Source organism: Molossus molossus, unplaced genomic scaffold, assembly GCF_014108415.1.
Source record: "Molossus molossus isolate mMolMol1 unplaced genomic scaffold, mMolMol1.p scaffold_m16_p_8, whole genome shotgun sequence".
NCBI lineage: Eukaryota > Metazoa > Chordata > Mammalia > Chiroptera > Molossidae > Molossus > Molossus molossus.
The window spans coordinates 41,556,200-41,700,378 of NW_023425402.1; the positions used below are offsets into that span (position 1 = coordinate 41,556,200).

General features: G+C 37.7%; 1 long non-coding RNA gene and 1 pseudogene across 1 annotated transcript; both read right to left on the bottom strand.

The window, feature by feature from the left end:
• Nucleotides 1–56,646: 56,646 nt before the first annotated feature.
• Nucleotides 56,647–58,581, bottom strand: LOC118621796 (annotated as a pseudogene).
• Nucleotides 58,582–60,007: 1,426 nt separating this feature from the next.
• On the bottom strand, nt 60,008–110,641 carry LOC118621797. The gene is made up of 4 exons (XR_004957790.1): nt 110,578–110,641; nt 73,926–74,064; nt 71,463–71,512; nt 60,008–60,101 (listed from the first exon to the last, which is right to left on the bottom strand). It is a non-coding gene; the product is annotated as an uncharacterized LOC118621797 (long non-coding RNA).
• Nucleotides 110,642–144,179: the final 33,538 nt, after the last annotated feature.

A 144,179-nucleotide genomic window follows, 5' to 3' on the forward strand; every position in this document is an offset into this window, starting at 1 on the left:
TTGTGGGACTTACTCCCTCTAAACTTGGAGAGGAGGCAGCCCGAGGGGTGCCAGAGACATACAGGGAGGAACTGAGCTGTTCAGCACTGGAGCAAGGGCTGGAGAGGGGCTTTCTCCAGGACAGATGTGCTGTCAGAGGCCTTTGTTCCTTTGGTGAGCCCTTCCCTGGGGCGGCAGACAGTCACCATATCTGGGACTCCAGCAACCTGGCTCACACTGGTAGCCCCACCCTGGTGATTCCCTGAGGCCCTGCCCCACCCAAGTTTCAGGCCCACCCAAGCTGTTGCCAGTTGCTTAACCATAGGATTGGCCTGTCTTGGATCCTGCTTCAGGTTTTCTAAATTCTTTCAAACATGCAGCATCTGGTCTCAGATAGCCCCATACCTCTCGTTAAGTAGTACACAGAAACAAACACAGGCAGGCAGCTAAAATGAGGAGACAAAGAAACAGGTCCCAAATGAAAGAACAGAACAAAACCCCAAGAAAAGAACTAAGCGAAATGGAGATAAGCAACCCAACAGATGCTGAGTTCAAAATACTGCTTATAAGGATGCACAATGAACTTAGTGAGGGCCTCAAGAGCATAAAAAAAAGGACCAGTCAGAAATGAAGGAGGCACAGTCAGAAATGAAGGAGGCATTAAATGAAATAAAGAATAATTTACACAAATTCAATAGTAGAGTACATAAATCCAAGAAGCAAACCATTGATTTGGAATATAAAGAAGCAAAAAATACCCAATCAAAACAGCAAAACAAAAAAAAAAATCCAAAAAAATGAGGATAGTGTAAGGAGCCTCTGTGACAACTTCAAGCGTGCCAACATTCGCATCTTGGGGGTGCCAGAAGGAGAAGAGAGAGAACAAGAAGTCGAAAACCTATTAGAAACAACAATGGCAGAAAACTTTCCTAACTTGGTGAAGGAAACAGACATACAAGTCCAGGAAGCACAGAGAGACCAAAACAAGATGAACCCCAAGAGGCCCACACCAAGAAACATCATCATCAAAATGCAAAAGGTTCAAGACAAAGTGAGAATCTTAAAAGCAGCAAGAGAAAAGCAGTTAGTCACTTACAAGGGAATTCCCATAAGACTGTCAGCTGATTTCTCAAAAGAGACTTTGCAGGCCAGAAGGGAGTGGCAAGAAATATTCAGAGTGATGAAAAGAAAGAACCTACAACCAAGATTACTCTATCTTGCAAAACTGTCATTTAGAATCGATGGCCATATAAAGAGTTTCCCAGACAAGAAAAAGTTAAAGGAGTTCATCACCACCAAAGTGTTATTATATGAAATGATGAAGGGTCTTTTTGAAGAAAAAGATAAAATATATGAACAAACCAAATGGCAATGAATACATATGTATCAACAATGGAATCTACAAACAAAATGAACAGGCAGAACAGAAACATTCTCATAGATACAGAGAACATTTTGTTGGTTACCAGATGGGAGGGGGGTTGGAGGAATGGGTGAAAAAGGTGAGGGGATTAAGAAGTACAAATTCATTACTAGACTGACAAACCTCAAAGGGAAAGGGGTTGGGGGTGGGAAGAAATAAACCAAAGAACTTATTTGCATAACCAATGGACACAGACAATAGTGTGGGAAAAGGCGGGAGGGGGGCAGGAGGGGGGAGGAGGGGTCAATGGGGGAAAAATGAGGAACATCTGTAATACATTCAACAATAAAGATGAAGAAAGAAAGAAAGAAAGAAAGAAAGAAAGAAAGAAAGAAGAAAGAAAGAAAGGAAGGAAGGAAGGAAGGAAGGAAGGAAGGAAGGAAGGAAGGAAGGAAGGAAGGAAGGAAGGAAGGAAGAAGAAAGAAAGAAAGAAAGAAAGAAAGAAAGAAAGAAAGAAAGAAAGAAAGAAAGAAAGAAAGAAAGAAAGAAAGAAAGGGGTTAAAAGACATAAATGTGAAAAAGTTTACAAAAGAGCGTGCAAAGGGAATACAATAGGTCCTGGGGGAGGAGAGAAAGAGAAAGAAAGAGAACAAAAGGAAGCAGACAAGACAGACAAGACATGGGAAAAATAGAAAGAGAAAAGACAGGAGTGAGCAGAGAGTATGTGAAGTAGTTCAGGCAGATAAGCATGCAGCAAAATCTACATCATCATCAATGGTGTTGTTTCCTACAGAACGAACAGACTGGAGGTGTGACGGTGCACTATTGAAGGGAAGGGTATCCACAGATTCCGATTTTGTTGACTTAAAGAGCCAACTCATCCTAGGAAATGTCTGACGTAATATTTGGTAGGTATCATTTCTAAGTACTGATTACATTTATACTGAGGTGTTTGCCTAAAAGTGTTTAAAACTCTATTTCAGGTGCACTCATGTTCTAGAAGAATAATAGGCCAGCAATGGGTACATTCTATTAAATTAAATATCTGTAGATCAGGATGTGAATTGAGAAGGGGGCAAATTTGCTACGACCAGGAGTTAACTCTATGGTTATAAACATAGGAGAGTAGAACCTGCTAAGTTGCCATACAGGACACACTCTTATTTTCAATGCTCGACAAACACTTTTACTAAATTTGAGATCTCTTTTCCATTAGTCTAGAGAAAACAAATACAAGATCTGTATACCACAATCCACACTCCTCCCAACCCCTTAGCAAACATTACTAATCAATCACAACATTCTCTCCTGCCTGAGGTAGAACTCAACCTCATTATATTCTATTGATAAGAATTGATATGAGAGTCAAAGAAATTGGTAAGAGTTGGTATGAGAGCCAAAGATAACAACTTCCATCTGTGAGCTATTTCATTATCTTTTGAGACACCTTACTCAAAAATTAGTTATCAGTAATTGCACTTAGAACTGCAACAACAAAAAAATGTAGGACAGGAAGAGTTTATTTTTTTAAATATGTTTTTATTTCATTTATTTATTTATTTATTTATTTATTTATTTATTTATTTATTTATTTATTTATGGAGAGAGAAATAGAAACATCAATGTGAGAGAGAAACATCGATCGGCTGCCTCCTGTACCCCCCACACTGGGGATTGAGCCCACAACCCGGGCACGTGCCCTGACCGAGAATTGAACCAGGGACTCTCAGTCCATGAGACAATGCTCAATGCACTGAACCACAGCAGCCAGGCAGAACAGAAAGAGTTTCAAATGACAAAATCTTCTTTAAAATTTCTATGGGTATTCTCAAAGTGAGAAGTTTTGTTTTAAATGTGGGTTTTCTGTAATAAATACACAATTGTATAGCGTTTAATAACATTCAAAGACCTGTCACATACAGATTTTTTATTTGATTCTTACTGTAACCTTGTGTGAAGGTAGAGGAAAGAATTAAACAAAAGCAGGCAATGACCAGGAAATACAAAACGAAAGCTTTGGTCATTTTGCCTTGAGGACATTAAAGGCAGTGGAGTACGTCCACAGCACAGGGAGCGTGTCCGTCCCCCTCCCAGTTTGGTATCAGGCGCTCTCCAACCTACCGTTTGTGGACCTGCCACAGCCACGGGTCTTCTTTGCATTTTTAACTCAGTATTTCTGGGGCTGAAAATAAAATGAAATCACAACTTTCCCACTACCTGAAGCCAAAATTTGATCCTAGAAACATAAGTGATCAAAAGTTAATATGCTTGAAGATTATTTCTTTCACATACTTTTTACTCTTCAAAAAACTGGACACATTTTTCCCAGATCTAATACTTTTCAGTGAGAGTGATCATAACTATAGGTGATTAAACCAGACCTTTGTTATCACAGTTTGACATCAAAGACATCTTTTTGTTCTCTAGTACAAATAAAATTTAATCATTCTGAATAATTACTGAGATGCTATAAAAACCTGAGTCCTCGAGTCTGAGTCACCTAATATAGAGAACATATACCAATTGATCCCACTGGGTTTCTTATCACTTGATTTTTAGTTGCTAATGTAAATTTGTTATTTGTATCTATAACTGTAACATCCTTTATTATGATGGCTCAAATTATGTAAGGTTCAATAAGAAATAAAATCTCTGACTCAGCATAAACAAAATCATAGTATAGAAAACCCCACAGATCCGATCAATTTTCTCTCATTTTAAGATGTATTTTATTCTAGATACATATTTTCTTATACTCTATATAAGTCTTCTTGGATTTTTTTTATTGTGAATGATTGCCAGCAAAAATGCTAGCTCATGAAATTCAGCCTATACAAACACCAGTTATGTTAAACAAATTGATCTTACTCCACTCAAAGTGCCCACCTTATTTTTCCGTGCCTTCTGCTTTAGTACTTCTATCTTAGATTGGAGAGATTAATAACAAAGTTGGAAATGCAGTTTGGGGTAAATGTTTCCATGTCACTGTGTCTGTTATTCCCAATCTATTCAGGAGTAGAAAACCTAGAGCCAGGAGGAGGGTGTGATCTTGCTGTTGTTCAATCATCAGTAAAAACAATTCTGACTGAGGAGAGGGAAATGTAGTCAGATAAGTTAGCATCATGCTGACTCTTGGCAAATTTACCTTACCTGGCACATCAAAATGCCCACCCATCACCAACTGCTGCTCAGGGACCTCACTGCTTTCCAACATTCTCCTAACCCGAGGTGAAACTGAGGGGGAGAAATAGGACTTTTTAATCTGTGAAACTGGGTACTTGCTCAGTAAACACCATAAAAATTTAATAGTACTCTTTCATCATCGATCTGAGAGATATTTATTTACTGATTTTGGAAATTAATTCTCTGGTAGGATGAATAAAACATTATTTTCCAAGATTTATTTATTTAGTAAGTTTTTCAAAAATACCATGTAGCAACAAACTTTCTGTGTTTGCAAACCTGAAGAAAAATAGAGCTGGTAAAAAAATACACTAATTAGTTAGCAGTTTTGTGTACATGAGGCCTAGACTTCTGGCTTCAACTCTCACTACCTATGTGACTTTAACCAACTCCTTTATTATTTCTAATATTCTGTTTTTTCATCTATAAATGCAAATTATACTGTTCTCGCTAAGCACCAGCATATAGTTGGCCTTTGTCAATGGCAATCCGTGGAAACAGAGGGAGAAGAGCACGGGTATAACAGTAGGAAAATTATTTTTAAAATAGATCCCCGGTTCAAATTCATCCAATTAAATTTTTTTATAACTGTGTACAAAAGCTATAGGCTCAAGGGATCTCAGTCCTATTCACAAGCAAGTCTTGCTGCTGAGAGAAGAGCTTAAGGAGTAGGGTTTAGGAAGATAAAGGTGAAATGGAGGGGAAAAAAATCAGTGCATTGTTAGTTCACTTATTCTGCATAAATTTCCAGGCAGCAAATTCAAAGGTCCTTAACTTCAAATGTATATAATCCACCCATTCATCCATTACAGATTCAAAATTCAAACCACAGCCTAAAGAGATGAGTAACATCCAATCACATTTCAATGAAGAGGCCAAGTTCCAGAGATGTAGTTGAAGCTGAGCACATTGTTCTTGAATGCCTTTTATTCTATGTGCCATGCAGGTAGGATTCTCAGGAACACAGCTGCCTGAGGACAATCATCTCACCTGACTGTTACGTGGGTTGGACTGTATTACAGGAACCACAACACTTCAGAATGCTCAGTATATTTCCTCCCAATTTGCTGGTATAAACAGTCATGAATAATAGTTCTTCTCTTTGAACTATGATTCTTCTTTTAATTGAGGAAAAAAATAATACAGCATTTGAATTAAACATTTCAGTACGTATGACCTAATTTGTCCAAAACAGTCCCTGGGCTCAAAGCCTTAGCCAAGTGACTAGGGGCAAACAGAGAACAGCCCTCTACTCTGGACCCTAGAATACTCCTCAAGTGCAGATGACCTGAGATGGGTAATCTCATACCCAAACTCAGTGCTTTAACTTGACAAGAAAGCAAAGATTCTCAGTTCTCAGTGAACTGCCAGAGGCTTAATACCCAGGACCTGGGGCCAGCCACTAGCAGAGTCACTTTACTACAAGAGAACTTTTGAAGTTAAAGTGATTATCATGACCCCTTCTCTACATAAGATTTCCCATGACCCTCTTGTGATAGGATAGTAAGAAGCTAGGACAATTCCTGGGCAAGTGGAATGAGGAAAATGGGATAAGAAAATTTTAAAATGTCAGCCTGTGACTCACAAGACCTTATCTTTCCCAACCAAGAACACTTGAGAGCAAATGGTTTGTACCTCTCTTCCCTCACCAGAGAATACATAACTAAAATAACCCTGGCCTGAAAAAATAGAGAACAAAGACCCAATTAATGTCATTTGTGCCAGCTAAACCCAAGAACAAATATCACTTTAGAGAGATTGCTGCTAGGGAAGGAGGAGAGGAAAGGAAAGAAGGGGGAATTTTTATCTCACCCACTAAACAAGAAAGTCAGCTGCCTTAGGACTTGCCAAACAAGATGGCTAGATGTATGTACAAACATTTCAAGATCAGCCACTACAATGTAGAAGGGGACTTTGAAACCTAGTCTGCTACTCAAGATATCCAGCAGGGGAACTTTGAAACATATAGGGGGAAGGGTATAAAACTCTAAACCTCCACCAGGCAGGGCCTCAGATTAGCTGAATTGCTCACTTGTGTTTTATGCCAAGTGTATTCTTAATAAATACACATGCTTTGCTTCAATGCTGCTGTTACTCATCTGAAATCTTTCTTGCAAATTGACAAGAACTGAAGAGGAGACAGCCCCCTCCTCCAACTCAAGGGGCTGTCCAATAACACACTCACCCCCATTGGACACTATAACCACTGGCCTCCCAACAGTGATGTCCTTTTCTTTCTGATCTTGATCCTTGGCTCTGGCTTCAAGTTATAAAATAATAGGAAATGGATTCTTTTGTCTCTACATAACCCTTTTTATCTGATGAAGTATAACATGGTAGGAGAAGAGAAGAGACAGAAAGTATATATTACGTTAGGAGACAGCTGTTAGGAACATAGCTTTGGAATTGAACTCTGAAGGTTCTGAATGCTGACCTTGAAGTTTGCTAGTATTATCTTAGACAAACTACTTAGCTTCTATATCTCATCTTCTTCATCTGTAAAATATACCTAAGTAAATAAGAAATAAATTAAATTGTTGCTATCAATCACTTATTGGGTACATATCTGACATACTATGTACCCAAAAAATATTAACTCTTATAGTATTATCAATATAGAAACATGGGGTGTTGAGCATAAAAGCAATAGATTTTTAGTATAAAATTTAAAAGAAGCTTGAAATATTTATCCAGAAGGATTCTGATTAGAAAAGTCTTACTATATATAAGAAAAGAAAAACAAATGTACACTTATTAAACACATATTCTCTTCCAGACATTGTAGCAGCCCTTCATATCTCATTTCATTCTCAAAATAACCTTTCTTATTAAATGTTGCAAGTATTGTGACTGCAGGAAAGAAAACAAATTACAGTTACACAAACCTATTCAACTTACTTGGGGCAAAGATGAAATGCTAACACTGATGGAGCCAACATCCAAATTCATGTGTTTTCATAATACCAACATGTCTACACAACATATTCAGTGAACACTTTCCACTAGGAATTGTGTTAGTTTAGATTAATCAATATGCCCAGTGTGAAAAAAGAGCCACTTAAGTTATTATCAAGCATTTATAACAATTGTAGTAGTTCCAGAAAAGAAAATACACAACAATTAGCACTCCTAACCAGAAGGCAGGTAAAGGGCTTGCTCATTTTAATTGTTATTAGACCCATTAGCTGTCTTACGTAATCCTTCTGACCTTTACTATTTAGAAAAGTACCCTTATGCAGGATAATGTAAAAGAAACATTAAAAAAGCCAACCTTTATAACCCCCCACCCCTTTTTTTTAACAAGGAAGAAACTTTATAGGTGCCAACAGATTTAGTTATGTATCTTAAGGCACATAAAAACCAGACTTACCAGCTGCTGCTCTGAGGTTAATATTTCACTGTTATTTAGCAACTTCCCATCTGAGGATTTCTAAGAACTCTCTAACTGTACAAACTAACATCTCTGCAGTCAATAGTTTTCCTTTTCTAATGAATATAATTCTTCTTGAATTCAGCGGGGAAAAGGCACAATGATGGCTCCATTGCTTCATCAGCACTAGCACTAGCCCACCACTGGACTCCAGCTGCATCTTTTTATATAACTGTTATAGCTCTTATCACATTGTGCCATGATTATTAACTTATACATCTGTCTTCCCAAATAGCCAGTGGGCAACTTGACGGCACAGACTATGTCTTACTCACCTTGGTACAGTTTCAATTCAACAACTATTTAAAGAACCAGGGCCTCTGTGCCTGTGTCCAAGCTTGACGGTCAGGCTCTAAAGAATAATAAGACAGCACTGGCCCTAGGGGATGGAGGAGACAGGCACATCAACTGGTTGTCTCAACATAATTGTGGGAGAGACTACTATGGGCATCCAGACCTAACATGAGCATCAGCTGGTAAGAGCATGGGCAGGCCTCGAACCCAGTCTGGTGGTTCAAAGAAGACTTCTAGAGGAGGTGAGAATTTAGCTATGACCCAAGGATGTGTATCTCTAGTTACCAGTGCAGAAAATGGCACACAGCAAACATTCACTCAAAAATCCATGAATAGAGGGAAGAGGAAGAAAGGAAGATACAGAGACAAGACTGGACTAGTCAGTACTTTTTATTTCCACCAAAGATCTGGGTGTATATATGTTGACCCCTTCATCACATTTCATAAATTGTGCTCACCCTTTAAGACCTGAAGAGTATGTTCCTACTCTGTCTTTACTCCAGAGCTTCCCAGGTACATCATGATACATGTAGCAAATGATGTTTGTGTGGCTCACTGGGGTAAACAGGAGATGCTGACTGTAGATGGAGGTGACCTACCACTCAGGCCCCAGCCAAACACTGAAAAGGCTGAAGGAACCAGTGTCTCAGCAAAACCCTGGGCCTCTCACAGCCCATCAGTGTGATGAGGCAAACCGATTGCAAAGTATGTTCTAAACTAACTCTTCCCCCTATTTTTTTCATCCCATTTCCACCATGCAGTTCCAGGAAACTTGCAGATAAATCACCTATTCTGTATGATCTCCCATCATGCATTTCCCTTCCATCTTTAAACATAGTAAAATCTCTCCTACTTTTAAAGAAACCTTATTTTCTCCTCAACAAGCATCCCAAATATGTCATTCTTTTTAGTACTAACCTTACAAAAAGTTTACTTCACTTACTGACTGTACTTCATCTTCAATCCTGTACAATGCAGGTAATGTTCTAGACACTGGGGTAGAACTGTGAATATCTTATCCTCAAGAAGCTTAATTCTCTTGAAGGAGACAGTCAGATCAACAAATGCATGCATAATACAATATCATGTAGCTAAGTTTTTTGAAGAAAATAAAATAAAACAAGGAGATAGACAACAATGGCGGCTTTACCTTTAGACAGGTAATCTAGGAAGGATTAGAATCAGTTTATTCAAGCAGATCCCTTCTAACTCCTTGTTGAAATGAATATACTATCGATAGTTCTAAGGGATAGAAAATAATGGGTATAATGGGTAAATTTTTGGGGAAAAAATGATGGAACAGAAAGAAGTACCATGGGAAGAGTAGTCAGAGAGAATGAGAAATTCAGAAATCCTGGGATCTTTCTCCAACCTTGACAATGTCATTAATCTTTCATATGCCTGCCTGCTACAGCTGAAAAATAAATTGGCTATAAGAAGCAACTATAATGGCACTGCTTAGGGGAGAGTATATAGATATGGTAAGAACCAAGCTTCCCCACCAACATGCTGCCAATACTAAATCCTTCAGGTCTCACCCTCAAGGACAATAATTGAGAGTGGGGTTGTTGCTAGGGTAACAATATATATCCTGGTGTGAAGGATATTGGAAAACACTGGGTTAGAACATGGACTTTGCAGTCAGGGAAATATAGCTCTGTTAGTTTATCTGCTACATAATCTCAGGTAAGAAAGTTAACATCTCTGAATGTTCCAATTTTATGCATGTAAAAATGGTCATAAGTATTCAGTGAAGTTAAATATGTAAAAGGCTTAGCAGAGTTTCAGACTCATACAGGTACTTATGCAGAGCTAATTGGCTAATTCAAACTATTAGAAGCATTTACAACTCTAATACCCCAGTGAAGTGTAAGACTATTCTAGTTTTTCATACATTTGATGACTTTTTACCATGTAGAACTATAAGTCAGATCTCAGAATTGCACTGGGTGATAACTTATGATGCTGTGAGAGAAAGAAAAAAGAAGGGGGGAGCACTTTACAGTGGATAATCTCACAGGAAAAATTATTTCCACGCAGTGCAGATGTGAAAGGCAGTGTGTATGTCAGTCATGGTCCAAGAGTGGGTGATCCTGGGAAGGCTAGGATGCTAGTATCTCTTTCGTTCATATCACTTAACAGCATCTGAAATGTCTACCAAAGCCAAGTCCATGAATGCTCTATCTAGCTGATGACTACCTTTAAAATCCTTGCCAGAAGTCCTTATGGGGACCCAAGTTCCATTCAAGTCACCAGAAGTTCACAGCAGAGTGACAAAAGATAAAAAAATAAAATAAAATAAAATAAAACAGTTTAGAGTGAAAAAATGGCGGCGGAGTGAATAGAAGCTACACAGACCATCTCCCAGGACCAAACTGGAATTGCGACGAAAATAAAGACAAATCGTCAGGAATAGGCAACCAAAGGGCAGCTTGGAGGACCACATAACCAGGGACACTGACTCAATGCTGGTAGGCTTGCAGAGACACGAGAGGGGTCTGGGAGCCCACGGTCAGCAGCGGCCTCAGCTGGGAGGTGCAGCCTCCACTGGAAGTGGTGGCGGCCTCGGCCTGGAGCGACGGCCTTAGCTGGGAGCAATGCCCTCGGGTTAAACACCCAAGTGGCTCCACAGCGCAGAGCAGGTACAGAGGCTAAAATAGCAGCAGCAACTCACCTTGGGCTCTGGCAGAGGGAAGGCAGTCTGGACTGGAACTGTGTGGGGACACTCTGAATTTGGAGAGCACTCAGAGCTTTTGCTGAGTTGCAGCCACCCAGGACTGCAGTCATCTTATTCTTTCCCAGGGCCCTGGGGAGAGGCGGCGGCCCCTCCCTCGGAGATTCAACCCCACCCGGTGGCCATTGAAATGCTAATTGAGACCCATTAACAACCAGCATCTGCCCCACCCTCAGGAAATCCTCTTATGCTGAGTACCTGAGGGAGTTTTTCATTCAACTGAGAAGTCAAGGTTCTTCAGGTGACCACTACGAATAGTCTCCAGGCAGAAAGCTAGAGGATAAGTGGACCATTCCCTGGGCTAGCAACTCTAACCAGGAAAGAAAGACTTGACAGTGGTGTTTAAAGTGGGTCCTCCCTGCCTCATCCAAACCCAGGAGAGGGAGCTACAAACAGCAAAACACCAACACCCACAGGGAAAATTTGGCAGCCTCCAAAGCCCACTGTGATAGCCAAAATGGTGAAACACAGAAACAAAAGCCAAATGAAAGAATGAGAGACCTCTACCGAAGATAAGATAAATGAGGTGCAGTTAAGCAAGTTAACAGAACTAGAATTCAGAGCCATGATCTTGAGGAAGCTCAACAGGATGTGTAAGGACATGAGCACCATGAGTAAAGACATAGAAATGTTGAAAATAAACCAGTTGGAAATTAAAAACCACCAAGAAGAAATGAAGAATGACATATCACAAATAAAGAACACATTGGAAGGTCAAAATAGCAGAGTGAGGTAGCTGAGGACCGGATCAGTGAATTAGAAGATAGGGTAGAAAAAAATCAACTAATCAGAAAACCAAAAGGAAAAAGCAGTTAACAGGAAGACAGCTTAAGAGAACTGTGGGACACTGGAAATGTAATAACATTCACATCATAGGAGTCCCCAAAGAGGAATAAAATGGGTAAAGATTAGAGAATATATTTGAAGAAATAGTGACAGAAAACTTTCCTAACTTGGTGAAGGAAGAAGGCAATCAAGTTCAAGAAGCAGAGAGAGCCCCAAGTAAGAAGAATGCAAACAGACCCACACCAAGACACATAGTAATCAAACTGCCAAAAATTCAAGACAAAGAGAGAATCCTAAAAGCAGCAAGAGAGAAACAACAGGTTACTTATATAAAGGAAACCCCATAAGGCTCTCAGCTGACTTCTCACAAGAAACACTACAGGCCAAAAGGGAATGGCATGAGGTATTCAAGGTCATGAAAAACAAGGATCTGAATCCAAGACTACTTTACCCAGTAAGGCTATCATTCAAAAGAGAAGGTCAAATAAAGAGCTTCCCAGACAAAAAAAAAAAGTCTAAGGGAATACATTAGCACCAAACCAGCACTGCAAGAAATATTAAAAGGACTGCTATAATTAACAGAAGAAAGAGGAAGAAAAAAAAGAACCACACTAAACAAAAATGGCAATAAATAAGTACATATCAATAATCACCTTAAATGCAAATGGATTGAATGCTCCCATAAAAAGACACAGAGTAGCTTATTGGATAAGAAAGCATGACTCATCTATATGTTGTATACAAGAGACCTACCTCACAACAAAAGTCTCACACAGGTTGAAAGTGAAGGGATGGAAAAAAATTTTCCAAGCAAATGGAAAGCAAAAAAAACCTGGGGTAGCAATACTCATATCTGATAAAATAGATTTCAAAATGAAGGCCATAACTAGAGACAAAGAAGGCCATTACATAATATTAAAAGGATCTATCCAACAGGAAGATATAACCTTGATAAACATATATGCACCCAATATAGACGCACCAAAATATATCAAAAATCTTCTGGAGGACTTCCAAGGAGAAACCGACAGCAATACAATCATAGCAGGGGACTTCAACACCCCATTGAGAGCACTGGATAGATCCTCTAGACAAAAAAATTAGCAAGGAAACAGAGACTCTAAATGAACCACTAGACCAAAAAGCACTAGAACTACACCCCAAAACTACAGAATACACATTCTTCTCAAGTGCACATGGGACATTCTCAAAGATAGACCACATGATAGGACACAAACTAAATCTTTACAAGTTCAAGAAGGTTGAAATCATATCAAACATCTTCTCAGATCACAAGGGCATGAAACTAGAAATCAATTGCAACAAGAACATGCAAAGACATTTGAACACATGGAGGCTAAATAGCATGTTATTAAACAATGAATGCGTCAATGAGGGGATCAAGGAAGAAATTAAACACTTCCTGGAAATCAATGAAAACGAACACACAACACAAAATCTATGGAATGCAGCAAAAGCAGTTCTGAGAGGGAAGTTCATAGCACTACAGACCTACCTCAAGAAACAAGAAAAATTTCTAATAGACTATCTAACCTCACAACTTAAAGAACTAGAGAGCAAAAAGAAAAAAGAAAACCCCAGAGCAAGTAGAAGGAAGGAAATAGTAAAGATCAGAGTAGAAATAAATAACATAGAGACCAAAAAAAAACAATTCAAAGGATCAATGAAACAAAGAGCTGGTTTTTTGAAAAGATAAACAAGATTGATGGACCCGTAGCTAGACTCACCAAGAAACAAAGAAAACCCAAACACACAAAATCAGAAATGAAAGAGGAGAAGTAACAACTGACACCACAGAAATACAAAAGATCATCAACAACTACTATGAACAATTATATGGCAACAAATTTGACAATCTAAGAGAAATGGACAACTTTCTAGAAACACATAGTCTCCCAAAACTGGACCGGGAAGAGATAGAAAACTTGAACAGACCAATAACAACAGAAGAAATTAAAGATGTAATCAAGACTCTCCCAGCAAACAAAAGCCCAGGCCTGGATGGCTTCATGGGAACGTTTTACCAAACATTCAAAGAAGAACTAACACCCATTCTCCTCAAACTATTTCAAAAAATTCAAGAAGAACGAAGACTTCCAAACTCGTTTTATGAAACCAGCATAATTCTAATTCCAAAACCAGGAAAAGACATTACAAAAAAAGAAAACTACAGGCCAATATCTCCCTGATGAACATAGATGCCAAAATCCTGAACAAAATACAAGCAAATCAGATCCAGCAACACATCAAAAAAATTATTCACCATGACCAAGTGGGATTCATCCCAGGGATGCAAGGCTGGTACAATATTCGCAAATCAATAAATGTGATACACCACATAAACAAGATGAAAAATAAAAACCACATGATCACCCTGGCCAGTTTGGCTCAGCGGTTAGAGCGTCGGCCTGCGGTCCGGAGAGGCCCGGGTTCGGTTCCCGCTAAGGGCACGTACTTCGGTTGCAGTTTGTCCCCGGCCCTGGTTGGTCGTGCGGGTGGCAGCCACTCGATGTGTCCCTTAACGTCGATGTTTCTCTCTCTCTCTCCCTTCCTCTCTCTCCCTCCCACTCTATCTGTAAAAAAAAAAAAAAAAAACAAAAAAAAAAACAAAAAAAAAAAACCACATGATCATATCAATAAATGCCAAAAAAGCTTTATACAAAATCCAGCACCCATTTCTGATAAAAAAAGCTCAGCAGTGTGGGTATAGAAGGATCATATCTCAACATTATAAAGGCCATTTATGAAAGACCAACAGCCAACATCATACTCAATGGGCAGAAACTAAAAGCATTTTCCTTAAGAACAAGAACAGGACAGGGATGCCCACTTTTGCCACTCTTATTTAACATAGTACTGGAGGTCTTAGCCACAGCAATCTGACAGGAAGAAAAAATAAAAGGGATCCAAATTAGAAAGGAGGAAGTGAAACTCTTATTACTCGCAGATGACACGATACTATACGTAGAAAACCCCAAAGACTCCATCAAAAATTTACTAGACTTAATAAATGAATTTGGAAAAGTAGCAGGATACAAAATTAACATCAAGAAACCAATGGCATTCTTATACACCAGTGATGAATTCACAGAAAGAGAAACTAAGAAAACAATCCCATTTACCATTGCAGCAAAAAAATTAAGATACCTAGGAATAAACATAACCAAAGAAATAAAGGACCTATTCGCAGAAAACTACAGGTCATTGAAAAAAGAAATAGGGGAAGATATAAAAAGTGGAAGCACATACTTTGTTCATAGATTAAAATAATTAACATCATTAAAATATCCATACTACCCAAAGCAATCTATAGATTCAGTGCAATCCCCATCAAAATACCAATGGCATACTGCACAGAATTAGAACAAATACTTCAAAAGTTCATATGGAACCAAAAAAGACCTCGAATAGCCACAACAATCTTGAAAAAGAAAAACAAAGTTGGAGGGATCACATTACCAGATTTCAGTTTATACTACAAAGTCACTGTAATCAAAACAGCGTGGTACTGGCACAAGAACAGGCATATAGACCAGTGGAATAGAACAAAGAACCCAGAAATGGACACAAGGCAATATGCTCAATTAATATTTGACAAAGGTGGCAAGAGCATACAGTGGAGTAAGGACAGCCTCTTTAATAAATGGTGCTGGGAAAATTGGACAGCTACATGCATAAAAATGAAATTAGACCATCAACTTATACCCTACACAAGAATAAACTCAAAATGGATAAAAGACTTAAATGTGACTCATGAATCCATAAAAATTCTAGAAGAAAATGTAGGTAACAAAATTTCAGACATCATACGCAGCAGAATTTTCACTGACACATCACCCAAGGCAACAGAAACAAAAGAGAAAATGAACACGTGGGACTACATCAAACTCAAAAGCTTCTGTACAGCAAAAGATATAATCATCAAAAGGGAAAGGGATCCCACTTTATGGGAGACCATAATCACCAATGATGCATCAGATAAGGGGTTAATTTCCAAAATATACAGAGTGTTCATACTACTCAACAAAAGGAAGACAAAGAACCCAATTAAAAAATGGGCAGAGGGCCTAAATAGAAACCTCTCCAAAAACAGCATACAAACAGCCAAGAGACATATGAAGAAATGCTCAACATCACTAATCATCAGAGAGATGCAAATTAAAACAACTATGAGGTATGACCTCACACCTGTCATAATGGCTGCCATCAACAAATCATCAAACAAGTGTTGGCGAGGGTGTGGAGAAAAGGGGACTCTAGTATACTACTGATGGGAATGCAGACTGGTGCAGCCACTATGGTAAACAATATGGTGTTACCTCAAAAAGTTAACAATTGAACTTTCATTTGACCCAGTGATCCTACTTCTAGCAATATACCCTAAGAAGCCTGAAACACCCATCAGAAAGAATATATGTACCCCCATGTTTGTAGCAGCACTATTTACAATAGCTAAGATCTGGAAACAGCCCAAATGCCCATCAGTAGACGAATGGATAAAAAAGCAGTGATACATACACACAATGGAGTACTATGCAGCTCTAAGAAAGAAAGATCTCTTATCCTTTGAGAAGACATGGTGGGACCTGGAAAGTGTCATCCTAAGCAAAACAAGCCAAACAGAGAAAGACAAGTATCATATGATCTCACTTATTTGTGGAATATAATGAACATAACAGTCTGAGGAATGGGGTAGTCCCAGAGATGTGGAAGTTGGGTACAGACTGACTAGTCCTAGAAGCGGGGGTGGGGGCAGAGATAAACCACAGATCTTTTATGAATGCATGCATGAACAATGGACAGGGACAACAAAGCTGGGGAGAGGGCAGAAAGGGAGGGGGAGGGGGAATCAGTGGGGAAAAAGGAGAAACATCTGTAACAAAAATTAATTTTAAAAAAAGAAATATAAAAAAAAATAAAGGTTGAAAATGTATTCGTCATCTGAATAAAATGTGTATCCTAAACATTGCCTCTACCATAGAGATTCAATTCTGTAACATTTTCTTTCCTTTTTTTCTTATTTTAGTATCAAAAGCAGAATTTTGATTATTTTCCTTTAAGAGATTCTAAAACCAGTTTTCTATGCTTTGGTTATTAGCAGCCTAAGACAGTCTGGAGATAGCTTTCATCATTCCTCCAATGTATTGTATCCTCGAGTTCTACTATATACTGTGGTCATGGGGGAAGAAGTGCAACTTAGCCCAATTAGAGAGGCACTGGCCGGAGAATGGAAAAGCTGAGCTAGTTCTCTCTTAAGTGAGTAATAACAAAAACTTAACTTGAAAATTGCCTTTAAAAAAAAGACTAGGTGACTGTACAGAGAAAATTCACCTAATTCTGCAAAATGTTATCAAAAATTTGCAAATATCATTCCTATTTCAGATATTTTATTTGAATACAGGAAAATTCCACTGTAGTCCATTATTATTAAAATGATATTCTTTCTAGAACCTGCTAGTAACTATTTCAAATTTAGGGAAAACGGGGTTCTCCAATGCCAGATGTGTATACAAACTCCTAGCAAATCTCAGACTAAAGCAACATTTTCTGGAGTGCTTGCTCCTCTGTGAGGTTTAGAAGACACCTTCTACAACTCATAAATTTAGTTTGAAGGAATCCTCTTACTAGTTTGCTCTCTATCACATCAAATATAAGAAGCTTCTTTTGCTTTCATAGAAATACATTTGGTAAAAATTGACACTTTATAAATTCCTAATGGGTTAGGCAAGAATCTTTTAATGACTGCAAGGATGTAATTATAGTCAGTCACACATTTTGTGAATAAAAACAGAAGTGATATTCTCAGTTCTAATTCTGGAGAGAGTAGATGAGGAGGTAACTTTTGAACAGCTGGACAGTGGGCAGAAACAAAAGATATGAAAAGGAGTAAAACCTATTTCCATTTTTCCACATGAGCCAATAAAGAAGTATATTTTAGACCAGACCAATATTTCTCTTCACAAAGCAAGTTGATAAGAATGCTGAGAAACTTCAAAGCATGAAATCACATAAATCAGAAAGTGTTTAATAGTGTAGATATTTTTTCTTTTCTTTTTTTTTAATGTAACTCCTTAAACCCAAACTAGAAATATGAGTCGATAGATACTCTAAAGCACTGCAGAACCTTACCCAGGGTTTCTCCTTTAGCTGAACACCAGGAAATAGATCCAAAGCACTGAGCCACAAGGAAAGCACTCGTCCAAAAAGACAAATTCAAAAAAGTATTAGCATTATGGATGTGACTGGTGGCCATTGAATAAAGAGAGCCTTTTGGGGATGAAAAGTAATTTATCCATTTACAAAGGTTCACCAAAATACAATACATTATAAATGCATTCCCCCGAAGCAGTGACAGTTGGCTATTTCTATTTCATAAGAAGGCTACTGAACAATTGGAGACAGCATGAAAAATCAAGAGCTTTCAAAATGTGAAGAAATGAATGAATGAATCTTAAGAATTAGGATTTCTCCAGTTTTTCCCTCCCAAATATTAAAGTTGGACCACCTCAGAGATTAACCCAACTGCTTTCAGGTGCACTTGACATCTCACCTGTTCAAAGATTTTGGGTTAGGAGAAGGGGGTCCCAGACAACCAGATATTCACTGGACTGTGATCATTTTGTCTGTAAAACCATCTTGGTGTAGAAGTTAAAACACTCATTCATAGGATCATTTACTTTGATTTAAGGTTTGGTCTCTATAAGTTATCTAATGAAATATAAATGTATTCCTTGAAACAGAATACACAATAATATCCCCTGATAGAATAACTTATAAATCCATGTCTCTAATTAACAAAGAAGTGAACTGACTAATGAAGGAGTGGAATGGGGGCAAACACATTTTAGGGGTTAGAAACCATAAACTTAAGACATCAACTGAGGATAACTGAGAAAGGGCTATCTATAGTAGGACCTTGAACTTGGGTTGAATAGAGACAGAAAAATAAGAAGAGGAAAATCTTAGACAATGTTTGCCCTTTCACCCTTTTTCCTAAGAATGGTCCTAAGTAGGGAGGTACAAGGTAGGGCAGAATCAAATAGAAGTCTCTCCCTAACTTTCTCTCCAGCCCTTTAGTGCAATTTTTCTTCTCTTTTTTATTCTCCCTTCTTTTTTCTATTACTACCCCCTGCCAACATTCTATTTCATATCATCTATTTTCTACACTGAGTTTTTGTTTTGTGCCAGAAATTGCTCTAAGTGTTTTTCATGCCTTATTTAATACTCACATGAACAGAAACTATGTTCATTTTTTAAAAATATGATATTAGTGGACAAACACAATTAAGAAATACATGCCACACCTCAGAAGTTTCTTGGGCAGATTAAATAAGATGATGCACAAGGAAGGTGCTCAAGTAGTATTATTTACCTCCGTTTACCTCACCTTCCCTCTTGTGGCTGTCCTTGGGTAACTAAAAAATCCATCTTCCAACTGCTTATTAAGTCAGTCTAATTCCTGAATAGCATGGATTTTATGTCTCAAACTGGTTGTATTATCTTCCATTACCCTCTTCAGTTAAAAATCATTTTAAACCCTCAATTTCACCTTTTAGTTACAATGTATGCTACTGCTAGAAAATTGCTTACTCTGAGAAGAAAAACTTGAAAGCATCTTAAACCAACCTCCCTCTCTCCATTGTAAAATTTCACCAGCACATTTTGTGTCACAGGGCACTCTTTAGAATATAAAATTCTATTCCAGCAGATCCGTCACAAGAAAGAACAATCATGCACACCAATGTTCAGTGAAGCATTATTTACAATAGCCAAGATTTGGAAACAGCCCAAGTGTCCATCAGTAGATGAGTGAGTAAAAAAGCTGTGGTACATATACACAATGGAATACTATGCAGCTGTAAGAAAGAAAGATCTCTTATCCTTTGGGACAGCATGGAGGGACCTGGAGAACATTATGCTAAGTGAAGTAAACCGTCAGAGAAAGACAAATACCATATGATTTCACTCATATGTAGAATCGAATAAACAAAATAAACTAACAAGCAAAATAGTGGACTCAAAGATAGAGAGGAGGCTGACAGCTGTTGGAGGTTGGGGTAGGAAGATGAAGGGACTGACCAAAAAAGAGAGAGGAAAAAAACGCATAGAAATAGACAACAGTGTGGTGGTTGCCAGGGGGAGGGGAGAGTGGAGGGAGGTTGAGGAGGGCTTGGGGGATAAATGTTGACAGGCGGAGACTTGACTTGGGATGATGAAGACACAATACAGTGTACTGACGATGTGTTGTAGAAGTGAGCACATGAAACCTGAATAATGTTGTTAACCAGTGTCAGCCCAATAAATTCAATAAAAAGAAAAGAAAGAACAATCATCATGGAGCCCCACTTGCCCAAAGTTTAGCACAGACCTAGTATGTAGTAGTCATGCCATTATTTTACTAATTCGTTTTTGTTACAGATGTTTCTTCTTTTTCCCCCATTCACACCCTCCTCCCCATCCTCCACACCCCATTCCCAGCTTTGTTGTCTATGTCCATTGCACTGACCTCTCTCCATTTCTTAGGTGCTGAGTAATGGGGGCAAATTAAAGAGAAGAACCATATAAACAGACCACTTTAACATGTATATAAGTTCTGCAATTTATCTCTTCCTCCCCAAAACCCCTCCTCTGAGGTTTGTCAGTCTGTACCCTACTTCTATGTCTCTGGGTCAATTTTATTCATCGGTTTGTTTAGTACATTATATTCCATAAATAAGTGAGATCATGTAATATTTGTCTTTCTCTGCTTGGCTTGTTTCACTTAGCATAATACTCTCCAGGTTCTTCCATGACATCTCAAAGGATAAGAGATCTTTTTTCTTATACCTGCATAGTATTCCACTGTGTATATGTACCATAGCTTTTTTATCCAGTCATCTACTGATGGACACTTGGGTTGTTTCCAGATCTTAGCTATTGTAAATAGTGCTGCTATGAACATAGGGGTACATATATTCTTTCTGATTGGTGTTTCAGGCTTCTTAGGGTATATTCCTAGAAATGGGATCACTGGGTAAAATGGATGTTCAATTTTTAATTTTTTGAGGTAGCACCATATTGTTTTCCATAGCGGCTGCACCAGTCTGCATTCCCACCAGCAGTGTATTAGAGTCCCCTTTTCTCCACACCCTCGCCAACACTTGTTGTTTGATGATTTGTTGATGGTGGCCATTCTGACAGGTGTGAGATGATACCTCATTGTTGTTTTAATTTGCATCTCTCTGATGATTAGTGACGTTGAGCATTTCTTCATATGTCTCTTGGCTGTTTGTATGCTGTTTTTGGAGAGGTGTCTATTTAGGTCCTCTGCCCATTTTTTAATTGGGTTCTTTGTCTTCCTTTTGTTGAGTAGTATGAACACTCTGTATATTTTAGAAATTAACCCCTTATCTGATGCATTATTGGTGATTATGTTCTCCCATAAAGTGGGATCCCTTTCCATTTTGATGATTGTATCTTTTGCTGTACAGAAACTTTTGAGTTTGATGTAGTTCCATGTGTTCATTTTTTCCCTTTGTTTCTCTTGCCTTAGGTGTGGTACCAGTAAAAATTCTGCTGCATATGATGTCTGAAATTTTGTTGCCTGAATTTTCTTCTAGAATTTTTATGGATTCATGAGTCACATTTAAGTCTTTCATCTATTTTGAGTTTATTCTTGTGTATGGTATAAGTTTGTGGTCAAGCTTTATTTTTTTGCAAGTAGCTGTCCAATTTTCCCAACATAATTTATTGAATAGACTGTCTTGACTCCACTGTATGCTCTTGCCACCTTTATCACATATCAATTGAGCATTTTGTCTTGGGTCAATTTCTGTGTTCTCCATTTTGTTCCATTGATCTATCTGTCTGTTCTTGTGCCAGTACCAGGCTGTTTTGATTACAGTCATTTTGTAGTATAACCTGAAATCTGGTAATGTGATCCCTCCTACTTTGTTCTTTTTCAAGACTGCTGTGGTTATTCGAGGTCTTTTTTGGTTCCATATAAACTTTTGAAGGGTTTGTTCTAGTTCTGTGAAGTATGTCGTTGGTATTTTGATGAGGATTGCATTGAATCTATAGATTGCTTTGGGTAATATGGACATTTTAATAATGTTAATTCTTCCAATCCATGAGCAAGGTATATGCTTCCACTTTTTTATATCTTCCTCTATTTTGTTTTTCAATACCTGTAGTTTTCTGTGAAGAGGTCCTTTACTTCTTTGGTTAAGTTTATTCCTAAGTATCTTAATTTTTTTGCTGTGATGGTAAATGGGATTGTCTTTTTAGTTTCTCTTTCTGTAATTTCATCATTGGTGTATAAGAATGCCTTCGATTTCTTGACGTTACTTTTGTATCCTGCTACTTTGCCAAATTCATTTATTAAGTCCAGTAGATTTTTGATGGAGTCTTCAGGGTTTTCTATGTACAATAACATGTCATCTGCAAATAATGCCAGTTTCACTTTCTCTTTTCCAATTTGGATCCCCTTTATTTTCTCTTCATGTCTAATTGCTGTGGCTAAGACTTCCAGTACTACTTTAAATAAGAGTGGTGAAAGTAGGCATCCCTGTCTTGTTCCCACTCTTAAGGGGAATGCTTTTAATTTTTGCCCATTAGTATGATGTTGGCTGTAGATTTTTCATATATGGCCTTTATTATGTTGAGATATGATCCCTCTAGTCCCACCTTGCTGAGAGTTTTTATCAAAATTGGGTGCTGGATATTGTTGAATGCTTTTTTAGCATCTACTGATATGATCATATGGTCTTTATCTTTCCTTTTCTTTATGTGGTGTACCACACTTATTGATTTGCAAATATTGTACCATCTTTGCATGCCTGGAATGAAGCCCACTTGGTCAGGATGAATAATTTTTTTGATGTATTGCTGGATCCTATTTGCTAATATTTTGTTAATGATTTTGGCATCTGTGTTCGTCAGGGATATTGGCCTGTAGTTTCCTTTCTTTGTAGTGTCTTTATTCGGTTTTGGAATTAGGATTATGCTGGCTTCATAAAATGAGTTTGGAAGTGTTCTGTCTTCTTAAATTTTTTAAAATAATTTGAGGAGAATGGGTATTAAATCTTCTTTGAATGTTCAGTAAAACTGCCCCATAAAGCCATCTGGGCCTGGGCTTTTGTTTGCTGGGGGTTTCTTGATTACATCTTCAATTCCCTTTGTTGTTATTTGTCTGTTCATGTTTTCTATCTCTTCCTGGTTCAGTTTTGGGAGAATGTGTGTTTCTAGAAATTTGTCCATTTCTCCTAGATTGTCCCATTTTTTGGCATATAATTGTTCATAGTATGTTTTGATGATTCTTTGTATTTCAGTGGTGTCAGTTATTACTTCTCCTCTTTCATTTCTGATTTTGTTTATTTGGTTTCTCTCTTTTTGTTTCTTCGTGAGTCTGGCTAAATGTCCATCAATCTTGTTTATCTTTTCAAAGAACCAGCTTTTGTTTTATTGATCTTTTGAATTGTTTTTTTAGTCTCTATGTCATTTATTTCTTCTCTGACCTTTACTATTTCCTACCTCTTACTAGCTCTGGGTTTTTCTTTTTGTTTACTTTCTAATTCTTTAAGTTGTAGGGTTAGAAAGTCAATTAGGAATTCTTCTTGTTTCTTGAGGTAGCCTGTAGTGCTATAAACTTCCCTCTCAGGACTGCTTTTGCTGTGTCCCATAGATATTGGGTTGTTGTGTGTTCATTTTCATTGGTTTCCAGGAAGTTTTTAATTTCTTCCTTGATCTTGTTAGTAACCCATTTGTTGTTTAATAACATGCTATTTAGCCTCCAAGTGTTTAAGTGTTTTTGTGTGTTTTTATTCTAATTAAGTTCTAGTTTCATGCCACTGTGATCTGAGAAGACGCTTGATATGATTTCAATTTTCTTGAATTTGTAGAGACTTGCTTTGTATCCTAACATGTGGTCTATATTTGAGAATGACCCATGTGCACCTGAGAAGAATGTATATTCTGCAGCTTTGGGGTGAAATGTTCTGTAAATATCAATGAAGTCCAACTGGTCTAGTCTGTCTTGTAAGGACTCTGTGTCCTTGTTAATTTTTTGTCTAGAAGATCTATCCAGTGGTGTCAGTGGCATGTTTAAGTCACCCACTATTATCATGTTGCTATTGATCTCTCCATTGAAGTCCTCCAGGAGTTTTTTAATACATTTTGGTACTCCTGTATTTGATGTGTATATATTTATCAGGCTTATATCTTCTTGTTGGTTTGATCCTTTTAATATTATGTAGTGACCTTCTCTGTCTCTTATTATGGCCCTTGTTTTGAAGTCCATCTTGTCAGATATGAGTTTGTTATACCAGCTTTTTTTCCATTTCCATTTGCTTGGAAAATTTTTTTCCATCCTTTCACTTTCATCCTGTGTGAGTCTTTTGTTGTGAGGTGGGTCTCTTATAGACAGCATATATAAGGGTGATGTTTTCTTGTCCAATAAGCTACCCTATGTCTTTTGATTGGACCATTTAAGCCATTTACATTTAAGGTAATTATTGATAGATAGTTATTAGTTGCCATTTTAATTTTATACCTGTGTTTCTCTCTCTCTCTCTCTCTCTTTCTTCTTCTTCCTTCTTCTTCTTCTTCTTCTTCTTCTCCTCCTCCTCCTCCTCCTCCTCCTCCTCCTCCTCCTCCTCCTCCTCCTTACCACAGTCCCTTCAGCATTTCTTGCAGTGCGGTTTGGTGGTGGTAAACTCCTTTAGTTTTTTTTTTTTTTTTTTATCCGTGAAGCTCTTTATTTCTCCTTCAATTTTGAATGATAGCCTTGCTGGATAGAGCAGTCTTGGATTCAGACCCTTGCCTTGCATTACTTTGTACATTTCAAGGCATGCCATTTTTTTAGTGGATAAAAGAATTCAGGAACTCCATCACATTTTTAAATCAAAGAAAATATTTTAACATTCTTTGTGCTTGTAATTCTGTTTAAAATCAAACATAATGTAAAGCTCAGCAGAAACTATGGCTAGTTTCACGTCTGCCATCTGCCATTTATTTTCTGACGAAGAAATTTTAGAGCACTGGAAAATCTCAGGGAAGACATTTACATTAAGTGAGCTCTGCTAATGTTTTATTTGAAGCTAACTGTTAGTTGGTAGATAACTTAGCCAAATCAAGGATTTGAAGGATTATCCTCAATGGCATGAGCCTTCTTCCAGTGCATTCAGGACAGTCCTTCCCCAGGCAGAGTGAAGACCTCATTCAGCCCAGCACTAAAATGTGTTGATTGTGCAGAAGCGTCTCTCATTTTACATTCACAGGAGACTGGAAATAAATCTAGGATATGCTGATTAATTCTCCTGGCAGATATCAGCTTTTAACATGCATGAGATATTCCACTGTGATTTGCCTGAAGGGCATCAAAGGGAGAGAGGGAAATGTATTTTCTCAGGGTGAGCTGAGTCTAAGTTCTCACACAATCCATTTTCTTGGGTTTAAAGCACAAGGAATTGAGATGGATAAATAATAATTATAATAAAATTCTGTCACTATTTACCACCACGTTTCAGCAATTGTCATAGGGGAATGACTCAGATGCAAACAGTAATATTTTCTAATAGGATTCAATGACCTGATATAACCTTAACATGACCTACCTTAACTACCAGACATATTATAATTGGATAAGGTTAGTTTGAACAGTTTCAGTGTGTCTGAATATAGCATCTTCTTGCTGATCTAAGCCCCGGACCTCTGTAGGACTTGCACTGCTCCCCATTACCTCTACTAAGGGAAACTAGAGTCATTGCTTATGTTCATTGGTTGTCTCGTTAATTACTAACCACCAATCCAAGTCATTTGTTTTCTCTCCTAACTTACTTAACCTAATAGGCAGTTTTTAGAGAGAAAGGAAAAAAAGCAATGTAAGAAGATAAATTTTTCAAAGAATCTGAATGAGCTGGTATTACCTCACAGAACATAAAAATACTCACTTTAAAAAAAAGAGCAACAGTGGAGACAATGATGACAAAGTATACCTCAGGGTCTCCAGACATTTAATACTTACAAGTTACCAAAACAATCTCAGTGATAGTATACTCTGTAAGTAGCAGACACCCTCAACTTCACAAAGAAAACTGATTTTATTTCATTACTCTGTGACCAGCATGAAAATATGCAATAAATGTACAGAGACTGGAAGAAGCAGATAGAAAACAGAAAGAACATAGATGAGAATAAGACATCGCTAAGGAGAATAATAAACTATGAGAGAAAGGCAAAAAAGAAAGAGAGACAGAAAGAAGTGTGTCATCATTGAACAAAAGAGGATATGTGTAACACAAACCTTAGTTTGTACTTTCTTCCTCTAATTCTATGGTCTGTAAATATTTAAACCTTATCTCAGGATTTTTGCAAGTGATGGAAGTTGAGGGAAGGGAGAGGTTTCATTGATCCCAACTTTGAATGTCTCCAGTAGCATCCTAAAGTCACCCTAATAGTTACCCCTTTTAAGTAACTTGATCTTTTTGCTCAAACATCCTAAGTTTCTTTTCCTATTTTTGAAGTTCTTTTTTTATTATTATTAATTTATTTTTGTTACAGATGTTTCTCCTTTTTCCCCCCATTGACTCCCTCTTCCCTATCCCCTTCTACCCTACCCCCACTTTGTTGTCTATGTCCATCAGTTATGCAAACATGCATATAAGTTCTGTGGTTTATCCCTTCCTCCCCCACCCCCCTTCTAAGGAATGTAAGTCTGTACCCTACTTCTATGTCTCTGGGTCTTTGTTCGTCAGTTTGTTTGTTTCATTATATTCCAGAAATAAGTGAGATATTTGTCTTTCTCTGCTTGGCTTGTTTCACTTAGGAAGTTCTATGAGAAGTAAGGCTTAATTCTTGGAAGATTAATCCCCTTCAGGTTGGCCTCTCAAAAAAAGTAATAATACCCTCCCCTACAATTCTTAGAACTCTGCCGTGGGCAGTGCTATGGAAATCGGTCCCGGGCAACTTCAAGGCTAAGAGCACAGTCCCGATCACAACAGAGTGAGTACAATACTCCCCTTGTTCATTCTTAAAAGCAGAGGTGATGAATCAGGCTACTAACTCACTATATTATACAGGCACACCTGCAAGGCTTGACCTCAACCCCAATATTACATCTGGGGCTCCCCTAACTATAAATGCTAAACTGGCAGATTAGGGTGGGAGCCTAGACCTCACTACAGTCTTTCACTATTCTGTCCCAGCTATCGTTTAATCAGAAGACAACACTAACTGTGAAGCTTCAAAGCTCCCAGCCCAAGGGTTAGAATCCCTTTCTTGCAATCTGACAACCAGCCTTGCCGGATCTCTGTTCACTACCCGAAAACACAAAATAATTTCTCCTGTCTCCGCGAGTCTCCCACCAATAAACACCACCCCACATGCCTAACGTGTGCTATGGAGTTATGTGACATTGTTTGCCAGTGACTTTACAAAATATATCGTATTATGGAAAGGTTTTAACAAGATAGGCTACTAAGGCTGTGAAGCTATTTTAATTTAATACTACCCACACTGCCTACGCTATACACCCACCCCCTTCTTTTATAATCACTGGACCATGTAATTATTAGGACTAAAACCAACCTGAACATTAATTTGAAGCACAGAGCCTCTTCACTCCCATCTCATCTCTCTTGGATATGCAGTGCGTGCATACCTCTTTGAATAACTCCCCTGTGCACTCTGATTCCAAAGCACTCCTCATGGCACCACAGAGAGGTGGTTAGAGGAATGTCACAGAAGGCCAGTTATGCATTTGCTCTCCAGGTGGAAGAAAGTTGTGATTTCCTCCAAACGCCAGATTGTTATTTTACTACAGTCAGCCACAGGTGACAAGAGTAAAAGAATGAGAACAAATTGACACAAACCTAGCAACCCCACAGAAAACAAAACAAAACAAAGAACACACAGAAGTAATCATGTATACTCAACATAGATACTCTTTATGTAGAATAATCAAAATGTCATCATACTGTGTGGGGACTAAGATATACTGATTTTAAAAAATGGGTTTCACACACTGAGGAATGAATATGAATTCTACCTGAAGAAGAAAATACCGATTTCTACAGTTATAACCCATTACTCTAATAACCTCTTTTCCTCTAGTTATAGGGGAGCCTCTATGGTTGTGATAATACATCATCAGTTCACTAGTCTTTTGGGACTGGAACAATTTTGGAAAAATAATAAAAGAATGGATTAAAAAGCACTGGACCTTCTTAGTCTCTGAAAAATGTAACCTCATATGAAAGTGAATGCCCTGTACTTGACTTATTTGAAAGTGCAATTGAAAATTCACTGCTGAGGTACTTTTAAAAATTTATATTTCTTTGAAATTGCATTTTTAAACTATGGCTTGTTTTGTTCTAAAAAGATTTTTTTATCCTATTTCTCTCTGAACGTTTTCCCTCAAACAAAATTTTTATCTGAAGTTTTGAAAAACATGCTGCTCTGTCCTCTTTTTTTATTTTGAATTACTTCTCCCTCCTGGCTTGTTTTTCCTCTTTTTATTTAAAAGGAGAGTTGGAAATTCTGAGATGTAAAAGCTTTGAAAAATAAAAACCTATGTAGCCTTTTCTCCATCATTTAAAAATGAAACCCCCTGCCCTGGCCAGTTTGGCTCAGCGGTTAGAGTGTCGGCCTGCGGTCCAGAGAGACCCGGGTTCGGTTCCCGCTAAGGGCACGTACTTCGGTTGCAGTTTGTCCCCGGCCCTGGTTGGTCGTGCGGGTGGCAGCCACTCGATGTGTCCCTTCACATCGATGTTTCTCTCTCTCTCTCTCCCTCCCACTCTATCTGTACAAAAAATGGAAAAGTGTCCTCAGGTGAGGATAAAAAATAAAAAAATAAAAATGAAACCCCTTTTCTAGGTGATTTTGCTCATGGAGACTCGCTTATGCTGAACTAGCGTTTTTTATTTTATTTTGTTTTATTTATTTATTTATTTTTACTAAACAAACATTAAAAACCTGTCAGCAGGCATTTCTCTGAGTGAGAGAGAGGCTTCAAAAAGGCAACAGCAAATCTACTTTTTTCACTGGAGATATTTCTGCCATAATGATGATTCTCAGCCTATTTTAAGAAATACATACCCCAGGGGAATGATTACAAACTGCAGTATCTTTTATGACTTAATTGTCAGCCTGAATTTGACCCATCTTGGCACAAACTTATTTCTATGCCAGTTGAAGGCATGCCTGTTATGATCGCATGTGTAGATCCTTTCCCCCATATGACTATGTTTCTAGAAGTTAGAATACTGGCTCTGGGATCCTGCTCCACCCTTTATCAACTGCGCACCTTAGGCAAGTGTCTCAATGTCCCTTGGCCTTAGTATCTCTGCATGGAAATAAGTGCTGATGAAAGTACCTAATTTACCTTAGGAGAGTCCTTGGCACAGAAAGCACTCAAAAGCATCAGCAATTGCTCTGAAATCACATGCTTTCAGGGCAATGAATTAAGCTATCCTGCCACAATTCCTACAACTTCATTTTTATGGACCTCATGCCAATATTAGCCACTTCATAGAATCACTTTTCTGTAATTGGTAGAAAAATCAGCTGTAGCATAAGAGCAGGTTGCAGAGATACTCTGGAAGGCTCTTATTTCTTTTCATCTGACAGCAACTATGTTCAGAGAAGTGAGAAACCGACTCTATGAGGCTATAGATCCGTGAGCTGTTATCTAAAAGGGGTCATTTTCAGAAATCTCCCAGAGACAAAACTCTAGAGCCTGAGTCTATTAAAGTGAATAATTCCTTCAGGGCACCTAAGTAATGAGGGGCATTTTCAGCTATTACATTCCCTGGACTAAGCCTCATATTCCTACCCACACATAGCTAAATTATCTCATCCACAACCTCAGTTACCGATTCAACAAAAAAAATACACACCTATAAAGATAGATCTCCCAGCAAACCAGGTACATGGTAGGAAGCAGTGTGTTTGTTTAGAGTATCATGAATCTATTTCAGAATCCATCTCCACTCTGTAAGACTTTGGGCACTGATTATGCTACCTCACTCTCAGCTTTTACATCCCCATTTTTTAAAAATGGGGATAAAAAGAGTTACCCTGCAACATTTACTATGTGAATTCAAGATAAATTATTTGAAGCTCCAAATACAGTTCCTAATGAAGAAAATATTTTAAATACATGGTTATTACTTTCATTATTGCTATTATCATGTTGATGAAAAAAATAGTATATATAATTTGCTTATCCATGAGGAACTCTGGATGGATATGAAGTGAAGTTGGGAAACAAAAGAGGAAAAATCAGAGGGGAAGTGACCACAGTAAAATATAAAAGATAAAATTAGAGTTGACAGGATAGATCTAATGAACTTGTCTTTTAAGTATCTTTACGTCAAAGTCCACTGACTTCTGAGATTCTGGTAAAACCAAAGAACTCTATCTCCAGAAAAGCAAATCCACACATAAACACATAAAACTTCAGAGCTCCCAGAACTCCAGGGTATGAATATGAAAGTTTAAGCCAGCCAAGCCAGTGCAGCTCAGTGGATTGAATGTGGTCCCATTGACTGAGAGGTCCCGGTTTGATTCCCAGTCAGGGCACATGCCCAGGTTGCAGGCATGATCCCCAGTAGGGGGTGTGCAGAGGACAGCCAATCACTGTTTCTCTCTCACATCTATGTTTCTATTTCTTTCTCCCTTCCTCTCTCTTTAAAAAAAAAATCAATTAAAAAATATATTTTTTAAAATGTCTAAGCCAATATTTTCCAAACTGTGCATCACAACCCATTGTGAGTAAAAACTATTTAATCAGTTTGACGAGCTTATTTTATATAATAACATTATTTCATAAAACATTGGTTTCAATTGTCTGTGTGAATTCTTAGGCACACTGGATGACTAGGTTAAATGCCTTTCTTCCATAGTTTATGATAAAAAATATTTGAGATACACTGCTTAGCTAGTGTATTTAATACAACTACTTACCTCCAATACAGATTCTCTAATAAGTACCTACTCATTAATTTGAACTCTACTATAATGAACTGCTTAAGGAATATTCAAACCTCCCTGTCATCTCTCAGACATAAGAATATGAACTCAAAGATAATCATGCCTATTACTGAATAGCAGGCATGCTACAATAAGAAATGTAGTATTGTTAGAGTGAATAGTATAGAACTACAATTTAAAAACATCAGGGTGTCAGAAGCCATATTTTTAAAATCCATAAGAAACTGCAAGTAAGAAGATTTTGAATAAGAAGATTTTGAAATTTAACATACACCCTTCTACTTCATGTAAGGAGTTAACAAGTAAATATATAAGTACTCCAGATCATCACTTGAAACGTCTATAAATGTTTTGAGAAGTCTATAAGAGAGAAGAGACTCTGGGCTCTTTTCAAACATATTTATAAAATGTGAAGTTACTCTATCAAGGGGAGTCTGTATGAAAATGAATAACAACCCCGTAGCCCTGGCCAGGTGCACAGTGGTTAGAGCAACAGCCTGTAGACCAAAAGATCATGGGTTCAATTCCAGGTCAAGGGCACATCCTGGGTTGCAGGTTTGATCCTCACCTCCTGTCAGGGTTATGCAGGAGGTGACCAATCAATGGGTCTCTTTCACATCAATGTTTCTCTCTCTCTCCCTCCCTCCCTTCAACTCTACTTAAAAATATCAGTGGAAAAATATCCTCCGGTTAGAATTTTAAAAAAAAACACAAAAAACAGGCAGAGAGGACACTCTGCTGTTTAAGTAAGTAACTAGAATCAAAAGGTAAAGCTGGATGCTTGCAGACCAGTTATATAACTACACAATACAGGAAGAACCATTGTGCTAAGAATGGGCCACCAAGAATCACAGCTGCTTTCACATTTACATAAAAATCCACCAATGCCAAAATTCTTCCACCTTTCTCTTATTCCCCAGACCTTTAGAAGGATCTCACCTTTGCCCAGCCAGAGTGGTTCAGTTGGTTGAGCATAGCCCCATGCACCAGGAGGTTGCTGGATTCATTCCCAGTCAGGGCACATACCTGGGTTTCGGGTTAGCTTTCCAGTTGGGGAATTTGGAAGTCAACCAATCCATGTTTCTCTTTCATATTAATGTTTTCTCTCTCTCTCTCTCTCTCTCTCTCTCTCTCTCTGTCTCCTCCTCCTCCTCCTCCTCCTCTCTCTAAAGCATGTCCTCAGGTGAGAATTACAAATAAATAAATCTCACTTATGCTCCTGCTTCTCTCCATCAGCCATTTAAAACTCTGTAAACTGTCATCCTCACTCTAAAGCCTTGCTCTTAAAGCCAAAAGGTTGTGGGATAGGAAGTATGGATAAGAAACATGTTATGTCTCTATGCTTGTCCTAATTTTGTTACTAAAATGGCAGCAAAATACATTCCCTCAGAATTCACGAACATTTACAGATTTATGTATTAGGGACAATCTGCAGAGAAATGGGAGAGGATGGGATGAGAAAGGGCCTGAACTTGTTCAAATCCCGCTATCAGATCCATGATGTACAAGGGAAAAGTTAAAAGAGGAAATGAGAGGGCACTTCGCAGTGTGGAAGTTTGAGGTGAAGGGATCCTAAGGTGACAGATACTTCTGAAGAGACCTATGGTGTGATGATAGAGTATTTTTCCCAGTAAGCAGGCAATAAGTCTGTGCATGCTTCTGACTATCTTCATCAATGTTTTCTCACTATAGCAATAATTTTAAAATCTTCATGGCTTTTTAAGAACTTTAGACAATGTAAATGGTGGTCCTAACTCTTTTCTATGACTACTCTTTTTTATCTCTCCACTTGAGTCAGCAGTTTAGGATTGATACAAACCTAAAAACTAGTGTCACAGAAGACGGAGAGAATATTATCAGCACAAATATGAAGTGGAGCATGGCCATGATCACTCTAAAAGTGGCAGCTCTTCTAAAACTAAGGAGACCTGAAAGATTGAATACTGTTAATGCACACCATCCAGTTAATACAAACATTCTGAATTAACAGCACACCATACTACCACTTACAAAGCACAAAGGAATAATAGCCAGTTTCTGCCAAGAAGAACTCGGAGATCATTTTTTCAAAAAGAAATGACAAACTCATATAAACATGGAAAAGTAGAAACACCCCTAAATACAAATTGGCTCAAATAATCAAAAATTTAAAATAGAACAAAAGAGTTCTTCACAATACCAAAGCATTAAAATAATAAATATTAAAATATCAAAAGAACAGAATAAAAACAAGTGACATTTCCAACAGAATACCATGACTAAAAATTAATGTGTCACACCCTATGACCAGACTAATAGGCATAGAGTAACTGTAACAGAGATATATCACTAGAAGAAGGACAAGAACATGGAAAGAAGCCCTCTCTAGGGCACAATGTAAAGAAAAAACCTAAAGCTGAATATAGAACAGCCAGAATGACCCCTTGGAAAGAGAGCCCTGGAAAACACAAGGTAATACTAAAGGAAGTTGAAACCCATGGAGACCTAAGAGTAATGACAGAAACAACAAATTCCAAACCCAGCTCAACTCTTGACGAGATTGACTTAAAACCCCACCTAAAATCCTATCAAAGCAACAGGAGTGCCCATATCCAGGCATAAAAACCACTTCGTTCCCTACTGTCCTACACAAGATGTCTGTCTTTCAGCAGTAAGCTAAAAGACACAAAAAAGCAAGGTGGCGGGGGGTGGAGGGACATAACCAAAACAGCACACTGTCGAGAGACAAAGTAATCAATATAACCAGACTAAGATATGACACAGATGCTGACACTATCAGAAAAGATTATAATATAATTATAATATATTAAAGTTTTTCATGGAAAAGTTGGACACATGACTGACTGTATGCATTTGTCAAAATTCACAGACCTGCACACTTAAAAAAGTGTATTTTACTGTATGTAAATTAAACAACACAAATAATTTTTAAGTATGATTCAAAGAATTTTAATCAGTGGAGGAAAATAAAAAATTTTAATATGTTTTTATTGATTTCAGAGAGAGGAAGGGAGAGGGAGAGAGAGATAGAAACATCAGTGATGAGGGAAACATTGACTGGCTGCCTCCTGCACACAACCTACTGGGGATCAAGCCCACAAGCCAGGCATGAGCCCTAACCAGGAACTGAAATGGGGACCTCCTGGTGCATAGGTCGGTACTCAAACCCTGAGCCACACCAGCTGGGCAGGAAAATGTTTTAAAACTGTTATTGAAAAGTCTCCTTCATGGGCACAGGTTTATAATAATAAAATTATTATATATGTAAATATACCTAATGAAAATAATAAAATTAGGTAAAGGTACAATAAATACTGATGGTGGTTTCCTGTGTGAGGCAAAATTATAAATTCAAACTATTATAGTTTAGAAACAAGTTTTGCCCTGTAAGGTTTAGAAGATTCAATTGCATTGTTAAAATTGGAAAATGTTAGTTTTATTAAATGTATCTAAAGAAAAGCAACCTTAGTTTTTTTCTCTTTATTGATTTTTTTTTTTTTTTTTAGAGCGAGAGGAAGGGAGAGGGAGAGATAGATGGAAACAATGATGAGAGACAACCTTGATTGGTTGCCTCCTGCATGCTCTGCACTGGGGATCGGGCCCACAACCTGGGCATGTGCCCTGACTGGGAATCAAACCTGTGACCTCTTGGTGCATGGGTTGACACTCAACCACTGAACCACACCATCTGGGCAAGAAAAGCAACCTTAGTTTGTATACCTTTTACATAAACTAACATAGTTTTTTAAAGTTTTCCAAGACTACATTAATGTCATATTGAGAAAATTAACAAACAAGCTGCTCTATGGCCTTCTATTCACCATGGACCATTTGGATCTCAACAGTGCTTTGTATCGTCATTTTCATAAATGAAACATTTTTAAATTTATATGGTGCCAGTCATATTTTACAATGATGATCTTTATGTATTTTAATGTTTACTTATGTTAATATGTAAATGTAAATATTTACATATTTTAACATTTGCATGTTTAATATACAATGTTAATTTGTAATATGCAATGTTAATTTGTTAATTTGTAATTTGTTAATATGTAAAAATTAACATTTTAATTAACATGTTAATTTTTACATATTTTAATCTATATCTCTTTATATATTTTCAGATGATCTCAAGATACATTATCCTAAGAACCTATTGACCACCAAAACCCAGTTCAGGCCTACTAATACAGTGAAGAAATATGCATAATTACTTAATTTTCAGAATATTCTCTCAAATATCCAGTTTTAAAGGATCTATTCCAATTAATATGTAGTTTTATCAGGCAAGCAGGATAAAATGGAATACATGTTGAAAGATATAGAAATGTGCTGCTTTGACTTTTTATTTTTTTTAAATTAAGGTCTTAAATCAATAAGATATTTAAAATATCCCACCTTTACTTTCTTCTTCCAACGAAAAAAGTTTTTTTAACAGATAGACCAAGAGAAAATAAATGTACTATATTTTCCTACTATGTCAGTGTACTTTGGAATAAATTTTAAAAGCCATAATACTAAATTTATTAATATGCAGATATACGCTTCACATAATATAACCCCAACATTTGCTACATACTCATGATATCATTATTTTTCTTATGTAAATTGATGAAGAACCACTAAATTGATATAAAATATTAAAGAAAATGACTAATAATTTAGAAGAGCACATTAAAAGATGATTATAGAACATAATATATTCAAACAAATCCAAATGAATGCTTTTAATAAGAATACATTACTTATGATCATGGCCAAGACAAGACTACCTATTATATCACTGAAAAATGCTTTTTACAATAAATGAATAACCAACTGGCAGTAGGGCATTTGTTATTTACTTAAGTTCAGATAGAGATGAGCAAGGGTTGGTTTGGCAATTCAGCAACATCATCAAAACCCACACTTTTTCCTGTCAACCATCATCAGTATGTTAACATGTTCAACTTGTGTTTATTCCAGGCATCATGATTACATTCACAGGCACGAGAACACTGGTAGCCAGGATATTCTCTCCTTTTTACAGGGAGAAAAACTTCTTTCTCAGACACCACAGCAGAATTCCTTTTGTGTGGTACTGGGTAGAACTGGGCCACATGAGCCCTCCTAACTGAAAGGGAATCTAGGAGACTGACTACCTGGCAAAGAACATGATTGGTTTAGACAATAGCACATTACTTCACAACAAATCCAGGGTTAAATAGGAAGGGAAGAAATTGTTGTTGCACAGTGTCTGCCACACATCTGTAATTATCCAGTCAATCTCATATTGAAGTAACAGAAAGCCGAATTTGGTTTTTCTACAAAGTTCCCTGCCTGCTAAAAAATGTAGTTTTCCAAACTTTTGTCCATTCCTATAATCAATGCTTTCATGATTCTAGCATCAATATAGTCTGGGCTACATATAGCATTTCCTGCATTTTGCATTATCATATAATTTCAATTTTTCTGATATTGATAATTCCCTCAGCAGCATGTAGGTGAACAAGTAACTAAAATTTCCTTTCAGGTCTTAGTAAAGTAAGAGAGGCTGCTTTTTCTTTATTTCTTTTTTTTTTTTTTTAATCTTCACCCGAGGATATGTTTCTATTGATTTTTAGGGAGAGAGAGAGGGAGGGAGAGAGATGAGAGAGAGATGGGTGAGAGAAACATTGACCAGTTGTCTCCCCAACTGGGCATCAAACCCACAACCTTTTGGTGTAAGGGACGACACTTCAACCAACTGAGCCACCAGCCAGGGTGGGAGGCTGCTTTACTAACACTCTCCTCCATAACTGTGTATGAAAGGATAACTCTGAGATGGATATTGGGCCCTACCTGTGAGGCATGCAGACTATACCAATTGGGTTATTATAAGTTAAGCTGGTCTTTAGACTTTTCAGAACTAAAAATGAATTGTTCCTGCTGCCTCCAGAGCTAGGGAAAGTTCTTAGAAATCCCAGCAGCATTCATGGGGCATAGAAGCTCACATAGGCCGTTGCCCCAAAGGCTCAATAGGGCAGCAGTTATTGGGCAGCCTCCTTGAGCTCTATGGAACTTCTTGATTCTGAAGGATCCAAGAAAACACCAGGATATTTTTAGGTGCTCACTTTCCCATCCTTCCTTGAATAGTCACAGGTAAAGGAAATCAAGCATCTGCATAACCTGGAGATGTTCCTCCAGTAAGAGAGGAGAAGTGGTAAGGTAGGAGAAAGGAGAACACACAGCAACAGAGGCACGAGGTGACTCTTTCAAGGTGGAAGACATTGTCAGCGTTATAAAATACAATAAGCATGATGGTAGTGGATGAAGCCAAAGGAAAAGAAAATGATTGAACAATTCAACCTTTCAGAGGGAAATTTTTGTGTAGTGGTAGAGGTTGATACCAGGACCTGAAGGGGGAATGGAAAATGAAGAAGAGAGCTTGTGTAAACCACTTTTTCCAGCTTTTGGTAAAGACAATAAAAACTAGAATGCTAGTTCAAGTAGATATCTTTTAAGAAAAGAAATATAACATGGAGGTTTTCCTATACTCCAGATCACAAAGAGCTCAACAAGGCACGTAATTGTCTTCTAAATATTTTAAATATATAAATTACCAAGAAATTCACATTCTTGATAACAATTATCTGGTAAAATAATTCATAGATAGTTGAACACTATTGAAACAGTCTTTTCTTAAATACTAACATGAAATATCCGTTTTGTTTTTGTTTTGTTTTTTTAGTCTTTTTGTTTTGTTTTTTTTAATCCTCACCCAAGGTTATTTTTCCATTTATCTTCAGACAGAATTGGAGGGAGGGAGAAAGAGAGAAAAAAACATAGATGTGAGAGAGACACATCAACTTGTTGCCTGCCACACGACCCTGACCAGGGCTGGGGACGAACAGCAACCAACATACGTGCCCTTGACCAGAATCGAACCCAGGACTCATTGGTCCACAGGCAAATGCTCTAACCTCTGAGCCAAACCAGTCAGGGCTTTTTTTTAGTTTCTTAAAGGAAAAAATATGTGTGTGAGGAAAAAGTAAAGAGAAGCAAACAGCAATTCCCAAGAGGAAATTAATAGTTCAAGAGTCAGATGACTGCACCAGGAGTGATGCTGACCTAGGAGGTGAACAAAACAAAAAAACTCCATTCGTGTGGTTTTTCTTTCCTCTGAGCTGCAGTTCTTTGTCCCTTGAGAATGCTAAGGCAATTATTACCTCATAAGGGCTTCCCATTTATTGCAGTGATTCTCCTTCATTGTAGAGTTTTTTTCAAATAGAGGCCATCATGGCATAATTCAAGTAACTCAATGTTTTTTACTCAGAGCCAAAGCCTGCGAGGCCACTGCAAGGTACCATGTGTCACAGCACCTGCTGTAAGCTCATCGTCACTTCAGCCACTAGGTTCAGAGAGCTGGGGCTGCACGGATGACCTGTCAAGTACTCAAGTTATAAGTAGTGCGTGCATCTAAGTCAAATTTCTCTGTTTTGCAGTTTTCTGAACTAGCCCTTTTTCTTTGGTCTCCAAAAGCATAGAGAAACTATGTGCAATGATGCAGCTATGACACAACCTTTCTTAGAAGACTCCCTTCCCAATTCACTAATATTACTGGGGGGAAGGGTGAGACATATTTGTGATGCCTGGCATAGCAAATGCTCAACAAGTAATTGCTAAAATAAAACTGTACTGTCAAAGACCAAATCTGCAAAGACTGCTTCTTCCCTGGGAACATGTTTCTCTGGATATCCTAAAAGCTTATTGCTGTCTATGTATCATTTTTATTCTGAGTCTTATCTAGTACCAAAATTCTGATGTAGATCTGCAAATAAGATATCCAGGAATAACTAATAACAGCTACCAAAACTGCCATGCAAAATCTTAAGCTTTTGGCAAGACACTACATAACTCTCTTTTGCTTAGCTTGGCAGATGGTGGTTTGTATTTATGGAGGTTAGCAGTGGTTGACAGAGCAAGCTCAAGACTCAGACTGTCTGAATTTGTATCACAGCTCCACCACTTATTAAGTATGTGACCTTGGGCAACTATTTAACATGTTAACTTCATTTGTAAACAGGATAATATGTACCTTAGAAGGATGTAAAAATTAGATGAGGTCTTAGGGGAGTACCTAGCACACATAGTGAAGTTCAAAAAGTTAATACTTACTATTAATAACTGGAAAAAATGCTTTTCTCCCATTATTTTAGTAATTTCTTTCATGGAACCTTCCTTCCAAAAATTAGTCTTTACTTTCTCAATCTCAATTTGGACTTGTCCCTGAGGAAATGTCAAATTCTGCCTCCCTCAAAAATAAAAATAAAAAACTAATAAAAAAACAAATTATCAAACATTGTGTTTTATTTGGTTTGGGGTATGGTGTTTTCTTTTAGACTAACAAAAAAAAAGAAATATTCACTCCATACACCTTGGATTATAAAACCAAGAATTTGGTCCGTCTTTCAGTTATAATAACAGCAACAGCTAAAACGCTGGGTGGAAGACTTCACTAAAACAAGTATTTCTTCCTTTCTAAGTGCTATTTACGGTGATTCAATATGCAGGCCTCATAATAATTCTTCTGACTTGCACAGTAGATTGGCACTTTACAAGCATTTTCTCATACAGGATCTCATTTTTTAAATATTCATAACAATCCCTGTGAAATAGAGAAATAAACCATCACTTATCCTTTTCTAGATAAATAACCTGAGGGCACCGGAGGTCAAGTTTTCATGTAGGGTCATAGTGTTAGTAGTCGTTTGGACAGGGACTTAAACTAATACTTTCTTTCTCTAAGGTTAATGATACCCTTCGAAATATTCCAAGGTCCCTCTAAAATACATTGAATAGCCAATAAGAGTGATAGATATATCAATCCTTTAATTAAATCCTTTTGGAAACATTGAGACAGTTAAAGAGTAGTAGGAAAATCAACCAATGCTCTTGTAGCATCCTAGGTCATTTACTGAAGGAGTCTTGAGTCACATCCATAATTCTCTATATTTTATTAAGAATTCAGAAAAGGGAATTAAATAGCAGGTACTTTAAGTATTTAAAAAGTGCTTCTAGGAGCACAAAAAATATATAAAAAACTTAGTTTTTTAAACTACCACATACACCCAGTAATTACTCTCACACCCTCACCCAGAACTGGTAGGCATAAAAAGCCTTTTTCTGTATTAAAAATTCCATCATCCAACAAATGACCAAGAGACATATGAAAAAATGCTCAACGTCACTAATCATCAGAGAGATGCAAATTAAAACAACAATGAGTTATCACTTCACACCTGTCAGCATGGCCTCCATCAACAAGTCATCAAACAACAAATGCTGGCTTGGACTGTATTAAAACTGGTTTAGTGAAGGAAACTCCTATTGTATATTGACCCAATCTTTTTTTTTTTTTTTTATCCTCACCCGAGGACTTTCTTCCATTCTTTATTCAGACAGAGTGGGAGGGAGAGAGAGGAAGAGAGAGAAAGAGAAACATCGATGTGAAAGGGACACATCGAGTGGCTGCCACCTGCACTACCCAACCAGGGCCAGGGACAAACTGCAACCGAAGTACATGCCCTTAGTGGGAACCAAACCTGGGTCTCTCTAGACCACAGGCTGATGCTCTAACCACTGAGCCAAACCGGCCAGGGCTGATCCAATCTTTTTAAAAACTCATAGTTTAATTTAGTTTGTTTGGTTACTGGCTAAGAATGCCAGGGTAGAATATATTGTCCTCATCCACTCTGAAGAGGCAAAGTGATGTCAAAGGAAAAGTACGAGGTTTAGAGATAAACAGTCTAGGTTTATATCCTAGATTTACTGTTTACTAGCTGAGAGCTTTAAAAACATCCTATTATACTTCAGCCTCTGTTACATTGTCTGGAAAGGGGCAATTGTAATGACATTTCACCTGGTAGTTATGAAGATTAGAATAGATAATTCATGTAAAGGCCCTCTAGTGTCTATTGTTATATTTTCTGATTATCCAGTACTTTTTGAACACCCTTCCAAAGTCTGGGAAATTCCCAGCCCTATGGCCCCTCCTGAAAGTGGAAGCCCGAAACCCTAACCCTCTTTACACCTAGAGGATGACATGTGACCCAGGCTCCCTCCCAGGTACGTGCACCTCCTAGAGGGCAGGCCCAGTGTTGGCAGTATGAGCTGGGGTCTGTGCCCTGCAGCAGTGCCTGTAGGATCCCCCTGGAAAAATCCAGCAACGTGATTTAAGCTAATATCACCTCATAAGCTAATATTACTTAATAAAACATACTTGCAAAACTACCTGGAGTGGATTTTGTTATTGGCAACCAAGAAACCCTGATTGAAGCAGCACCTATTCTAGGATATGGCGACAAAATGATACCCAACAAAATGGTAGTTGCCCATCACCCCTCTGTGTAGAGTCCATTATATCAAAGAACACAACCTAATAAGAGTTCACTTTTGTTGAGTACTTACTATGTGTCAGAAAAATTAGAAAACTAAAACAATTTCCAAAGTTCAAAAGGCTAGCAAATAGTAGAAACCAGATTGGATCATCATCATAATCAATAAAATACATATTTTATAGATAGGAAAACTGATGCCAGAGAGGTTAATAACATCCCAAGGTCACAGAGCTCATAAGCAAACCAGGCAGGGTTTTATATAATACTACTATGTTTTCCTCTATTTTCAATCATATAGCAATAGGTCTTATCTTTTTAATATTATCTACAAATTACAATTTAGATCATGGTCTCTAGAAGAAGTCTCTCTTTGATCTTTTTCAATAAGGATAATAAAACTCACACACTAGTTACTATAAATGAAATTCTATCTTTTAATCTTAAAGTTGTTCTTCAAAATTATTTCATGTTAGTGGCATATTCTAAAACTGAAGGGTAAGGAATGAAGTTATTATTTCTTGATCTATCCTTATGCCCTATTATCTTCCACTTTGGAATTATATATTCTAAATTATATGATAAATAAATGTCATAGGGTTCATTAATAGTTAAAGATTCCAGACATCATTTCCTGGTTTTGATACTTTTGCATAGTTGACTACCTCAATAGCACCAAATAAGTGAAAAATAGCTTTATCTATGAGACACCTTTTACTCCTGAGAGCTGTAATTCTCTTTATTATACTAACTCTATTAAAGTCTTTAAACGTGGCTTCAGCACTATGAATACTGAAGTGGTTGCTGCTCCAATGGCAAAATAGAGAGCCTGTCACAACACACAGTAGTCACTCAACTGGTATCAGTTGAATTTTTTTAACTTTATTTTATTTTATTTTATTTTTATTATTATTATTTTTTTTATCCTCACCCAAGGACATTTTTCGATATTTTGTTCAGATAGAGTGAGAGGGAGAGAGAGAGAGAGAAACATCAACGTGAGAGCGACACATCGAGTGGCTGCCACCCACACGACCCAACCAGGGCCGGGGACAAACTGCAACCAAGGTACGTGCCCTTAGCGGGAACCGAACCCGGGTCTCTCCGGACCGCAGGCCAACGCTGTAACCGCTGAGCCAAACCGGCCAGGGCTCAGTTGAATTTTTTTAAATAAATACTTATGCCCTGGTCGGTCGCTCAGTGGTTAGAGCATCAGCCTGCAGTCTGGAGAAACCGGGATTCGGTTCCTGCTAAGGGCACGTACCTCGGTTGCAGTTTGTCCTTGGCCCCGGTTGGGGTTGTGTGGGTGGCAGCCAGTCGATGTGTCTCTCTCAAATCAATGTTTGTCTCTCTCTCTTCCTCCCTCTCACTCTATGAATGCAAAAAGTGTTCTCAGGTGAGGATTGAAAAAAAAAAAGAATACTTATAATACTCATGATGCTTTACACTGCAGATTATGCTAACAAAATCTTCACATATTATTTTGTTTCAAGAAACTTTTTTTTTAATAAGGAAGACAAAACTTTAGCTTTGAGGGTCCAAGTCAGATGTGTAAGGGAGATGGGATCAAAATATTACCTTGTCAATTTCTACCTTTTGTGCTTGTCTCATTCCTGGAAATGTAATAAACAGAAAACAAAAGAACCCAGCGTCACAGAAACAAAAAAGCTGTTCAAAGTATTTCTACTAACATTACAAACAGGAAATCATAAAACCTGAAAGAATATTCTTAGTCTCATTTCAACCATAACCAAATCTGAATGATCTAAGGGACAGTTTGGCTACACACAAACACTTGATGCGCACTTGAAACATCAGATTTCTCTTGACATCTCCAATATATGAATGACACAGCTGTGCATACAGGATGCCAAATTCATAGTTTCAAAAGTAAAAAACTAGGCAATAATTTCACAGTTTGAAAAAAAGAAGCTAGACTAATTTTTTACTACATCCACTTGATCACTTGTTTTGGCCTTCTTATTCTGCACCTCTTTTTAAAGTTTAACAACAAAGCACCAAGAAGGTAGAAAATTTCTCAGAGTCATGTTGAGATAGTAGAACTACATAAATGAAGGTTTTGTTTTGGCAAGCCTAAAATTGAGAGAATATAGAGCTTTTAAGTCTCTTAAAGATACCACAGCTTGAAGCCTGCTGCCCCCTGGCCTCTAACAGCAGAGACTGTTTGATCCTCAAAGTTTGAAGGGAGTATGTACATGATGAGGTTACACTACCAGAGATGCCCAATGCTGAACAAAGGGGAACAGCCTGTGCCTGGCTTGGGGCTACCTGGTAGGAGCTACAAAGTGATTGTGGTTGGTAGCAGCTTGTGCTGGGGGTGCATGGGAGAGGCCACACTACAAACCAAGGCCAACTGCCACCTGTGTCAGGGCTGGGGCTGCTCAGCAGAAGGCACAGGGTATCCCAAGGCCTGGTGCCACCTGCCACTACCCACAGGGCTCAGCCACTGGAAGAGCCTTAGGCGGTATGCAAGTTGGGTGAGGTGGGGTCTCAGGGGGTCACAAAGGTGGCAAGGGTGGTGTTCCCCAGGTTAATGCAGATTTAGATTTGGTGCCAGTGCCTAGCCAGGGGCCACTTAGCAAAAGCCACAGGGTACATCAAGATCAGCTGCCACCTCTTGGGGCCTGTGAGCCTTTGAGAGTTTTTAAGAAAGACTGCAACATGGGCCAAGGCTGGCTGCCTGCACTGAAAGAGCCTCTGGCAATGTGCAAGCTGGGTAAGGTGGGGGTCTCAAGGTATCACCAGGGTGGGACAGAAGTCTTCACCAGGCTAATGCAGATTCATATTTGGCCGTGTGAGGAACGGGCTCATGTGAGGAAACATGGCACCTGCCTGCCAGCTGTGTGGGAGGAGAGTCCACACAGGGACAGTGGTGGCTGTCCCTCCTGCCCTTGCCCTGAAGCCACATTATTCAGCTTCTCCCTATGTGTCTCTGGTGTCCCCCAAGCCACTGTCCCTCTGCTGGAGGTCCAGTGAGTGCCTGCCAGTGAGTCTGTGTGTTGGCCCTTTAAGAGGGTACCTGTGTTTCCAGTAGCCTTCCATATTTCTCAGACTTAGGGAATCCCCACTGATTTTCATAGCCAAATGTTGTGGTTGTCATTCTTCCTCTCACTAGTGCTCTGAGCAAGGGTGCCTGGTGTGGGGCTGGGACCTCTTACTCTTCGGGGGGTCCTTTGTGGCTAACATGTCTCTCTCAATTTTCAACCACCACTTGTGGATGTGGGGCTGGCACGTTTTGTGTCTCTGCCCCTCCTACCAGTCTCTAAGTGGCTTCTTCTTCGTCTTTTTTTTTTTAATCCTTGCCCAAGGGCATGCTTGAAGAGAAAGAAAGAGGGAGAGATGGTGGGGAGAGAGAAAGAGAGAGAGAGAGAAACATTGATGTGAGAGAGAAACATCAACTGGTTGCCTTCCATATGCACCGACTGTGGATCAAACCCTCAACCGGAGTACATGCCCTGACTGAGAATCAAAAAAGCAACCTTTCAGTGCACAGGACAACTTTCAATCAACTGAGCCACTCCAGCTAGGTGAAGTGACTTCTTCTTTATATTCTTAGTTATAGGAATTCTCTTCAGCTAATCTTTTTTTTTTAGTTTATATTTGTTACAGATGTTTCTCCTTTTTTTTCCTTATTGACACCCTCCTCCCCTTCCCTCCCACCCTGTCCCTAGCTTTGTTGTCCATGTCCATTGGTCATACATACATGCATATAAGTTCTGTGATGTATCTTCCCCCCCACCCCCTCTTCTGGGGATTGTCAGTCTGCACACTACTTCCACATCTCAGGGACTAGCTTGTTCTTTAAACTGTTATGTTCATTATATTCCACAAATAAGTGAGATCGTATGATACTTGTCTTTCTCTGCTTGGCTTGTTTTGCTTAGGATAACACTTTCCAGGTCCTTCCATGTCATCTCAAAGGATAAGAGCTCTTTCTTTCTTACAGATGTGTAGTACTCCATTGTGTATATGTACCACTGCTTTTTTATCCGCTCGTCTATATACTGATGGACATTTGAGCTGTTTCCAGATCCTAGCTTTTGTAGATAGTGCTGCTATGAACATGGGGGTACATATATTATTTCTGATTGGTGTTTCAGGCTTCTTAGGTTCGATTCCTAGAAGTGGGGTCACTGGGTCAAATGGCAATTCAATTTTTAATTTTTTGAGGTAAGACCATAGTGGTTTCCATAGTGGCTACACCCATCTGCATTCCTACCAGCAGTGTACTAGAGCCCCCTTTTCTGCACACCCTCGCCAACACTTGTTGTTTGATGATTTGTTGATGGCAGCCATTTTGACAGGTGTGAGGTGATACCTCATTGTTGTTTTAATTTGCATCTCTCTGATGATTAGTGGTGTTGAGAATTTCTTCATATGTCTCTTGGCCATTTATATGTCCTGTTTGGAGAGGTGTCTATTTAGTTCCTCTGCCCATTTTTTAATTGGGTTCTTTGTCTTCCTTTTGTTGAGTAGTATGAGCACTCTATATTTTTTGGAAATAACCCCTTATCTGATGTATCATTGGTAATTATGCTCTCCCATACAGTGGGTTCCCTTTCCATTTCAATGGTTGTTTCTTTTGCTGTGCAGAAGCTTTTTAGTTTGATGTAGTCCCATGTGTTCATTTTTTCCTTTGTTTCTGTTGCCTTAGGTGATGTATCAGTGAAAATTCTGCTGCGTATGATGTCTGAAATTTTGTTGCCTACATTTTCTTCTAGGATTTTTATGGATTCACGGGTCACATTTAAGTCTTTTATCCATTTTATCCATTTTGAGTTTATTCTTGTGTGTGGTGTAAGATGATGGTCTAGTTTGATTTTTTGCATGTAGCTGTCCAATTTTCCCAATACCATTTATTAAAGAGGCTGTCTTTGCTCCATTGTATGCTCTTGCTTCCTTTGTCAAATATGAATTGAGCATAAAGTCTTGGGTCCATTTCTGGGTTCTCTGTTCAGCTAATCTTCATATGGTTCTCCATGTTGATTGTGTTATAATATAGTTGTAATTTTGATGTGGTCATGGGAGGAGGCAAGACAGCAATTACCTACTCTTCCTTCTTGACTGTAATTTATGTCAAGTGTATTAATCATTTAGTCAAAATTTTATATCCTTACTAATTTTTATGTGTATGGTCTATTAGTTATTAATAATTAAAGTTGCCCACAATTTGCATATTTCTCCTATTTGTTCTGTCATTTTTTATTTTATAATTTTTAATGCTATGTTATTTTATGCAATACACATTTAGAAGTTTTTTATATTCCCGTTTGAAAATTTCACCATTTAAAAACATACTTCTTTATTCTTAGTAACACTTCATGTAATGAAGTCTACCATCTCTGATATAAGCTTCTTTTTTTTTCATAATTTCACATTGCATATATTATTACATCATTTTACACTCAAATTTTCTGTCATTACGTTTAAGGTCAGCTTCTTAAAGCAACATATAGTTGATGGTTTTTTTGTTTTGTTGAAAATGAGCCTGACAATCATTGTCTTTCAAATGAAAAATTTTAGTCCATTTATATTTAATATAATTACTAGTAATCTGGGTTTAAACTTACCATTTTATTGTGTGTTTACTTGTCCCACTGTTGTATATATCTTCTTTCCTTTTCTGACTTCTTTTAAATTAATATTTTTATTATTTAATTTCTCCTTTATTAGCTTTCACTTTTTACATTTCTCTATTTCTGTTAATGGTTACCCTACAGTCTACTTTCTATTTCCTTGACTAATATAAATAAATACATGTACTAATTTCTGGACAATGCAAAAACTTTCTTTGTTTTGTTATATATTGTTATGTATCTTAAATCTACAATCATGCACCACATAACATTTTGGTCAATAATGAACCACATTTACAATGGTGGTCCCATAAGATTATAATAGAGCTGAAAAATTCCTATCACCAATGACCTTGTTGCCATCATAACATCATATCACAGTGCATTACTAAAGTGTCTGCAGTGATGCAGTTGTAAACTGTGGATGATAAAGGGGGTTCTATGGAAAGAAATTTCACAGAGTGGGCTGATCATAAATTCCTAACTGTGCAGATCATGGTGGGTAGTCATGCCACAGGCATAAATCATTTCAATAAAAGGCTTATATTTGCTTCAAGCAAGCCCTGTCCATTGTTTCTGTGCATCTAGGTTAACACAACTTTAAAATGCCTCTTTTCAGACGCCTCCTTCTAAAGGGTAACCACTCTGAGAGCATATCATCTTAACTTTCCTATAATCAAATCCCCACTTTACTTTCACCTTCCTTCATGTTATTTTTCTTATGTCCCCTCCTTAATCTCAAATACATAAAAGAAACTGCAAATTGTTATTCTGGAGAATATTCGATATCTTGCTCCCACCATGTTAGGCTCAAATAAACTCATAATTCTTTAAAGGACTGGATGTTTATTATGTCAATAAAACAAACCTAATGTATTGCCAGTCATTGAAAATTAGAGCATATACAACTACAGTGTAGGCTATACCATCTACTACACTCTATAATGTTCAAACAATAACATTGCCTAATCACACATTTCTCAGTATTTATCCCTGTTATTAAATGGTGCATGACTGTACATATATTTTTAAATTCATAAAACATTGTAATTGCACAGTCAATATTCATTTAGATTTACCTTTATATTTACCCTTTCCATTGCTTTTCATTCCTATCTGAATTACCATGTTTTTGTACTTGACTGTTTTTTCCTACTACTTAGTATTTCTTTTAGTATTTCCAGTAGGTCTGCCAGAAAAAAAGTTTTTTTTTATTTTTCAGTTTTTGGTGTGTGTGCTTTTGTTTTGTTTTGTTTTGTTTTTACTTCAAATATCTTTATTTTATCTTTCAATATATTTGAAATTTTCACAGGGTAAGGAATGCTGGGATGAAAGATATTTTCTTTTAGAACATTATATATTTTTTCATTGCTTTCTGGTTTTGATCATTTCCTTTGAGAAGTCAGTTGTCAGAGTCGTTGCTTCTTTGAAACTAATTTCAAATTAGTTCTTGTTGTTTTTTTTCATCTTTGGTTATCAGTAGTTTATTATAATGCACTAGGCATGGTTGTCTTTGTATTCATACTTCTTGGGGTTTGTGATGCTTCTTGAATTTATAGATTAATATTTTCCAGTTTGGATGAAAAATACTCAATTTCTCTTAAAATACTGTATCTGCTCTGTTCTCTCACCTTTCTCCTTCTGGGGCGCCAATTACACATACATTAGACCTTTTAACTATGTCATATATATCTCCAGTGTTATTTTTGTATTTTTCCATTCCATGCTTCAGTCTAAATATTTTCTGCTGACTCACTAGTTCTTCAGCTGTGTCTAATTTGTTGTTAAATTCACATATTGAGTGATTATTATATTTTTCAGTTGTATAATTTTAATTTGTTGTATTTTTATCTCAAATTCCCTATCACATCATTTATATTTTGAATATATTAATCACAGTTATTTTTAAATCTATATCTGATTCATCCAATACCTGAATTGCCTATGAGTTTTATTTTTCTGTTTTTTCTCTCTCTTTTTGTTTTTGTTTTTTAATTTATTCAATCTTTGGTATGCCTACTAAGTTTTTATTCAATAACAAGTATTTTGAGTGACTAGGTACAGGAATAAATTGAGATTTTGAGTTGTTATTTCCTTCTAAGGAATATTTAATTATGCTTCAGTCAAAAAGAATAGAGACTGATTACCTTGATTCAATTGTGATTAGTCTATTTCAAAGCTGAGTTTCAGCCTTTATCGTGGTTTCTTTCCAATTTGCCATTACTTTTAGAATATAGCCCTTTAGGCTTCCCAAATAAAAGCCTGCATGATTTATCAAGGCTCCTCTTCTTTAGTGGGCATTGAATTTGAATATCTGTCTCCCCAATGAATCGAAATAACTAAAAGCTCTGCTTAGATTCTTAGTTTTTTAATCATAATTTTCTGCTCGATCTCTCAACCTCTCAACTGCTGCTTTCAAATCAGTAAATCCTTCAAAGGATAAGAATTGTAGAATATTGAACTAATCTCAATGCTTTTATTTCTTAGAGATCTTGGCCTTCAAACCTGTTGCCTGGTAGCTTTCCAATGCCTTCAAACAAAATTTTATCAAATAATGTTTGTGGTTTTCCCAGCATTTCTAGTTGTTCTCAAGGAAAAGGTATGTCTGAGACATATTACTTTCTTATCTGGAAAAGGAAGTTGGCCTATTTGTTTATAAGAAGACTATCAAAGTAGCTTGATACAATTGATGATCCAATTTTTAGAGTAAAAATAAAGTGTTATATTTCTCTACTCTGAGAAAAATAACTGTTAATGTATTTCACACATTGTAAATACATATTCACTGTAGAACTTTAAGAATTTTAAAAAGCATAAAAAGGAAATTATATCACCTATCAGATCACTGTTCAGAGATAAATCCACTTAGCCATTTAATATACATCTTTCTTTTATTTTTGCTCTACAGTATTTTTTCACAAATACATGATTATATTACATAGTTTTTTATTTTTTGCTTAAAATATATTGTAATCATCTTTGTAAACATGTCATTAAATATTTTTCTCCTGCCTTTTTTATGTGTTTGTTTTAGACAGTTACCATGTTTTAATAGTAAATTATTGGACACAGGTTGTTTCTCAGTTTGGTGTTGTTATAAACAATATTTGACCATATGATTAAACTTATACATGGAATCCAAAGAACAAAATAAATGAACAAACAAAATGAAAACAGACTTCTAGATGCAGATAACAAACAGAGTTGCCAGATTGGAAGGGGGTGGGGGAGGGTTGGGTGAAAAAAGTGAAGGGGTTAAAAAGTACAATTTGGTAGTTACAAAATAGTCACGGGGATGTAAAGTACAGCATACAAAATACAGTCGATAATACTGCATTAACTATATATGGTGTCAGGTGGTTACTAGAATTATTGGAGGGGATCACTTTGTAAAATACTTTAATATCTAACCATTATGAAACTAATATAATAGTAAATGTCCATTGCAATTAAAAAATAAAATATTAAAAAATTAAGTAGCCTGGCCAGTGTGGCTCAGTGGCTGAGCATCAACTCATGCACCAAGAGGTCGCGAGTTTGATTCCTGGTCAGAGCACATGCCCAGGTTGTAGGCCCAATCCCCAATAGAGGGCATGCAGGAAGCGGCCAATTGGTGTTCTCTTTCATAGATGTTTCTATCTCTCTCTCCCTCTCTCTTCCTCTCTCTAAAATCAATAAAGAAAAATAACTTTTTTATTTAAATAAATTTTAAAACAATATTTAGATAATTATCCCTATATGCATCACTTAAAGACAGGGTTACGTTCTGAGAAATGTGTCATTAGGCAATTTTGTCACTGTGTGCACACCATAAAATGCACTTACACAAACCTAGATGGTATAGCATACTATACACCTAGGCTGTATAGTATAGCCTATTGCTCCTAGGCTACAAGCCTGTGCAAAACTGTTACTGTACAAAACATGAGATTAAATCAAGCACAAGAGAAAATTATGCAAACAAAAGATATGGTAAGCACAAGATATATGAGACTGCTGCCAATATATCACAACATACTGTTTTATAGCAAACTTTGTTTATAAATAGAAAAAGTACATGTAAACTCCAAACTAATAGTAATTAGTATAGTAAATACCTAACCCATTACATAGTAATTTATTATCATTATCAAGTATTATGTATTACACATACTTGTATGTGCTATAATTTTACATGACTGCGAGCACAGGTTTGTTTACACCACCACCTCCACAAACAAAAGTAATGTGTTGTCTACAATGTTATGACAGCTGCAACATCACTAGATAATAGGAATTTCTCAGGTCCTTTATAATCTTACGGTCGACCATCATCTATGCAGTTCATCACTGACCGAAACAGCACTATGTGGTGCATGACTGTTCACATGTATGAAATATTGCCTAAATATAAAGTCCTAGAAGTGAAATTGTTGTGTCAAAGAGTACAAGCACGTTAAGATTTTTGATACATATATAGCTAAATTGCTTTTTAGAAAAATTATATCAGTTGACTCCCCTTCAGGAGTATATATGACAACACTCATTTTCCTATCTATCACTGAATAAAATCCATTTTTATTGCCAATTTGATAAATAAAAATGGGCTTTTATTATTTGTACTTTTGATAACTAAGAAAATATGCTTAATAATTTAATTCTAAATTAGCTGCAAAACTCATTTGCTAACCATACTGGATACTGTATTAGTAGTATTGAGAATTACCCTAATTTTTTAGTCACAGAATTTCTTATGGATCTGATAATATAATAAATCATGCACTGCCATGGTTTGGATAGTTCTGATTATTATGCTTGACTACATATGATATTTAAGTGCAATTAAAAGGTCATTTATTCAGTACCATTTCACCATGTTCTCTTCCTAAGGATGTGATGTATCACTAATAAGCATAAATGTGGTTTCCACAGATACATGAAGGAAGCAGCAGAGAACTGGATACTCACAAGAACAGCATAAAAAGACATAACCAAAGTTACATAGAATAATAGTCATTATTTAAAGAACAATAGTCTTTAAATAATTTAGAACCAAATAACATCAAATCAACAAATAATTTTTAAAGCTCTCCATCTTTTCCATCCTTGATTTCTTCTTAATCTGCATTTTGAGAAGCTTGCCAATAGTCATCTGTCTCTCAAAAGCATTGCTAGGCTCTACTGTGTCTGCAAATGCTGCCTTCAAACTCTCCTATTGCTGACTGGTATCAGTCACATAAAATTATGCAAACTCCTGCTCTGTAGAGAAGCAAGAGGCAAAGTCTTCCTGCCTGGCATTTTCATATAGTCAAATTCAATGCCATGATAGCAGTAGTTACCAGTTCCATTTTTGGTATAACAACCAATAAGGAGAACTTAAGTTTCTCCCAGAACCCAGATAGCATGAAATAAATTTCCCATGTCTTCACAAATTTTTAAACAATATTTTTACTCTTATTCTAATTTTCAAAATACTGTGCATTATAACCAGAATACAATGACTTAAATCCATGACAATATCACTTAACTGCATTATAAAATTGACTCTAAATAATAAAATTAAGATAAAAGTTGAGAAAGCAGCACAGTACAGTGATACCAGACAACCTAAGTTGAATTCCGCATTCACGACTTACTGGATGTGTGGCTTCGGCATATTTCTTAACACCTCTGTGCTTCATTTTCCTTATGTGTAAAATGAGAATAATAGTAATTACTTTATAGGATTGCTGTGAGGAGTATATGCATTCATGAATGTAAAGCCCAGTAGTGCCTGGCACATAATAAGCACTATAAATTGTGCTTATTATTATTATTACTATCATTATGAAATAATGAGACTGTTCATGAGCATTTAGGGGGAAATGATGATGATCAGGAATAAAAATATAATCATAATAAATTATCTTTCTTTTATTTTATACAACTACCAGTCTGAAAAATGTATAAACTTCACCTATCTTCCTTCTTTTGTAGCTTCAGCTTTTACTAGTAGAAAAGAAGTAAAGAAAAGGACTTTGTCCCACTGGTGTGGCTCAGTGGTTGAGCATCGACCCACGTACCAAGCGGTTGCCAGTTTGATTCCCAGTTAGGACACAGGCCCAGGTTGTGGGCCCAATCCCCAATGGGGAGCGCATGAGAGGCGGCCAATCGATGTTCTCTTTCACTGATGTTTCCATCTCTCTGTCCCTCTCATTTCCTCTCTCTCTCTCTCTCTAAAATCAATAAAGGAAAAGCAATTTTTTTAAATAAAAAAGAAAAGGACTTCACTTCTATAATTTAAGAGCTATTTTTAAATGGACCTGGGAAAACACTCAGACTAGCGTGAAAATGCCTCCAGGGTCTCCTAGAGCAAAGACTCCAGCATCCAAATAACTATTAAAAACAGCCCTTGCTGGTTTGGCTCAGGGGTTGGATTGTCAGCCTGCAGGCCAGAGAATCCCAGGTTCGGTTCCCGCGAGGGGCACATACCAAAAAAAAGCAACAGACCAGCACTATTACACTATAAAAAATGGCAATTGTCAATAAGACAAAAATAAAAGGGAGGTGGTGGTATCTAAAGAGACAAAACTATTTTATTTTCTTGCTTGTTTTATATGTTAAATCTTATCTTTTCATCTTTCCTATAGACTGTATGTATCCAAATGCCAACCTCACATATTGAAAGCACTGAATTTTAAAGAAGTTTTTGTATATGCTTGTGCTTGTGTTTTAAACAAAACCAGTGTTGTCGTTTTGCTTTGTTTTTTTACTTCTTAATTCTTTTTTTAAAATCCTTAACTCTCAATAAAAAGCCTTCCTTGAAACAATGCTTGCATGGTCTGCACAAACATGCAAGCAGTGCCACCTAATGGCAGCTACCCATTTTAAAGCAGACAAACCACGGAGACTGTTGAGGCATTTGAATGCCTTTCTAAAATGAAACAAGTATCACACAATCGGGCATTATGGCTCAAGTTCTGAAATCACCCATCACCGTTGTGTTCTCTTAAGAAGTAAGTAATCACAACGAAACTTCCCTGAAACTTCTCTTCAACTCTGCTTACAGGATTTTCATTTTGTTTTGTTTTTTTTTTCTTTTGTTTCTTTATTGATTTTAGAGAGAGAGGAAGAGAAGGGAGAGGGAGATAGAAATATCGATGAGAGAGAACATTGGTTGGCTCCTGCATGCCCCCCACTGGAGATCGGGCCCACAGCCTGGGAATGACCAGGAATCGAACCGGTGACCTCTTGGTGCATGGGTCGACGCTCAACCACTGAGCCACACCGGACAGGCTGCTTATATGATTTTTAATGAGTCTTGTCTTCTGTCAATGACTTTTATCTTGGCTACTATCTACTTTTATAGCATGTTATCTGTAAAATGTATTTAAACATAACAAGTTCCATTTTTAAAATATAAAAATATATTTCATTTGACATGCTAGTGTCATCAGTTACACCTTGGTCTTTTTTTTTCCCTCTAATATATACTTTTTATTGAATTTGCTAACGTTACAGAGTTCTTGCATTGCCAAACAATGCCTGAGAATTCAAAGAAAGAAATGGTACAATGGACAGCCTATCCACACATCATACAGTATATTAAAACTTGATTCATATGCATCTTTATAATTTCACAATCTTTTAAAAAGTTATAACAAGAGCTGGTTTTAAATCTCCTGCAGGTCTTCAGAGTTCTAGTACACTGTGCCATTAAATAAGTTCCACAGGCCCTGGCCGGTTTGCTAAGTGGTAAGAGCATTGGCCTGTGGACCAGAGAATCCCGGGTTTAGTTCTGCTAAGGGCATATACCTCGGTTGTTTGTCTCCGGCCCTGGTCAGGGTTGTGTGGAAGGCAGCCAGTTGATGTGTCTCTTTCACATAGATGTTTCTCTCTCTCTCTTCCTCCCTCTCCCCCTCCCGCTCTATCTGAACATAAATGCAAAAATGTCCTCAGGTGAGGATAAAAAATAATAATAATAAGTTCCACAGATCTATCTCAGTTTATTCCTCAATAACATAACCCTCAACAGAATTTTGCTGGGAAAAAAATGCTTACTTTTCAGGGAAACTATGCGGCTCAAGGTCCAAGAGATTTGGTAAGATTTTTGGTTCCCAAATGAAGTCTTCAGTTTAACCAAGAATCCCTTGTTTCTTGTTTAATCCTTTATCCTGTCTTTGGCTTGCTCAGCTACTCACCCAAACACATTAGAAGGCAGCATCCCGCCTGCTGCCTCAAATAACGTCATTATTGCCCAGAAATGGTTGGCAGGTCCTGTCAGGGGATCCTGTAATCACCCACCAACCCAGGAGTCTGATTCTTGCATTGGCACTTTTATGAAGACTAAACTCCCACAGAAATATGCTCCCATATCAGGATAGTTTACTCACACATTTGCTTCACTCTTGCCAGTAGTATGTCTGCAACTTGCACCATTTGGCAAAGGGATTTATTACAGAGAATCCCAGATTCTGCATCAAATGGTCACATACCACTTGGAAATATTTCTACTGAAAAAGAGATACAAAACTAGGAAATGATCAGACTAATTCATTAGATGAAAAGAAGCTTTTCGGTAATCCTGGGTATCTTCCTGAAGTCCCTTTTGAGGACTAAAAAGTACTGGATAGTTTAAGCTGTAATTATTAAAAACAGAAGTGCTACATTACCCGTCTTTCACTCTTGACTTTCCAAATGGACAACATAACGACTCACCAGAAGAGCTATCCCGGGACAATCACTGCATCTATAGAATGTCCAATAACTTCAAATTTTGGGCACAAGTCTATCTGGAATTGTCAAAGATCATGCAAGATCCATAAAACCTCAGTGAGTTTTAGGTTGGATTCTGCTCATGTTGCTTTAAATTTGTAAGAACGGGTCAGTAAATCCCTTGGCCTGAGCCGAAACCGTCCTCTTTCTACTGCAGTTAACTTTACAATTTAGACCTGATTTGAGGAGGCTTTAGCAGCACTTGAAGTAGAGCCCCCTGCATCTACCGCCCTTTACATCAAAGGCTATTTGGTTCCACTCTAGTGATTGGCAATTTCACGAGACATTTCACAATTCTAATGCATATTGCCGGTCACTTACTTAACCAAGCAATATGCTCTGTCAAAGAACTCTTCCAAGTCAACACACACAAAAAAAGGCCTTGATGTGGAACATAGAAAAAGCACTACTCAAATGAAAAATTACTAAAACAAACAAGATTATTCCCTCCCACACCTCCTTCCCTCTTGGTGGACCTGTTCCACTGAATTTGTGGTTACCTCAAGATATAACTCAAAGTTTAAATTATCAATCACAGTCCTACAATGAGCATCTGAACACATCAATTATTTGAGAGCGGCATGTTCCAGGAAGTCCAATACAGCCATAGCCCACTACAGAGAGCATTCCTTAAGGGTGGGGCATAGGACAGGTTAATTAAGGTTATTTAAATTTTCATCTTTTACAGCAGATCAGAACCCAGATGGCTGCCTTTCTGCAGGATTTCTGATAGGAACCCAATAAATCTGGTTTCAAATTAGTTTCTCATCATTACTTACTATCTATAACCTTCTTATCCAGAAGTTGTGATCCACATGAAGTCCACAGTGAGTGCAGAAAATCTGAGGTGGTCAACCTTATAAAGGCTTAGTATCTGAACATAAAAAGATTTTGAAATTACCACTGGCTGTAGTTTATGTGGGGTTTCGTTTGTGTTTGTTTGTTTGGATTGCAGAGTAATTATTATGAAAGAACTCTGCTGAATCTAGTTCACACATTTATAACAATCACAATCCTCATAAATTCAATATACATAGTAACTGTGACACTTGAAACTTCCATAGTGTAACATGGCTGGTCATTAATATAGAGGGTCTGCATAGATTGCTGTAGACCCAGCAGAGATCAGATGATGAATGGCTATTCGTGATGGTTAGCTGTGGTCTAGTTATTTGAGAAGGGTTAGCAAAAACCATTCCTTAACTGTGTTGTGTGTGGCTGTTTTTCTGATTTTCAAGCATAGCATACTGCTTGTCTAGCTGAAGTTTAAGGAACTGGTTTCTTGAAACCTCATCCCTACCTCTAGTTTTGTGCCTTACTACTTCAAAGCTCTTCTCCATTTCCTTTTCCTTAAGAGAAAATAAATGTAATCAGTAAAAATTTCTTGAAGTTATCTTTAAAATATTCTTTCTTGAGTAAAAAAAAAAAAAAAAAAAAAGCCATCCCTTAGAGGAATCTTGAGAGAGAGACAGGAGGAGAAAACTAATATATAAAATAAAATCCTTATCAAATTATTTTTAAGGCTTCAGTTGAACAGAAAACATAGAATACTGGAACTGAAGCTCTATAGTCCCATTTTCTGCGGTAGCAAATCTACTGTAGTGTTTAGTACGATTAACTACGAACCTATTTTGGGACCAACTTGAAGACAACCAGAAAGCCAAAAAGCTGTCTAATAACCTGCTGATTCCTTCTAAGACTCACTTTTACTGTTAGCAAATAATAAACAATACATCTCTCTTTCTTTATGCATAAGTAAAGGCAACAATTTTTTCACTCAAGTGAAGTTCTACTAATTATCCAATTACTTCTCCTCACTTTTACTTCATGAGAGTGGATCAGATAGAGATGAGTGTGATGAACCACTGCCCCTTATTTCGTAGGACAGGGCAGAGGAGCAAGTTCAAGTGGAGGTTTAAATTCAAGACAGCTGTGGTCTCAAAGAGGCAAAAAAGGTGGGATTTACTTTAAAAGTCACCCCCACCCTCCAAAAATAGACCCACAATTATTTCCATCTGATATTATTTACATTTCTTTGCCATCTCTCAGCCTGCCAGGATCGGTGCAATGCAATAAAACTACAAGCATGTGCTGCTTGGAGTGAGGGGAAGCTTTGCAAGGTAGCAAATGCTCCAGATCTCTGGGTGCAGTCCCATTTATTTGCAGATTGGTACTCCCAGGTCACAAATGGATTTAAGTAAATTATTTCCTTGAGATGGCATTACTGCATGCACCCTAGCTTGGTCTCTTGCTTTTTACAGGAAGAGAACTTGAAGCCAAAAGACAACAAACCCTTCTTCACATGCAAATGAAGCACCCAATACACATGGGAAGGCCAGGTTCCCCCCCACCCCCCCACCCCCCGCCCCAGGCTAGGATTCTGAGAATGCATTAACACGAGGTCGAGAGTGCTTAACACAAAGTTAAAAAACGTTCATCTTTCAACCCCATATTTCTTCCCTTTTTTTTTTTTTTTTTTTTTTTTAATTCATGGCTCTAAACAAAATGTGATGTGCCATATGTGGTCATTTAACTCCAGGTAGCATCCACGTTAAGTACCTGTTTCAGCTTTCTGATTTTCTACATGTCTGACAGTGGACTTCAGGGATAGGAACTGTGTATCATGGTATATTTCTGGTGGTCTTTGTGGTGCTTCCCCTGTTGTGGTTAACCGGGCTTCAGGAGGCCTATACACACAGCTAGTCACTGCCTGTTCTGGGGTTTCTGTAATAATTACTGGAGCAAGAGGTGCTAGTACTCGAGCTGTTTTATTCCAGGGACCTGAAGATGTTTTACCACCACCTCCACCTTCTTCCCATTTAGAACCTGGATCTTCTCATTTTCACTATGATCTTCTTTCTTTTCACTTATTTGCATTGCCTGAACTCTGAGGCTGCTCTAATCAAGCTTTTTTTGCTCATATTCTTTCCACTCATCTTCATCCATCGTCAGGACCTCCATGGAGGCCACCCCCTTCTACCCCAGTACCCATGGTCCAGCCAACCCACTGGGCCCCAGGCCCGCTCCATGGCACTCGCTGCCCCATTGCTTTGCTCCTTTTTCTTTTTCTTTTTCTTCTTCTTGTCCCTCTTGGCAAAGTAGTTGTCCAGGCTCTACTCCTCCATCTCAGCCATGGCCATGCCTCCTCCACCAGGATGGGTGGGGCCAGTGGGCCAGTCTCCGACTTCAGGGTCTATGCTGGCTCTGCACTCAGGCTCCAGGCACCACAAAGCCTCAGCCCTTCAGTCCTCTGAGTCCCAGAAGCCTGTGCCACTCCATGGGCTTTTTTGTTTTGGTTTTTTAATCTTTATTGTTGAAAGTATTAGAAATGCCCCCCCTTTTCCCCCAATCACCCCCTCCACCAGATCCTGCTCCTTCTCTCCCCCAGGCCTTCACCCCACTATTGCCTGTGTCTATGGGTAATGCATATATGCATATATATTTTTTGGTTAATCTCTTCCCATCCCCATGCCCATGTTCCTCTGAGATTCATCTGCTCAATGGATCTATTTTATTCATTAGTTTATTTTGTTCATTAGATTCCACATATAAGAGAGATCATGTGGTACTTGTCTTTCTTTGACTGACTTATTTAACTTAGCATAATACTATCCAGGTCCCTCCATGTTGACTACAGATTAACACAATCCCTATTAAAATATCAATGACACATTTCACAGACCTAGAACAAATACTCCAAAAACTTATATGGAACCAAAAAAGACCCTGAATAGCGACAGCAATCTTGAGAAAGAAGAACAAAGTAGGAGGGATCACAATATCAGATATCAAATTATACTACAAAGCCATTGTAATCAAAACAGCCTGGTACTGGCACAAGAACAGGTATGTACTGGCATAAGAACGCAGAAATCAACCCAAGCCATTACATTCAATTAATATTTGACAAAGGAGGTAAGAAATGGAAAAAAAGACAGTCTTCAATAAGTGGTATTAGGAAAAATGGACAAGCAAAAAAATGAAACTAGACCACTAACTTACACCACACACAAGAATAAACTCGAAATGGATAAAAGACTTAAATGTAAGTTGTGAAACATTAAAAATCCTGGAAGAAACCACAGGCATCAAAATCTTACACTCCTTGGTCTTTAATTAGATGAATTTCATATAAATTCTTTCTCGCGGATTAAAAATAAACCTCAGCCATTTCATTAAATTCTGTTATTTGTCCTTCGTGTCTCTAGCCTCCAATTATCTACCAGCCTATCAGTACCATGGGAGGAGCTTGAGGCAGCAATGAATTCAAGAACCTTCTAAGCACACAAAGAAACAAAATTGCCCCCCAAAGCATTAGTATTTGGTGCCTCTTCCACACAATCTGGTTCTTTAATTCTTTCTCCTAAAATAACTGAAGCCCCATGAGAAATTTACTATCTCTTCCTCTTCCACTTCCTTCATTTAAGTCGTCTTATTTGGCCCTAAACTCACCAATATAGCAAAAACAATGATAAAATGAATTATATAAAAGCAAGATTAGATTGTGTTCTATGATATAATATTTATCTGTGATGAAAGAGAATTACAAATCCAACTTACTGGCTATCATTTTCCAGAGTGTGCTGATAAAAAGCAGGCTTTGAAATCCAGTAAATGTTCTTATAAGCAGAGTTGGCTCCATAATTTGTGAGGCCTAGCGTAAAATGAAAGCACAAATCCCTTGTTCAAAGTGCTAGAAAAAAAGGTGCTATTGAAAATACTAAAACATAAAGCTTCTCCCTTTCTTCCATGACATTTTATGGTGTTTTTAAATTTGCTACTTAATGTTCTTCTAAGTTAAGACAGATTAAAAATTTTAAGTATTAGCATGAATTTTACTATTCATATTCATATTGCAGTAAGTTTTTAAATACAAGGCATTTAACTGGTATGCAGAATCATCAAAATTACACAATTCATACTTCATAGTTTATACATGCATATGTATTTCATTCTTAGCAAAAGAATAGAAACACTGCACAAAACTAACTCAACTATTTTTACTGCTTTTCTTGGTAACAGTACATTACCAACACTGTCTACATTTGGGTTACTACATTTGGGAGAACTGGGAAAAAGAAAATATCCTTCCCTTTTTATATTATCATTTCTAGCATGAGTAATGGGCTAACAAAGGGCCAGTAGAGGTTTCCATTGTTATTTATGTTTCTTGGAATGCCATTGCCTTCTTCTGCATTCAAAGCAAATTTTGACTCAGAAAAAAAGCATAGCCTATCAGGCTGTCGGCACCCCAACTTAGTCATAGACATAACACTTGCCTTGCATTTGAATCTCACTGAAGTCCCAGGCATTACGCATTCACTAGAATTCTGTGTTCATGGAGCACTGTGAGCACTTTATGTGAATGGAGTGGCATGAAAAGACAGACGCACATATAAAATATACCTCCTCTGCTCATGCATATGCTCCATTGCCCCACCAGACTCCACTTACATAACACAAGCTCAAAGGTAAAATTATTAATAATATCAAGACAGTGACAGTAGAGTATTAAACCAAGCAGCCTCTTTGAGCACAGGGCCATGTATGACTGCATAGGCCATAAAACTAGCCTGCTTGTGAGGTTGACTAGAACAGAAAAGCTTCTTTCTTCTTTAATAAGAGAGAGGAACAGGAACTATGTTTACTGAGTACTTACTATATGCTGAGAACTAGTTTAAATCTTTCACATACAATACCTTATTTAATCATCAAGTAATACTTGGGGGTATTTTTTATCCCTATTTATAAAGGGGGAAATTTGAGATTTTAGAGGTTAAGTGATTTGCCCACTATCTCTCATCTAAAAGGTGATGGATTAGGGATTTTAATCCAGGTTTGACTGATGTCAAAGCTCATTACATCCCACTACCTCAAAAGCATTTAGTTCAGATTTTATATTACAAAATATTTTAAAATTATTCCTTTCAAATGTAGCACATGTAATAAATATATGCTAATGAAACCAAGTATAAATTAATAAAATAGCATGATTCACATGCTATTAAAAAATTTCATCTAGGCTTCTAGTTTAATATGACAGATTAAGCACACGCATTTACTTTGTCTACCTCCCAAGGTTTCATTAAAATGATAATATGCTTCTTTTTAAAGATATAAACTGCCAACTACAAAGAACAGAGAATGGGAGCTATTGGTGAATAAGCAATTCCAAAATCAAAAGAAACAATTCACAAAGAAAAACATGTAGTATAATTCCATTATAAAGTTATAAAACAGGTATACTAATCGGTGTTTAGAAATACTTACATAGATGATAAAACTATTTTTAAAAGCAAAGGAATGATTAATACAACCTTCAATGTAGGAGCTACCTATGGTACAGAAGAGAACACAGGGGCTTATATGGTGCTATTTCCTTTCTTACCAAAGGTTGATAGGTACGTGGGTAATCATTTTGTTATACATTTATACATACAATGATTAATGTCTTGAAAAGATACTGCATTTGTAAAAAACAAACAAACAAACTACAAGGCAGTATCATAAAATAAGAAAAAAAAATTAAAAATTAAAATTTGATTGCCAAATAAAAATTCAATAGAAAAGTTAGAGAGTGAATTTAAAGAAATCTCTCACATTGCAATACAAGGAGACTAAAACATGGGAGAAAAGACAAGAGATCCCAAAGATTATTCCAAGACACTTTACACCCAAAGAATTCCAGAGAGAAAAAATAGAAAGAAGGGAAAATTATCACAGACCTGATAATAGATAATTCCTTTGAAGATGTATCCTGTCCTTAAACCCAAAGAACTCATTCTGTGTCTAAGACTTCAATATGTTTTGGCAAAATGTCATATCTCTGAAGATAGAGAAACAGTCCAAAAGCTACCAAGGAAAAAAGACAGCTTATCTACAAAGGAATAAAAATCAGAGATATTTTAGCCGTGTCAAGAAAACATAGGGTGTGGAAAAACAATGGAACAAAGCCTTCAAAATTCCCAGGGAAAATTATTTTTACCTCAGATTTCTATAGCCAACCTCATAATCACTTATGAGGAAATTATGAAGGCGTTTTCAAATTTGTAAGGACACGGAAGTTTACCTTAAATGCACCCTTTCTTAAGAATGGACATGTATTTTAAGATAATAGGGAAGCATTCCAACAAAACATAAAAGAAGGTCACCTAAGGCCCCCCGAAAATAGTGATTCCCCACTCAAGATAACAGTGGAGGAAAATTCCAGGGTGACAGCCATATGGCTGTCCTAGAGAGAACCCTAGTAAACACTGGAGCCAGGAGACAGAGGGTTGGGGTAGAAAGACTCAGGGAAAAGTGAGGATTAACAGAACAGATATTATGGTTAGGAGTTTGAAAAAGCTTGAGTATAAAACAAAGGTATTGGTGAAGTGTAAAAAGGAGAATCTGTTTGAACTTCACACAAATAACATTCTCCATTGAGTGGCACAGTGGTTAAAACAAGGAATGTTACTGGCAAGTTACTTTGCTCTACAGTGACCAATATGTATGTGTGCTTGTGTCAGCTCTGGCCCTCTAGGAAGCAGTGATCAAGGCAGAGTTAGAACTGCAAGAGATTTATTGGGTGGGATGCCTGTGTAAGATAAAGGGGAGAAGGGATAGGAGTAGGCAGCAAAAGTTTTCAATGCTCAATGTAGATCTGACATCTGCAAAAGGAAAGGAAGGCGGCTTGGGCAGGAAGAACCACTCTAAAAAAAAACTCTCAGCCAGCCCAACAGGGAGCTGCTACAAAGTAAAAATTGCCTTTTGCATGAGTCTCATGTTGGGTAGCAATGGCTAGTACCTAGAACCCCCACCATGCTCAATCATTAAGTAGATTTGCCCAGAGAGAGTAAAGGAGAGCAGGTCCTCTGCTTGAACATTTTGATGAATCTCAAATGTGCTGTAGCTGACTACACTTTGTTGCAGAAGCTCTCTTAAAAAGAGACCTGATTCTATTTTGTTAGCTATTTTGTTCATTAGATTTCACATTTAAGTGAAATGATATGGTATTTATTTTTCTCCAGCTGGCTTATTTCACTTAGCATAATACTGTCCAGGTCCATCCATCTGTTGCAAAAGGTAAGATTTCCTTCTTTTTCACAGCTGAGTAGTATTTCATTGTGTAAATATACCACAGTATTTTTATCCACTCATCTACTAATGGGCACTTGGGCTGCTTCCAAATCTTGGCTATGAAACCTATATAATTTCATTAGCCAATGCTACTCCAGTGAATTCTATAAAAAGTTTTAAAAAGAGAGACAGACTGACCGACCTGTGTGGCATAGCATACTTCTTCCAATATATGCAACACACTCACCCACACCTCAAAAGACACCACCTCAAGCCTTTATCCAGTTACTGGGTTACCTCAAAATCTTTTTTTTCTTCAGTGATATGTACTCCTTTACATCAAGTCCAGATATCATTTAGTCATTTATGCCCCCCCAAAAAATGGCATTTGCCTTACCCAATGTACCCTGTAGTAGAGGAGGTTCAAGATAACTACAACAAAGCTCCCCAATTGTCTACTATCTATAGTGATATGAAATACATTTTTTGTGAAAAAACCTTATGCAGGTTGCTCATATAGCTTATTTTTTCTAACTGACATTTGAATAACATGGTCATGGTGATAAGGGCCTCTTGTATCATCAAGAATAATTGCTCCTTGTCTCCCTTGTATCCTTGATTTCTTGCTCCTCCCATGGGGATAGTTATATTCTGCATGAAGCTTTAAGAGAAGAAACAAAACAGGCTCAGGGGCCAAAAGGATTCATAACAATAAATAAACTAGACTCAAAGCATTACATGTAAGTAATTATGTATATTTAAAATTATTTAATATAGGGCATATTTTATGACATAAAACATCTAATATGTATTCTTAAATTAAAAATTAATCTTAAATTTGAAAAATTATATAAGCCCATATTGTGAAAATTCCCAGAGCTCATGAGTATCTCTATTAGCCAATCTAAAAGACCTCAGTTCTGCTATCCACTTGTCTGTTGTCCTCATAGTCCTCTAGTTTTGCCCTCTGGGGGTTACTTTCTGGTCCATCATCCTCCTTGGACACAATTGAAGTGAGGCCGCACAGCTTTCATAACCTACTTCCCACCAATGTAGGTTTGCAGATTTGCAAGTTGTTTATGAGGTCAAAAGAAAAAAAAAATATATATATATATATATATGTATATATATATACACACACACATATACATATATACATATATATACACACACATCATAGGCATTTTCAGGCCTGGCATTTGGATTATTTGGCAATAACATCCCCTCAAAACTTACTAGTTTTCTAGTCTTTTAGTTTTCAAGGGATAGGCAGAAACATTTCTTCAACAGATCATTTCAAGACTTTAGGACTGGCATTTTATTCACTACTTCTGTACTCTGCCTAGAACATTCTCTGTCAGTTACCAAAAGCCAACTGAGTAATGGGTGGCAGGGCAACACCCTTAATCACATTTTGGTAGCTAGACTGGTTTCCATAGTCTAACAGGGTTACTTGAAAAGATTTGGGGACTTATAATCTGCTAAAACTGACAGTTCTACAATTGCTTGAAATAGGATTACAGGATCAGTTTAATTTTTCAGCCTTTTAAGGCCCCAAATTACCAAAACCACAGTCTTCTGAGGTTGCCTCAGACACAGAGTCCCTCATCTTACATTTCCTTCCATTTCTACTTGAAACTAGCTGAATCTAGCCTCAGCTCTCCTCTTTGTTACAGTGCATTTTAAACAAGGTATGAAGCAACCAACAGACATTGAATTTTTCTCACCATTTCCCCTGGAGTTATTGGCTCATTTGGCCCATAATCTGCCTGTCCAGGTATATTTGCCACTGTTTTTGCCATATCATAAAAAAGTGTAACCAATCCCCTTTACATTCTGTAATGTCTGTATCCTTGAAATTATCAAACAAGTATATCTATTTAAGTTTCTGTTATGTTCTATACTTTACTTTCACATGCCAAATTTTATATTAGTTATGATATAGGTTCAGCTGCATAAAATAGAAACCTGAGTTACATATCTTTAAAAAGATAGAAGATTACTCAAAAAATTAAAAATGGAACTTCCATTTGACCCAGTGATCCCACTTCTAGGAATATACCCTAAGAAGCCTGAAATACCAATCAGAAAGAATATATGTACCCCCATGTTTGTAGCAGCACTATTTACAATAGCTAAGATCTGGAAACAGCCCAAATGTCCATCAGTAGACAAATGGATAAAAAAGCAGTGGTACATATACACAATGGAGTACTATGCAGCTGTAAGAAAGAAAGAACTCATCCTTTGAGACAACATGGAGGGACCTGGAAAGTATCATCCTAAGCAAAACAAGCCAAACAGAGAAAGATAAGTATCATATGATCTCACTTATTTGTGGAATATAATGAACATAACAGACTGAGGAATGGGGTAATCCCAGAGATGTGGAAGCAGGGTACAGACTGATAATTCCCAGAAGAGGGGGCGGGGGGGAGATAAACCACAGAATTTATATGCATGTATGCATGAACAATGGACATGGCAAACAAGGCTAGGGACAGGGTGGGGAGGAATGGGGAGGGGGGAATCAGTGGGAGAAAAAGAAGAAACATCTGTAACAAAAATAAATTAATTAATTAAATAAAATAAATAAATGAATAAGATAGAAGATTATTTCTTTCACCCATACAGCAGCAGGATAAAAGAAAGGGGAATAAGCCCCTTCCTTTAAGGACATGTCATTTGCCTCACAACCCCAGGCTAGAACATACTACGTGATCATAGTTTAGTGAAGGAAAGCTAGGGAATAAATGGCCATGTACCCCCCTAAGAAATCCCAGGGTTCTCTTGCTGTAGAAAGAGAAAAGATATTCAAAGACAACCAGTACCTTGCCTTGCCCCCTATCCAATAGGTAATGTCCAGACTAATTCTCCTAAGACAGAATTTACTTCATCAAGACTGACAATAAATCCTAGTGCCCAGCACATTAGAAAAAAAAAAAATCAGTTTTTCTATGTCCTAACTTTCAAGTCTCCTTAATCATATCTCTTTCGAAGCCAAGCACAAATGTGGTCTTTTTAAAATAAAATATCAGGCTGTTTCAGACTGATCTCTCCATTCTTGGTCTCAGTGAAGCAGTTTAGCCTCTGATTATTCTCTAATTTTTAGTGTGTGTATGTTTTGTCTATAAAGAATGATATGGCCTGGGGCAATCAATATTAATTTTTATGGATATGGAAAGTAATGACTTGAGATATATCTGTATATATATAATATAATGGTAGGGAGACTTCTATTTCAAAATAAATCTTGAATTTGTAAATAAAATAGTACTTTACCTTGATATAATGCTATTCCTTTGAAGAGTTTGAATTGTTTTAAAATTTATTTTGCCATTTATTTGTACTATCACTCTGTGATGTAGATGAGAAGAGGTAGATATAATGTAATGATTAACATTCTAAAGGGAGAATGTATCTTTGAGAAATTTTATTTGAAAGTTGAAAGACTATATCTTTTCATCTTTTGCTAAGAATTGTGAAGAACATAAAATATATTGAAACATATATAAATATAAGTTTATAGTGTATGTATCCCTTTTCCTTAAAAACTTATATATCAATGCTTATAACCTACAGACTAAAAAATGAAACACATAAAAATATCATATGCTTTGTTTTAAGACGGTAGATGGTGTGAAATGTCACCCTATCTCTGAAAGCCAAGATATGTCTATAGTAAATCCTGAAAGCAAAAATCAACTTAACACACCAAGACACATAGTAATCAAAGTGCCAAAAATTCAAGACAAAGAGAGAATCCTAAAAGCAGCAAGAGATAAGCAACAGGTTACCTACAAAGGAAACCCCATAAGGCATTCAGCTGACTTCTCACAAGAAACACTACAGGCCAGAAGGGAATGGCATGAGGTAATCAAGGTCATGAAAAACAAGGATCTGAAACCAAGACTACTCTACCCAGCAAGGCTATCATTCAATATAGAAGGTCAAATAAAGAGCTTCCCAGATGAAAAAAAAAAAAAAAAGGCTAAGAGAATACATTAGCACCAAACCATTACTGCAAGAAATGTTAAAAGGACTGCTGTAATTAGCAGGACAAATGGGAAGAAAAATAGAACCACACTAAACAAAAATGGCAATGAGTAAGTACATATCAATAATCACCTTAAATGTAAATGGATTGAATGCTCCCATAAAAAGACACAGAGTAGCTGACTGGATAAGAAAGCATGACTCATCTATATGTTGTTTACAAGAAACACACCTCACAACAAAAGACACACATAGGTTAAAAGTAAAGGGATGGAAAAAAATATTCCAAGCAAACAGAAAGAAAAAAAACCTGGGGTAGCAATACTCATATCTGATAAAATAGATTTCAAAATGAAGGCCATAACTAGAGACAAAGAATGCCACTACATAATATTGAAAGGATCTATCCAACAGGAAGATATAACCTTGATAAACATATATGCACCCAACATAGGAGCACCAAAATATATTAAAATTTTTCTGGAGGACTTCAAAGGAGAAATCAATAGCAATACAATCATAGCAGGAGACTTCAACGCCCCGCTGACATCACTGGATAGATCCTCTAGAAAAAAAATTAGCAAGGAAACAGAGACTCTAAATGCAGCACTAGACCAAATGGATTTAATAGATATCTACAAAGAATTACACCCCAAAACTACAGAATTCACATTCTTCTCAAGTGCACATGGGACACTCTCAGAGATAGACCACATGTTAGAACACAAACTAAGTCTCTACAAGTTCAAGAACACTGAAATCATATCAAGCATCTTCTCAGATCACAATGGCATGAAACTAGAAATCAATTGCAACAAGAACATGCAAAGACATTTGAACACATGGAAGCTAAATAGCATGTTATTAAACAATAAATGGGTTACCAAGGAGATCAAGGAAGAAATTAAAAACTTCCTGGAAACCAATGAAAATGAACACACAACAACACAAAATCTATGCGATGCAGCAAAAGCAGTTCTGAGAGGGAAGTTCATAGCACTACAGGCCTACCTCAAAAAACAAGAAAAATCTCTAATAGACTATCGAACCTCACAACATAAAGAAGTAGAGAGCAAACAAAAAGAAAACTCCAGAGCAAGTAGAAGGAAGAATATAGTAAAGATCAGAGCAGAAATAAATGACATAGAGTCCAAAAAACAATTCAAAGGATCAATGAAACAAAGAGCTGGTTCTTTGCAAAGATAAACAAGATTGATGGACCCTTAGCTAGACTCACAAGAAACAAAGAGAGAGAACCCAAACACACAAAATCAGAAATGAAAGAGGAGAAGTAACAACTGACACCACAGAAATACAAAAGATCATCAACAACTACTATGAACAATTATATGGCAACAAATTTGACAATCTAAGCGAAATGGACAAATTTCTAGAAACACATATTCTCCCAAAACTGGACTGGGAAGAGATAGAAAACTTGGACAGACCAATAACAACAGAAGAAATTGAAGATGTAATCAAGACTCTCCCAGCAAACAAAAGCCCAGGCCCAGATGGCTTCACGGGGGAGTTTTACCGAACATTCAAAGAAGAAATAACACCCATTCTCCTCAAACTATTTCAAAAAATTCAAGAAAAAGGAAGACTTCCAAACTTGTTTTATGAGGCGAGCATAATTCTAATTCCAAAACCAGAAAAAGACGCTACAAAGAAAGAAAACTACAGGCCAATATCCCTGATGAACATAGATGCCAAAATCCTGAACAAAATACTAGCAAATCGGATCCAGCAATACACCAAAAAAAAAATTATTCACCATGACCAAGTGGGATTCATCCCAGGGATGCAAGGCTGGTACAATATTCACAAATCAATAAATGTGATACACCACATAAATAAAATGAAGAATAAAAATCACATGATCATATCAATAATTGGCGAAAAAGCTTTCGACAAAATCCAGCATCTATTTCTGATAAAAACACTCAGCAATTTGGGAATAGAGGGATCATACCTTGAAATAATAAAGGCTATATATGGAAGACCTACAGCCAACATCATACTCAATGGGCAAAAACTAAAAGCATTTCCTTTAAGATCAGAAAGAAGGCAAGGATGCCCACTTTTGCCACTCTTATTTAACATAGTACTAGAAGTCTTAGCCACAGCAATCTGACAGGAAGAAAAAATAAAAGGAATCCAAATTGGAAAGGAGGAAGTGAAACTGTCATTATTCGCAGATGACATGATACTATATGTAGAAAACCCCAAACACTCCATCAAAAATTTACTAGACTTAATAAATGAATTTGGAAAAGTAGCAGGATACAAAATTAACATCAAGAAATCGATGGCGTTCTTATACACCAATGATGAACTCACAGAAAGAGAAACTAAGAGAACAATCCCATTTACCATTGTGGCAAAAAAATTAAGATACCTAAGAATAAACTTAACCAAAGAAATAAAGAACCTATTCGCAGAAAACTACTGGTCATAGAAAAAAGAAATAGAGGAAGATATAAAAAAGTGGAAGCACATACCCTGTTCATGGATTGGAAGAATTAACATCATTAAAATGCCCATATTACCCAAAGCAATCTATAGATTCAATGCAATCCCCATCAAAATACCAATGGTATATTTCACAGAATTAGTACAAATACTTCAAAAGTTCATATGGAACCAAAAAAGACCTCAAATAGACACGACAATCTTGAAAAAGAAGAACAAAGTTGGAGGGATCACATTACCAGATTTCAGGTTATACAACAAAGTGACTGTAATCAAAACAGCCTGGTACTGGCACAAGAACAGGCATATAGACCAGTGGAACAGAACAGAGAACCCAGAAATGGACCCAAGGCAATATGCTCAATTAATATTTGACAAAGGTGGCAAGAGCATACAGTGGAGTAAGGACAGCCTCTTTAATAAATGGTGTTGGGAAAATTGGACAGCTACTTGCAGAAAAATGAAACTAGACCATCAACTTACACCATACACAAAAATAAACTCAAAATGGATAAAAGACTTAAATGTGACTCATGAATCCATAAAAATCCTAGATGAAACTGTAGGCAACAAAATTTCAGACATCATACGCAGCAGAATTTTCACTGATACATCACCTAAGACAATAGAAACAAAGGAGAAAATGAACACATGGGACTACATCAAACTCAAAAGCTTCTGCACAGCGAAAGATACAATCATCAAAACGAAAAGGCTACCCACTGTATGGGAAAGCATAATTGCCAGTGTTATATCAGATAAGGGGTTAATTTCCAAAATATATAGAGTGCTCATACAACTCCACAAAAGGAAGACAAAGAACCCAATTAAAAAATGGGCAGAGGAACTAAATAGACACCTCTCCAAACAGGACATACAAATGGCTAAGAGACATATGAAGAAATGCTCAAACATCACTAATCATCAGAGAGATGCAAATTAAAACAACAATGAGGTATCACCTCACACCTGTCAGAATGGCCGCCATCAACAAATCATCAAACAATAAGTGTTGGCAAGGGTGGGAGGACTCTAGTACACTGTTGGTGGGAATGCAGACTGGTGCAGCCTACTATAGAAAACAATATGGTGTTACCTCAAAAAATTAAAAGTTGAATTGCTGTTTGACCCATTGATCCCACTTCTAGGAATATACCCTAAGAAGTCTGAAACACCAATCAGAATAATATATGTACCCCCATGTTCATAGCAACACTATTTACAAAAGCTAGGATCTGTAAGCAGCTCAAATGTCCATCAGTAGATAGACAAGTGGATAAAAAAGCTGTGGTATATATACACAATGTCAGGGAGGGAGGAGGAGGAGTGATTCAGTGGGGGGAAAAGGAGAAACATGTGTAACAAAAATAAATTAATTAATTTAAAAAAACATTTCCAAAAAAAAAAGGAGCTGATGTTTTACATATACGCACTGATTATAATTATAAAAATCTAACCTAAAAAAAAAATCAACTTAAATACATACCTTGGTGAAAGTAGTATAGAGAGAAGAATGTTAGTAGGTTTGATGAAGTCCTGTTAGATACAAATAAGAATGACAGAAAATTAGTAACACAACAAATTTCCATGTAATTATCATCTGAATTTAATAATTATTCACATTTTGATTAGGGAGCAGTTCTTTCTCTGGTTTTCTACTACCAAATGCCAATATGAATAATATTAAGTTAGCAATAACAGTTTGATAAGTCAAAAATAAAGGAATGGAGCTAAATTCCTGATTTTATATCATACCTAGTGTTTGTTTTTGCAATAATGTTACCCATTATGGGTGGATCCCTATTTGAGTTTTTCATGAATAATCCTCATGTCTATATTTTTTTCCCTTTGAAACAAGAAGGTGCTTGATCATTCATTCTCACTGGACTGCACTATTTTTTAATATAGAGAAAAGATCATTCCTATGAAATAGTTTGGATTTGGGAGCCCCATACAGAGAAAAGGAAAGCAATCGATATTAATTTTTTTTTAATCCTCACTTGAGGACATTTTTGCATTTATCTTCAGATAAAGTGGGAAGGACAGAGGGAGGAAGAGAAAGAGAAACATCGATGTGAAAGACACATTGAGTGGCTGCCACCCACACAACCCTTGGGGTCGGGGACAAACTGCAACTGAGGTATGTGCCCTTAACAGGAACTGAACCTGGGACCTTCTGGCTGTTTTCAGTTTTTGGCTATTCTGAAAAAGCTGCTATATACATTCATGTGTGGGTTTGGGGGTGAACCTGGGAAGAAGATTGCTATATCTAATGGTAAGCCTATTTATAGTTTTTTAAAGAACTGCCAAATAGTCTTCCAAAGAGGCTGTACCACTTTACCTTTCCACCAGCAATGCCTGATTGATATAGTATTCTTTGTGTAGAGAAAAAGAGATTTTATTATATGACTTTCACTTTAATTATAGGAGAATATCTCTGTGAAGCTGTTGCCTCTGCACCCAATACAAGAACCCTGGGTCAGCAGATAAAGAAATGGGAACTAAAGTGAGATGTGAAATGAAAGAAGTAAGGACAAACCTGCAAGGTTAGGTTAGAACCCCCAAGGACAGACTGGAAGCTTTGTCAATATTTCACCACTTTGATGCTTCCAACTTCAGTGATTGGGGAGATGTATCACTTTGCTAGAGCTGTCATAACAAAGTGCTAAAATGGGGTTGCTTATGAAAGAATGTATTTAGTTCTAGAGGCGATTAGTCAGAGATCAAAGTGCCACCAGGACTGGCTCCTTTCGAGAGCTGAGAGAGAAACTATCCCATGCCTCCTATTTCTTAGCTTCTGTTGGTTTGCTGACAGTCTCTGATGTTCCTTGACTTATGCTGAATCACTTCAATTTCTTCCTTCATTTTCACATGGCATTTTTCCTGTGTGCATGTCTGTCTTTGTACCTAAATTCTCGCATTTTATAAGGATACCAGTTGTGTTCGATTAGAGCCTACCCTAATGGCCTTATTTTAGCTTGATGACCTCTTCAAAAAGCCTATCTCTCTCTCTCTATCTCTCTCTCTCTTTTCTTTTTTCAGTCGAGTACTATTCTATTGGGTAACTGTACCATAGCTTTTTTATCCACTCATCTAATGATGGACACTTAGGCTGTTTCCAGATCTAGACTATTATAAATGATGCTGCTCTGACCATAGGGGTGCATATATTCTTTTGAATTCATATTTTGGATTTCTTAGGATATATTCTCAGAAGTGGGATCATTCAGTCAAAAGGCAGTTCCATTTTTACTTTTTTTTTACCACAGCATCGATGAACCTGGAGATTATTATGCTAAATAAAATCAGCCAGACAAAGACAGACAAATACCATATGATCTCACTTATATGTGGAATCTAATGAACAAAATAAACTGACAAAATAGAAACAGAGGCATGGACACAAGGAACGATTGACAGCTGTCAGAGGGGAGGGTGGTTGAAGGAGTGGATAAAAGAAGGTGAAAGTATTAAGCAAAAAAGCATATATGTATAACACAAAGACACAGACAACAGAGTGGTGATAGCCAGAGGGAAAGGGGGTGATGTGGAGTTGGGCAAAGAAGAGGAAATGGGGACGAAAAGAGACTTGGCTTGGAGTGATAGGCTCACAATGCAGTATACAGATATATATATATTTTTTTTTAGATAGAGTGGAAGGGAGGGAGGAAGAGAGAGAGAGAGAAAGAGAAACATTGATGTGAGAGAGATACATCGATTGGTTGCCTCTCACAGGACCCCAACCAGTGCTGGGTATCGAACCTGCAACTTAGGTACATGCCCCTAACCTAGGAATCAAATCCTTCAGTCTGCAGGTCAATGCTCTACTGAGCCAAACTGGCCAGGGCTGCAGACGATTTTTTTAATTTAGTTATACACTTGAAACCTGTATGGTTTTACAAACCAATGTCACCCCCAATAAATTCAATGGGAAAAATAATAACCCTACCTCCAAGTATGGCCTATTTTGAGGAACTTATGGTTAGGGCTCCAACATATCTTCTTTGTGGGGGTCACAATTCAACCATTAACAGGAGACAAACATGCACTTCGCCCAGGATTCAGTGCAGGATAAATAGAAAATCTGGCTGAAAAAGAAAGCTATAAATCAGGGCTGCCTATGCCAACAAGTTGACCAGCAAATAAGCAACAAAATGTGTGTGACCTCCAACAGTGCCTCCCTCCTGCCTTGCTTCATTCAACCTGCTACCAATTAAAAGAAGTCTGCTGCTTTACATATGCATCCCAAATCCCATGCAAATATTCTCTTGTGGCCCACACTAACCAGAACTATGCAGGGAAGGGAATCCCGGGAAGAGTAGTTCTAGCTTAGGTAGGTTGACACAATACAACTCATACATTCAATACAGACAGAATGCAATTTTAAAAAATGGATAACGTTTAAATATAGCCTTTATAATATAAGACATATGAATCATGAAAAGGAATTCATCCTCATTAGTATTCAGGAAATAAAAATTAAAATAAAAATGAGATACATAGATCCACAGATCAAAGTAATGGTTGTCCAAGGGGAAGGGCATTGCGGGACTGGGTGAAAAATGTGAAGGAATTAAGAAGTACAAATTGTCAAAATGCCAAAAGTTAAAGACAAAGAGAGAATCTTAAAAGCAGCAAGAGAAAAGCAGTTCATTACCTACAAAGGAGCTCTCATAAGACTGTCAGCTGATTTCTCCAAAGAAACTTTGCAGGCCAGAAAGGAGTGGCAAGAGATATTCAAGGTGATGAAAAGCAACGACTTACAACCAAGATTACTCTACCCTGCAAAGCTATCATTTAGAATCGGTGGCCATATCAAGAGTTTCCCAGAAAAGAAAAAGCTAAAGGAATTCATTACCACCAAACCAGTATTATATGAAATGTTGAAAGGTCTTCTTGAAGGTGAAGAACAAAAATTTTAACAATAAAATGGCAATGAATACATATCTATCGACAATTGAATCTACAAACAAAATGAACAAGCAGAACAGAAACAGACTCATAGATATAGAGAACTTTTTGTTGCTTGCCAGATGGGTGGGGGATGGGCAGATGGGTAAAAAGATGAAGGAATTAAGAAGAATAAAATGGTTGTTAGACTGATGAACCTCAAAGGGAAGTGGGGAGGGAGGGCGGGATGAGATAAACCAAAGAACTTCTATGCATATATGCATAACCAATGGACACTGACAATAGTGTGAGGAAGGCAGGAGAGGGGCGGGATTGGGGAAGAGGGGGTCAATGAGGAAAAAAAGGAGGGAACATCTGTAATACATTCAACAATAAAGATGAATTTAAAAAAATAAAAATTTTTTAATATATTTTTTTAAAGTACAAATTGGTTTTCACAAAATAGTCATGGGGATGTAAAGTACAGCATAGGAAATATAGTCAATAATATTGTAATAACTATGTATGGTGCCTGGTGGATATTTGAAATATCAGGGGGACCACTTTGTAAAGTATATGATTGTCTAATCTGTAGGCTGTATTCCTAAAACTAACACAAAAATGATATTGAATGTAAATGGTAATTGAAGAAAAATAAAATTAAAATTAATAAACAAAGGCTACCTGCCTCCACAAAAGAAAATCACAATGAAATAATCACACAGCCCTGGCCAGTTTGGCTCAGTGGTTAGAGCGTCGGCCTGCGGTCCGGAGAGACCCGGGTTCGGTTCCCGCTAAGGGCACGTACTTCGGTTGCAGTTTGTCCCCGGCCCTGGTTGGTCGTGCGGGTGGCAGCCACTCGATGTGTCCCTTCACGTCGATGTTTCTCTCTCTCCCTTCCTCTCTCTCCCTCCCACTCTATCTGTACAAAAAAATGGAAAAATATCCTCGGGTGAGGATAAAAAAAAAAAAAAAAAAGATTGAAATAATCACACAATGGTTAATATTAAACAAAATCCCCCACAAATAAATAATATCAAATTGTTGATGGGGATGAGTTTTTAAGTTTATTTCATCTTGAAACACATGAAAATATTTTGTCCAGTCATTATCTTAAGCAGACCTTAATATAATTGTAGTAATTGATAATGTTAATGTGTTTTTACATCTTACTTCTATAATTACCAAGTAAAATGAGTACAGCAATGTGGTAAGCAGAATAATGGTCCTCAGAATGTTCATATCCTCATCTCCAAAACCTGTAAATATGTTAGCTTGCAAGGCAAAGGGGAATTAAGGTCTCGGAGAAAAGTCAAATTGCTGATCAGCTGACCTTAAAATAGAGAGATTATCCTGGATTATTCGGCTGGGCCCACTGTAATCACAAGAGTCTCTAAAAGAAAAAGAGAAAGCAGAAGAGTGAGAGCCAGAGAAAGAGATATAATGAATGCAAGGGCAGAAAGATGCTACATTACTAGCTTAAAGATGGAAGAAGGAGGCACAAACCGATGAGCGCGGGCAGTCTCCAGAAGCTGGAAAAGAGAAGGAAGTAGATTCTCCCCTGGAGCCACCAGAAAGAAACACAGCCCTGCTGTCATCTTGATTTTCTCCCCATGAGACCTGTGCTGTATTTCTGACCTACAAAACTGTAAGATAATAAATTTGTGTATTTACGCCAGTAGGTTTGTGGTAATTTGTGACAGCAGCCAGAGAAAACTAATATAAGTAGATATTATCACCCCCATTTTACAGATAATAAAGTAAAGCAGAGAAGTCAAGCATTTGGGCTATCATTAAATGATGACAAAGTCCAGATGAGACACTGCTCTCCCATTTCAGGACTTTTTCCACAGCACCAACAAGGCTTTTCCTTGTGTGAGCAGGTTAATGTCAACACAAGACTCAAAGAAATTACAAGTTGTGGCTTTCTTCCTTTTATTTTCTTTTTTCTTTATTGAAGTAACATAATATTATATATAGGTCATGGCTTTCTGATAAAAAAAAAAAGTCATACACATTTTCATTCACAAAACTTCATGGATTTGAGCTGAAATAAATATAACACAAGAGGACTTTACATAATCTTGCTTTGCCCAAAGATATATCAGCTATATAAACTGCACACAAAAAACAAAAATTTCAGTTCGAGGACCTAGAAGACATTAGAGCCAACCACACATATCAATAATTTCAAATCAATTTGTGTTAATGTGCCTCCTATAACGTAAGGCTAGGAATCTCAGTTTATAAGAAATCAAATATATTACCCTGACCTTTTTCAAGAATTATAAAATGGTTCAGAGAAGTAGTTGTCCTGTTTGGACAGTATGTCAAGTGTTGAGTTAATACATCTCGTTAGAAACTGTTTTAACACATTAAATTATGAAGCAATCTAGAATGTCCCCTAGGGCTTTCTGGTCTTGACAGCATAAACAAGTAGTTCAGAAGTTAATATAAGGGAGGGCACAGCAGCTCTACATTTTCCAACTTCATGGGGCATCACTTGAAAGACATGTGAGTAGTGACTCCTAGAATTGTGTATTACAATGTCCCTGGTTCAAGAATAAAAAATAAATTTTGGGATTGTTCTGCCTGTCATACTCATAACTCTGTCCTTGTTCATAGAGAGAAAGGTAGTTAAGCACTGTGATTTATGGAAGGAAGAAGGCAAGTCAGAAGGTATGAAATTCTACCCCAAATATATTCCTTTGGATTGAGGTTTTCTAAAACTCCACATACCTGTTTATTACTTTTATTATTAATACTTACTCAAATACTAGCCATTTATTATAGAAAAATTTTAAGACACTGAGAAAAAATCTGTAATTCTATTACTTAAAGAGGCTTCTTCCAGCCTTCTATCCTTCGGTACTACCTATACTTGTATAGATAGCACATGCCATTGCCCACATTGGATCTCTCCCTTAGTAGGTGCAGCCTCTGTAATTGCGGAGGTAATGAGGACTGGGAGATGTTACTATCCTTCTGAAGTAAAAGAGGTCCCAGAAGGCTGGCAATGAACAGCCAATCTCAAGGTACGCATTTTTTGACAGTGACATAAATGTGCCTCAAGAAACCAGCTCCCACAGCAAAATATTTCCCAATCATCCCAAGTCCTGCCCTCCACTCCCACCTCTACACCTCTATATTTTATATTATATGACTTATGAGAGTGGAATCTATCAGAAGAAATGAAAGAAGTCAGGAGACTTCATCCCCAATTTGGAGAAGCTTGTGTCTGAGCTTTGCCTTCCATCTTCTTGTGAGCTCCTGTTACCTAGTGATGTTTAATATCTTCCCCACAAACACTAATGTCAGGCTTTAATGATAACTCGACATCAAGGGGATAGCTAGGATTCTATCAAGAACAGTGAAATAGATATAAACAAGTATTAAACAAAGACCACATATTGAGTTGGAGATAAAAAGCCTTCCTTTTTTTTATCCTCACCCGAGGACATTTTTCTATTTTTTCTTCAGATACAATAGGAGGGAGAGAGAGAGAAACATTGACGTGAAAGGGACACATTGAGTGGCTGCCACCCACACAACCCAACCAGGGCCGAGGACAAACTGCAACCAAGGCACATGCCCTTAGTGGGAACTAAACCTGGGTCTCTCTGGACCACAGGTCGATGCTCTGACCGCTGAGCCAAACCAGCCAGGGCAAAGCCTTCTTAAACAATAAGAAAATGAAGCTTTCCACTCAATGGTCCAATGATAGAAGGCTTAATATTACTTATCACTGAATGAAGCTTAAAAATGACCCCAGTTCTTCACTTCTCCCTTTATCCACATCTTTTGCGACATGCCTTTGTACTTCTGCTTGCAAAAAAGGCAGAATTCATTACCTTACCACTTAAATCTAGACTGATCTTACAACTTGAGCCAATGGGATAGTAACACTGGTGATGCAAACAGAAGCGTGAAAAAGTTTTTTTATAACTCTGCCTGCCTCTTGCCCCCTGCTATTGCCATGAAATCATGTCCAAGTTAGCCCATTGAAAGGACAATAGATACATGAAGTGAAGCTAAGAATGTCAAAATCAACCATCAGTCTTCCACTGCCCTGATACGGGAGCAAAACTAGCCGAGAACAACAGAGTTGCCTAGCTGCCCTATATAGCTGATCACAGACACATGTGCCAGCCCAGGCCAGAAAACATCACAGATTTATGCTCTAAATAAATGCTTGATGTTGCAAACTATTGGGGTTTTTTAGTTGCTTGTTACATAGCATTATAATTATAACAGGTGACTGAAATCCTGCCCTCTGTATATTAACAGAAGAAATCAACATGATTTGTACACCACATAGATATGTGGGTAGTTGATGCTTAACTATGAAAGTGGAGATTGTTCCTGGTTTTCCCATATTAAAAATATCTAAACTCTACTTTGAAGTAATGAGCAGATGTATTGTAAGGCAGAAACTTTTCTCAGGAACTGTCTTTGAGTGGCCAGGAATGAGAGTAAGAGTGCGTAAACTGCTACAGGATCTGTTGAGGAGTAAAAAAGAGAAAGAAATCAACATTTGCAGACCAGAGTGTCTCCTCTCATCTTTTATCCCTCTAGCTTACAGCTCCCTAACATGTTCACGCAGACACCCAAACTCACCAAGATGAGCAGGTTCAGTCCACTACCAATTTCTTTTTTTTTATCCTCACCCGAGGACATTTTTCCATTTTTTGTACAGACAGAGTGGGAGGGAGAGAGAGGCAGAGAGAGAGAAGGAAACATCGATGTGAAAGGGACACATTGAGTGGCTGCCACCCGCACGACCAACCAGGGCCAGGGACAAACTGCAACCGAGATACATGCCCTTAGCGGGAACCAAACCCAGGTCTCTCCGAACCGCAGGCGGACGCTCTAACCGCTGAGCCAAACTGGCCAGGGCCACTACCAATTTCTTAATCTGAAAACAACTACCCTAACATAAAACCCATGTAAAACATAAAAACATTTTTTCTTCAACCCCTTCCCTCCTAAGCCATTTCAGGGATCCCAGCCCTTAACAGGACACCTCCCTCTATAGGTGTTCAGATCCTCCTGCCATGCCCTGGCAGCCTCCTGTGGTCTCCCACCCTTCTCTGCCCTACTCCTGATTTCCCTCCATTCTGCCATGTATCAAACCTCCTCTCGGCTGTGAGAACCTACAACACACAGTCCACAGAGGTTAGAGTGGCTGATAATTTAGGGGTTATTGTACCTTACCAGGGAGAGGGTCTAAGTGTACAAGATAGAATGACAGACATCAGTAGTAGAATAGGGAAGGAAATGGGTAGATATCTAGAAGATCAGAATACCTCCCTGGCATCCTGTGCACACACAGCCCCGGGAAGGGGTGGCTTCATGTGTGTGAGATCTATTCAGTTACAAGTGCCCTGCACTTAGAAGAATCCCACTCTTGGTTTAATGCTCTGCAGTAACTCTTCCAGGTGCTCTGAATTTTCACATTGCATTAGGCCCCACAAATCATACAGCCACATTCATTCAGATGTAACAGGTAGGTCTGCTCCTCATCAGATGTGTTATATCTTGTACAAAAGAACAGGTTTCATTTATGGAAATCATGTTTTGCATAATATTCTAGATGCTACTGACCTAATAAGCTAATGAAGTCTAATCCTCTGATAATTTAAACCTCAGTTTTTCTCTCCTCCACAATTCTGAAAATAATTGCTGAGAGGACTGTTTTGTTTCCCTCAAAACAGAAGACCCTTACCATTAATACTCCAGCACCAGGTTAAATGTACATCTGGAACTGCCATATAAAACCTTACTTCTCTTGCCTTGGTTTCACATTCTGTTCTGCAGTAGAGAAAACGGAGATCTAAAATGCAACTTTTCCCTAGAGATAACATTTTATGTACTATTTATTAAACCTACATTGTGTATCAGGTATCTAAAAGAACATACAAAAATGGCCTCTTTCTTAAACAGCCTTTTCAATTACTTCTCAAAATAATAATATCTTTGTAACTTTTCCAGAGGCTGTAAAGTCCAAGGACTAGAGTTTCCTAGAAGTGTCATTGCTGCTAGGCAACGATGAACCTGCTCACTAGGTTTTTCCATAGTCTCTCCTTGTACTATATTCTATTTCCTTCTCTATGAACATTTCCCCCACAGTCCTTTCATATCCTGTCCATACAAGGGACAAAAAAACCCAACCCTAGAACTTTGTTTCCCTTTACTTAAAAATGGATGAGACTCACTGCCCACCTCTTTAATAAAATGACACACAAACACCCATCCTTATCAAAATAGTTTTACCACTAACCTGCTAAAGAGTCTAAAATTCCAACATCTAGAATTATTCCTTTGTATCAAGAATTTCACCAGAATGTTTCTGTTGAAGTTCAACTGATACCTGGAAGAGGCAATATAATCTATATAACATTAAGCAGGAAGTAGTTAAATACTAGTATCTCCTCCACTTCTCCCTGAGTTTCTTTTAGATATGCAGAAGAGGTCAATGATGGTTAGCGGGCATATCTTCTTGTCACAAATTGGGGGATTACATACTCAGTTTATACACCAAACAGGAAGTGACTATTTCCACCAGGAGAAATTTAAACAATCTTCCCACTGACACAGGGCCTAATTATAGCAGAAAATGCAGATCATTGTAGAACACAGAAAATGCAGCCACTAGTGAGAGAAGAATCAAGACAAAGAGAACACCAAAGGGCCCTGCAACTCATAAATCTATTTCTACATTAACAGAGAACTTAGCTGCCTGAAATTATCTGACCATATCAAACAGAATCAAAGCCTTTTTGTTTTTGTATTTGTTTTTTTAGCATAAAGTGTGATCGTTGACAGAATCATGGAGTGAGGGCTGACTGCAGATAGTAAGAAACCCAAAATGAGAAAACAAAAACTCTACACAAGCATCACAGAGCAAACTCTTTTTTTTTTTTTTGGAGTTACATGTTTACTTATTGTTTAAAGTATTACAGATGTCCCTGCTTTTTTCCCCCAATGATCCCCTCCTCCCCACTGAGCAAACTTATGTAACACACAGGAGACATCAGAATAACTGAAATAACACAGGTGGTGTGGACAACAGACCAGAACAGAGACTGATTCTTGGGTCACATCTATCTATGATGAACTGAAAGATGATAACATATCTGAATGATGTTTGTATTTTTTTAATAAATGTATATAAAAATGAGTTTACATTAATGTTTAGAATGGGTAGTCACTACACAAACTTTGCTTGTCTTGGAAAAGTTCCCACTTTATAAATCCCAACAAATTTTTAGCATTAAAACATTAGTGTAAAAACAGACCTTTTTGCCGTGGCCAGTTTGGCTCAGTGGTTAGAGCATCGGCCCAAGAACCAAAGAATCTCGGGTTCAATTCCGGTCAAGGTCACAGTTGCCTATTCGATCCCCAGCCCTGGTCAGGGTCTTGTGGGAGGCAACCAATTGATGTGTCTCTCTCAGATTGATGCTTCTCTTTCTCTTTCCCTTTCTCCCTCCCTCCTTCCCTCTCTATCTGAAAAATCAATGGAAAAATATCCTAGGGTGAGGATTAAAAAAAAAAAACGAACCTCTTTATCATTGGAAGTCATTCCAAAAAAGAGGAAACAATGCAAACTCCATCTCCAACTACAATATGAGAAAGGGTGCCAAGTTCAGCAAAAGGTAAATTGGAATGTCAGAAGCTTTCAAGGAAGGACTTCTATCTCTGCAAATCTCAATGTTGAAAAATCTTCATCATTCAAAGATAGTGACACACTCAGAGAAGTGCAAGAGAGAAGGGGATGACTGAGGAATCACATACTTATACAGTCTCATGATGTGACAAGGTGGAAGACATGGATTCTGTGTTGTAAATATATCTGAAGTTACTTGGTGTAATAATTAAATAAGAACTAGGAAAAGATTTATATGAATATACTAATAGAAAACTAGAAAGGAGCGTGGAAGACAAATGACAGACTAAGAAAATTCATACTAATGTTTCCATGTAATAGATGAAAATTGTAACCAAGTATAAACCATAGATATAAAACACTTAGCAAAACAAATGTCCCTATAAAATAGGACTTCATAAACAGAATTATGAAGTAAAATCAGTGTTTCTCATTTCTTTAGCTCATTTGCAAACAACACAATTAGTTAAAGATAAGTTTGCAAATGCACTAAAGACATGAGAAAGAAAAATAAAGCCATTCCAAAAATTAAGACCACAGAAACCATGGTGGGGGAGGGGGGATGCAGGCACATGGGGAGCAAGACTGAAAGAATAATTTTTTTAAGAAACTTAAATGAAAATTATCAAAAGATCATTTAAAGATCAAAGCTAAAATGATAGCTAGGGAAGGTAAAGAAAATGGAGATGCAACTTTATATACGGTATACCTTGTTTTACTGCACTTTGCTTTATTGTGCTTCCCAGATATTGTGGGTTTTTTTTTAACAAATTGAAGGTTTGTGGCAACTCCACATTGAGCAAATATATCTCTGCCATTTTTTTTAAGCAGCATTTGCTCACTTCATGTCTCTTTGTCACATTTTAGTAATTCTTGGAATATTTCCAAATTTTTCATTATTATATTTTTTATTGTGATCTTTGATGTTACTATTGTAGTTGTTTAGGTGGCACCATGAACCACACTCATAGTAAGACAGCAAACATAATCCATAAATGCGTATGTTCTGACTACTCCACCAACTAGTCATTCCCCATCCCTCTCTCTTTCCTTGGCCCTCCCTATTCCCTGAAACACAACAATATTAAAATTATGCCAGTTAATAACATATGGCTTCTAAGTATTCAAATTAAAGAAGAGGTTGTACATCTCATACTAGAGGTTGTACATCTAGTTTTTTAAATCAAAAACTAGAAATGATTGAGTTTAATGAGGAAGGCTGAAATAAGCCTCTTGTACCAGTTAGCTAAGTTATGAATGCAAAGGAGTAGTTATTGAAGGAAACTAAAAGTGCTACTCCAGTGAGCATATAAATGATAGGAGAGCAAACCAGCCTTATTGTTGATATGGAGAAAGTTCTAGTGGTCTGGGTGGAAGATCAAACCAGCCACAACTTTCCCTTAAGCCTAAACCTAATCCAGAGCAAGGCCTTAACTTTTTTACATTTTAGAAAGGCTGAGGGAAGTGAGGAAGTTGCAGAAGGAAAGTCTGAAGCTAGCAGAGGTTGGTCGTGAGGTTTACGGAAAGAAGCAGGCTCCATAACATAAAAGCAAAAGGTAAATCAGCAAGTGCTAATGTAGAAGTTGCAGCAGGTTATCCAGAAGATCTAGCTAAGATAACTAATGAAGGTGGGAGCACTAAACATCAGATTTTCAATGTAGATGAAATAGCCTTCTATTGGGGGGCAGGGGGCATCTAGGACTTTCATAGCTACAAAGGAGAAGTTAATGCCTGATTTCAAAGCTTCAAAGGACAGGTTACCTCTCTTATTAGGGCTTTAGTTGAATCCAATGCTCATCTGCCATGCTGAAAATTCTAGGGCTTCTAAGAATTATGCTCTGTTAAAGGAATAATAAAGCCTGGATGACAGCACATCTGTTTACAATATGGTTTACTGGATATTTTAAGCCCACTATTGAGATCTACTGCTCAGAAAAATGATTCCTGGGGTTTGGCTGGATCGATTTCTTTTCAGGACTACATGGTTGAGTCCATGAAATATGGGGTATGTGGCTTTGCTTAAAACTGCTTTGCCTCTTCTGCCCAAAATGGTTCAGACAGAAGAGGCCCACAGTTCTTCGGGTGGGCAGACCTTAGAATGTTCCTCTCAGCCTAATTTGAATTAAGTATGGTGGACAAGAGGGTTTCAGACATATATGACACACCTCCCTTAGGGAAGCCCTCCACCAACTTAATCTGGGACACAGTAAAGTCAGTCTCGCCCTCTGTCACCTGGTTCTTACCTTTCCTCAGACCTTCAGTTACTATAATACTCCTTCTCGCTTTTAGGCCATATCTTTTAAACCTTCTTATCAAATTGGTCACCTCTAGGATACAACAATCCCACGTCAGGGATTCAAGTCTATCCCTATTTTGGAAGAATCAGCTAACAACCTCTCTGTTCCAGCCTTGGATCCCATTCCCTTGCCCCCTTAGATCAGGCAGGGAGAGACTTCCATACCCTATGCAGGTAAAGACCAAGAAATTACTAAAGATAGACCCTACTCTCTCACACCCCTAAAACTTTTCAGGGATGGAAGTCTCTGAGGGGGGAATGAGTCAGAATAGTAAGAAGCTAGGAAAATTCCCTGGCAAATGGAATAGGGAAACCAAGAAGATAGTTAAACAACAGTTTGCAGCCATCTAATAAGTTCTATCTTCCCTAAACCAAGGACACTTAGCAGTAAATGATTTGTACTTCTTCCCCCAACCATAGGGTAAATAGCTTAAATCACACTACTCAGAGAGAGAGCAGAAATCCAATTAGTGACTTTTATCAACCACACCCAAGGACAGAAGAAGGTAAGAAAATAAATCTAATTTTGGCACATCAGCATAAAACTAATAAATATTCTGTTGAGATCCTCCCCAAGACCTCCCCTAAACTCCCAATCTTTAAAACCCTGAAAACAAAGAACCCAGCAAGTGCTCTCCCTCTAGGGCGCATGGTGGTGCCTTTCCCCTGCCCTCCCCCCATTTCCTCCCCCACAGGCATGCATCTCCTAAACTCTAAGGGACCCCACAAGGCTTGCAACCAGGACACAATAGGCAGTGGCAGTTCCTCCCAGGTAAACCTCGTGAACCTGTCCCGAAGGTCCCCTTGTTTCTGACTTCTTAGTGAGCCAAAGCAGCCCAGCCTAGGCTCATTTTCTCACCTAGTCCCTCCTCCAATTATCCTAGGCCCTTCCTTGTTTCACTGTCCCCAGCTTTTTTTTTTTTTTTTTTTTTTTTTTTTTTTTTTAATCCTCACCCGAGGATATTTTTCCATTTTTTGTACAGATAGAATGGGAGGGAGAGAGAGGAAGGGAGAGAGAGAGAGAAACATCGACGTGAAAGGGACACATCGAGTGGCTGCCACCCACACGACCAACCAGGGCCAGGGACAAACTGCAACCGAAGTACGTGCCCTTAGCGGGAACTGAACCCGGGTCTCTCCGGACCGCAGGCCGACGCTCTAACCGCTGAGCCAAACTGGCCAGGGCTCACTGTCCCCAGCTTTAATAAGCATCCTCTAAAATTCATTTTTTTAAAAAGATTCCTGTCAAAATATTACTTCTCATTTACAATACACCTAGTCAAACAAGAGCTCTAATGGAGATGTACAATGAGATTAATGTGGTTTTCATGCAGTAATACAATAACCATTTTGTAGCCCATAGATCAAGAAGTAATTCCAACTTTCAAGTCTTAGTATTTAAGAAATACACTACATAAGGCTATGGCTGCCCTAGGTAGTGATTCCTCTGATGAATCTGAGCACAGTAAATTGAAAACTTCTTGGAAAGAATTCACCATTCTAGATGCCATTAAGAACATTCATTGTTTATGGGAAGACGTCATATATCAGCACGAGCAGGAGCGTGAATGAAGTTGATTCCAACCCTTATGGACGACTATGAGTGGTTCAAGGCTTCAGTGGAGGAAATAACTGCAGATATGGTGGAAACAGCAAGAGAACTAGAATTGGAAATGGAGCCTGAAGATGACTGAATTGATGCACTCTTGGTAAAACTTTAACAAATGAAAAGTTTATTCTTATGAATGAGCAAAGAAAGTGGTTTCTTGATATGGAATCTACTCCTAGTAGAGATAATGTGAAGATTGTTGAAATACAGGATTTAGAATATTACATAAATTTAGTTGATAAAGCGGCAACTTGGTTTGAGAGGAATGACTCCAATTTTGAAAGAAGTTCTACTATGGGTAACATGTTATCAACATCACATTCTACAGAGAAAGCATTTGTGAAAGGAAGAATTAATCAACGAGACAAATTTTATTATTGTCTTATTTTAAGAAATTTCTACAGCCACCCCTACCTTCAACAACTACTACCCTAATCAGTCAGCAGCCATCAGTATAAAGACAAAACGCTCCATCATTAAAAAATTTATGACGTGCTGAAGGCTCAGATGATGGTTTGCATTTTTTTCAATAAAGTCTTTTTAAATTAAGGTATGTACATTTTTTAGACATAATGGCATTGCACACTTAATAGAATATGGTATATTGTAAGCATACTTTTATATGCACTGGGAAACCCAAAATTTGTGTGACTCGCTTTACTGTGGTATTCACTTTATTATGGTGGTCTGGAAACACATCTACAATGTCTTCAAGGTGTGCCTGTACATATAATTGATATTCCTCTAAAAATGGAAATGAAAGCATATTAAAAGTATCATTCAAAATAACTGTACAGATAGGGACTATAGATAATAATATTGTAATAATGAGGTATGGTGCCAGGTGGGTACTAGACTTATCAGGGGGATTCACTTCATAAATTATATAAAATATAGCCACTACTCTGTACACCTGAAATTAATATAATATTTGTCAAATGTAATTTTAAAATGTAACCAACTTTAAGAGAAATAAAATAAAACTTACATCTAAAAACTGAAAATGCACACCATATCTCTGGAAAAATTAACACAAAATGATCAATGCTGAGATATATCTTAGTAAATGTATTAATCAGAGTCCCTTAAGAGACAGAAAAATCCATATAGCAATTTAATCAGGGAAAGTTTAATATAAGGAATTACTAACAATAACCGGAATTGAGGTAATGAGTAATATGGCTAATAAGAAGTAAAGAGAACTCTACAGAATACAGGAATAGCAGGTATAAGGAGCAGCTACCACCTTTGTGCCTGAGATAAGAAGAGGCACCTACCCTACCCTGCACAAGAACTAAAATCCAGATCTTGACAGAAAAGACATATCATAAGTGTGGCTCACTTGATGTTGAAGTCACTGGGAAGTAACACTAGAAGAACTTGCTGAAAATTTACCATCTGGATAAATTATCCACTGAGCGATGCCATGAATTGGAACTCACTGCAAAGCTTCCCAAGAGAGTGCCAGGAGAAGTCATTTAAGGAAACGTGTCTTGCTGGTGTCATTACATTGAGAAGTCATCTAAAGAGTACCAGGGGAAGTTGCTGGTCACTGGGCGCTGCTGACCAACCTGTGTTACAGAAGCCAAGTGCCGAAGAAACGGTACACTGTAGGAGCCAAGTACTGAAAAGCCACACACTACAGAAGCTGAACAATGGAGAAATCATCCACGTTCCTGAAGCCAGTCACTGGAGAAGTTACATGTTGAAGAACCCAGGTGCTGAAGGAGCTGCTCATGCTTACGGCAATAGGTACTGGAGAAGCTGCTAGTGGTGAAGAAGCTGCATGCTGTAGAACTCAGATGCTGGAGAAGCTGTCCATGCTACAAGAGCCAGGTAGGGAGAAGCCACCCACACTGCAGAAGCAAGGTGCTGAAGAACTCGCTCGCCCAGCACAAGCCTGGGGAGAGAAGCACACTTACTTCTCCTATGTCCCTCCTGCACCTCCTATAGGCAGAGCTCAACATTGTGCCATCTGGCTAAAGGGAAATATTTACAGTTCTCCTATGCACACCACCCCTGGGGTCTGATAACCTGACAATGGAGACTGTATAAATAAGTTAGGATGGGCAGCATTGATTTTCTGGACAAACTTTTCTTTTCAATATATGGAATAAAATCATCAATACAAAAAATTATTTCTTCACCTTTTCTGAGTTCCCTTTTTTCACAGGTAGTAGGAAATAGAGAAAGTATAAGAGAATAGAGTCATAAAGGATATTTTTGTTTAATTAAACTGATAATAAAGTTTCCTTTCTAACTGTGAAATTGTTTTATAAATAGCTCCTTGAAAAAAGAAAACTATTCTTTTAGAGCTGGGTTTCTCTGTATTACTAGCCTACACAGTGATCAAAGTATAATATTTACTTAGACTATCCCTAAGAGTACTCAGGTAAGTTGACTACCACCAAGAAGATCCCATAACCCAGAGAAAAGGTTTGTTGGCTCCTGTGTGGGGCCCAGGACAAATCTACACTGTTGTACTGTCAGCAGCTCACATTTTCTTCTCTCAGTTTTCTCCTTAAGGAGTTTAGCACTTGAAATGTTCAGAACCATTTTGGAAACAAAAATAACACTAAATTTAAGACAAAAATGTCTTGCTCGGGTCAGTGATTTTATTACTTATTTATCCAAGGGATTGAGAAGCCAACAGTCTGACACTTCTTTCAAGTAACAAAAATTTTAAATGCATAACAGGACTACCAACCCAAGTTTGAATGATTTCACATAAATTAATTAGTTGAACTTAGATATTGATAAAAACCCTTACCCAAAAGATAATGTTTTTTTTGTTTTGTTTTGTTTTTACTTTGGGTGTTACAATAAGTTTAGTGGAATAATATACAATGCATGTTTTATGGTTATAGGAAAAGAACAGGAGAATTACAGGATATAGCACAGATTTAAATATGACAATCAGTTCTCTTTCTACAACTGGGTCTGGATTTATTTTCATTCAAATGTTTTAAAGGATATTGTCAAGCCTTCAGTTGTATCACAGGAGATTCTAATTGCTATACCACTTAAAATGAAGCATTTGAGCAAATAAGCATTATATCAGAAAAAGCTTTTTAAATAAGCTTGTTAATTAGAGGCTTTGAGTCTGTAGCTTTAGTCAGAACCTATTAGCCAACACTAGAACAAAGAAATAGCTATATGGCTAATGGGATGAAAGTGCTTTCAAAGCACTGAATAGGTAATTCCAGTTTTTATACTAAGGCATTATGTAACTTATAACTCTATGCATCTACCTCTTTGACCTCCAGGTAGCTAGGGACAGCTAGAGAGACCACTCTTTTTTCTAATAGCTATTTGTACTATTGAGACATTGATATAACCCATGGTTTAATTGCTCTGTATAACAATAATTTGGATCTACCATTTCTCTCATTGGTAGCTGTGTTATTCTCTAAAAATCTAAAAGAACAAATTTCCCTGTTAAGGACTGAATGTTTGTGTTCCACCAAAATTCTTATGTTGACATCTAATTCCCAATGCTATAGTATTTGGAAGTGGGAACCTTGGGACACAATGAGGTAGTAAGGGTGGAACCCTTATGAGTGGGATCGGTGTTGTTAAAAGAAATGGCCAAAGAGCTAGCCTGCTCCTCTTTTCATTATATGAGCATACAACAAGTTGGCAGTCTGCAATCCAGAAGAGAACCTTCATCAGAACATAATCTGGGATTTGCAGCCTCCAGAACTGTGAGAAATATGTTGTTATTAAGGCACTCAGTCTATGGCACTTTGTTATAGCAACCCAATATGAACTAACACATGTCCTATCAGGAGACAAGTCAGCCTTCAAAAATGTGCATGTGGAATTCTAAAAGCTGAAGTCATTTCACCTCCTGAGCTTTACATCCTTTTCTAAGCCCTTCTCTACAGCCAATCTAAGCTCCTCTCCACTTCTAAACACACCTCGAGTTTTCCCACAGTTGTGCCTTTTCTTCACAGAAATATCTGCTGCCCTTAGCTGTGTATGTCCAAATTTCACCTATCTTCAGAGTTCCTGTGAAATAATATCTTCTCTAGAATGCTTTTCCTGATTGCCCCAGCTCAAATTGTTCTCTCCACCCTCTGAACTATAGCACTGTTTCTGTCCCTTTATATAGTATGTAATATTTTGTAATCCGTTCATGTGTCTTATTGCCTCTGCTAGACTAGAAGTAATTTCACAGCCGGGCTCATGGCTTACAGATTTTTCTTAACCCCTTTTATAACATGGCATCATGCTTTGCACATAGATGTTCGACTAGTATTTGCTGAATCAGAGATTAATCCTCCCAAAGAGATCTTTAGGACAATATTTCTTAACTCTGAGCAGGCAGAATTCAGTCTGGCAAATTAAACCTCATAGGAAGGAAAATCCAGATACCATTGAACAGTGCCCAGCCAAACTATATAGGACACTAAGGCAAAAGATAAAAATCAGTAAAACTGATCCTGTCTTCATTTAAAATTTTGACATTTTGATCATTGCGGGTATTTAAATTTTTAATCTTGATTATTCAAAAATTTTATTATTCAAATTTTGCATTAAAATACTATTTTTCTTGATATGCAAGATAAAATACTATTTACCTTGTGGCCTTAAATTAGGCAGCTGAGGCAAGTGCCTCACTCGCACTTTGTTCCCAGACCACCAATAGTCATAATCAGGTGGATGGCACATTAAAGGATCCAAATAATTTGCCCATTCTGAGCAAGATGCTGGCCCTTGTGTGGATTAGGAAAGAACTAAACAGACTTCCAAATTCTCAGATAATGTTTCTACTGTAATGTTGAGCTAGAATGTCAGCCCATTCCTACAAACACTATGCCAAGAGGGAAGAAAGACACAGATGGTCATAAATGTTGGATTCAAAACCTACAGAGGCTAACAGGATCATCCCTGGGGCAGTAAAATACATTTTCCAGACCTCGAGACTTTCCTTCCAAGCCCAACCAGATGGTACTGAAAATATGGCTACACTTCTTCCCTGGAAAGAAATAGCTCAAGAACTCAAGCAGACCTAGATCAATACTTGACATCTCCCTCGGATATTCAACCCCACCTGGTGGCCATTGAAATGCTAATTGAGGCCCATTACCAACCAGCATCAGCCCCAGCCTCGGAAAATCCTCTTACAATGAGCACCTGAGGGAGTTTTTCAGGGAACTCAGAAACCAAAGTTCTTCAGGTGACCTATACTAATAGCCTCCAGGCAAAAAAAAAAAAAAAGCTATAGGATAACTACCATTCCCTGGGCTAGCAACTCTAACCAGAAAAGTTAAAACTTGACAGTGGTTTTTAAAGTGGGTCCTCCCTGCCTCATCCAAACCCAGAAGAGGGAGCCACAAACAGCAGAACATCAATACCCACAGGGAAAATTTGGCAGACTCCAAAGCCCACTATAATAGCCAAAATGGTGAAAAACAGAAACAAAAGCCAAATGAAAGAACAAGAGACCTCCACTGAAGATGAGATGAGGTGCAGTTAAGCAAGTTAACAGAACTAGAATTCAGAGCCATGATCTTGAGGAAGCTCAACAGAATGTGCAAGGACATAGAGATGCTGAAAATAAGCCAATTGGAAATTAAAAACCACCAAGAAGAGATAAAAAATGACATATCAGAAGTGAAAAACACATTGGAAGGTCTAAAAACCAGAGTAGAGGAAGCTGAGGACCGGATCAGTGAATTAGAAGACAGGTTAGAAAAAATCAAGCAATCAGAAAACCAAAAGGAAAAAACGATTAAAAAACAGGAAGACAGCTTAAGAGAACTGTGGGACAACTGGAAACATAATAATATTTGCATCATAGGAGTCCCCGAAGAAGAAGAAAATGAGCAAGGGTTAGAGAATATATTCAAAGAAATAGTGACAGAAAGCTTTCCTAATTTGGTGAAGGAAGAAGGCATTCAAGTTCAAGAAGCACAGAGAGCCCCAGGTAAGAAAAACCCAAACAGGCCCAGATCAAGACACATCGTAATCAAACTGTCAAAAATTCAAGACAAAGAGAGAATCCTAAAAGCAGCAAGAGAGAAGCAACAGGTTACCTACAAAGGAAACCCCATAAGCCTCTCAGCTGACTTCTCACAAGAAGCACTACAGGCCAGAAGGGAATGGCATGAAGTAATCAAGGTCATGAAAAACAAGGATCTGAATCCAAGACTACTCTACCCAGCAAGGCTATCATTCAAAATAGAAGGTCAAATAAAGAGCTTCCCAGATGAAAAAAAAAAAAGGCTAAGGGAATACATTAGCACCAAACCAACACTGCAAGAAATGTTAAAGGACTGCTGTAATTAGCAGGAGAAATGGGAAGAAAAATAGAACCACACTAAACAAAAATGGCAATAAGTAAGTACATATCAATCACCTTAAATGTAAATGGATTGAATGCTCCCATAAAAAAGACATGGAGTAGCTGATTGGATAAGAAAGCATGACTCATCTATATGTTGTTTACAAGAAACCCACCTCACAACAAAAGACTCACATAGATTGAAAGTGAAGGGAAAAAAATCTTCCAAGCAAACGGAAAGAAAAAAAAGCTGGGGTAGCAATACTCATATCTGATAAAATAGATTTCAAAATGAAGGCCATAACTAGAGACAAAGAAGGCCACTACATAATATTGAAAGGATCTATCCAACAGGAAAATAAAACCTTGATAAACATATAGGCACCCAATATAGGAGCACCAAAATATATCAAAAATCTTCTGGAGGACTTCCAACGAGAAACCAACAGAAATACAATCATAGCAGGGGACTTCAACACCCCGCTGACATCACTGGATAGATCCTCTAGACAAAAAATTAGCAAGGAAACAGAGACTCTAAATGAAGCACTAGACCAAATGGATATAATAGATATCTACAGAGAATTACACCAAAAACTACAGAATTCACATTCTTCTCAAGTGCACATGGGACATTCTCAAAGGTAGACCACATGTCAGGGCACAAACTAAGTCTCTACAAGTTCAAGAAGACTGAAATCATATCAAGCACTTTCTCGGATCACAAAGGCATGAAACTAGAAATCAATTGCAAGAAGAACATACAAAGACATTGGAACACATGGAAGCTAAATAGCATGTTATTAACACAATGAATGGGTCACCGAGGAGATCAAAGAAGATATCAAAAACTTCCTGGAAACCAAGAAAATGAACACACAGCAACACAAAATCTATGGGATGCAGTGAAAGCAGTTCTGAGATGGAAGTTCATAACACTACAAGCCTACCTCAAGAAACAAGAAAAATCTCTAATAGACTATCTAACCTCACAACTTAAAGAACTAGAGAGCAAACAAAAAGAAAACCCCAGAGCAAGTAGAAGGAAGGAAATAGTAAAGATCAGAGCAGAAATAAACGACATAGAGACCAAAAAAACAATTCAAAGGATCAATGAAACAAAGAGCTGGTTCTTCAAAAAAATAAATAAGATTGATGGACCCTTAGCTAGACTCACCAAGAAACAAAGAGAGAGAACCCAAATACACACAATCAGAAATGAAAGAGGAGAAGTAACAACTGACACCACAGAAATACAAAAGATCGTTAACAACTACTATGAACAATTATATGGCAACAAATTAAACAACCTAAGCGAAATGGACAAATTTCTAGAAACACATAGTCTCCCAAAACTGGATCAGGAAGAGATAGAAAACTTGAACAGACCAATAACAACGGAAGAATTTGAAGATGTAATCAAGCTCTCCAAGCAAACAAAAGTCCAGGCCCGAATGGCTTCACGGGGGAGTTTTATCGAAGAAGAAATAACACCCATACTCCTCAAACTATTTCAAAAAATTCAAGAAGAAGGAAGACTTCCAAACTCGTTTGATGAAGCCAGCATAATTCTAATTCCAAAACCAGAATAAGACACTACAAAGAAAGAAAACTACAGGCCAATATCCCTGATGAACATAGATGCCAAAATCCTGAACAAAATACTAGCAAATTGGATCCAGCAATACGCCAAAAAAGTTATTCACCATGACTAAGTGGGATTCATCCCAGGGATGCAAGGCTGGTACAATATTTGCAAATCAATAAACATGATACACCACATAAATAAAATGAAGAATAAAAACCACATGATCATATCAATAGATGCCAAAAAAGCCTTCGACAAAATCCAGCATCCATTTCTGATAAAAACACTCAGCAATGCGGCAATAGAGGTATCATATCTAGAAATAATAAAGGCCATATATGAAAGACCTACAGCCAACACCATACTCAATGGGCAAAAACTAAAAGCATTTTCCTTAAGAACAGGAACAAGGCAAGGGTGCCCACTTTTGCCACTCTTATTTAACATAGTACTGGAAGTCTTAGCCACAGCAATCTGACAGGAAGAAAAAATAAAAGGGATCCAAATTAGAAAGGAGAGAGTGAAACTGTCATTATTCGCAGATGACATGATACTATATGTAGAAAACCCCAAACACTCAATCAAAAATTTACTAGACTTAATAAATGAATTTGGAAAAGTAGCAGGATACAAAATTAACGTCAAGAAATCGATGGCATTCTTATACACCAATGATGAACTCACAGAAAGAGAAACTAAGAAAACAATCCCATTTACCATTGTGGCAAAATAATTAAGATACCTCGGAATAAACTTAACCAAAGAAATAAAGGACTTATTCGCAGAAAACTACAGGTCATTGAAAAAAGAAATAAAGGAAGATATAAAAAAGTGGAAGCACATACCCTGTTCATGGATTGGAAGAATTAACATCATTAAAATGTCCATATTATCCAAAGCAATCTATAAATTCAAGGCAATTCCCATCAAAATACCAATGGCATATTTCACAGAATTAGAACAAGTACTTCAAAAGTTCATATGGAACCAAAAAAGACCCCGAATAGCCACAGCAATGTTGAAAAGGAAGAACAAAGTTGGAGGGATCACATTACCAGATTTCAGGTTATACTACAAAGCCACTGTAATCAAAAGAGCCTGGTACTGGCACAAGAACAGGCATATAGACCAGTATAACAGAACAGAGAACCCAGAAATGATCCCAAGGCAATATGCTCAATTAATATTTGACAAAGGTGGCAAAAGCATACAGTGGATTAAGGACAACCTCTTTACTAAATGGTGCTGGGAAAATTGGACAGCTATATGCAGAAAAATGAAACTAGACCATCAACTTACACCCTACACAAAAATAAACTCAAAATGGATAAAAGACTTAAATGTGACTCATGAATCTATAAAAATCCTAGAAGAAACTGTAGACAACAAAATTTCAGAAATCATATGCAGTAGAATTTTCACTGATACATCACCTAAAGCAATAGAAACAAAGGAGAAAATGAACACATGGGACTAAATCACACACAAAAGCTTCTGCACTGTGAAAGATACAATCATCAAAACTGAAAGGCAACACACAATATGGGAGAGCATAATTGCCAATGATATATCAGATTAGGGGTTAATTTCCAATATATAGAGAGTGCTCATACAACTCAACAAAAGGAAGACAAAGAACCCAATTAAAAAATGGGCAGAGGAACTAGACACCTCTCCAATGGCTAAGAGACTTATGAAGAAATGCTCAACATCACTAATCATCAGAGAGATGCAAATTAAAACAACAATGAGGTATCACCTCACACCTGTCAGAATGGCTGCCATCAACAAATCATCAAACAACAAGCGCTAGCGAGGGTGTGGAGAAAAGGGGACTAGAACACTGTTAGTGGGAATGCAAACTGGTGCACCCACTATGGAAAACAATATGGTGTTACCTCAAAAAATTAAAAATTGAACTTCCATTTGACCCAGTGATTCCACTTCTAGGCATATACCCTAAGAAGCCTGAAACACCAATCAGAATGAATATATGTACCCCCATGTTTGTAGCAGCACTATTTACAATAGCTAAGATCTGGAAACAGCCCAAGTGTCCATCAGTAGACAAATGGATGAAAAAACAGTGGTACATATACACAATGGAGTACTACGCAGCTGTAAGAAAGAAAGATCTCTTATCCTTTGAGACAACATGGAGGGACCTGGAAAGTATCATCCTAAGTGAAACAAGCCAAACAGAGAAAGACAAGTATCATATGATCTCACTTATTAGTGGAATATAATGAACATAACAGTCTGAGGAACAAGGTAGTCCCAGAGACATGGAAGTGGGGTACAGACTGACAATCCCCAGAAGAGGGGGTGGTGGGGGAGAGATAAACACAGAACTTATATGCATGTATGCATGAACAGTGGACATGGACAACAAACTAGAGACAGGGCAGGGAGGGAGGAGGAGGGGGAATCAGTGTGGGGAAAAAAAGGAGAAACATCTGTAACAAAAATTAATTAATAAAAAATCAATTAATTTTTTTAAAAAAAGAATTCATTTTGCCCTGGCTGGTTTGGTTCAGCAGTTAAAGCATTGTCCCACAGAACAGAGAGGCCCGGGTCAGTTCCCGCCAAGGGCATGTACCTTGGTTGCAGTTTGTCTCCCGCCCTGGTTGGGGTCGTGTGGGTGGCAACCACTCGATGTGTCTCTCTCACATTGGTGTTTCTCTTTCTTCCTCCCTTTCTATCTTAAGAAAAGTGCAAAAATGTCCTCGGGTGAGGATAAATTTAAAAAATAAATAAAAATAAAAATGAATTCATTTTTATCCAGTTATGGGAAACACTAAGTTCCATAACTTAGTGTTGCAATAAGAGAACAACAAAGCCTCTTCACATTATTTGTGGTTTACTTTATATATTCTTTAGAAACAGAAAACCTATTGATAGACTTTTCTTTTTTTAACTTTTTTAATTATTTTATTTTTGTTATAGATATTTCTCCTTTTTCCCCACAGACACCCCCCTCCCTCCCCCCTCCCCCAAGCTTTGCTTTCTATGTCCATTCATTACACATACATGCATATGAGTTCTTTGGTTTATCTCATCCCCCCTCCCCCCCCACTCCTGATAAACTTTTCTTAGGTCACTACTTGGTAATGATTTCAGAAATGTAACTATTGTAACCAGTGTCCCAGGTTTTAAATCCTCCTCAGTCAGATTTCTTTAATGTCCAATTTAATCTACCACCCTATATGCTTGCAGAAATCCAGTCCCCTTCTCCATTATTTCTGAAGATATTCTGAGAGCACCATTTATCATTTTTCACTTAACAATGTTAGTACAATAGCTTCAACTTCATTACCCCTCTAAAAATAATGCTGTTCCATCCAGATGTCTATCAGTTGTAGTGGATAAATAAACTGGATACAACATGAAATATTATATAGCCATGAAACAACAACAATTACATGAACAACAGCAATTACATGCAACAACATGGATGACTCTCAGAAATATCAGGTTGGGCCAAAGAAGCCAGACACCAGAGGTTGCATGTTGCACAATTCTATTCTTAAAAAATTGAAACAGACCAAACTAATCTCACATGTTGGTTACTCTAGAGCAGTGATTCTCAATGTTCCTAATGCTGCGACCCTTTAATACAGTTCCTCATGTTGTGGTGATCCCCAACCATAAAATTATTTTTGTTGCTACTTCATAACTGTAATTTTGCTACTGTTATGAATCATAATGTAACTATCTGATATGCAGGATGTATTTTCATTGTTACAGATTAAACAGAATTAAAGCATAGTGATTAATCACAAAAACAATATGTAATTATATATTGTGAAATATTTATTTCTAATTACAAATAAATGAAATTTTGTCTTGAAGCATGGTGTAGCATGGGTAACAGTCTTAATATAACAACAGTAAACTATATTGCTACATTTTGTGACAGTATGCGTAAAAAGCCAATGTCAGTGCGAAGGTTGAGATTGCTTCTTTCTCACCAGATCAGAAATTCTCGGGGCAGTCTTTGCAAGAGCACAGTGAAGATCATCTTCCACAACAAGTCTACTTCTGTATTTAGACTTGATAACCAACTAGCTGGAAAACCTTGTTTTACAAAGATATGTTGTTGGAAATGGAAGAAGAAGGCGCAACTCAGTCTCAGACAGAACAGGATATGACTGCAAACACTTAATCCAGAATTTTGTAACTGTCATTGTAGAGAAATCAGTTCTTGCTGCATCACTGTTAATAAGTTCAATGAATTCCTCTTGTACTGTCTCAGGAACATCTTCAACTTTTTTTATCATCCTCACCCGAGGACATTTTTCCATTTTTTGTTCAGGTAGAGTGGGAGGGAGAGAGAACAGAGAGAGAAAAACATCGATGTGAAAGGGACACATCGAGTGGTTGCCGCCCGCACAACCAAACAGGGCCGAGGACAAACTGCAACCGAGGTACGTGCCCTTAGCGGGAACTGAACCCGGGTCTCTCCGGACCGCAGGCCGATGCTCTAACCACTGAGCAAAACCGTCCAGGGTGGAACATCTTCAACTTTGACTGTGAATGGGCTTCTGGTAAGTGTAAATGGGGTGTCAGGTAGATTTGGAGAGTACAATAAAATTTTGTCTGCAAGCATGTGCAAGTGTTCTTTCACAGAAATTATCATCATAATCCTTTTGTCTGGTTCAATGTCATGTTCCTCAGAGAAAGCAGATACGATAGGCAACATGTACATTTTATTTCATCCAATTTTTTTTTTTTTTTTGCCAAAGTTTTTTTGCCTGAAGTTTCATTTGGAATGATTGGATCTTTTCAGACAAATCAAGACATGTTGCATTTGGTCCTTGCAGTTATAAATTTAACTCATTCAAGATGGCAAAGATGTCAACCAAGTAAGCTATTTTCTGCAGTTCACTTTTATTGCTGAAAAGTGCTTTGAACTGTGGTCTTGCTTTCTGATTTAAAAATGTTTTGAGTTCATCATGAAGCTCAAAAACACATTTTAAAACTTTTCCTGTCGACAACCTTCTCACTTCAGTGTGAAATAGCAGAGCATTGTTCAGCACATCCAACTCGTTGCACAGTTGCGAAAACAGTTGATTGTTTAAAGTGCTCGCCTTTACAAAATTGACAGAACTTATGATGCTTTTCATTACTTCTTGTAATTCTTGTGGAAGCATCTTCATTGCTAATATTTGCCAATGAATCATACAGAGAGTTCTGACAACTTTTGGTGACTCATTTAGTATCAAACATTGAAATCCAGATCAACATCCTAGCGTAGCTGGAGTACCATCTGTGCAAACACCACAAACCTTTTTCCAAGAGATCTTATAATCTTTCAGAAATGAACCAACTGCGTCAAATACATCACAGGCAGTAGTTGTTGTTTCAAGAGGTTTGCAAAAAAGAAACTCACCTTTAAAGTCACCATCATTAATATACCTCATGTAAACCAGTAACTGTGAACAGTTTGCAACATCTGTAGATTCATCAAGCTGGACGCTAAATACTGGAAGTGTAGCAGATTTAATTTCCTGGATTACAGGTAATCAAGAATATCAGTAGACATGGCATCTATTCTTCCGCAGACAGTGTCATTAAATAAGGAAATTGTACTCAATTTTGTAACAAATTTGTCTCCAATCATAACTCAAACAATGTCTTTGGCCACTGGCAACAGTAAATCCTCAGCAATGTGTGAGGTTTCATAGCTCTGGTGATTCTGAGTGCCACCAAATATGAAGCTTCAACGACTGCTATGTTTTGTTCGTGGTACTTGCCACCAGTGTCAAGTCTGGCTTTCTTGAGTCCATTAACTTTGCTTCTAAAATAGTTGATAGCAAGCTTGGATGCTTGCTATCAAAATAGTGTTTTAGTTTGTTTGGCTTCATAGATTCAGCTGATAGAACTTCACAACAAGTAACAAACACATTGTGGTTTCTCAATTCATTCTGTAATTATTGAGGTAAAACCATACTGTAAAAAATCTTCACTATATTTTCTTTTCTTAACATTCTTCTCTACACGATCCATTGTCATTGGATGGTTTGCTAATGAAAATAATATATAACAATAGCTTTGATAATACAAAAGATGATACATAGCATAGTTTAGTCAATACAGTTCATTAAAGTTTCCTATGATTTACCATTCTCTGTGTTGTTTTTTTTACAAACCTGTTACTATCACAAAAGTGCAGTATTCATATCAACCACAGCGGAATATAAAAAGACTGATCAGCATCCAGATTAAGTTCCCATAGTACAGATATATTTTTTTGCAGTAGTTGATGATTTTATAGTACATGATTTTACATTTACCCAGTAATTATAATCCATGAAGTGTCATTTTACCTCCAATACTGCTGCTTTCAACACAGTAGCTGCTTTTAACAGAGTAGCTGCTCTCTACACATGTGTGACTCATACACATAAATACATTATGGCACCAACCCTGTCACATACACCTGTATTTGTACAGGGTGTATGTGATTGGGTTGGCGCGATGGTGTCATCATGCTAGTTACTTGTATGTGGGCGTATCTGCATGTGGGCAGACCTGCCTGAAGACAGATAGAGGAGCGGTGTCTCAGTTCCTAAGACCATTGGAAATATGTGTTTTTCGATGGTTTTAGGCAACCCCTGTGAAAGGGTCTTTCGACCCCCAAAGGGGTTGCAACCCACAGGTTGAGAACCGCTGCTCTAGAGGGAGATGTTGTGTCTGGAAGGGGGTAGGAGAGTCTTCTGGAGAAATAATAATGTTCTATTTCTTGATCTGAAGGGTAGTTACATGGGTGTGCTACTTTAAGAAAGTTCACTGAAATTTTTGTGTATATGTTCTACAGCAATAAAAAGTTCTGTGAAAATAATAATAATGCTGTTGCCAACCTATCATTGCTTAAACCTATAACTAGCCACTTTTTATTTTATTTTATTTTTTTATTAATTTATTTTTGTTACAGATGGTTCTCCTTTTTTCCCTATTGACACCTTCCTCCCCATCCCCCCCACCTGGTCCCCAGCTTTGTTGTCCATGTCCATCAGTTATTTGTACATGAATATAAGTTCTGTGGTTTATCTCTTCCCTCTGCCCCCACCCCCTCTTCTGAGGCTTGTCAGTCTGTACCCTATTTCTATGTCTCTGGGTCTGTCCTGTTCCTCAGACTGTTATGTTCATTATATTCCACAAATAAGTAAAATCATGTGATATTGGTCATTCTCTGCTTGGCTTGTTTTGCTTAGGATAATATTCTCCAGGTCCCTCCATGTTGTCTCAAAGGATGAGAGATCTTTCTTTCCTACAGCTGCATAAGACTCCATTGTTTATATGTACAATACTTTTTTATTAATTTGTCTACTGATGAACACTTGGGTTGTTTCCAGATCTTAGCTATTGTAAATAGTGCTGCTATAAACATGGGGGTACATTATTCTTTCTGATTGGTGTTTCAGACTTCTTAAGGTATATTCCTAAAAGTGGGGTCACTGGGTCAAATGGCAATTCAATTTTTAATTTTTTGAGATAACACCAAGGTGTTTTTTATAGCGGCTTTACCAATCTCCATTCCCACTAGCAGTGTACTAGAGTTCCTTTTTCTCCACACCCTCGCCAACACTTGTTGTTTGATGATTTGTTGATGGCAGCCATTCTGACAGGTGTGAGGTGATATCTCATTGTTGTTTAATTTGCATCTCTCTCGTGATTATTTCTTATAATTAAATAATATTTCTTATAATCATAAACATTGAGCATGTCTTCATATGTCTCTTGGCCATTTGTATGTCCTGTTTGAAAAGGTGTCTATTAGCTCCTCTGCCTATTATTTAATTGGGTCCGTTGTCTTCCTTTTCTTGAGTTGTATGAGCACACTATATATTTTGGAAATTAACTCCTTATCTGATGTATCACTGGCAATTTTACTCTCCCACACAGTGGGTTCCCTTTCCATTTCAATGGTTGTTTCTTTTGCTGTGCAGAAGCTTTTTAGTTTGATGTAGTCCCATGTGTTCATTTTTTTCTGTTTCCGTGGTCTTAAGTGTTGTATCAGTGAAAATTCTGCTGCATATGATGTCCAAAATTTTGTTGCCTACATTTTCTTCTAGGATTACTATGGATTCACGCATCACATTTAAGCCTTTTATTCATTTTGAGTTTATTCTTGTGTATGATGTAAGTTGATGGTCTAGTTTCTTTTTTTTTTTTTTTTTTTGCATGTAGTTGCCCAATTTTCCCAACACCATTTATTAAAGAGGCTGTCTTTATTCCATTGTATGCTGTTGTCACCTTTGTCAAATATTAATTAAGGATAAAGTCTTGGATCAATTTCTGGGTTCTCTGTTCTGTTCCACTGGTCTATATGCCTGTTCTTGTGCCAGTACCAGGCTGTTTTGATTACAGTAACTGTAGTATAACATGATATCTGGTATTGTAATTCCACCTGCTCTGTCCTTCTTTTTTAAGATTGCTGTGGCTATTCGGGGTCTTTTTTGGTTCCATATGAACTTTTGAACTATTTGTTCTAGTTCTGTGAAATATGTCTTTGGTATTTTGGTGGTGATTGCATTGAATCTATAGATTGCTTTGGGTAATATGGACATTTTAATGATGTTAATTCTTCCAATCCATGAACAAGGTATGTGCTTCCACTTTTTTATATCTTCCTCTAATGTCCTGTAGTTTTCTGTGAATAGGTCCTTTACTTCTTTGGTTACATTTATTCCTAGATATCTTAATTATTTTGCTGCGATGGTAAATGGGATTGTTTTTTCAGTTTCTCTTTCTGTGAGTTCATCATTGGTGTATAAGAATGCTGTTTATTTCTTGACATTAATTTTGTATCCTGCTACTTTGCCAAATTCTTTTATTAAATCTAGTAGTTTTTTGATGGAGTCTTTAGGGTTTTCTATGTATAATAACATGTCATCTGCAAATAATGACAGTTTCACTTCTCCTTTCCAATTTGGAACCCTTTTAGTTTTCCTTCATGTTTAACTGCTATGGCTAAGACTTCCAGTACTGTGTTAAATAAGAGTGGTGAAAGTGGACCTCCCTGTCTTGTTCCTGTTCTTAAGGGAAATGCTTTTAGTTTTTGCCATTGAGTATGATGTTGGCTGTAAGTCTTTCATATATGGCCTTTTATTATGTTGAGATATCATCCCTCTATTCCCACATTGCTGAGCGTTTTTAACAGAAATAGATGATGAATTTTGTCAAATACTTTTTCAGCATCTATTGATATGATCATGTGGTTATTATATGTTATTTTATTTATGTGGCGTATCACATTTATTGATTTGAATGTTCAGCAAAACTCCCCCGTGAAGCCATCCGATCCTGAACTTTTGTTTGCTGAAAGAGTCTTGATTACATCTTCAATTTCCTTGGTTTTTATTGGTCTGTTCAAGTTTTCTATCTCTTCCTGGTGCAGTTTCGAGAGACTATGTGTTTCTAGAAATTTGTCCATTTTGCTTAGATTGTCAAATTTGTTACCATATAATTGTTCATAGTATTTACGATCCTTTGCATTTCTCCTCTTTCATTTCTGATTTTGTGTATTTGGGTTTTCTCTCTTTGTTTCTTGGTGAGTTTAACTAAGGGTCCACCAATCTTGTTTATCTTTTCAAAAAACCAGCTCTTTGTTTCATTGATCCTTTGAATTGTGGTTTGTTTGTTTTTTTGTCTCTGTCATTTATTTCTGCTCTAATCTTTACTATTTTTTTCCTTCTACTTGCTTTGGGGTTTTCTTTTTGTTTGCTTTCTAGTTCTTTAAGTTGTGAGATTAGATAGTCTATTAGAAATTTTTCTTATTTCTTGAGGTAGGCCCATAGTGCTATGAATTTCCCTCTCAAAACTGTTTTTACTGCATCCCATAGATTTTGTATTGTTGTGTTTATTTTCACTGGTTTCCAGAAAGTTTTTAATTTTTTTCTCAATGTCCTCAGTAACCCATTCATTGTTTAATAATATGCTATTTAGGCTCTATGCATTCAAATGTCTTTGCATGTTCTTGTTGCAATTGATTTCTAGTTTCATGCCTTTGTGTTCTGAGAAAAAGCTTGATATAATTTCAATCTTCTTGAACGTGTAGACTTAGTTTTTGTCCTAACATGCGGTCTATTTTTGAGAATGTCCCATGTGCACTTGAGAAGAATGTGAATTCTGCAGTTTTGGGGTGTAATTCTCTGTAGATATCTATGAAATCCATTTGGTCTAGTGCTTCATTTAGAGTCCCTGTTTCCTTGTTAATTTTTTTCTAGAGGATCTATCCAGTGATATCAGCAGGGTGTTGAAGTCCCCTGCTATGATTGTAGTGCTGTCAATTTCTCCTTTGAAGTCCTCCAGAAGATTTTTGATATATTTTGGTGCTCCTATATTGGGTGCATATATATTTATCAAGGTTATATCTTCCTGTTGGATAGATCCTTTCAATATTATGCAGTGACCTTCTTTGTCTCTAGTTATGGCCTTCATTTTGAAATCCATTTCATCGGGTATGAGTATTTTTACCCCAGCTTTTTTTTCCTTTCCATTTGCGTGGAAGATTTTTTTTCCATCCCTTCACTTTCAACCTATGAGAGTCTTTTGTTGTGAGGTGGGTCTCTTGTAAACAACATATATGTGAGTCATACTTTCTTTTTTTTTTTTTTTTTTTTTTTTTTTTTTTCCCCACATCTTTATTGTTGGATGTAAAATGTATTACAGATGTTCCACATTTTTACCCCATTGACCCCCTCCTCCCCACTCCCGCCCCCCTCCCACCTTTTCCCATACTATTGTCCGTGTCCATTGGTTATGCATATAAGTTCTTTGGTTTATTTCTTCCCACCCCCCCAACCCCTTTCCCTTTGAGGTTTGTCAGTCTAGCAATGAATTTGTGCTTCTTAATCCCTTCACCTTTTTCATCCATTCCCCCAACCCCTTTCCCAACTGGCAACCAACAAAATATTCTCTGTATCTATGAGAATGTTCCTGTTCTTCCTGTTCATTTTGTTTGTAGATTCCATTGTTGATAGATATGTATTCTTGCCATTTGTTTGTTCCTACATTTTATCTTTTTCTTTAAAAAGACCCTTCATCATTTCATATAATAACGGTTTGGTAGTGATGAACTCCTTTAATTTTTTCTTGTCTGGGAAAGTTTTTATATGTCCATCGATTCTAAATGACAGCTTTGCAGGATAGAGTAATTTTGGTTGTAGGTTCTCGGTTTTCATCACTCTGAATATTTCTTGCCACTCCCTTCTGGCCTGCAAAGTTTCTTTTGAGAAATCAGCTGACAGCCTAATGGGAACTCCCTTGTAGGTAACTAGCTGCCTTTCTCTTGCTGCTTTTAGGATTCTCTCTTTGTCTTGAACCTTTTGCATTTTGATGATGATGTGTCTTGGTGTGGGCCTCTTGGGGTTCATCTTGTTTGGGACTCTCTGTGCTTCCTGGACTTGTATGTCTGTTTCCTTCACCAAGTTAGGAAAGTTTTCTGCCATTATTGTTTCAAACAGGTTTTCGATTTCTTGTTCTCTCTCTTCTCCTTCCGGCACCCCCAAGATGCGAATGTTGGCACGCTTGAAGTTGTCCCAGAGGCTCCTTACACTATCCTCATTTTTTTGGATTCTTTTTTCTTTTTGCTGTTCTGGTTGGGCGTTTTTTGCTTCCTTATATTCCAAATCGATGGTTTGCTCCTTGGATTTACGTACTCTATTATTGAAGCTATGTAAATTATTCTTTATTTCAGTTAAAGCCTCCTTCGTTTCTAACTGTGCAGCGATCATTTCTGACTGGTACTTTTTTATGCTCTTGAGGCCCTCACTGAGTTCATTGAGCATCCTTATAAGCAGTATTTTGAACTCAGCATCTGTTAGGTTGCTTATCTCCATTTCGCTTAGTTCTTTTCTTGGGGTTTTGTTCTGTTCTTTCATTTGGGACCTGTTTCTTTGTCTCCTCATTTTGCTGCCTCCCTGTGTTTGTTTCTGTGTATTACTTAATGAGAGGTATGGGGCTCGCTGAGACCCGATGCTGCTCGTTTGAAAGAATTTAGGAAAAACCTGAAGCAGGATCCAAGACAGGCCAATCCTATGGTTAAGCAAGTAGCAACAGCTTGGGTGGGCCTGAAAGTTGGGTGGGGCGGGGCCTCAGGGAGTCAGCAGGGCGGGGCTACCAGTGTGAGCCAGGTTGCTGGAGTCCCAGATATGGCGACTGTCTGCCGCTCCAGGGAAGGGCTCACCAAAGGAACAAAGGCCTCTGACAGCACGTTTGTCCCCGAGAAAGCCCCCTCTCCAGCCCTCGCTCCAGTGCCAAACAGCTCAGTTCCTCCCTGTATTTCTCTGGTGCCCCTGGAGCTGCCTCCCCTCCGAGCTTAGAGGGAGAGAGTCCGACCAGTCTGTGCGCGGGCCCTTTAGGGAGCTGCCTGTGGCTCCAGCCAGGTCAGCTTCCCTGAGCCTCAGTTTCTGCTGGTTTTTCCAGCCAGAAGTTATGGGGACTTCTCTTCCTGGTACTGGAAACCTGAGCGGGGCACCTGGTGTGGGACGGGGACCCCTCAGTCCTCAGGAAGGACCTTCCCAGCCTCGGGAGCCTCCTGATTTTTATCCGCCACACTTGGGTGTGGGACCAGCACGTCGCACCGCCGCCGTGCCGCTGCCGCCACCCCTCGCGCCGCCGCCCCTCCTACCAGTCTGGATGTAGCTGCCTTTTTTTTAAATTCCGTAGTTGTAGGACTTCCATTCAGCTTGATTTCAGGCGGTTTTGGATGATGGTTGTTCTGTAGTTTTGTTGTAACTTGGATGTGGTTGTGGGAGAACGCGATACTGCGTTTCCCTACGTCGCCATCTTGACCGGAAGTTGTGAGTCATACTTTCTTATTCAGTCAGCTACTCTGTGTCTTTTTATTGGAGCATTCAAACCATTTGCATTTAAGGTGATTATTGATATGTATTTATTTATTGCCATTGTTTAGTGTAGTTATATTTTTCTTCTTCCAATTTCTTTTACTAATTACAGCAGTCTTTTTAACATTTCTTGCAGTGCTGCTTTGGTGCTAATTTATTCCCTTAGCCTTTTTTTTTTTTTTTTTTTTTTTTTTTTGTCTGAAGCTCTTTATTTGACCTTCTATATTGAATGATAGCCTTGCTGGATAAAGTAGTCTTGGATTCAGATCCTTGTTTTTCATGACTTGATTACCTCATGCCATTCCCTTCTGACCTGTAGTGTTTCTGTTGAGAAGTCAGCTGAGAGCCTTATGGGGGTTTCTTTGTAGGTAACCTGTTGTTTATCTCTTGCTGCCTTTAGGATTCTCTCTTTGTCTTTAATTTTTGGCATTTTATTTACTATGTGTCTTGATCTGGGACTGTTTGGGTTCTTCTTACTTGGCGTTCTGTGCTTCTTGAACTTGAATGCCTTCTTACTTCACCAAATTTATAACTAACTACTTTTTAAATGAAGGACACAAATCAACACAAACATCTCTCTCTCTCTCTCTCTCTCTCTCTCTCTCTCTCTCTGTTTTCCTTTTTCCACATATATACATTGAAAACTATACATGTACCTCACCACATAGTGGATTCTTACACCTAAGTCCTCTTCAGGAATCTATAACTGAATATGTCTAAAACTAAGTTCATAGTCTTCCATAAAACCTACACCCTCCTCTCCTACCTTCTCTATCTCAACAAATGTTATAATTTGTGCAAGTCAAAAACATAGCATCTTCTTACTTTCTACATATTCCTTACCGCTCAAATGAATAAACACTATTTCATACCAATGAAATGCCTTCTCCTCTTCAATACCACCATTTAATCTCCTCTCCTCCATTCCAACATTCTTGCCTTATTTCAGTACTTGATTATTTTTGTGTGGATAATTGTGATTAATGACACCTCCACCTCTCATCTCACTCATTTCGAATCTACCCATCCCATTGCCTTCAGAGCCCTGTACAAACCACTCAAAGGCAATCAGTTTCCTTGATATATAACCACACTTCAATTTAACCAGAAGTTGTTTCACACAGACTGGTCACCCATATTCTGAAGTGGCTGACTTTAATATGTTCTCCCTTCAAAATATAATTCCTTTTTTTCCTAATAAAATAAAGATTTTCCAGGTCGGGTATTATGAAAATAATGTGTAAATTCAAACACAATTTCCCAAAGCATCTGTGGTGAGAAATTTATGGTAAAATGTCCTACATGTCATAAAGCAAAAGCAAATTGCTTTCATGAGTGTAGTAAATACGTTTGGAACGCCTACTCAATCCTTGTGACCTCTATAAGAACTTCTTTTCCCAGACAAAAGAGTAAACCACCCAAGTCGCATTCATAGGATTTGACTTTGGGTTTATCATTTTCTTCAGAGAAACTACTACCATTGTTTGAAACTCATTTCAGCTGAGCCAGTTTTTCTCCTGCGAGTTTGATTTTGAGACTGAAAGATGTTTGTCACTCTCCATTGGGTACTTTAACCAGGACTAGGTTTGAGAAAAAAAATGAGGTAGATAGGTTGTCCGGTGTGGCTCACTGCTTGAGCTCCGAACCATGCACCAAGAGGTCGCCTGTGAGAGTCCAAGTCAAGCCACATGCCCAGGTTGTGGGCCAAATCCCCAGTGGGGGGCATGCAGGAGGTGGCCAATCAATGTGCTCTCTCATTAATGTTTCTCTCTCTCTCCCCTTCTCCCTTCCTCTCTCTCTAAAATCAATAAAGAAAATTTAAAAAAAAAAAAAAAAGAATAAGGTAGACACAGAAAGAAGAACAGAGGCAGGATAATGTGGCCTGGAAGAATCAAAGGCAATCTCATTCTCCCCCTTTTTAGTTCCTGGATCTAGTCCAGACAGCCTGAAACACTTCCTACTTTTGAATTTTAGACACAGCCTGATTTCTTACAATATGTCTTTGATCTGGGGTGAATTTTCACTACTAATAAACAAAAGATTATAGGGTAAAGCAACGCTAAATTAATCTAGTTACCTAGCCCCCCCCAATCCATTTAATTATACTATTTCTCATTACTATTTTGAGTCTTTTTCATTTATATTAATGATTTCACCAAAGAATAAACTTCATATCTTGTAAAGATAAATTGAACAGTGCAAAGTATCAAATTCCAAAATGAAAATATCAACCAAATTGCTTTATAGTAGTGCTCCCAATTTTTTCCATGCCATACCTTATATAGAAAGTAATACTATTTGTATGATATACTAGAATAAATGGCATGCATGATGCCACAGGCCCAGAACCAGCCTGGCTTCCCAAGGACTGAGAGGATCAACATCTAACACCCATATTCATTCATAGTGCACTAGTATAGTGTGTCCCAGCACACCAGTTAGGAAGCTCTTAATAAACATATCTTGCATAATTGGAAACTGTATTCCTGTTTTCAAAGAGCTTAAAATAGTACTGCACATACAGTATCAAACCCTAAGAAAATTTAAAAATTGAATAAAAAACTTTCTGGGTAAGACCACTGAAAGAGAGTATATAGCCTAAGAATGGCACTAATAACAGAGAGAGTGGAAAAGTTCAGAATGTTTGAAAAGAATCAAAGTCTAATTAAAAAGAGTAGAATGACTACACACAGTACTCTTCCCTGCCTCTGAAGATACCACCAAACAGAGAGTAAGGGATAAAAAGGGCAAATACCACAAGGACAAGGAGAACAGCAGGAGATTCATCAGTGAATGAGAGGTTTCAACACATACATTGTGGGTGGGAAGTACATGGAGAATGGTAATTGACCTTACAGAGTGGGAGAAGCTCTAATCTAAAGTCTTGCAGAGATAGCTGTTGATGGGAGCTGATTGAGAGAATCATCTGTAGAGTTCCTGCAATGCTAAAGACTTGGAGCTACTTAACAGTTCAAAAGTATCAGAAAGTAGAAATAATAATACACAGGCTAAATACAGATGTTAGTTGAGTCTACACACTGTTCCTCTCTGTTATCTTGCTTAGCTAGGCAAATATCCAGTTCCAATTGCCACCACACCCCTATGATTAGACAAAGAGTTGGGAAATATTTGAGAAAAGAGACTTAGGGGATTCATTCATCAGTTCTAACATCTGAATAATAGGAGTTATAGATAGATGGAACAGAAACAACTGAAGAGGAGAAATTCATCAAAACAGAATTGTATAAGGAAATGTATAAGTGTTTAAAGACATGGATTTACAAAGTAAATAGTCCTACCCAATAGTCAATACAAAGAAGAGGAAAAGACCTATTTATGGGACATCTTGGTAACATTTCAGAGTATCAGAGGTAAAAGGAAGAATCTAAAGTCTTCCAGAGCATGATACCTGGTCAAGTAGCTCAGCAGGTTAGAGCTTTGTCCTGACAAACCAAGGTTGCAGGTTCAATCCCTGTCAGGGCACATAAAAGAATCAATCAACAAATGAATACACAAATAAGTAGAATGACAAAGCTCTCTCTCTCTCTCTCTCTCTCTCTCTCTCTCTCTCTCTCTCTCTCGTTTTATCAATAAATTTAAAATTTACAAAAATAAATAAAAATAAAATCTGCCAGAGTAAAAATCAGGTCATATACAAAACATCTAAATTTAGAATGACATGAAATTCAACAGTATGAAAGTTCCTCAAAAATTAAAAATAGAACTACCATATGATCCAGCAATTTCACTTCTGGGTATATATCTGAAAGAAACAAAACAACAATGTTGAAGAGATATCTTTACCCCCCATGTTTATTTCAGCATTATTTAAAATAGTCAAAACATAGAAACAACCCAAGTGTCCATCAACATATAAATGGATAAAAAAGTTGTAATATATATATATATATATATATATATATATATATATACACACACACATATATGTGCACACACATATAATATATGTGATATATACATATATATGTATATTTATATCCATGAAAAATAATAAAATCCTGCCATTTGCAACAATGTGAATAGATCTTGAACAGATTACACTAAGTGAAATAAGTTAGACAGAGAAAGACAAATACCATGTGATCTCACTTATATAGAATCTTAAAAAACAAAAAAAAGAAACTCATAGAAACAGAGAACAGAATGGTAGTTGCCAGAGTAATGGGGTGGGTTGTGGGGAAATGGGTGAAAGTAGTAAAAAGGTACAAATTTTCTATTATAAGATAACTAGTTCTTGGCATGTAATATACAGCATGGTAACTTTAGTTAACAATGTTGTATTCTATATTTGAACATCACTAAGAGATGAGATTGTGTAAGTTCTCATCATAAGAAAAAAAAACTATGTAACTTCATGAAGTAATGAATGTTAATCAAACTTATCTTGGTAATAATTATGCAATATATACATATATCAAATTGTTATGTTGTACACCTTCAAGTAATACGGTATTTGTCAAGTATATCTCAATAAAATAGACACTTATCCAAAGAAGACATACAAATGGCCAAGAAACATATGAAAAAAATATGTTCTACATCACTAATCATCAGAGAGACGCAAATTAAAACAACAATGAGGTATCACCTCACACCTGCCAGAATGGCCGCCATCAACAAATCATCAAACAAGTGGTGCCAAGGATGTGCAGGAAAGGGTACTCTAGTACACTGCTGGTGGGAATGCAGACTGGTGCTGCTACTATGGTAAACAATATTATGTTTCCTCAAAAAATTAATAATGTAACTACCATTTGACCCAGTAATCCCACTTCTAGAAATATATCCTAAGAAACCTGAAACACTAATCAGAATATATGCACTCCTATGTTCATAGTAGTACTATTTACAATAAGTTCTGGAAACAGCCCAAGTGCCCATTAGTAGATGAGTGGATAAAAAAGTTGTGGTACATTTATACAATGAAATACTATGCAACTGCAAGAAAGAAAGATCTCTTACCCTTTGAGATGACTAGGAGGGACCTGGAGAGTATTATGCTAAGAGAAATGAGCCAGTCAGAGAAAGACAAGTACCACATGATTCCACTTATTTATGGAATATAATGAACAAAATAAGCTGACAATCAAAATAGATCCAGAGACATGAAAATAGGGAACAGACTGACAAACCTCAGAGATAAGGGGGTTGAGGGATGGGAAGAGATAAACCAAAGAATTTATATCATATATGCGTAACCAGTGGACACAGATAACAGTGTGGTGAAGGCAGGGGTGGGGGCACAGGAGTGAGGAGGAGGGTGTCAATGGAAAAGAAGAGGGACATCTGTAATATTTTCAACAATAAAGATACATTTTTAAAAACTGGGAAAATAAAGAAAATATACATAATATGAAATGTTATTTAGCCTTTAAAAAGAAAGCAATTCTGTCATTTGCAACAACATGGATGAACCTAGAGGACATTATGTGAAGTAAAATAAGCCAGACACAGAAAGACAAATATTATAGATGGGGAATCTAAAATAGTCAAACTCATAGAAGCACAGAGTAAAATGGTGGTTTCCAGGGGCTAATAGATGGGGAAATAGAGAAATGGTGGTAATAGGGTACAAAGTTTTACTTATGCAAGATGAATAAATTTTGGAGATCTAATGTACAGCAATGTGACTATAGTTAACAATAGTGTATTGTATAGCTGAAATTTACAAAGAGGGTAGATCTTAAGTGTTATCACCAAAAAAAAAAAAAGATAATATGTGAAATGAAAGATATGTTAATTAGTTTCATTGTAGTGATCATTTAACAATGTATACATATATCAAAACATCACTTTGTAAATCTTAAACATGTATAATTTTTATTTGTTAATTAATTATACATCAATAAATATGAGGGGTAAAAAGCAATGTAGCCCTGGCCAGTTTGGCTCAGTAGTTAGAGCATCAGCCCACGGACCAAAGAGGCCAGAGTTCGGTCCCTGCCAAGGGCATGTACCTCGGTTGCAGTTTACCCCCGACCCCGATTGGGGTCGTGTGGGTGGCAACCACTCAAAGTGTCTCTCTCACATTGTTGTTTCTCTCTCTCTCCCTCCCTCTCTTCCTGAAATAAATGCAAAAATGTCCTCAGTTGAGAATAAAAAAAAAAATTTTTTTAAAGCAATGTAGTCATTTGAATTATTGGATAGAAGAGGAAATAAAAATGTCAACCCTTGAACCAAACTCAACTCTATAAACACTTACTGAATATTTTTATATGCAATCCTGTGAAGTATGAAGATCAACTGAGCCCTTCACTTGAGGTCTTGAGAAAAGATAAAGAAAGAGAAAGGGAGAGATTATATTGCAAGGCAGGATGCAGGGAATTGAAGTCAATAATAAGTCACAGGAAGAATTCATTTTGCCTGAGAGAATATGGCTAGAACCTAGAGGAGGTACAGGTAAAATGGGGGTAGAATCCTGATCCAGACAGCACTGAAAGCCAGGGAATTAAACTTCATCCGATATAAACAATCGGAAATTAGTGAACAAATGGAAGGGCAATAGGATTCAAGCCAGAAGAAATCGAAGCACCTGAAAAGCAAAAGTGAAATTCAGTCAAGAGATCCTCAGATAAAAGGGTAAGAGAAAGATATACAATAAGAAGGTAAGTGTGGGCATAATTTACAAGGCTCTAGCCATGCCGAGACCACCACTCAAGGCCAGAGTTACTAGGGTAAGTCAGTTAGTGACCAATGCACAGAACTGACAGGAAGTCATGAAGGAAAAGAAGAGGAAAAGTGCACACAGCTGAGAAGGCCTTTGAGTTGGAAGTGACTTTGCTCTAGAGACACTTTTATTCTAGAGGTCTAGAAGTCCATCTTGCCTCTTTTACTGACCTCCCTCCATGTCCCCAGCCCCAATATTAACAAACCAGACTATCTGTCATTGCTCAAACACAGAATGTTCTTTCAAATTTCCAAATTGTTCCTTAAGATGTTTTCTTGCTGTCTGAAAGCACCTCCTCTTCCTTCAAGGCCAAGTGCCCAAAGTGAAAGTTGGATTTCATTAGTCTATTGATTATACTGGTTTTTCCTTTGGTAAACTTAAATTTAGTGACCTCACTAAGGTAATTATAGCAAAGTAACCAAAAGCTAAACAGAAAACTGTCTTATGAGGACCAATGTCCCCAAAATGGTCACCTGTAATCTCAAGAAAAATGGCTCCTAACATCACTGCTCTCTTGGGTCCCTCTCCAAGGGAAACTGAAATGCTCTTAGTAGGAGACGGAGGGAGCAGAGGCATCCCCAAATGCCTGAGAAATTTTCCACACCTCAGGACCCACATCAAGAACCTGGCACCTGCTGCGCTATTTTCCCAAACCACCGATTTATCACTGCCCTTTCATATGGAGCATCCTGGTGTTACTCACTTCCCAGGCAAACTGTGAAAACACATTTATCATTTCAAATATTTTCAGGGTTGATAGCACTGGCTGAGTTTGAGTTTCAGACCTCAAAAGAACTGATTTTTAGATTTTTCACAGTTGTATAAGAAATTATTCTTTTTTTAAGACTAAAAATATGAAAGCATAATTAGTTTTCTGAAACTGTCTGATACCAGTGATTTATTCATACTGAATTCAGCACTAAGATCATGCTGTTCACTTAGATTTTATGACTGACAAAGTAGGAACCCCACGAGTCTGAACATTCTATATAAAACAACTAATAGGAATGTAACTGGACTTTGACATTGAAGGACATAGAGCAGCTGTGAAATTAAAATGCTGACTGACCACAGACCAGTTCACTGTTTAATACTGACAAGGGACATAATGTCCAAGTCAACCACACAGCTCATTTGATTTCATGTGACTTGGGTCTCTGTCGAAGTCCTGCCATTTTGCAACAGTACTGTCTATTGTGGAGAGCACAAAAGACCAAGTAGTTTCACATCAGCTTCAGCATCTATACCAACACATTTTAAACTAGATTATTTTCATTCTTATTTTTTTTTCTCATTGTCACTGTTGGAACTTCAAAAATGCCCTACAAAAGTTACTTTTTAAATATGCTGTGGAATATGCCTCTGCTTGCCTTCTCTGAAACCAGGCTATTTGGGCTGTATCTTTAAATAATATAATAATCAGAGTTAGTATTTACCCAGTGGTAGGTACTGCCCTGAGTGCTTTTACTTTCATTAACTCATCTAAGCTTCATGTTATTATTAGACCAGGGAACTGAGTATTAGAGAAGTTAAAGCATTTGCCCCATATCATAGAGCTGGTGAGTGTCAGAACCAGTTTCGTAAATAGAGAGAGCTAGAATTCATTCATACTATTTTTAATATTTGGAAATGATTATTTTTATTCAAAATTAATATGAAAAAGTTATTATTAACTTTGACTTTGACTCTCTTAGCCTGACTCACAAAAGGACTTCAGAATCATTCTGGAGCATATGATAGATTTGGATTAGTTAGTCACTATAAATATAAAGCACTTTAAGTAACATAATAGCCAGATGCCTAGAAAAATCACTTCTACTCATTTTGTCAGATTACTCATTCATTCTTAGAAGGAGAAAGAAAAAATAGAAGTATAATTTTCAACAAGCATTGAAGATAAAAGTGTTAACTCATTTAGGACCTGATGTTTTCCCGAAACATTCTCTGAGAAAAATTTGATTCCTACTGTAGCAGGAAATCACAATCTTTGAAGATTGGCTGTCATGGGTTCTGATTTTAGCTCCTCCACTAGACCTTGCTGTGTGAGACCTTGGACACCTTATATTATCTTCTGCATCTCAGTTGCCTCCTCTATAAAATGTAAATACTCCTTATCTTGTAGGGTAGATTAGATCATTAGAATAATGAGAATTGGATTTCAGATCCTCAAAAAATTTAGTCATTTGTCATTATCATCATCCTTGTCATCATCAAAATTTCTTCTAAGGGTCAGAAAACTTCTAAAATCAACTTTCCCTAAACACAAGAGCCCAAATTAGTCTGAAGACTGCTCTATGAGATCACAGATACTTCCTTTAAATAATTTGATTCTTATATTTCTTTCTCTACATGATGACTTGTATAATAAAAAATGTCTTTACTGCCCGGCCAGGGTGGCTCAGTTGTTGAGCATCGACCCATGCACCAAGAAGTTGCTGGTTCGATTTCTGGTCAGCACATGCTTGTGTTGTAGGCCTAATCCCCAGTGGGGGGCATGCAGGAGATAGCCAATCAGTGTTCTATTCTCTCTCATCTATGTTTCTTATTGTTGTTGTTGTTCAGATAGAGTGGGTGGGAGAGAGAGAGAAACATCGACATGAAAGAGACACATCAAGTGGTTGCCACCCGCATGACCCAATCAGGGCTGGGAACAAACTGCAACCAAGGCACGTGCCCTTAGTGGGAACCAAACCCAGGTCCCTCTGGACCGCAGGCCGACGCTCTAACTGCTGAGCCAAACCGGCCAGGGCTCTCATCTATGTATCTATCTCTCTCTCAAACTCCTTTCTTCTCTCTCTAAAATCAATAAAGAAAAGAAAAAAAAGTCTTTATCCTATTTTTCCCCTCTGAAACTGGAATAAGAAACTGTTCCCCACGTCATCATAGAGTCCTCCTTTACTAGAGAAACTTGAATCTCCATTGATACATGGGACACCATTCTTTGATTTTGAGTTTTTATGAGTTTTCATCAGATCTATTAGCTTCTCTATTTTTTTTCTCATTGTTGTTTTGATCAATTATATACAAAAGGGAGGATATAAGGAATGAGATGAGGGATCATTCACTTTACCTGAGACTAGACTCCATGACAATAATGTATCTGTAGTCCAGGGATCTAAAATAGAAGAAAAGTTTTTGTGTCACTCTTTGAGAACTCCCTCAATTGAATAAGCAGCAGATGGAACAGCTTCCTAGGAAGACACACATACCCAAGTCCACTGCCATCTCAACATTGTACTTTATTACATCAACTGTGAACCTTGCTGAGAGGCTATATAAGTTACTGGTCAAACTGAACAGCAATTCCAGAGCTTGTACAGTATTTTGTATTTAGCTTAACTGAGACACTGAGTCCTACCAATAGCTGTCTATGTGACAGAGAACTAGTTCAGAATTTTGGGAAACAGTTTAAGACCCTGAAGTAAAAAGGGCAGCAGGTAATAGTTTCCTCACTATGAAAAGATGCCCAGAGAAAAATGACTAATGATATCATGGAAATTTGGGGGGGAACTGTCAGGGGTACCATGTTGTTCATTGAGGTTGCATGGGTAAGAATTGGTATATAATGAGAATGCTGAATACAAAAAAAACCAGAAGTCTGAATTTAAAAACTGTGAAGCTAGAACCACAAGTATAAACAATACAGTTTCTTTTAAAAAAATTAAAAATTTTGAACATTTTATTCATGAATATTTTATTGCTCTTTTTTAATTGGCAAATATTAATGTAATGTTATTAAATTAAAAATAATCTTTGTTATAACACTACAGATTATTTAAACTAGAAAAATAAAAGACAAAAAAAATATTCATATATACAAGGGTAGGCAAAAGTAGGTTTACAGTTATGAGTATGCAAAGCACAGTTTATTCTTGTATTATTATTTATTAATTTGTATTTTTTCCTACAAATAACTGTAAACCTACTTTCGCCCATTCCTGTACACTTGAAATAATAAATAACATGTGATAGGAGTAAAAGTGAACTCTGTATTATATTCTAAAATTGATTACTAATAAAGTTTAAATGGTTAGAGAGCAATAAACATAATCTCAAAATTCAAATGTAAAATAATAGCAATCATATCCTAAAATTTCATCTTAAATTATGGTTTGTAATACTTACTGATTGACATGTTTGAAGATCTACTAATTTGCAGGTATCAAAGTTCAGTTTGCCCAATACACTCCTGTTAGAATGGCAGGAAAAAACAGAACACTGACAACACCAAATGCTGGCAAGGATGTAGAGAAAAAGGGACTCTTATACATTGCTGGTGGGAATGCCAAATTGTACAGCCACTCTAGAAGACAATTTGTTTATTTCTCACCAAACTAAACATACTCTTAACATATGATCCAGTAATCATACTCCTTGGTATTTACCAAAACATAACAAACTTATGTCCACACAAATCCTGCACATGGAAGTTTATAGCAGATTTATTTATAATTGTTAATACTTGGAAACAACCAAGATGTACTTTAGTAGATGAATGAAGAAAATAAACTGTGGTACATCCAGAAAATTAATATTATTCAGCACTAAAAAGAAATGAGCCATCAAGCCATGAAAAGACAAAGAAGAAACTTAAATACATATTACTAAATAAAAGATGTCAATCAGAAAAGGCTGCATACTGTATGATTCAACCATATGACAATGGAAAAGGCAAAACTATGGAGAAACAGTAAAAACATCAATGGTTGCCAGTGGTTGGGGAGGAGTGAGGGATAACTAAGTGGGGCAAAGAGAATTTTTGGAGCCTGAAACTACTCTGTATGACATTATAATGGTGAATACATGTTATTACACAGTATACTTTTGTTAAACCCATAAAACAACAACAACCACCTATATAACACCAATAGTAAATCCTAACATAAACTATGAACTTTGGGTGATTGTGATGAATCAATACAGGTTCATCAATGAAAACAAATATACCACTGTGGTGCAGGATTTTTTTTCCTCACTGGAGGATCTTTTTTCCATTTATTTTCAGATAGAGTGGGGTGGGGGAGGAAGGGAGGGAGAGAGAGAGAGAGAAAGAAAGAAACATCAATGTGAGAGAGACATATCGATTGGCTGCCTCTGGAACAACCCTGACCAGGGCAGACCAAACCACAACTGAGATACATATGCACCCTTGACTGGAATAGAACCCACGACCCTTTGGTCTGTGGGCCAATGCTCCAACTGCTGAGCCAAACTGGCCAGGGCTATGTGGAGGATGTTAATAATGGGAAAGGTTATGTGGGTGAGGACAGGGGGAAAAGGAAACTCTATACTTTCTGATCAATTTTGCTGTGAACCTGAAACTTCTCTAAGAAAACTGAAGTCTATTAAAAATGTTTCAGTTATAACAAGTTTGTAACATACCTATAAATTTATATGTTTAATTGCATTTTGAATCAACACATTATATTGGGTTTAATATATATGATATTATAAAACAAAAGTTATAGTCTTACTTTATCCTAAGCGAATGGGTGTTTTTAAAAATTTTTACAAAATACCAAATTTTCCATGTTTATATATTTAGAGGAAATGTCATGACCCTTAGTAGTCTAGAAAGTTAATGTGAGAGAACTGAAATGCAGTTTCCTTAAAAAAAAAAAAAAGGGTAATAATCAAACATCACATTTGTCACAGACAAAAGGTTTCTCCAATGGTAATTTATTCATTGATTTATGGAACTCAGTTTTCCAGTGATAAAAGCTGAAACACATAACTAAAAAAAAAAAGAGGGAACAAGTATGGAATACCACTAAACAAAACAACAGACAGAAACACCAAGAAAAAGAATCAATGTAGGCACAGATCTACCAGAAAACAAAAGATAAAATAGCTACAGAAAATCCTCATATATCAATAATTACCCTAAATGTAAATAGATTGAATTTACAAATAAAAATGAAGAGAGTAGCCCTGGTTGGTTTGGCTCAGCGGTTAGAGCGTCGGCCTGCGGTCCAGAGAGACCCGGGTTCGGTTCCCGCTAAGGGCACGTACCTCGGTTGCAGTTTGTCCCCAGCCCTGGTTGGGTCGTGTGGGTGGCAGCCACTTGATGTGTCCCTTTCACGTCTATGTTTCTCTCTCTCTCTCTCTCCTTCCCACTCTATCTGAACAAAATATCAAAAAATGTTCTAGAGTGAGGATAAAAAAAAAATGAAGAGAGTAGCTGATTGGATCAAAAAACAAAACCCAACTATATGCTGCCTTCATGAGACACATCTGAGCTGCAAAGACAAAGATAGACTCAAAATGCAAGGGTGAAAAAAGATTCTCCAAGCAAATAGCATCTAAGAAAAGCAGGTATAATGATAGTTACACCTGACAAAACAGATTTCAAGTTAACAAAGGCAACAAGAGACAAACACAGACATTTTGTAATGATAAAGGGGACACTACATCAAGAAGACATAACACTTCTCAATATATATGTACCCAACCAGGAGCACCAAAATATATAAAGCAACTACTAACAGAACTAAAAGGAGAAACTGACAAAAACACAACATAGTAGGGGAACTAAATACTCCATTGATAGTTCTAAATAGATCACCCAAACAGAAACTCAATTTAAAAAATACAGCCTTAAATGATACATTAAACCAAATGGACATAATTGACATTTACAGAGTCTTGCATCCTAGAGCATCAGATTAAACATTCTTCTCCAGTGAACATGGAACATTCTTAAGGATAGACCATATGTTGGGACACAAAACTAGCCTCAACAAATTTAAGAAGACTGAAATCATACCAACCATATTATCTGTCATAGATGAAGTATTTTTTCCATGGTAATTTATTCAGTGGTTCATAGAACTCAGTTCTCCAGGGATAACAACAAATTCATGTAAAGACTCTATAAAGATTCAATGTTTCTATTCCTGATTTCGCTGACAGATTATGAAGAGTTGTCCACATTCAAATGCTCCTCTGGTGTTTATGGGCTGATGTTAAAGAATATAGAAGTTATGTTAAAAAGGATAAATAAAATTTAGTATTGGAAAATTTCCCTCCAATTTTTTTCACTCTTTATTAATATACAAGCATTATGAGTCATCCTTATGTGTGGGCTTTGCAAATGCAGAAAGGCACAAAGCAGTATGTTCTTGTTTTTGGAAGCAGGAAAGAACGTAAAGCTTACTGTCAATCTCTTATGTCTAAGTACATCCTGGAAAACCGAGTTCATTTCTAGGATTTAAGATAATGGCATACTCTAAAAAATAATAAAGTCCAATAATCCTTGGGGGCTGGGGGGAACAGTAAAAAAATAGTTTATCTCAAGAAATATACCCTTTTAATGGAGTTTAAAGCGGGCAATTAAATATTCATATTTTAAGATGCTAAAAATATATCTAAGAAATGTTGGTTTACTCTATGAAGTCATAGCTCCACAAAATTAAGTAAAATTTTAGTTTTTAGAGAGTTAGGCAGAGAAAAGTGAACTGAAATATAACGTTGTATGTAGTTCCTTAAAAATGTATGGGAACTCAAAATTAGAAGTTTTATTCTTTCTATTAAAAAGAGGGTTGGGTAGTCAAAGAAAATAATATATGTGAGAAATCTAGCAATCTAAAATAGCTATTATAAATTGTGTTTACTATGCTTCACTGGCTGATTTCTTGAAATGTGTCACTCTGAGAGGGAACATTTATAATCTCTTACTGCCATCTTATGTAATGTCTTGTCACTGCACAATACAAAAGGAGAAATATACATTAAGGAAAATAAGAACACTTTCTGGAAGTTGTATATCAACCAACATTTCTCACATAAAAATTAAGTATCCCTTGTTCCATTTCCCATCTACTTCAAATAAAATTTTTTTAAGTTTGGTGATTGGACAAATTATGTATAATTCCTTTTCTATTAATTTCTTAAATTTTGTATTCTGGTCATCTTTGCTGTCTTTTATATAGTTCATTGCAATGTAAAATGCTGCATGGCATATTATAATATTCAGTTGTATGAGTAATGCTAAAAACTGGAGTTTAAAAATGTATATCAATAAAGTACAGTTCTATTTTTTTAAAACAATAGAAATCAATAGACTTTCTTACAGAACTTTATCCTGTAACCAGTCAAGTCATAAGCCATTAATTTTATATTCAATAATTTTAATTTAATGTGTCAATTGTAAACATATGCCAGCATTTTAATCAAAAAATCACAATGCAAGTAGGTGAATTTGTATTGCATTTTCTATAAATACTAATGATTCTTTTTAATACCTGTCACTAATCAATTACTATTCAACAGACCATATAACCCAATGCAAGTAGGAGAGCCTCATCACTCTTATTTGACTATCTAATACCAACATTCCAACTATTAGAGAAATAGGTCAATTAGGAATGTGCACATCTACAAGTAACAAAAACAAAACAAAATATAAATAAAACCGAACAAATAAAAACCTACCAACTAACTATGGCTCAAACAAATCAAGGTTTGTCTTCACAGCATATATTACCTTTGACTCTATTTCTTAACAATGTCATTACTAACTAAGATTCTGTCCAGCTTTCCATTCTACTATCCTTAGGCTGTTGACCTTTCTCCTCATGTGTCACCTCATCATTACAAAATAGTTGCTATAGTTCCAAATAATAAATTGATATCAAGATTGGAACAAGTGAAAAAAAGAGAGTGTCATATGCATCCATTTCCATACTATTGTTATTAGCCTCATGGTCAGAACAATGTCATCTGGCCATTTCTAGATACAAAGGAAGCTAAGGAAAAGAGAAGTTCAGCACATTCGCTATAAACAAAATTAGTAAGATACAAGAAAGGAATGGATAGTGGAAAGAAACAAAAAATGTCTGCCACAGGAACAAGATTAACATTGATCAATAATTAATTAAGACTTTGGGTCCATATTACCTAATGCTAGATGAAATTTTGGAGGAAAAATACATAGCCAAGCTTGAAGCAAGTAAGAGAAATCTGCAAGTGCCATAGACAAAGAGAACCAATAACAATGCTTGGGAATTAAAGTACAGATTTCACAGAGGTAACTGAAATCAATATATCCAGGAGGCAGAAGTAGAGATGTCAGACCCAATTACAGTCAAGAGCTGCCACTGATCTGGAAATAGAGATCTGGTCTAGAGAACACCTCCCACCCATGTAAGGACCCTCACTGATATGGGCAGTGTACTCAAGGCCTGAGATAAAACAGAGTCTTTTGTAAGAAATCAGAGCACCTGTTCTGTATTGCATTCAAATGTAGATCCAGGTTCTCAAACAACTCGCCCAGAATAAAAATCCCAAGGAGAGAAAGTAGTGTGAATGACCTAGATCTCATCTAAACATCAATCCTGTAGCACACTGTAAGTAGCAACCATAAAACCTCCTCAAACAGACACCTTCATAACCCAGAGCACACAGAATATAACTGCTGTGAAAGATAAAGTTGCTGCATAAGGAAAAGCATACAAAGAATGCCAAGAGGGGCACAACACAAGGAAGAAATCATCCCCAGGGATCCACTGACAATAGTGTAATTTCAAAGGGTCTTTTACAAATCTGGTCTTTGTCAGACCCTTTCAACTTTAATAAATAAGAACCATAAACAAAAGTTGTGGTCAAGATGGCAGCCTAGATAAACACGGTACTTGGGACCTCCCACAATCACATCAAAATTACAACTAAACTACAGAAAAAACATCATTGAGAACCATCTGAAATCGAGCTGAACAGAAGTCCTATAACTAAGGTATAAAGAAGAAGCCACATAGTAGAAAAGAGAGTCTCAGAATGGGCTGTTTCCACACTCACATGTGGCAATTAAAAATCAGGAACATTTAGACACATGGAGGCTAAATAGCATATTATTAAACAACAAATGGCTTACCAAGGAGATCAAGGAAGAAATTAAAAACTTCCAGTGAAAATGAACACACAACACAAAATCTAAGGGACTCAGCGAAAGCAGTCCTGAGAAGAAAGTTCATAGCACTACTGGCCAACCACAGGAAACAAGAAAAAGTTCTTATTTACTACCTAACCTTGCAACTTAAAGAACTAGAAAACAAACCAAAAGAAAACCCCAGAGCAAAGAGAAGGAAAAAAATAGTTAAAAATCAGAGCAGAAATAAATGACATAGAGAATAAAAAAACAATTCAAAAGATCAATGAAACAAAGAGCTGGTTCTTTGAAAAGATAAACAAGATTGATGGACCCTTAGCTAGACTCACCAAGAAACAGAGAGAACCAAATTAAAAAAATCAAAAATGAAAGAGGTGAAGTAACAACTGACACTACAGAAATGCAAAGGATTATTAACAAATACCATGAACAATTATACACCAACAAATTGGACAATCTAGGCAAAATGGACAAATTTCCAGAAACACATAGTCTCCCAAAACTGCACCAGGAAGAGATAGAAAACATGAACAGAACAATAACAACTAAGGAAATTGAAGACGTAACCAAGAATCTCTCAGGAAGGATGGTGGCAGGCAGGACAGGAGGGAGGGAGAGCGTGTGAGAGAATGAGCTAGTGTGTGAGAGAGTGTGAGTTGACGTGAAGATGGACGACTAAACTCATGCAGTGCAAAGACGTGGAGCAGAAGGTTTCCGTGCTGTAGATGGGGAGCAGCCGGCTACCGCGGTAAGCGGCTCTTTAGGGCGCTTCTCCTGGCACTGCGGGAGGTCCCACCATTTTGGAAGATCCCAGGTCTTCCCTGGGAGGAAGCAGTGGGAGCAGCTAGGGCCCAGCAGCAACCTGAGCCCACCAGTGCACCTGGCACCATTGGACCAGTGGACACTCTGTGTCAACACAGACCAGTGCACAGTAGTGGAGCTGTCAAGGAGCCAGTTGCGAAATCCGCAAATGGCCAGGTGCCCAGCACCATCCGCCACAGTAGCAGCCCAATTAGAATCAAGATATACCCCCAGCAACAGAGGCTGGGGAGCAGACATCCATCCCTAGGCAATAAAAGCACAGACCAGCAGCAGAGAACCATCCCAAAAACTACAGCAAAGGCTGAGCAGAATCTGAGCCCCACTGGGCAGCAGCACTCCCCAGCCACCAGCAGCGGGACCTGGGGCTCCATCAGGGCCTGTGCAACACAGCTGCCCACAAGAGCAGTGGTGAGCTGGGGATCCATAGGGGCCTGTGTGACCCAGCAGCCCACAAGAGTGATAGGAAGCCAGAGATCCAGAGGGACCTGTGTGAGCCAGCAGCCCACAAGAGCAGTGCAGATTGCCTAGCTGGTGTGGCTCAGTGGTAGAGCATCAACCCATGCACCCAGAGGTCACCGGTTCAATTCCCAGTCAGGACATATGCCCAGGTTATGGGTCCAATCCCCAGTGGGAGGCATGCAGGAGGCGGCCAATCGATGTTCTCTCTCATTGATGTTTCTATCTCTCTCTCCCTCTCCTGTCCTTTCTCTCTAAAGTCAATAAAGAAAAAAAATTTTTTTTTTAAAAGACCAGTGCACAGCTGGGGCCCCAGACGAACCTGTGTGACCCAGTCACCCAAGGTTCAGGCAGGAAGTGTGGCTCCAGCAGGGCTTGAGTAATACAGCTACAGGTGGCACCAGCAACCACCAGGGAACACAGTTTCAGAGGGTCCCATGCAATCCAGCAGCAGCACCTACCAAGACACACCAGTACCAGCCCCCAGTAGTCAATCCTCCAGGATCCACAGCAGGCAAGAGGCAACACACAACAGTACAGTCTGGGAGGCACAGTAGCCTTATTTGATATACAGAGAGCTGCCTACACATCCAAACATCCCTCACCAGGTCTAGAGCTACCCAATGGCTAAAGTGGAGAGACAAAGAAACAACACCCAAAGGAACTACAGGAAATGGAAGAAAGCAGCCTGTCAGATAAAGAATTCAAAGCAATGATTTTAAGGCTGCTCAAACAATTTGGTGAGAACCACAAGCAACTTAATAAGAATTATGAAGAGCTCACTGGGACCTACTTCAACCTAAAAAAAGAGGTTGAAGCTATGCATAAAGAGGTAGAAGCTATACACAAAAATCAAGAGAAAATAAAAAATGACACAGCTGTTATGAAAAAATACCTTAGAAGTGTTCAATAGTAGATTAGAAGCTGAAGAGCAAATCAGTGACTTAGAAGACAAGGTAGTAAAAAACACCCAAATAGAGCAGCAAATGGAAAAAAAAATTTAAAAAGCAGAAGAGTTTAAGAGAGCTGTGGGACAATACAAAATGTAACAACATTCACATTATAGGGATACCAGAAAAAGAAGAATCAGAGAAAGGAATAGAGAACCTGTTTGAAGAAATAATGACAGAAAACTTCCCTAAACTGGTGAAGGAAAAAGTCACACAAGTCCAGGAAACATAGAGAGTCCCAAGCAAGATGAACCTCAGAAGACCCACAGCTAGACACATCATAATAAAAATGGCAAACATTAAAGACAAAGAAAGAATCTTAAAAGAAGCAAGAGAGAGACAGAAAGTTACCTACAAAGAAGCTTCCATTAGACTGTCAGCTGATTTCTCAATAGAAATGATGCAGGCCAGAAGGAAGTGGCATGAAGTGTACAAAGTAATGCAAGGCAAGGGTCTGAATCCAAGACTACTCTATCCAGCAAGGCTATCATTCAAAATTGAAGGAGAAATAAAGTGCTTCACGGATTTAAAAAAAAAAAAAAAGCTAAAGGAATTTACCACTACCAAACCAGCACTGCAAAAAATGCTGAAGGGACTGTTGTAAGAGAGAGAGAGACAGAGAGAGAGAGGGGGCGGGGAACACAGGCATAAAATTAAAATGGCAACTAATAACTATCTATCAATAATTACCTTAAATGTAAATGGCTTAAATGCTCCAATCAAAAGACAGGGTAGCTGACTGGATAAGAAAACATGACCCATATATATGCTGTCTACAAGAGACCCACCTCACAACAAAAGACTCACACAGGATGAAAGTGAAGGGATGGAAAAAAATTTTTTCCAAGCAAATGGAAATGAAAAAAAGCTGGTGTAGCAATACTCATATCTGACAAGATAGACTTCAAAACGAGGGCCATAATAAGAGACAGAGAAGGTCACTGCATAATATTAAAAGGAGCAATCCAACAAGAGGATATAACTTGATAAACATATACACACCAAATATGGGAGCACCAAAATATATTTAAAAACTTCTGGAGGACTTCAAGGAAGAAATCAATAGCAATACAATCATAGTGGGTGACTTTAATACGCCACTGACACCACTGGATAGATCTTCTAAACAAAAAAAAATTAACAAGGACATAGAATCCTTACAAGATGAACTATATCAGTTGGACTTCATTGATATTTACAGAGCATTTCACCCCAAAGCTTCAGAATATACATTCTTCTCAAGTGCACATGGGACAGTCCCAAAGATAGACCACATATTAGGACACAAAGCAAGTCTTTACAAATTCAAGAAGACTGAAATCATATCAAGCATATTCCCAGATCACAGTGGCATGAAACGAGAACTCAATTACAATGAAAATATTCAAATACTTGGAAGCTAAATAGCATGTTATTAAACAACAAAGGGGTTACTAATGAGACCAAGGAAGAAATTAAAAACTTCCTGAAAACCAATGAAAATGAAGACACAACAACATAAAATCTATGAGACACAGCAAATGCAGTCCTGAGAGGGAAGTTCATAGCACTACAGGCCTACCTCAAGAAAGAAAAAAAAAATTCCTAATTGACTTTCTAACCCTACAACTTAAAGTACTAGAAAGTAAAGAAAAAGAAAAACCCAGAGCTAGTAGGAGAAAAGAAATAATAAAGTTCAGAGCAGAAATAAATGACATAGAAACCAAAATAAAAATAATAATTTTTCAAAAGATCAATGAAGCAAAAAGCTGGTTCTCTGAAAAGATTAACCAGATCGATGGACCTTTAGCCAGACTCACCAAGTAACAAAAAGAGAGAAACCAAATTAACAAAATCAGAAATGAAAGAGGAGAAGTAACAACTAACACCAGAGAAATACAAAGGATCTTCAAAACATACTATCAACAATTATACGCCAACAAATGGGACAATCTAGGAGACATGGACAAATTTCTAGAAACACACAGCCTCCCAAAACAGAGGCAGGAAGAGATAAAAACCTTGAACAGACCAATAACAACAAAGAAAATTGAAAATGTAAATAAGAAACTCCCAGCAAACAAAAGCCCAAGCCCAGATGGCTTCACGGGGGAGTTTTACTGAACATTCAAAGAAGATCTAATACCCATTCTCCTCAAACTATTTCAAAAAATTCAAGAAGACAGAACACTTCCAAACATATTTTATGAGGCCAGCATAATCCTAATTCCAAAACCAAATAAAGACACTACAGGCCAATATCCCTGATGAACACAGATGCCAAAAACATTAACAAAATATTAGCAAAATGGATCCAGCAATACATCAAAAAAATTATTCATCCTGACCAAGTGAGATTTGCCCTAGGGATGCAAGGATGGTATAATATTTGCAAATCAACAAGTGCAAATCAACAATTTGCAAATCAACACCACATAAACAAGATGAAAGATAAAAACCATATGATTAGATCAATAGATGCTGAATAAGCATTCAACAAAATCCAGCACCTATTTCTTTTTTTTCTTTTTTTTTTAGAGAATTTGAATGAGTTTATTTGAGCCAAACTGATGACAATCAGAAGCAAAATCTGAACAGATTGAGAATGGCAGTTTTGCACCTTATTTTATTCATTTAAGTTTCTTATTTTTTATTTTTTTTGTCATTCATCCTCACCCGAGGATACCCTTCCATCAATCTCCAGACAGAGCTGAAGGGAAGTAGGGAGGGAGGAAGAGAGAGAGAGACCTCAATGTGAGAGAGACGCATGGATTGGCCACCCCCCGCACAACCCCGACCAGAACCCAAATCGAACCTGCGACACAGGCACATGCTCCCGACCGGTCCTTGAGTGGACACTCCAACCGCTGAGCCAAACCAGCCAGGGCTGCTCCTTATTTTATGTTACAATCAAAGGAGAAGACGTAAGGAAGGTTACTTGAAATCCATCGGTGGTAGATTAAGTGGGCAGGAGAAAGCAAAGGGGAAATTTCTGGGATTAGATAAAAAGCAAAATGGAAAGACACATACTTCTTTACATCGAAAAGGAGATCACCCTGATATTTCAAAGGTATGTTATCTTAGACACAAAAAGACAACAGACAGGCTCAGTTAAGGTAAAGACTGACCTTTGTCAAGGACTCTGTGGGCCAGGATGTGACTACCCGCCGCAACGCATTTTAGTCGGGAAGGTCTATGTTCAGACGTTCTGTGTGGTTACTTTGGTCTCAGAATTTGTCAGGTGGCCACGCAGGCTTCCTCTGAGCTTCTTGATTTAGTATATGGCCCTTTGGTTGTTTGGTTTTTTGTTGTTAATCCTCACCTGAGGATATTTTTTCCATTGATTTATTTTTAGAGAGAGTGGAAGGAAGGTGGGAGAGAAAGAATCACCGATGGGAGAGAGACACATCAACTGGCCACCTCCTGTACATGCCCCAACCAGGGATCAAACCCTAAAACCTGGGTGTATGCCCTGACTGGGAATCCAACTCAAAACTTTTTGGGGCATGGGATGATGCTCCAACCAACTAAGCCACCCAGCCAGAGTTACTTTACAGTTTTTAAAAATATGCCCTGGCCAGTTTGGCTCGGTGGTTAGAGCATCAGCTGGCGGTCCAAAGGACCCAGGTTTGGTTCCTGCTAAGGGTGTGTGCCTCGGTTGCAGTTTGTCCCTGCCTCTGGTTGGTCGTGTGGATGGCAGCCACTCGAAGTGTCCCTCCCACGTCAATGCTTCTCTCTCTCTCTCTCTCTCTCTCTCTCTCTCTCTCTCTCTCTTCCTCTCTCTCCCTCCTACTCTATCTGAACAGAAAATGGAGGAATGGCCCTGACTGGTTTGGCTCAGCGGTTAGAGCACTGGCCGGCAGACCAGAGAGTCCCAGGTTTGGTTCCCGCTAAGGGCACGTACCTCGGTTGTAGTTTGTCCCTAGTCCCGGCTGGGGTCGTGCGGGTGGCAACCACTCGATGCGTCCCTCCCACATCCATGCCTCTCTCTCTCTTTCTCCCTCTCTCCCTCCCACTCCATCCGAAGATAAATGCAAAACTGTCCTCGGGTGAGGATAAAAAAATAAAATAAAATTTGATTGTGGTAATGATTACAAAATTCTGTATTGCAAATAAAATGTTTAAAAAAAAAAAAGAAAATGGAGGAATGTCCTCGGGTGAGGATAAAAAATAAACAAAATAATAAGTAAATGAAACTTGACATCCCCTCACCAAAATAGGATGAAGTTCAACAATTTAATGGAATTCCAGAAGCCAGAAAGGATGAAGGCAAAGATGGGAAAACCAGTCTCTTGTGAACAATCTATATTATTACGTGATGTTTGATGTATGGAACATATGTGTAAGTTACAAAGTACAACAATTAAGTAAACATCCGTAAAACCACCATCCGTCTTAGAATCTCTGACTATCCAGATCAGGGATCAGTACGTTTTTTTGGTAAAGAAACAGAAAGTAAATGTTTTGATTTTTTGCTAGTCAGGAAGTCACTCATGGTCTCAGTCACAACTATTCCACCTTCATGGTAAAATAAAGCAGCAGCAGACTGGATGGGCATGGCTGTGTCCCAATAAAACTTTATTTACAAAAACAAGCACTGGGCCAGAGGTGGCTCACAGGCTGGATTTGCTGACCCCTGACCTAGGTCAAAGACTCTGTCTCGCTGCATCCGGTCAAGACAGCAGCTTAGGTTAACGGGGTATCGCGTGCTCCCACAACCACATCAAAGTTACAACTAAATTACAGAACAACCAACATTTAAAACTGCCTGAAATCAAGCTGAATGGAAGTCCTACAACTATGGAATTAAAGAAGCAGCCACAATGAGACTGGTAGGAGGGGCGGAGGGGCGGGCCAGTCCCACCCCAAGTCTGGTGGATAAAAATCAGGAGGACACCTCAGCTGGGAAGGTCCTCCCTGAGGACTGAGGGGTCCCCGTCCCACACCAGGCACCCAATGTAATAACGAGGTGGAACGAGGCGGTGCAGGCTCTCCATAAGTGCAGGTTTATTGGGAATCAGCCTGCCGGCCTACCTCTAAAGAGAGAGTAGCCTCCAGCACCTATTTCTGATAAAAACACTCAGCAACGTGGGAATAGAGGGATCATATCTCAACATAATGAAAGCCATATATGAAAAACCTACAGCTTAACCATTCTCAATGGGCAAAAACTAAAAGCATTCCCCTTAAGAATGGGAACAAGACAAGCATGCCCACTTTCACCACTCTTATTCAACATAGTACTGGAAGTCTTAGCCACAGCAATCAGACATGAAGAAAAAAATAAAAGGGATCCAAATTGGAAAGGAGGAAGTGAAACTATCATTATTTGCAGATGACATGATATTGTACATAGAAAACCTTAAAGACTCCATCAAAAATTTACTAGAGTTAATAAATAAATATGGCAAAGTATCAGGATATAAAATTAACATCAAGAAATCGACAGCATTCTCATATACCAATGATGAACTCACAGAAAGAGAAACTAAAAAATATATATATCATTTACCATCACAGCAAAAAAAAGTAAGATACCTAGGAATAAACTTAAACCAAAGAAGTAAAGGACGTCTTCACAGAAAACTATCCAGGTCATTGAAAAAAGAAATAGAGAAAGATATAAAAAAGTGAAAGCACATACCTTGTTCATAGATTGGACGAATTAACATCATTAAAATGTCCATATTACCAAAAGCAATTTATAGATTCAATGAAATCCCCATCAAAATGCCAATGACATATTTCACAGAACTAGAGCAAACACTCCAAAAGTTTATATAGAACCAAATACGACCCCATATAGCCACAGCAATCTTGGGAAAAAAAGAACAAAGTAGAAGGGATCACATTACCAGATACAGGTTGTACTGCAAAGCTACTGTAATCAAAACAGCCTCTTACTGGCACAAGAACAGACAGATCAATGGAATAGAACAGAGAACCCGAAAATTGTCCCAACACATTATGCTCAATTAATATTTGACAAAGGTGACAAGAGCATACAGTGGAGTCAAGACAGTCTCTTCAATAAATGGTGTTGAGAAAATTGAACAGCTACTTGCAAAAAAAAAAATGAAGCTAGACCACCAACTTACACCATACACAAGAATAAACTCAAAATGGATAAAAGACTTAAATGTAACTCATGAATCCATAAAAATTCTAGAAGAAAATGTAGGCAACATAATTTCAGACATCATATGCAGCAGAATTTTTACTGGTACTACACCTAAGGCAAGACAAACAAAGGAAAAAATGAACACATGGGACTACATCAAACCTAAAAGCTTCTGACAGCAAAAGAAACAACCAGCAAAATAAAAAGAGAACCATTATATGGGAAAGCATAATTACCAACGATACATCAGAAAAGGGGTTAATTTTCAAAATATATAGAGTACTCATACAGCTCAATAAAACGAAGACAAAAAACTCAATTAAAAAATGGGCAGAGGACCTAAATAGACACCTCTCCAATAAGGACATACAAATGGTAAAGAGACATATGAAAAAATGCTCAACATCACTAGTCATCAGAGAGATGCAAATTAAAACAACAATGAGGTATCAATTTACACCTGCCACAATGGCTGCCATCAACAAATCATCAAACAACAAGTGCTGGTGAGGGTGTGGAGAAATGGGGACTCTAGTAACCACTGGTGGGAATGCAGACTGGTGCAGCCACTGTGGAAAACACTATGGTGTTTTCTCAAGAAATTAAAAATGTAACTGCCATTTGATCCAGTGATCCCACTTCTAGGAATATCTCCTTAAAAGCCTAAAACACCAATTCGAAAGAATATATGTATTCCTGTGTTCATAGCAGCAGTGTTTACAATTGTTAAGATCTGGAAATAGCCTGAGTGTCCATCAGTAGACGAATGGATAAAAAAGCTGTGGTACATATATAAAATGGAACACTATGCAGCTGTTAAAAAGAAAGATCTCTTATCTTTTGAGACAACATGGAGGGACTTGGAGAGTATTGTGCTAAGAGAAACAAGCCAAGTAGAGAAAGACAAATATCACATGATCTCACTTATTTGTGGAGTATAATGAACAAAATAAGCTGATGAACAAAATTGACCCAGAGACATAGAAAGGAATACAGTTCAGACTGACAAATTTCAGAGGAGGGGGACAGGGGGAAGGAATGAGATAAACCAAAGAACTTATATGCATGTATGTATAACCAATGGACACAGAAAACAAGGCTTGGGGCCAGGGGCAGGATCGGGAGGAGGGTATCTGGGGGGTGGAAAGGAGAAACATCTATAACAAAAATAAATTAATTAATAAAAAAACAAAAATAAAATTGGAAAAAAAAATTAGGAACAATATCTCCCTATGGGGGTCCCCCTTGAAGAGAGAGAGGTCCCAGCCCCATACCAGGCCCCCCAACCCAAGGTCCCAGTGCCAGGAAAAGAAGTCCCCATCACTTCTGGCTATAAAAAATAGTGAAGATGGCCCTGGCCAGTTTGGCTCAGCGGTTAGAGCATCGGCCTGCGGTCCAGAGAGACTCGGGTTCAGTTCCCGCTAAGGGCACGTACCTCGGTTGCAGTTTGTCCCTGGCCCTGGTTGGGTCGTGCGGGTGGCAGCCACTTGATGTGTCCCTTTCACATCGATGTTTCTCTCTTCTCTCTCTCCCTCCCATTCTATCTGAAGGAAAATGGAAAAATGTCCTCAGGTGAGGATAAAAAAAAAAATAGTGAAGATGGTGACTGAGTGAGAGAGAGGGTTTCTGGAGATCCAGGCCTTCCTCTTAAAGAGTGCTTACACTGACTTACTTGGACTCATTTATCCTGAACTCCAGCACTGGTAGCAGCTGGAAAGGCATCAGGGACATATGGGAAGGAACTGAATTGGCTGGCTTCAGGATATGGGCTGGAAGAGTGAATTTCTCCTCAGACAGAGTGCTGATGAAGACCACTATTGATTTGCTAAGTTTCCCCTCAACAGAGGCAGGAGGCTGGCACCGTATCTAAATTTCTGTCAACCTAGCTATCACTATTCACCCCACTCTGGTGATTCCTAGAGACCCTGCCCTATCCAACTTGTGGGGCCACCCATGCCGTTTCCAGTGGATTTTTCATAAAAATGGCCTTTCTTGACTCATGCTATGGACTTTCCTAAAATCTCTCAAACAAGCAGCACCTGGCCTCTGCATACCCAATAGCCCTTACTGAGTGGCCCTAGTAACAACCAATCTCAGGTCGCAGCTTGGCCTCTGGCAGGCACCACCAAGCCCAGCACAAATAACAGCCATCTGTAACTCTTTAGATTGTGCTGGGTGGTCCTAGGCAGAGCACAGGCAGTGACTTTGGCCTTCTCCTCCCAGGAGGCACTAGAGTCAGTGTACCCAGTGGACAGCTTCAAACTATGCCAGATTACAACCTAATCACTTTTACGAGCAACACACTCAAGAGGAAGACTCATTGGGCATCACCCTGACTGAAGAAAATCCTGCTCTGTGGGGTCGGCTTCTGTAGTAGCAGTTGGTCCTGTAGCCAATCAGCCTGGGGGTAAATTTTTCCCAGTTGTGTATCAACAGCCATCAAGGCTCAACTGAAACAGGAGGGTGCATAGAGGGGAAGGGGCTGGATGCACCTGGAGTGCCCAGCTTGAATGAGTAGCACTGGGTGCCATAGGACACCTACTATATAAGGCCACTCTACCAAGACTGGGAGATGTAGCAGCTCTACCTAATAAATAGAAACAAACACAGGGAAGCAGCCAAAATGAAGAGACAAAGAAACAGGTCCCAAATGAAAGAACAGGAGAAATCTAAAAAAAAACCAAACAAACAAAAAACTAAATAAAATGGAAGCAAGCAAATTATCAGATACAGAGTTAAAAACAATGGTTATAAGGATGCTCAAGGATCTTAAGTGAGAACTTCAACAGCATTAAAAAAGACATGGAAAATATACAAAAAAAAAATCAGAAAAGAAGAATACAATAACTGAAATGAAGAATACACCATAGTCAACAGTAGAGCAGATGAAGCCAAGAATCACATCAGCAATTTGGAAGACAGGAAAGCAAAAACACCCAATCAGAACAGCAAAAAGAAAAAGGAATACAAAAAAAATGAGCGTAGTTTAAGAGGCTTCTAAGACAGCTTCAAGAGTAGCAACATTCGCATCACAGAGGTGTTGGAAGGAGAAGAAAGGGAGCAAGGAATTGAAAAAAATAATGACAGAAAACTCCCTTAACCTGGCACAGAAAATAATCATGCAAATCCAGGAAGAGCAGAGCCCACACCAAGACACATCATAATTAAAATGCAAAATGTTAAAGACAAACAGAGAATTTTAAAAGCAGCAAGAGAAAAGCATTTAGTTATCGACAAGGGAGCTCCCTAAGACTGTGGTGATTTCTCAATAGAAATTTTGCAGGCCAGAAGGGGTTGGCAAGAAATATTCAGAGTGGTGAAAAGCAAGGACCTCCAATCAAGATTACTCTACCCAACAAAGCTATCATTTAGAATCAAAGGACCGATAAAGAGTGTCCCAGATAAGAAAAAGGTGTTCATCACCACCAAACCAGTATTACAAGAAATGTTAAAGAGTCTTATTTAAGAAGAAGATGCCCGGCCAGTGGGGCTCAGTGGTTAAGCATCAACCCATGCAATAAGAGTTTGCTGGTTTGATTCCCGGTCAGGGCACATGCCCAGGTTGTGGGCCAAATCCCCAGTGGGGGGCATGCAAGAGGCAGCCAATCGATGTTCTCTCTCATTGATGTTTCTATCTCTCTCTCTCTCTCACTCTCCCCCTTCCTCTCTCTAAAATCAATTAAAAAAAGAAAATAATAATAAAAAATATGAATTACAAAATGGCAATAAATACATGTCTAACAACAATTACTTTAAATGCAAATCGACTACAATCAAAAGACATATAGTGCCCTGGCCAGTTTGGCTCAGCGATTAGAGCCTGCGGTCCAGAGAGACTCAGGTTCTGTTCCCACTAAGGGCGCGTACCTTGGTTGCAGTTTGTCCACGGCCCTGGTTGGGTCTTACGGGAGGCGGCCACTCGATGTGTCCCTTTCACCTCTCTCTCTCTCTTTCTCCCTCTCCCTCTCTCTCCCTCCCACTCCAGCTGAACAAAAAGTGGAAAATGTCCTTGAGTGAGGATTAAAAAAAAAAAAGGCACATGGTGACAGAATGGATAACAAAACAAGACCCTTACATATGCTGTCCACAAGAGACTCATTTCAGATTGAAAGAAACACATAGACTGAAAGTAAAGGGATGAAGAAAGATATTTTATGAAAATGGAAATAAACAAACAAAAAATAAGCTGGTGTAGCAATACTTATACCAGACAAAATAGACTTTAAAACAAAGGCTATAACTGAGACAAAGAAGGAACCAGCAATTTCACTTCTGGGTATCTATCCAAAGAAACTCAAAACACTAAATCAAAAGACATATACATACATGTTTATTGTAACATTGTTCGCAGTAGCCAAAATATGGAAGCAACCTAAGTGTTCTTCAATAGATGAATGGATAAAGAAGAAGTGGGGCATATGTACAATGGAATATGATTCAGCCATTAAAAAGAATGAAATCTTGCCATCTAGATGAATCTAGAGGGTATTACACTAAGTAAAATAAGTCAGACAAAGAAAGACAAAGGCCAGATAATTTCACTTTTATGTGGAATCTAAAAAAACAAAATAAATGAATAAGGGGAACATAAACAAACATAGGCACAGAGAGAGTGCCTATGAGAGTTGCCAGATGAGAGAGTTATTGAGGGATAAATGAAAAAGAGGAAGGGATTTAGAGGTACAAATTGTTAGTTACAAAATAGTCATGGGGATGTAAAGTACAGCATAGGGAATATAATCAATAATATTATAATAACTCGGTTTTCGAATGTTTTTATTTTGAACAGTTCGCTTCTCAACCCAACAACCCTTTCATGTTGATACATGTATAATCAGTCATGGGCCTCTCAGGTGACAAACAAAAGAGAGAATGCTCGAGTATGAGTCAGTTTACCGATGTTAACATCTCAGGAAATTGTGCTGTGAATATTTTCATGGTTGTTTTTTTTTTTTGCTTTTCTTGCTGCTTATTATTATAAAATTTTCATTTATTACTGTACCTTTCATTTTCTTTTTGTTAAATTTTCGTTTACACTTCATGTCCTTTTTATTTTTAAAGAGTTTATTTATAGATTAAACAGTACATGTACTGTATATAAGAAAGGTTAAAACAGGGAATCATTTGTGGATCTGGAATGAATTAATTCAATTCATATTATTTCTAATGGGGGAAAAAATGCTTTGATTTTCGAACAGCTTTCCAGAACAAATTAAGTTCAAAAATCAAGGTGGGTACTAGACTTATCAGGGTGATCACTTAGTAAGTTTTTTTTTTTTAATCCTCACCTGAAGATATTTTTCCATTTATCTTCAGATAGAGCGGGAGGTGGGGGGAGAGAGACACAGAGAGAAACATCAATGTGAGAGAGATACATCAATCAGTTGCCTCCCGCATGATCCTGATCAGGGGCAGGAACTGAACTGCAACCCAGGTACATGCCCTTGACCAGAACTGAACCCACAACTCTTTGGTCGGAAAACCGACCAAACCAGCTGAGCCAAACCAGCCAGGGCTCACTTTGTAAGTTTTGTAAATGTTTAATCAGGGAGTTGTACACCTGAAATTAATATATCATCATACATCAACTTTAATTTAAAAATAAATAATAAGCCCAGCTGGTGTAGCTCAGTGGTTGAGCATTGACCCATGTACCAAGTGGTCACCAGTTCGATTCCCAGTCAAGGCACATGCCCAGGTTGTAGGCCCAATCCCCAGGGAGGGGCATGCAGGAGGTGGCCAATCGATGTTCTGTCTCATCGATGTTTCTATCTCTCGATCCCTCTCCCTTTCTCTCTCTCTAAAATTCAATAAAGAAAAAATTTTTCGTTAATAAATAAACTTTTATTTATATATTTATTTTTTTATCCTCACCCGAGGACATTTTTTGCATTTATCTTCAGATAGAGCGAGAGGCAGGGGGGTGGGGGGAGAAAGAGAGAAACATCGATGTAAGAGAAACACATCAACTGGTTGCCAACCACACAACCCCAACTGGGGCCGGGGACAAACTGCAACCAAGGTACATGCCCTTAGCAGGAACCGAACCTGGGACTCTCCACTCCACAGGCTGATGCTTTAACTGCTGAGCCAAACCAGCCAGGGCAATAAATAAATATTTTAAAAGAACCATATATAGAATTCATAATAGGTCCTGGGGAGTCAGAAAAGGGAAACAAGAAAAAATATTAAAGAAACAGAACATTTGACTTTCCCCTTGCCTCCTATGGCCCCAAAATGAGCTTACTTGTCATTCAGAGAAAACAAATGAAAGGGCTAAAGGACAGGGTCATTTACAAGAACAAATCAATATAAAACCAACTGAATTTTAGAGAGCTAAGGGACATGGGGCAGAGGTCATACGATAGAAAATAGCAAAAACTTACTCCCTGTCCCTGCAGGTCTCCAAACATCCTCACAAAAATGAATGCAGTAAATCTGATGAGGGCATCAGCAAAGAAAATAATCCTAAATGGTATGAATTGTCAGCTGGATTTTGAAAAATCTGTGGGTTCAGGGAAGAGACACAAATTATCAGAATATTGCTGACTCATCTTTCTACATTCACAGGCTTTTGTCCAGATTAGTCACATAAATTTGAATGAGTTTTAGAGAAACTGGAAAGATTAAGAAGATGTTAAAATGTGTCCAGTAGATAGGATATCAGTTTAGGAGCAAAGATTGAATAGATTTACTTCATTTCACATAGAAGATACATGAGCATTCTGTTTAAATTCTTCAGAAATATTTCGGGTGTTTTAGGAGGAAATTAACTTATTCTTCTAGTGAGGATAAAAGATCAAAATTGGAACAGAAATGATCATGAAAAGAAAGAATCTATGATTTTCAAGATAATAAACCCCGAAAAAAAGCTATCAGTTAAAAACTAACTTCTATTTCTAGATGTCTATTAAGAGTCAACCATGATAAAATTATGGGTGATATCCACGTTTTTCTTTGCACTTTGCTAGATTATCTAAGTGTATATAACTTTTTATAATAAAAGGATTTCAAAAAACAAAAATTGAAAAGCTAAGTAACATGGTTCAGACCATCGGTTGTCTGAAAAGGAGATTAGAGAAGATGTGTAAATCCTTCTGTATCTTTTATTCTACTAAAAAAGCCCTTCCATGCCCTGGCTGGTTTTGCTCAATGGTTAGAGTGTTGGCCCATGGACCAGAGAGACCAGGATTCAGTTCCCACTAAGGGCACGGGCCTTAGTTGCAGTTTGTCCCCACCGCAGTTGGGGTTGTGTGGGTGGCAATCAGTCAATGTGTCTCTCTCACATTGATGTTTCTTTCTCTCTCTCTCTTCCTCCCCCTCTCCCTCCTGCTCTATTTGAAGATGAATGAAAAAATGTCCTTGGGTGAGGATAAAAAAAGCCCTCCCACAAATTAGGTTCTGTGTAAATAATTTTTGATAGAATATTAATTACTCTTAATACAATTATCTAGGAATGTTAATATATTCAATCATTTCTTTATCACATAAGTAATAATTATTAAGATCTTAACTGTTCAATCACTTGATGGTTATTTAACTTCCTAACAACAGTATGAATAGTGCAGAAGGTGGGAGAAGTAGGTTCCTCCTTCAAAAAGAAAATGTCTAATAAAAAAATTAGAAATAATAATTGTCCCACCTACTCACCTTTCATGTCTTTAAATAATTTCCTTTTATAAGCTGGCAATGAACATATAGGAATAGATTCTGAACAATGACCATGTTCTGCTTCATTATATAACAGAACTATAAAAACTGATCAATAAGGTTACAAAGGAACACAAGTAAAATAACTCTTCTACAAATAGCAATAGGCCACATTAAAACTGGGCAAAATCCAATCATAGTAACATGTAACACTTCTTGCTAAGACAATGACACACACAGGCACATATGTATGTAACAGGTCAATTTTCAGCCTGGTTTCCTAGAATAAAAGTATCCATACAAGTCACTGCTAAATCAACTTTAATTACCAAGACAATTTGAACCAAATTAGACCTAAAGCCACATAAGGCTCCCCTGGTTTCCTAGAGCTAAGAGGATTGTTAACTAATAACTGGAGTCATATCTCTAATTCTCTGTTTTGCTTATTTACCCTGAGCTTTCTAAACTTAATTCAAAGAACTGAATTCAGAGGACTAGGCTGAGGAAATGCTATTTTGACGCATTTGTCCATGGTACTAAGGGGCAGGGACACTGGAAGTCAGAGATAAAAAGCTAATAAAATGCTGGACAGCAGAGAAAACACATTTGTGAAATCTGAGCCTCTCAACCAGGCTGCAAATTTGAATCTTTTGGGAGGTTTTCTTTAAAGTATCAGATAAATTAAATCAGAATCTTTAAAAATTTAGTCCATTTTTTTTTTTAATTCACCAGATGATTCTAATAGAGAGAAAGGATTAAAAAGCATAGCAGTAGATTATATCAAGCAAACAATATTGTTCAGGTGGAATGCATACAAAACAGAGAATTGTGTTCTAAACCCAGAGTCAGCTCCAAAGAGAATTATAACATAAATATGATCATTTTTATAACTCTAGAATATAAAGATGACAGTTTACAGTAGCCAAGGCACCAAGAAATTATCTGAGGGTTTGATAGCTGAGATATTAAAAGAAACTAAAGCAAAAATCCTCCTTGGTGCCCTTAGTTTTCAAAGGCCATGGGAGCAAATAGTTAATACCATCAAGCAGTGGAACAATGGAAAAATTAAAATTAAAAAGTATTTCCAGAATACATCTATTTTTATTTGAATGTTGTCACCAACTTCAAAGTAAAAAGCCTTGGAAATAACTATATAAACATTTTATTTTATTTTTTCAGACTGTACTGGTATGTATGGATCTTTGTTTTCTCTATGCCTTATTATTTATCTGAAATATATTTTTTTATACCTACATCCACGATGGTTAATTTCAGTTTCTTATTGTTGATTCCATCTCAGTTTGGTGATTGTGAGTGTCATCAGAAGGTTGAGAAACCTTTTTGTGGAAGTTCAAGATCACTAAAGTTTTCTTATATAAAGTTTATATAGTTATATACTATATAAACATTTTAAAGGCATTCATCCAAATTCAGGTCACAAAACATCCCCGAAGTCCATTTGCTAGTAAGACTTATTTTTCAGCCTGAACAACTGGAAAGAAAACTTTAGTGATCTTGAACTTCCACAAAAAGGTTTCTCAACCTGATGACACTCACAATCACCAAACTGAGATGGAATCAACAATAAGAAACCATTGTAGATGTAGGTATAATAAGTATATTTCAGATAAACAATAAGGCATAGAGAAAACAAAGACCCATACCATATGATTTCACTCATTTGTGGGATTTAATGAACAAACTGAACAAACAAGCAAAATAGGGACTCACAGAAAGCTGGCAAACAGCTCTGGGGTGGGGGTGGGGGTTGGTTGTTGGGAGGATGGAGGGACTGAGAAAAAAAAAAAGAAAGAAGTCATGGACACAGACAATAATGTGGTGATTGCGGGGGACAGGGAGTGTGGAGGTAGAAGGGAAGAATAAATGGTGATGGAAAAAGAAAATAAAATAAAAAAGAGAATAACAAATACCTGTATACCCACTACTTACCTTAAAGCTAATGATATAAGACACAAAAAGATGAATTAAAGAACTGAATTTTTCATTGGTTCTAACAATTTATGTGAAATTCTCTTATGAGTGTTCAGTTTTTTTAAAGTATTATTAATTTACCTTAAAAAAAAGGCAATTTTATCCAACAAGCAAAACAACTATAGTACTTAAGGCATAAGTTTACTTGATTTAAAAAAAAAAAAAAAGTTTTTTTTAACACTTTTACACAAAACTTGTTTTTCTAGCTCCTTCAGAGAGAGAAAGAGATATTTAAAAGCAGACAATTCTATTATATAAAGCAAGACTGTAATAATTATAATGATCAGGGATATTTTTTAAAGTCAGAATCACCTAAAACCACTTTGGCCTTTAAAATATTATTACTATAACCACAGAATGTTTACTTTAATAAATGTAATTTCTTGGTAAATCTTCCAAGAATAAAACATTGCAAAATATATTCTAAGTCACTTAATGAGTTAACCAGTAAATGGGTTGATAGCTACAAGCAAGTTAAAGGCCAGGGAACATCTCCCAAAAATGATAGCTCTGCTTTTGAATAGTTATTCTAAATCTCATCTCTCTTCTACCAGAAATAAACTAGTTGAGCCAGTCCTCTATTTCTAGTCTGTAGCTATCAAGGTGTGCCACTTGCATTAAGAGAAAGCTTAGTCTTCAGTTCTCTCCAGTGTGATGGGTAAAGGGCAGAGGGGAAAAATGACAGTGGGATTGCTGGATCAAATAAATGGTAGCTGTATTTTTAATTTTATAATAACTTCAATAATGGCTGTATCAATTTACATTTCCGCCAATGGTACACCGTAATTTAATACATAGTTATAATTATAAGATAAATAAATACTGGGATATAATGTACAACATGATTGTAAGGAATCGGGGGCGCCGCCGAATAAAACAGAGAAGAGACTGGAGAGCCAATCAGCCGAATAAACAGGGATCAGGCTTTATTGGGTGCACTCCGGGCGGGTTCACAGACTCCGGGGGTCGAGTCCTAGAAGCCGCACTCAATGTAGGGGCTTGTGTCTTTTATATCTGCCTGTTGCAGCTGGAATTTGTCCCTTAGGGTTTGGCCCTGCGGGGGTTATGCATGGAGCCTCTGGAATATGAATAGATAAGATGGGAGTTAATCTATAGGCTCGAGGCAGTCCGTTCAGGGTGGGAGACAAGGCTGAGCAAGGAGACAATGGTCGAGCACTTTGCCTGGCACCAGTCCCCAGGCTATCGGACATTCCCGACTCTGTGATAATGACAAAGGGGCGCAGGTATCTTTCTGGCTACTTCGAGCTGGACAGGGGCGGCGTAAGGGGAGGGGGCCCATGTCGGCATGATCCGGGCCTGAGGATCTGGTGAGAGGTTGATAATGGCTTAGCATCAAGATCTCGTGCACCGTCTGGCTGGTGAAGGCCTTCAGTCGGTTTTGTAGTAGGGAGGAGAGTAGTCGCAGGAGACAGGGTCCGAAGGCTAGGGCTAGAAAAAGGAGAGTTAGGGGACCCATAAGCGGTAAAACCCAGTGTGCCCAGTTGGAATTGAACCAGGTGCTCCAAGATTGATCTCGCCTTTCCCGAATGTGTTGTGCTCTTTATCAGGGTGACGTCGGGAACAGGCAGGGAGGCGTCCTGGGGGACTATATTGATGTTGGGGGTGAGATATACCAAGGTGCAGGTGCCGGTCCAGTTAGTGGGGAGACACATATAGGTGGTGGACCCACACATATGGCAGAGTAGGCTGAGGAGGACAGGTATAGGCAGACCCAACAGTCAGGCGCAAATGTGGAGTTGGCCTTATAGAGGAGGCGTTGGGTCAAATTCAGGGTACGAAACAGATGGGAGGATTCCAGAAGCAAAGGAGAGAAGGCGGCAAGAATGAGTGGGCAACCAGGGGCGAGGCCCAGAGTCAGAAAGATGTATAGCAGAATCATAATGACTTATCGTGGATGATCCAATTAGGGCGTCTTGTGTATTCTGATTTTCGTCAGCCCCAATGGAGTGCAGGTGAGGCGAGGCTCCAGGACTGGTTGCTCTTCTGGAATCGGGGCTTTCTTTATCCTAGAGAGATGGATCTAGGCGGAGATCCCCAACACCTTAACTGCAGAGGGAGTAGTCAGAACCACGGTGTACGGTCCCTCCCATTTAGGGTGTAGGGGTCGGGGAGAGAGGGTCTTGATTAGTACCCGGTCTCCAGGTGAAATGGGTTGGGAGAGCTCTGATCCCAGGTCAGGTCCAGGTTTAGGAAGGGTACGGTTAGCATGTTCTCGGAGGAGGGAGCGAAGGAGGGAGAGGTAGGGCAGGTATGAGGCCAGAGGGGGTGGGGAGTCTATAGACGGAGTAGGAAGGAGGAAGGGTCTTCCGTATAGAAGTTCAAAAGGACTGAGGTGAGAGGGTCCCCGAGGCGCGGCTCGAAGACGGGTAAGGGCCAGGGGTAGCAGGTCAGGCCAGGACTGTCGGAGTTCCAGGCTGAGTTTGGTTAGATGTTCCTTGATGAGGCC